At 52.5% G+C, this 101,363-nt stretch overlaps 1 protein-coding gene across 1 annotated transcript; it reads right to left on the bottom strand.

Annotated features, from left to right (window-relative positions):
• Nucleotides 1-21,501: 21,501 nt before the first annotated feature.
• On the bottom strand, nt 21,502-74,044 carry LOC141156485 (uncharacterized). Its single transcript, XM_073642682.1, has 4 exons — nt 73,109-74,044; nt 52,575-52,647; nt 50,331-50,620; nt 21,502-21,971 (listed from the first exon to the last, which is right to left on the bottom strand). The coding sequence occupies exons 1-4, from the start codon at nt 74,027-74,029 to the stop codon at nt 21,912-21,914; spliced, it is 1,344 nt and encodes a 447-aa protein (XP_073498783.1). The 5' UTR covers nt 74,030-74,044; the 3' UTR covers nt 21,502-21,911.
• Nucleotides 74,045-101,363: the final 27,319 nt, after the last annotated feature.

The raw sequence follows: 101,363 nt of genomic DNA, 5'->3' as shown, positions 1-101,363 counted from the left end.
GGAGGGAAAGCAGAGACCAGACGTCCAGTAATTCATACACAACGCACCGCCATCATCACACCGGAGGGAGAGCAGAGACTGGACGTCCAGTAATCCATACACAACGCACCGCAATCATCACACCAGAGAGCAGAGATGGAACGTCCAGTAATCCATACACAACGCACCGCCATCATCACACCGGAGAGCAGACACCGGACGTCCAATAATCCATACACAACGCACCGCCATCATCACACCGGAGAGCAGACACCGGACGTCCAGTAATCAATACACAATGCACCGCCATCATCACACTGGAATGAGAGCAGAGACCGGACGTCGAGTAATCCATACACAAAGCACCGCCATCATCACACCGGAGTGAGAGCAGAGACCGGACGTCCAGTAATTCATACACAACGCACCGCCATCATCACACCGGAGAGCAGAGACCGGACGTCCAGTAATCCATACACAACGCACCGCCATCATCACACCGGAGAGTAGAGACCGGACGTCCAGTAAATCCATACACAACGCACCGCCATCATCACACCGGAATGAGAGCAGAGACCGGACGTCCAGTAATTCATACACAACGCACCGCCATCATCACACCGGAGAGCAGAGACCGGACGTCCAGTAATCCATACACAACGCACCGCCATCATCACACCGGAGAGCAGAGACCGGATGTCCAGTAAATCCATACACAACGCACCGCCATCATCACACCGGAATGAGAGCAGAGACCGGACGTCCAGTAATTCATACACAACGCACCGCCATCATCACACCGGAGAGCAGAGACCGGACGTCCAGTAATCCATACACAACGCACCGCCATCATCACACCGGAGAGCAGAGACCGGACGTCCAGTAATCCATACACAACGCACCGCCATCACCACACCGGAGAGCAGAGACCGGACGTCCAGTAATCCATACACAACGCACCGTCATCATCACACCGGAGAGCAGAGACCGGACGTCCAGTAATCCATACACAAAGCACCGCCATCATCACACCGGAGAGTAGAGACCGGACGTCCAGTAATCCATACACAACGCACCGCCATCATCACACCGGAGAGCAGAGACCGGACGTCCAGTAATCCATACACAACGCACCGCCATCATCACACCGGAGACGAGACCGGACGTTCAGTAAATCCATACACAACGCACCGCCATCATCACACCGGAGAGCAGAGACCGGACGTCCAGTAATTCATACACAACACACCGCCATCATCACACCAGAGGGAGAGCAGAGACCGGACGTCCAGTAATTCATACACAACGAACCGCCGCCATCATCACACCGGAGAGCAGAGACAGGACGTCCAGTAATCCATACACAACGCACCGACATCATCACACCGGAGATCAGAGACCGGACGTCCAGTAATCCATACACAACGCACCGCCATAATCACATCGGAGTGAGAGCAGAGACCGGACGTCCAGTAATCCATACACAACGCACCGCCATCATCACACCGGAGACCAGAGACCGGACGTCCAGTAATCCATACACAACGCACCGCCATCATCACACCGGAGACCAGAGACCGGACGTCCAGTAATCCATACACAACGCACCGCTATCATCACTCCGGAGTGAGAGCAGAGACCGGACGTCCAGTAATCCATACACAACGCACCGCCATCATCACACCGGAGTGAGAGCAGAGACCGGAAGTCCAGTAATCCATACACAACACACCGCCATCATCACACAGGAGGGAGAGCAGAGACCGGACGTCCAGTAATCCATACACAACGCACCGCCATCATCACACCGGAAAGCAGAGACCGGACGTCCAGTAACCCATACACAACGCACCGCCATCATCACACCGGAGAGGAGAGACCGGACGTCCAGTAATCCATACACAAAGCACCGCCATCATCACACCGGAGAGCAGAGACCGGAAGTCCAGTAATCCATACACAACGCACCGCCATCATCACACTGGAGAGCAGAGACCGGACGTCCAGTTATCCATACACAAAGCACCTCCACCATCACACCGGAGAGCAGAGACCGGACGTCCAGTAATCCATACACAACACACCGCCATCATCACACCAGAGAGCAGAGACCGGAAGTCCAGTAATCCATACACAACGCACCGCCATCATCACACCGGAGTGAGAGCAGAGACCGGACGTCCAGTAATCCATACACAACGCACCGCCATTATCACACCGGAGTGAGAGCAGAGACCGGACGTCCAGTAATCCATACACAACGCACCGTCATCATCACACCGGAAAGCAGAGACCGGACGTCCAGTAATCCATACACAACGCGCCGCCATCATCACACCGGAGGGAGAGCAGAGACGGACGTCCAGTAATCCATACACAACGCACCGCCATCATCACACCGGAGAGCAGAGACCGGACGTCCAGTAATCCATACACAACGCACCGCCATCATCACACCGGAAAGCAGAGACCGGACGTCCAGTAATCCATACACAACGCACCGCCATCATCACACCGGAGAGTAGAGACCGGACGTCCAGTAATCCATACACAAAGCACCACCATCATCACACCGGAGAGCAGAGACCGGAAGTCCAGTTATCCATACACAACGCACCGCCATCATCACACCGGAGACCAGAGACCGGACGTCCAGTAAATCCATACACAACGCACCATCATCACACCGGAGAGCAGAGACCGGACGTCCAGTAATTCATACACAACACACCGCCATCATCACACCAGAGTGAGAACAGAGACCGGACGTCCAGTAATCCATACACAACGCACCGCCATCATCACACCGGAGGGAGAGCAGAGACCGGACGTCCAGTAATTCATACACAACGAACCGCCGCCATCATCACACCGGAGAGCAGAGCCAGGACGTCCAGTAATCCATACACAACGCACCGCCATCATCACACCGGAGAACAGAGACCGGACGTCCAGTAATTCACACACAACGCACCGCCATCATCACACCAGAGAGCAGAGACCGGACGTCCAGTAATCCATACACAACGCACCGACATAATCACCCCGGAGTGAGACCAGAGACCGGACGTCCAGTAATTCATACACAACACACCGCCATCATCACACCAGAGAGCAGAGACCGGATGTCCAGTAATCCATACACCACGTACCGCCATCATCACAGTGGAGGGAGAGCAGAGACCGGACGTCCAGTAATCCATACACAACGCACCGACATCATCACACCGGAGATCAGAGACCGGACGTCCAGTAATCCATACACAACGCACCGCCATAATCACATCGGAGTGAGAGCAGAGACCGGACGTCCAGTAATCCATACACAACGCACCGCCATCATCACACCGGAGACCAGAGACCGGACGTCCAGTAATCCATACACAACGCACCGCCATCATCACACCGGAGACCAGAGACCGGACGTCCAGTAATCCATACACAACGCACCGCTATCATCACTCCGGAGTGAGAGCAGAGACCGGACGTCCAGTAATCCATACACAACGCACCGCCATCATCACACCGGAGTGAGAGCAGAGACCGGAAGTCCAGTAATCCATACACAACACACCGCCATCATCACACAGGAGGGAGAGCAGAGACCGGACGTCCAGTAATCCATACACAACGCACCGCCATCATCACACCGGAAAGCAGAGACCGGACGTCCAGTAATCCATACACAACGCACCGCCATCATCACACCGGAGAGGAGAGACCGGACGTCCAGTAATCCATACACAAAGCACCGCCATCATCACACCGGAGAGCAGAGACCGGAAGTCCAGTAATCCATACACAACGCACCGCCATCATCACACTGGAGAGCAGAGACCGGACGTCCAGTTATCCATACACAACGCACCGCCATCATCACACCGGAGTGAGAGCAGAGACCGGACGTCCAGTAATCCATACACAACGCACCGCCATTATCACACCGGAGTGAGAGCAGAGACCGGACGTCCAGTAATCCATACACAACGCACCGCCATCATCACACTGGAGAGCAGAGACCGGACGTCCAGTTATCCATACACAAAGCACCGCCACCATCACACCGGAGAGCAGAGACCGGACGTCCAGTAATCCATACACAACACACCGCCATCATCACACCAGAGAGCAGAGACCGGAAGTCCAGTAATCCATACACAACGCACCGCCATCATCACACCGGAGTGAGAGCAGAGACCGGACGTCCAGTAATCCATACACAACGCACCGCCATTATCACACCGGAGTGAGAGCAGAGACCGGACGTCCAGTAATCCATACACAACGCACCGTCATCATCACACCGGAAAGCAGAGACCGGACGTCCAGTAATCCATACACAACGCGCCGCCATCATCACACTGGAGGGAGAGCAGAGACGGACGTCCAGTAATCCATACACAACGCACCGCCATCATCACACCGGAGAGCAGAGACCGGACGTCCAGTAATCCATACACAACGCACCGCCATCATCACACCGGAAAGCAGAGACCGGACGTCCAGTAATCCATACACAACGCACCGCCATCATCACACCGGAGAGGAGAGACCGGACGTCCAGTAATCCATACACAAAGCACCACCATCATCACACCGGAGAGCAGAGACCGGAAGTCCAGTTATCCATACACAACGCACCGCCATCATCACACCGGAGAGCAGAGACCGGACGTCCAGTAATCCATACACAACGCACCGCCATCATCACACCAGAGAGCAGAGACCGGACGTCCAGTAATCCATACACAAGGCACCGACATCAACACAGCGGAGGGAGAGGAGAGAATGGACATCCAGTAATCCTTACACAACGCACCGCCATCATCACAGCGGAGGGAGAGGAGAGAAAAGACATCCAGTAATCCATACACAACGCACCGCCATCATCACAGCGGAGGGAGAGGAGAGAACGGACATCCAGTAATCCATACACAACACACCGCCATCATCACACTGGAGTGAGAGCAGAGACCGGACGTCCAGTAATCCATACACAACACACCGCCATCATCACACAGGAGGGAGAGCAGAGACCGGACGTCCAGTAATCCATACACAACGCACCGCCATCATCACACCGGAAAGCAGAGACCGGACGTCCAGTAATCCATACACAATGCACCGCCATCATCACACCGGAGAGGAGAGACCGGACGTCCAGTAATCCATACACAAAGCACCGCCATCATCACACCGGAGAGCAGAGACCGGACGTCCAGTAATCCATACACAACGCACCGCCATCATCACACCGGAGAGCAGAGACCGGACGTCCAGTTATCCATACACAAAGCACCGCCATCATCACACCGGAGAGCAGAGACCGGATGTCCAGTAATCCATACACAACGCACCGCCATCATCACACCGGAGATCAGAGACCGGACGTCCAGTAATCCATACACAACGCACCGCCATCATCACACCAGAGAGCAGAGACCGGAAGTCCAGTAATCCATACACAACGCACCGCTATCATCACACCAGAGAGCAGAGACCGGACGTCCAGCAATCCATACACAACGCACCGCCATCATCACACCAGAGAGCAGAGACCGGACGTCCAGCAATCCATACACAACGCACCGCCATCACCACACCGGAGTGAGAGCAGAGACCGGACGTCCAGTAATCCATACACAACGCACCGCCATCACCACACCGGAGTGAGAGCAGAGACCGGACGTCCAGTAATCCATACACAACGCACCGCCATCATCACACCAGAGAGCAGAGACCGGAAGTCCAGTTATCCATACACAACGCACCGCCATCATCACACCGGAGAGCAGAGACCGGACGTCCAGTAATCCATACACAACGCACCGCCATCATCACACCAGAGAGCAGAGACCGGACGTCCAGTAATCCATACACAAGGCACCGACATCAACACAGCGGAGGGAGAGGAGAGAATGGACATCCAGTAATCCTTACACAACGCACCGCCATCATCACAGCGGAGGGAGAGGAGAGAAAAGACATCCAGTAATCCATACACAACGCACCGCCATCATCACAGCGGAGGGAGAGGAGAGAACGGACATCCAGTAATCCATACACAACACACCGCCATCATCACACTGGAGTGAGAGCAGAGACCGGACGTCCAGTAATCCATACACAACACACCGCCATCATCACACAGGAGGGAGAGCAGAGACCGGACGTCCAGTAATCCATACACAACGCACCGCCATCATCACACCGGAAAGCAGAGACCGGACGTCCAGTAATCCATACACAATGCACCGCCATCATCACACCGGAGAGGAGAGACCGGACGTCCAGTAATCCATACACAAAGCACCGCCATCATCACACCGGAGAGCAGAGACCGGACGTCCAGTAATCCATACACAACGCACCGCCATCATCACACCGGAGAGCAGAGACCGGACGTCCAGTTATCCATACACAAAGCACCGCCATCATCACACCGGAGAGCAGAGACCGGACGTCCAGTAATCCATACACAACGCACCGCCATCATCACACCGGAGATCAGAGACCGGACGTCCAGTAATCCATACACAACGCACCGCCATCATCACACCAGAGAGCAGAGACCGGAAGTCCAGTAATCCATACACAACGCACCGCTATCATCACACCAGAGAGCAGAGACCGGACGTCCAGCAATCCATACACAACGCACCGCCATCATCACACCAGAGAGCAGAGACCGGACGTCCAGCAATCCATACACAACGCACCGCCATCACCACACCGGAGTGAGAGCAGAGACCGGACGTCCAGTAATCCATACACAACGCACCGCCATCACCACACCGGAGTGAGAGCAGAGACCGGACGTCCAGTAATCCATACACAACGCACCGCCATCATCACACCAGAGAGCAGAGACCGGAAGTCCAGTAATCCATACACAACGCACTGCCATCATCACACCGGAGAGCAGAGACCGGACGTCCAGTAATCCATACACAACGCACCGCCATCATCGCACCGGAGAGCAGAGACCGGACGTCCAGTAATCCATACACAATGCACCGCCATCACCACACCGGAGTGAGAGCAGAGACCGGACGTCCAGTAATCCATACACAACGCACCGCCATCACCACACCGGAGTGAGAGCAGAGACCGGACGTCCAGTATTCCATACACAACGCACCGCCATCATCACACCGAAGAGCAGAGACCGGATGTCCAGTTATCCATACACAATGCACCGCCATCATCACACCGGAGGGAGAGCAGAGACCGGACGTCCAGTTATCCATACACAAAGCACAGCCATCATCACACCGGAGGGAGAGCAGAGACGGACGTCCAGTAATCCATACACAACGCACCGCCATCATCACACCGGAGAGCAGACACCGGATGTCCAGTAATCCATACACAACGCACCGCCATCATCACACCGGAGAGCAGAGACCGAACGTCCAGTAATCCATACACAACGAACCGCTATCATCACACAGGAGAGCAGAGACCGGACGTCCAGTAATCCATACACAACGCACCGCCATCATCACACCAGATAGCAGAGATCGGACGTCCAGTAATCCATACACAACGCACCGCCATCATCACACTGGAGAGCAGAGACCGGACGTCCAGTAATCCATACACAACGCACCGCCATCATCACACCGGAGAGTAGAGACCGGACGTCCAGTAATCCATACACAACGCCCCGCAATCATCACACCAGAGTGAGAGCAGAGACCAGACGTCCAGTAATCCATACACAACACACCGCCATCATCACACCGGAGAGCAGAGACCGGACGTCCAAATATCCATACACAACACACCGCCCTCATCACACCGGAGAGCAGAGACCGGACGTCCACTAATCCATACACAACGCACCGCCATCATCACACCGGAGAGGAGACACCGGACGTCCAGTAATCCAAACACAAAGCACCGCCATCATCACACCGGAGAGCAGAGACCGGAAGTCCAGTAATCCATACACAACGCACCGCCATCATCACACCGGACAGCAGAGACCGGACGTCCAGTTATCCATACACAACGCACCGCCATCATCACACCGGAGAGCAGAGACCGGACGTCCAGTAATCCATACAGAACGCACCGCCATCATCACACCGGAGAGCAGAGACCGGACGTCCAGTAATCCATGCACCGCCATCATCACACCGGAGAGCAGAGACCGGACGTCCAGTAATCCATACACAACACACCGCCATCATCACACCAGAGAGCAGAGATCGGAAGTCCAGTAATCCATACACAACGCACCGCCATCATCACACCAGAGAGCAGAGACCGGAAGTCCAGTTATCCATACACAACGCACCGCCATCATCACACCGGAGAGCAGAGACCGGACGTCCAGTAATCCATACACAACGCACCGCCATCATCACACCAGAGAGCAGAGACCGGACGTCCAGTAATCCATACACAAGGCACCGACATCAACACAGCGGAGGGAGAGGAGAGAATGGACATCCAGTAATCCTTACACAACGCACCGCCATCATCACAGCGGAGGGAGAGGAGAGAAAAGACATCCAGTAATCCATACACAACGCACCGCCATCATCACAGCGGAGGGAGAGGAGAGAACGGACATCCAGTAATCCATACACAACACACCGCCATCATCACACTGGAGTGAGAGCAGAGACCGGACGTCCAGTAATCCATACACAACACACCGCCATCATCACACAGGAGGGAGAGCAGAGACCGGACGTCCAGTAATCCATACACAACGCACCGCCATCATCACACCGGAAAGCAGAGACCGGACGTCCAGTAATCCATACACAATGCACCGCCATCATCACACCGGAGAGGAGAGACCGGACGTCCAGTAATCCATACACAAAGCACCGCCATCATCACACCGGAGAGCAGAGACCGGACGTCCAGTAATCCATACACAACGCACCGCCATCATCACACCGGAGAGCAGAGACCGGACGTCCAGTTATCCATACACAAAGCACCGCCATCATCACACCGGAGAGCAGAGACCGGACGTCCAGTAATCCATACACAACGCACCGCCATCATCACACCGGAGATCAGAGACCGGACGTCCAGTAATCCATACACAACGCACCGCCATCATCACACCAGAGAGCAGAGACCGGAAGTCCAGTAATCCATACACAACGCACCGCTATCATCACACCAGAGAGCAGAGACCGGACGTCCAGCAATCCATACACAACGCACCGCCATCATCACACCAGAGAGCAGAGACCGGACGTCCAGCAATCCATACACAACGCACCGCCATCACCACACCGGAGTGAGAGCAGAGACCGGACGTCCAGTAATCCATACACAACGCACCGCCATCACCACACCGGAGTGAGAGCAGAGACCGGACGTCCAGTAATCCATACACAACGCACCGCCATCATCACACCAGAGAGCAGAGACCGGAAGTCCAGTAATCCATACACAACGCACTGCCATCATCACACCGGAGAGCAGAGACCGGACGTCCAGTAATCCATACACAACGCACCGCCATCATCGCACCGGAGAGCAGAGACCGGACGTCCAGTAATCCATACACAATGCACCGCCATCACCACACCGGAGTGAGAGCAGAGACCGGACGTCCAGTAATCCATACACAACGCACCGCCATCACCACACCGGAGTGAGAGCAGAGACCGGACGTCCAGTATTCCATACACAACGCACCGCCATCATCACACCGAAGAGCAGAGACCGGATGTCCAGTTATCCATACACAATGCACCGCCATCATCACACCGGAGGGAGAGCAGAGACCGGACGTCCAGTTATCCATACACAAAGCACAGCCATCATCACACCGGAGGGAGAGCAGAGACGGACGTCCAGTAATCCATACACAACGCACCGCCATCATCACACCGGAGAGCAGACACCGGATGTCCAGTAATCCATACACAACGCACCGCCATCATCACACCGGAGAGCAGAGACCGAACGTCCAGTAATCCATACACAACGAACCGCTATCATCACACAGGAGAGCAGAGACCGGACGTCCAGTAATCCATACACAACGCACCGCCATCATCACACCAGATAGCAGAGATCGGACGTCCAGTAATCCATACACAACGCACCGCCATCATCACACTGGAGAGCAGAGACCGGACGTCCAGTAATCCATACACAACGCACCGCCATCATCACACCGGAGAGTAGAGACCGGACGTCCAGTAATCCATACACAACGCCCCGCAATCATCACACCAGAGTGAGAGCAGAGACCAGACGTCCAGTAATCCATACACAACACACCGCCATCATCACACCGGAGAGCAGAGACCGGACGTCCAAATATCCATACACAACACACCGCCCTCATCACACCGGAGAGCAGAGACCGGACGTCCACTAATCCATACACAACGCACCGCCATCATCACACCGGAGAGGAGACACCGGACGTCCAGTAATCCAAACACAAAGCACCGCCATCATCACACCGGAGAGCAGAGACCGGAAGTCCAGTAATCCATACACAACGCACCGCCATCATCACACCGGACAGCAGAGACCGGACGTCCAGTTATCCATACACAACGCACCGCCATCATCACACCGGAGAGCAGAGACCGGACGTCCAGTAATCCATACAGAACGCACCGCCATCATCACACCGGAGAGCAGAGACCGGACGTCCAGTAATCCATGCACCGCCATCATCACACCGGAGAGCAGAGACCGGACGTCCAGTAATCCATACACAACACACCGCCATCATCACACCAGAGAGCAGAGATCGGAAGTCCAGTAATCCATACACAACGCACCGCCATCATCACACCAGAGAGCAGAGACCGGACGTCCAGTAATCCATACACAACGCACCGCCATCATCACACCGGAGAGTAGAGACCGGACGTCCAGTAATCCATACACAACGCACCGCCATCACCACACCAGAGTGAGAGCAGAGACCGGACATCCAGTAATCCATACACAATGCACCGTCATCACAGCGGAGTGAGAACAGAGACCGGACGTCCAGTAATCCATACACAACGCACCGCCATCATCACACCGGAGTGAGAGCAGAGACCGGACGTCCAGTAATCCATACACAATGCACCGCCATCATCACACCAGAGACCGGACGTCCAGTTATCCATACACAACACACCGCCATCATCACACCGGAGGGAGAGCAGAGACCGGAAGTCCAGTAATCCATACACAACACACCGCCATCATCACACCGGAGTGAGAGCAGAGACCGGACGTCCAGAAATCCATACACAACGCCCCGCCATCATCACACATCTCCACATCCACCATCTATAAACTCCACGTCAGGTTTGTATTGCTCAGTACTCCATTATCGAGTCATTGCATAACTCCTATACACTACTCACAAAAAGTTCAGGATATTTGGCTTTCAGTTGAAAATTTATGGAAAACTTAAAAAGTTTCGGCTCCAGTGATATTTTATCGTGACCGTCGGGCATGAAGTAGAAGCAGCGATGGTCATTTTCTTATCTCAAACAATGTTTTGAAACAAAAGCAAACACTAGTGGTGGGTATATGTACACCCCCCAATAAATGTCACTGCCTCAACTTGTCCTGTGGCCTTGAGCATCAATTACAGCTCACAACGACGTCTCCTGCTGGTCACAAGTGGAGCTATTGTCGCCGGGGCACAGCGTCCCATTCTTCTTGTGCCGAGGCGCGGCGCCACATGGTGTCCCGCTCTTCTTGAAGGGTGGCCCTCAGATCACTGAGGTTCTGGGGTACAGAGTTAAGATCCTCTACACGGCCACTCAGCTGATCCTATAGGTTTTTTATGGGATTCAGGTCTGGCGAAAGTGCAGATCGCTTCATCTGAGGTTGCCGTCTCCAGGAGCCATTCCCTAATGATGGGACGTTGATGAGCTGGAACATTGCCGTCCATGAAGATGAGATCAGGCCAATGTTGTTCGTGCAACGGCACAATGACTGGATCAATGCTGTTATTCTAGTAGAAGGGGCTTGTCACCAAGTGTAGGGCCGTTCTGTATTGACTAGACACAGCTGCCCACAGTGTAAACCCACCACCTAAGGCTCGTCTGACGACAACAGTGGCTGATGTTTAGAGCTCTCCTTGACGTCTCCAGCATCGTTGGCGGCCATCATTTCTGCTCAGCGTGAATAGACTCATCAATGAGCAACACTGAGGCCACTGGTCCCTCGTCCAGCGTAGATGACGCCTGTGCCTGGTGGTGTGGTTGAGTACCTTGCAGGTAGTCTAGCATGCAGACCACTCTTATGTAAAGAGTTTTGAATCGTCTGACGTGACACTTGGTGCCTCTCGCCTCCCTTACACGTGCCTGGAGTTGTGTGGCATTCATCATCCGAAGAGCATTGTTCATATCGCCGCGTTCATCAGTGTGGGATATGGCAGAGGACGTCCACTTCTCTGCCTTTCTGTGACTTTTCCAGTGTCTATATCTCTGCTGCACCCTGATGATCACTCTCGGACTCTCTAAGCTCAGTGGCAATTGCGCGGTACTGATTATTTTGGGTATCGTTTTGGTCTCATGACGTCACAATGGAAACCGCACGATATGGACGACTGTTTAATACCAATTCTAATTGACCCCCGAAATGTATTGGCCGATTTATGTATCAATAGGGTTAACCTATTGTGGATTGTCATTAAGCGGCCAATATACATATAGAACAGTCCCAGCAAATAAGATGGTGCAAAATTACAGAGTGTCACCCATCCGCTGACTCGCCGGGATTAGAGCAGCTGCAACTCCGGGGCTTCCAGGTCCAACTACCCCCACCAGCTTTTAGGTAATAACAAGCTTAGGAAGCTGACTGTACAGTGCTGTGCAAATTAATTGGGACAAAGCATTTTTTAAGTCAAATCGGAAGTTGGTTACCAGTCAGTGATTCAAACCAGTTTTAACTTTTTTGAACAGGTGTGAGTGTACAACCGTGAGTAACAAAATGTGGTTTGACTGGTTTTAGTCAGAAAATAACAGCTAGCTGCCCCCTCAGCTTCAGTTGAGAGCTTGTTTCTGTGAGGAGTGGTTTAGTGTACTTTTTCTCCATGCCACAATTCCAAGTGTGTGAAGAAATCCCTGGAAGAAAATAAAGTAAAAGTGCTGGACTGGCATTGTGAAGAGACGTCTTGGCAAAATGGACTGTACAACCAAAGAACACATGATAAACAGCGCCATACAAGTGTGGTTCCATGATGAAGAATTTATGCAAAAACTTGGTAGAATCAATGCCAAAACGCATTGAAAATCTCATATCTGCTAAAGGAGGACATATTTCTTACTAAAATTAGTATGTACCAGTGCATTATAACATTTTATTATTAAATATTCAAAAATATGTTTTTTTTGGCTTTGTCCCAATTAATTTGCACAGCACTGTATATTGAGGTATGTGACCAGGTGACCAAAGTGTCCCAACCTGGCTTCTCCAAACTTCCCCATGGGACCAGGCGACCGTATGGTCCCTACCTGGCTTCTTTGAACGTATCCTTGGGGCCAGGTAACCGAAGGGTCATAATCCTGGCTTCCCCAAACATCTCCATGGGGCTAGGTGACCGGATGGTCCCAACCTGGCATTTTGAACGTATCCTTGGGGGTTAGGTGACTGGAAGGTTACAATTCTAGCTTCCCCAAACATACCCATGGGTTCAGTGATATTCAATGGAACAGATTTGTGTTCTTCCTGATGGGGCCATGGTCCCCTAAGCGGACATCCTGTAGAGTTAAATTTGTGTCCCTCTTGATGGAGCCATGTGTCCTGGTTGCTGTTCTGAAGAGTCTCTCTTGGCTGTGATTTTCTAAAAGATCCTTTCAGAAGCATAGAGGTCCTTTTTATATCCACATCTGATTCATATCATCATCCACATGTCAGGGTGGAGGTGGTAGGGGCTCATTTCTCATTGTTTGAGTATTTAATTAATTTGCATAGCTTGTCCGCCACTGCTCTGTAGGTCAAGAACTTCTACAATGGTAATCAACATAATAGCAAACATAATTTTTCAATGACCCTGCGTCCAGATCTTGCAAAGTTAGCAGACAATAAGTTGCAGTAAATATCAACTCAAGTGTCAACATCCAGGCTTATACAAACAATAGTCTGTGTTTCTTGACCAACCAAAGAAAAGTACATAAATTCAAAAGTCAACATAAAGATAATAGCGTATGTCTCTTGGTCTACTGAATTTACGTATGGATAATTAAGATTGTCACATTAAGTTCACCTGAAAAGGTTAGAACGCCTTGTAGGATCAACCGGAAACTTCACCCAAAAGCCAAATACTCACCTCCAGAGCTGCACTAAGGAGTCTGCTGTTTTCTGTTACCACAGCTGCAGTGCATTGTGGGAGCCTATCAGATTGGTGTCAGCTGGGTACTCTGCAGAGGATGTATGGACACAAGAGGCCTCTGCGTACAGTGTCTGATGCAGCAGCTACAACTTTACCCATCGAAACATGAAGAAACAGCGTCCATCATCTGCTGACCGGGAAGGGGACAACCACAAAATAAAAGGCTCCACATTTCATAATGTGAACATTGTCCAGGCTTCATCCAACATATTGCACACAGTTCTAGGGAAACTACAACTCCCAGCATTTCCTGACAATTGCTAGTTATTTTGGTTCACTCACCTCCTGCATCATCACAGATATTACACGTCCTCTGCCCTGGAGAGAGGAGCGCGGAGCAGACTGATACCGACACAGGTAACTCCACCTGCAGGTCACATGACATAGATGATGGGAGGTAAAAAGCAACGACCCTCCTATACTGCTCACTGCTGATCTCTGGTGATGGATAGGCGGCATTCTCAGTGATGTCACCGCTGATCTCTGGTGATGGATAGGCGGCATTCTCTGGTGATGTCACCGCTGATCTCTAGTGATGGATAGGCGGCATTCTCAGTGATGTCACCACTGATCTCTAGTGAAGGATAGGCGGCATTCTCAGTGATGTCACCGCTGATCTCTGGTGGATAGGCGGCATTCTCAGTGATGTCACCGCTGATCTCTAGTGATGGATAGGCGGCATTCTCAGTGATGTCACCGCTGATCTCTGGTGATGGATAGGAGGCATTCTCAGTGATGTCACCTCTGATCTCTGGTGATGGATAGGTGGCATTCTCAGTGATGTCACTGCTGATCTCTAGTGATGGATAGGAGGCATTCTCAGTGATGTCACCGCTGATCTCTGGTGATGGATAGGCGGCATTCTCAGTGATGTCACCGCTGATCTCTGGTGATGGATAGGCGGCATTCTCAGTGATGTCACCGCTGATCTCTAGTGATGGATAGGCGGCATTCTCAGTGATGTCACCGCTGATCTCTGGTGATGGATAGGAGGCATTCTCAGTGATGTCACCTCTGATCTCTGGTGATGGATAGGTGGCATTCTCAGTGATGTCACTGCTGATCTCTAGTGATGGATAGGAGGCATTCTCAGTGATGTCACCGCTGATCTCTGGTGATGGATAGGCGGCATTCTCAGTGATGTCACCTCTGATCTCTAGTGATGGATAGGAGGCATTCTCAGTGATGTCACCGCTGATCTCTGGTGATGGATAGACGGCATTCTCAGTGATGTCACCTCTGATCTCTAGTGATGGATAGGCGGCATTCTCAGTGATGTCACCGCTGATCTCTGGTGATGGATAGGCGGCATTCTCAGTGATGTCACCGCTGATCTCTAGTGATGGATAGGCGGCATTCTCAGTGATGTCACCGCTGATCTCTGGTGATGGATAGGAGGCATTCTCAGTGATGTCACCGCTGATCTCTGGTGATGGATAGGCGGCATTCTCAGTGATGTCACCGCTGATCTCTGGTGATGGATAGGCGGCATTCTCAGTGATGTCACCGCTGATCTCTAGTGATGGATAGGCGGCATTCTCAGTGATGTCACCACTGATCTCTAGTGAAGGATAGGCGGCATTCTCAGTGATGTCACCGCTGATCTCTGGTGGATAGGCGGCATTCTCAGTGATGTCACCGCTGATCTCTGGTGATGGATAGGCGGCATTCTCAGTGATGTCACCACTGATCTCTAGTGAAGGATAGGCGGCATTCTCAGTGATGTCACCGCTGATCTCTGGTGGATAGGCGGCATTCTCAGTGATGTCACCGCTGATCTCTGGGGATGGATAGGCGGCATTCTCAGTGATGTCACCTCTGATCTCTAGTGAAGGATAGGCGGCATTCTCAGTGATGTCACCGCTGATCTCTGGTGGATAGGCGGCATTCTCAGTGATGTCACCGCTGATCTCTGGTGATGGATAGGTGGCATTCTCAGTGATGTCACCGCTGATCTCTGGTGATGGATAGGTGGCATTCTCAGTGATGTCACCGCTGATCTCTAGTGATGGATAGGCGGCATTCTCAGTGATGTCACCGCTGATCTCTGGTGATGGATAGGCGGCATTCTCAGTGATGTCACCGCTGATCTCTAGTGATGGATAGGAGGCATTCTCAGTGATGTCACCGCTGATCTCTGGGGATGGATAGGCGGCATTCTCAGTGATGTCACCTCTGATCTCTAGTGATGGATAGGCGGCATTCTCAGTGATGTCACCGCTGATCTCTGGTGATGGATAGGCGGCATTCTCAGTGATGTCACCGCTGATCTCTGGTGATGGATAGGCGGCATTCTCAGTGATGTCACCGCTGATCTCTGGTGATGGATAGGAGGCATTCTCAGTGATGTCACCGCTGATCTCTGGTGATGGATAGGAGGCATTCTCAGTGATGTCACCGCTGATCTCTGGTGATGGATAGGTGGCATTCTCAGTGATGTCACCGCTGATCTCTGGTGGATAGGCGGCATTCTCAGTGATGTCACCGCTGATCTCTGGTGGATAGGCGGCATTCTCAGTGATGTCACCGCTGATCTCTGGGGATGGATAGGCGGCATTCTCAGTGATGTCACCTCTGATCTCTAGTGAAGGATAGGCGGCATTCTCAGTGATGTCACCACTGATCTCTGGTGGATAGGCGGCATTCTCAGTGATGTCACCGCTGATCTCTAGTGAAGGATAGGCGGCATTCTCAGTGATGTCACCGCTGATCTCTGGTGGATAGGCGGCATTCTCAGTGATGTCACCGCTGATCTCTGGTGGATAGGCGGCATTCTCAGTGATGTCACCGCTGATCTCTGGGGATGGATAGGCGGCATTCTCAGTGATGTCACCTCTGATCTCTAGTGAAGGATAGGCGGCATTCTCAGTGATGTCACCGCTGATCTCTGGTGGATAGGCGGCATTCTCAGTGATGTCACCGCTGATCTCTGGTGATGGATAGGTGGCATTCTCAGTGATGTCACCGCTGATCTCTGGTGATGGATAGGTGGCATTCTCAGTGATGTCACCGCTGATCTCTAGTGATGGATAGGCGGCATTCTCAGTGATGTCACCGCTGATCTCTGGTGATGGATAGGTGGCATTCTCAGTGATGTCACCGCTGATCTCTAGTGATGGATAGGAGGCATTTTCAGTGATGTCACCGCTGATCTCTGGGGATGGATAGGCGGCATTCTCAGTGATGTCACCTCTGATCTCTAGTGATGGATAGGCGGCATTCTCAGTGATGTCAGCGCTGATCTCTGGTGATGGATAGGCGGCATTCTCAGTGATGTCACCGCTGATCTCTAGTGATGGATAGGCGGCATTCTCAGTGATGTCACCTCTGATCTCTAGTGATGGATAGGCGGCATTCTCAGTGATGTCACCTCTGATCTCTAGTGATGGATAGGCGGCATTCTCAGTGATGTCACCGCTGATCTCTGGTGATGGATAGGCGGCATTCTCAGTGATGTCACCGCTGATCTCTAGTGATGGATAGGCGGCATTCTCAGTGATGTCACCTCTGATCTCTAGTGATGGATAGGCGGCATTCTCAGTGATGTCACCTCTGATCTCTAGTGATGGATAGGCGGCATTCTCAGTGATGTCACCTCTGATCTCTGGTGATGGATAGGCGGCATTCTCAGTGATGTCACCGCTGATCTCTGGTGATGGATAGGCGGCATTCTCAGTGATGTCACCGCTGATCTCTAGTGATGGATAGGCGGCATTCTCAGTGATGTCACCGCTGATCTCTAGTGATGGATAGGCGGCATTCTCAGTGATGTCACCTCTGATCTCTAGTGATGGATAGGCGGCATTCTCAGTGATGTCACCTCTGATCTCTAGTGATGGATAGGCGGCATTCTCAGTGATGTCACCGCTGATCTCTAGTGATGGATAGGCGGCATTCTCAGTGATGTCACCGCTGATCTCTAGTGATGGATAGGCGGCATTCTCAGTGATGTCACCACTGATCTCTAGTGATGGATAGGCGGCATTCTCAGTGATGTCACCGCTGATCTCTAGTGATGGATAGGCGGCATTCTCAGTGATGTCACCGCTGATCTCTAGTGATGGATAGGCGGCATTCTCAGTGATGTCACCGCTGATCTCTAGTGATGGATAGGCGGCATTCTCAGTGATGTCACCGCTGATCTCTGGTGATGGATAGGAGGCATTCTCAGTGATGTCACCGCTGATCTCTGGTGATGGATAGACGGCATTCTCAGTGATGTCACCACTGATCTCTGGTGATGGATAGGAGGCATTCTCAGTGATGTCACCGCTGATCTCTGGTGATGGATAGACGGCATTCTCAGTGATGTCACCGCTGATCTCTGGTGATGGATAGGCGGCATTCTCAGTGATGTCACCGCTGATCTCTAGTGATGGATAGGAGGCATTCTCAGTGATGTCACCTCTGATCTCTAGTGATGGATAGGCGGCATTCTCAGTGATGTCACCGCTTATCTCTAGTGATAGGCGGCATTCTCAGTGATGTCACCCCTGATCTCTAGTGATAGGCGGCATTCTCAGTGATGTCACCGCTGATCTCTGGTGATGGATAGGAGGCATTCTCAGTGATGTCACCGCTGATCTCTGGTGATGGATAGGAGGCATTCTCAGTGATGTCACCGCTGATCTCTGGTGATGGATAGGCGGCATTCTCAGTGATGTCATCGCTGATCTCTAGTGATGGATAGGCGGCATTCTCAGTGATGTCACCGCTGATCTCTAGTGATGGATAGGCGGCATTCTCAGTGATGTCACCGCTGATCTCTAGTGATGGATAGGCGGCATTCTCAGTGATGTCACCGCTGATCTCTAGTGATAGGCGGCATTCTCAGTGATGTCTCCTCTGATCTCTAGTGATAGGCGGCATTCTCAGTGATGTCACCGCTGATCTCTGGTGATGGATAGGCGGCATTCTCAGTGATGTCACCGCTGATCTCTAGTGATGGATAGGCGGCATTCTCAGTGATGTCACCGCTGATCTCTAGTGATGGATAGGCGGCATTCTCAGTGATGTCACCTCTGATCTCTAGTGATGGATAGGAGGCATTCTCAGTGATGTCACCGCTGATCTCTAGTGATGGATAGGAGGCATTCTCAGTGATGTCACCGCTGATCTCTGGTGATGGATAGGCGGCATTCTCAGTGATGTCACCGCTGATCTCTGGTGATGGATAGGCGGCATTCTCAGTGATGTCACCGCTGATCTCTAGTGATGGATAGACGGCATTCTCAGTGATGTCACCGCTGATCTCTGGTGATGGATAGGCGGCATTCTCAGTGATGTCACCGCTGATCTCTGGTGATGGATAGGCGGCATTCTCAGTGATGTCACCACTGATCTCTGGTGATGGATAGGCGGCATTCTCTGGTGATGTCACCGCTGATCTCTAGTGATGGATAGGCGGCATTCTCAGTGATGTCACTGCTGATCTCTGGTGATGGATAGGAGGCATTCTCAGTGATGTCACTGCTGATCTCTGGTGATGGATAGGAGGCATTCTCAGTGATGTCACCTCTGATCTCTGGTGATGGATAGGCGGCATTCTCAGTGATGTCACCACTGATCTCTGGTGATGGATAGGCGGCATTCTCTGGTGATGTCACCGCTGATCTCTAGTGATGGATAGGCGGCATTCTCAGTGATGTCACTGCTGATCTCTGGTGATGGATAGGAGGCATTCTCAGTGATGTCACTGCTGATCTCTGGTGATGGATAGGAGGCATTCTCAGTGATGTCACCTCTGATCTCTGGTGATGGATAGGCGGCATTCTCAGTGATGTCACCGCTGATCTCTAGTGATGGATAGGCGGCATTCTCAGTGATGTCACCGCTGATCTCTAGTGATGGATAGGCGGCATTCTCAGTGATGTCACCGCTGATCTCTAGTGATGGATAGGCGGCATTCTCAGTGATGTCACCGCTGATCTCTGGTGATGGATAGGTGGCATTCTCAGTGATGTCACCGCTGATCTCTAGTGATGGATAGGCGGCATTCTCAGTGATGTCACCGCTGATCTCTGGTGATGGATAGGCGGCATTCTCAGTGATGTCACCGCTGATCTCTGGTGATGGATAGGCGGCATTCTCAGTGATGTCACCGCTGATCTCTAGTGATGGATAGGCGGCATTCTCAGTGATGTCACCGCTGATCTCTAGTGATGGATAGGCGGCATTCTCAGTGATGTCACCGCTGATCTCTAGTGATGGATAGGCGGCATTCTCAGTGATGTCACCGCTGATCTCTGGTGATGGATAGGCGGCATTCTCAGTGATGTCACCGCTGATCTCTAGTGATAGGCGGCATTCTCAGTGATGTCACCGCTGATCTCTGGTGATGGATAGGAGGCATTCTCAGTGATGTCACCTCTGATCTCTAGTGATAGGCGGCATTCTCAGTGATGTCACCGCTGATCTCTAGTGATGGATAGGAGGCATTCTCAGTGATGTCACCGCTGATCTCTGGTGATGGATAGGCAGCATTCTCAGTGATGTCACCGCTGATCTCTAGTGATGGATAGGCGGCATTCTCAGTGATGTCACCGCTGATCTCTGGTGATGGATAGGCAGCATTCTCAGTGATGTCACCGCTGATCTCTAGTGATGGATAGGCGGCATTCTCAGTGATGTCACCGCTGATCTGTAGTGATGGATAGGCGGCATTCTCAGTGATGTCACCGCTGATCTCTGGTGATGGATAGGCGGCATTCTCAGTGATGTCACCACTGATCTCTGGTGATGGATAGGCGGCATTCTCAGTGATGTCACCGCTGATCTCTGGTGATGGATAGGCGGCATTCTCAGTGATGTCACCGCTGATCTGTAGTGATGGATAGGAGGCATTCTCAGTGATGTCACCGCTGATCTCTGGTGATGGATAGGCGGCATTCTCTGGTGATGTCACCGCTGATCTCTGGTGATGGATAGGCGGCATTCTCTGGTGATGTCACCTCTGATCTCTGGTGATGGATAGGTGGCATTCTCAGTGATGTCACCTCTGATCTCTAGTGATAGGCGGCATTCTCAGTGATGTCACCGCTGATCTCTGGTGATGGATAGGCGGCATTCTCTGGTGATAGGATAATTACTGTAGTGGCTGAGTCTCTCTATTTCGAGGCGGGGGAGGAGGAGGTTATCATCATTTAGAATAAGAGACCTTGGACACATTTCGCAGTAAATATTTTTGGACAAAGAGGGTGTCAATTCTTTTAAATTTTATTCATCTCCCATGATGCATCAGTCCAACTGCCATTTTGCATTTTCATTTCTGGATGGATGGCCTTCTCATAAACCACGTGAACCTGCCAACCGTCCGCTGTGGGGGAGGGGAAATGATAAGTGGGCAGAGGGTGAGAAGTGTTCCCTGCTGGAGATGGTAAACACCGAGTACAGGGGGTGCAGGGGGTGCAGACTTCCCCCAGTTCCGTCCCATGCAGAGTAGTCGCTGCGCCGGTTCCGTCTCATTATCTAATCGCAAATATAAATATTTACATGAACTAAAATCACTGAACGCAAAATGTCATCATCTCCCGGGGGCCGCCGACGCTGGAGCCGACCCAAACTCTCACTAGTCCCTGTGCCAAGACCCTCAAGGCTTCTTCATCTTCTTCACGGACGAGGAACTCGAGGCCGATTCTCTCCTCTTCCGCTGAGAACACAAAGGAGAAAAATAGAAGAAAACTCATCAGAAAGTACGAACCCAACGTCCTCCGCACCGGACACCCGGGGAAGACCCCACTCCCTGATTACACAGAAATCACAGGGTTAAAAACATCCTGGAGAAAAATCATCCTCCCTAATCACAGAGTCCAGGAACCTACAGATCTGCTCATCCTGAACCACCTGCTGCATGAACAGAATGTGAGAACAGCAGTGAAGACCGAAGCAAAGAAGTGACGGAGTCACCTCCCCCAGTAATGGCTGATAACAGGGAGTAATAGACTGTAGTCTCCTGTCCTACAGTCTCCTCCCCCAGTAATGGCTGATAACAGGGAGTAATAGACTGTAGTCTCCTGTCCTACAGTCTCCTCCCCCAGTAATGGCTGATAACAGGGAGTAATAGATTGTAGTCTCCTGTCCTACAGTCTCCTCCCCCAGTAATGGCTGATAACAGGGAGTAATAGATTGTAGTCTCCTGTCCTACAGTCTCCTCCCCCAGTAATGGCTGATAACAGGGAGTAATAGATTGCAGTCTCCTGTCCTACAGTCACCTCCCCCAGTAATGGCTGATAACAGGGAGTAATAGACTGTAGTCTCCTGTCCTACAGTCACCTCCCCCAGTAATGGCTGATAACAGGGAGTAATAGATTGTAGTCTCCTGTCCTACAGTCACCTCCCCCAGTAATGGCTGATAACAGGGAGTAATAGATTGTAGTCTCCTGTCCTACAGTCGCCTCCCCCAGTAATGGCTGATAACAGGGAGTAATAGACTGTAGTCTCCTGTCCTACAGTCGCCTCCCCCGACCTTGACGTGGTTGATAACAGCAGACAATTGCTCTCGATTCTCTCTATAATATAACTTCCTAGATTCCATTACGGGCGTAGCCACATGATCTCCCGTCCCCCGCAGCTCATCAGCTGATTATCAGAGCGGAGGCGCAGGTAGAGGCACCGTCCAGAGAGGAGGAGGAGGGGCCGCAGGTAGAGGCACCGTCCAGAGAGGAGGAGGAGGGGCCGCAGGTAGAGGCACCGTCCAGAGAGGAGGAGGAGGGGCCGCAGGTAGAGGCACCGTCCAGAGAGGAGGAGGAGGGGCCGCAGGTAGAGGCACCGTCCAGAGAGGAGGAGGAGGGGCCGCAGGTAGAGGAGGAGGGGCCGCAGGTAGAGGCACCGTCCAGAGAGGAGGAGGAGGCGCAGGTACAGGCACCGTCCAGAGAGGAGGAGGAGGGGCCGCAGGTAGAGGCACCGTCCAGAGAGGAGGAGGAGGCGCAGGTAGAGGCACCGTCCAGAGAGGAGGAGGGGCCGCAGGTAGAGGCACCGTCCAGAGAGGAGGAGGAGGGGCCGCAGGTAGAGGCACCGTCCAGAGAGGAGGAGGAGGGGCCGCAGGTAGAGGCACCGTCCAGAGAGGAGGAGGAGGGGCCGCAGGTAGAGGCACCGTCCAGAGAGGAGGAGGAGGCGCAGGTACAGGCACCGTCCAGAGAGGAGGAGGAGGGGCCGCAGGTAGAGGCACCGTCCAGAGAGGAGGAGGAGGCGCAGGTAGAGGCACCGTCCAGAGAGGAGGAGGGGCCGCAGGTAGAGGCACCGTCCAGAGAGGAGGAGGAGGGGCCGCAGGTAGAGGCACCGTCCAGAGAGGAGGAGGAGGGGCCGCAGGTAGAGGCACCGTCCAGAGAGGAGGAGGAGGGGCCGCAGGTAGAGGCACCGTCCAGAGAGGAGGAGGAGGCGCAGGTAGAGGCACCGTCCAGAAAGGAGGAGGAGGGGCCGCAGGTAGAGGCACCGTCCAGAGAGGAAGAGGAGGGGCCGCAGGTAGAGGAGGAGGGGCCGCAGGTAGAGGCACCGTCCAGAGAGGAGGAGGAGGCGCAGGTAGAGGCACCGTCCAGAGAGGAGGAGGAGGGGCCGCAGGTAGAGGCACAGTCCAGAGAGGAGGAGGAGGCGCAGGTAGAGGCACCGTCCAGAGAGGAGGAGGAGGGGCCGCAGGTAGAGGCACAGTCCAGAGAGGAGGAGGAGGCGCAGGTAGAGGCACCGTCCAGAGAGGAGGAGGAGGGGCCCCAGGTAGAGGCACCGTCCAGAGAGGAGGAGGAGGGGCCGCAGGTAGAGGCACCGTCCAGAGAGGAGGAGGAGGCGCAGGTAGAGGCACCGTCCAGAGAGGAGGAGGAGGCGCAGGTAGAGGCACCGTCCAGAGAGGAGGAGGAGGGGCCGCAGGTAGAGGCACCGTCCAGAGAGGAGGAGGAGGGGCCGCAGGTAGAGGCACCGTCCAGAGAGGAGGAGGAGGGGCCGCAGGTAGAGGCACAGTCCAGAGAGGAGGAGGAGGGGCCGCAGGTAGAGGCACAGTCCAGAGAGGAGGAGGAGGGGCCGCAGGTAGAGGCACCGTCCAGAGAGGAGGAGGAGGGGCCGCAGGTAGAGGCACCGTCCAGAGAGGAGGAGGAGGGGCCGCAGGTAGAGGCACAGTCCAGAGAGGAGGAGGAGGGGCCGCAGGTAGAGGCACCGTCCAGAGAGGAGGAGGAGGGGCCGCAGGTAGAGGCACAGTCCAGAGAGGAGGAGGAGGGGCCGCAGGTAGAGGCACAGTCCAGAGAGGAGGAGGAGGGGCCGCAGGTAGAGGCACCGTCCAGAGAGGAGGAGGAGGGGCCGCAGGTAGAGGCACCGTCCAGAGAGGAGGAGGAGGGGCAGGTAGAGGCACCGTCCAGAGAGGAGGAGGAGGGGCCGCAGGTAGAGGCACAGTCCAGAGAGGAGGAGGAGGCGCAGGTAGAGGCACCGTCCAGAGAGGAGGAGGAGGGGCCCCAGGTAGAGGCACCGTCCAGAGAGGAGGAGGAGGGGCCGCAGGTAGAGGCACCGTCCAGAGAGGAGGAGGAGGCGCAGGTAGAGGCACCGTCCAGAGAGGAGGAGGAGGCGCAGGTAGAGGCACCGTCCAGAGAGGAGGAGGAGGGGCCGCAGGTAGAGGCACCGTCCAGAGAGGAGGAGGAGGGGCCGCAGGTAGAGGCACCGTCCAGAGAGGAGGAGGAGGGGCCGCAGGTAGAGGCACAGTCCAGAGAGGAGGAGGAGGGGCCGCAGGTAGAGGCACAGTCCAGAGAGGAGGAGGAGGGGCCGCAGGTAGAGGCACCGTCCAGAGAGGAGGAGGAGGGGCCGCAGGTAGAGGCACCGTCCAGAGAGGAGGAGGAGGGGCCGCAGGTAGAGGCACAGTCCAGAGAGGAGGAGGAGGCGCAGGTAGAGGCACCGTCCAGAGAGGAGGAGGAGGGGCCGCAGGTAGAGGCACAGTCCAGAGAGGAGGAGGAGGCGCAGGTAGAGGCACCGTCCAGAGAGGAGGAGGAGGGGCCGCAGGTAGAGGCACCGTCCAGAGAGGAGGAGGAGGCGCAGGTAGAGGCACCGTCCAGAGAGGAGGAGGAGGGGCCGCAGGTAGAGGCACCGTCCAGAGAGGAGGAGGAGGGGCCGCAGGTAGAGGCACCGTCCAGAGAGGAGGAGGAGGGGCCGCAGGTAGAGGCACCGTCCAGAGAGGAGGAGGAGGGGCCGCAGGTAGAGGCACCGTCCAGAGAGGAGGAGGAGGGGCCGCAGGTAGAGGCACCGTCCAGAGAGGAGGAGGAGGGGCCGCAGGTAGAGGCACCGTCCAGAGAGGAGGAGGAGGCGCAGGTAGAGGCACCGTCCAGAGAGGAGGAGGAGGCGAAGGTAGAGGCACCGTCCAGAGAGGAGGAGGAGGCGCAGGTAGAGGCACGGTCCAGAGAGGAGGAGGAGGCGCAGGTAGAAGCACCGTCCAGAGAGGAGGAGGAGGGGCCGCAGGTAGAGGCACCGTCCAGAGAGGAGGAGGAGGGGCCGCAGGTAGAGGCACCGTCCAGAGAGGAGGAGGAGGGGCCGCAGGTAGAGGCACCGTCCAGAGATGAGGAGGAGGGGCCGCAGGTAGAGGCACCGTCCAGAGAGGAGGAGGAGGGGCAGCAGGTAGAGGAGGAGGAGGGGCAGCAGGTAGAGGAGGAGGAGGGGCAGCAGGTAGAGGCACCGTCCAGAGAGGAGGAGGAGGGGCCGCAGGTAGAGGCACCGTCCAGAGAGGAGGAGGAGGGGCCGCAGGTAGAGGCACCGTCCAGAGAGGAGGAGGAGGGGCCGCAGGTAGAGGCACCATCCAGAGAGGAGGAGGAGGGGCCGCAGGTAGAGGCACCGTCCAGAGAGGAGGAGGAGGGGCCGCAGGTAGAGGCACCGTCCAGAGAGGAGGAGGAGGGGCCGCAGGTAGAGGCACCGTCCAGAGAGGAGGAGGAGGGGCAGCAGGTAGAGGAGGAGGAGGGGCAGCAGGTAGAGGAGGAGGAGGGGCAGCAGGTAGAGGCACCGTCCAGAGAGGAGGAGGAGGGGCCGCAGGTAGAGGCACCGTCCAGAGAGGAGGAGGAGGGGCCGCAGGTAGAGGCACCGTCCAGAGAGGAGGAGGAGGGGCCGCAGGTAGAGGCACCGTCCAGAGAGGAGGAGGAGGGGCCGCAGGTAGAGGCACCGTCCAGAGAGGAGGAGGAGGGGCCGCAGGTAGAGGCACCGTCCAGAGAGGAGGAGGAGGGGCCGCAGGTAGAGGCACCGTCCAGAGAGGAGGAGGGGCAGCAGGTAGAGGAGGAGGAGGGGCAGCAGGTAGAGGCACCGTCCAGAGAGGAGGAGGAGGGGCAGCAGGTAGAGAAACCGTCCAGAGAGGAGGAGGAGGGGCCGCAGGTAGAGGCACCGTCCAGAGAGGAGGAGGAGGGGCCGCAGGTAGAGGCACCGTCCAGAGAGGAGGAGGAGGAGGCGCCGCAGGTAGAGGCACCGTCCAGAGAGGAGGAGGAGGAGGCGCCGCAGGTAGAGGCACCGTCCAGAGAGGAGGAGGAGGAGGCGCCGCAGGTAGAGGCACCGTCCAGAGAAGAGGAGGAGGAGGCGCCGCAGGTAGAGGCACCGTCCAGAGAAGAGGAGGAGGAGGAGGCGCCGCAGGTAGAGGCACCGTCCAGAGAGGAGGAGGAGGCGCCGCAGGTAGAGGCACCGTCCAGAGAGGAGGAGGAGGGGCCGCAGGTAGAGGCACCGTCCAGAGAGGAGGAGGAGGGGCCGCAGGTAGAGGCACCGTCCAGAGAGGAGGAGGAGGGGCCGCAGGTAGAGGCAACGTCCAGAGAGGAGGAGGAGGAGGAGCCGCAGGTAGAGGCACCGTCCAGAGAGGAGGAGGAGGGGCCGCAGGTAGAGGCACCGTCCAGAGAGGAGGAGGAGGGGCCGCAGGTAGAGGCACCGTCCAGAGAGGAGGAGGAGGAGCCGCAGGTAGAGGCAACGTCCAGAGAGGAGGAGGAGGGGCCGCAGGTAGAGGCAAAGTCCAGAGAGGAGGAGGAGGGGCCGCAGGTAGAGGCACCGTCCAGAGAGGAGGAGGAGGAGGGGCCGCAGGTAGAGGCACCGTCCAGAGAGGAGGAGGCGCCGCAGGTAGAGGCACCGTCCAGAGAGGAGGAGGAGGAGCCGCAGGTAGAGGCACCGTCCAGAGAGGAGGAGGAGGAGGCGCAGGTAGAAGCACCGTCCAGAGAGGAGGAGGAGGAGGCGCAGGTAGAGGCACCGTCCAGAGAGGAGGAGGAGGGGCCGCAGGTAGAGGCACCGTCCAGAGAGGAGGAGGAGGCGCAGGTAGAGGCGTGTCGTTTACAGACGAGGGGGCACATACAGGGGATGGCCCAGGGGTGTCTGCCTCATACTTTTGCCTGTGATTTGCCCCAACATTCTGTGAGTAATACTTACTGGACAATTCCGGCGGCATTGTTCGGCGCAGGGATGAGAGGAGGACTATTAGGTTGTGACGGGCGAGGGTCTCCCCTCTTTCTAGTCACACCTTTTACCTCCGTCTGGAACAGAAGACGATTGATCTTAACAATGAAACTTCAGCTCAGAAAACACGGAGCCGGTGGGAGAGCGGCACAGAAAGCTGAAAAGTCTTCTAATTCCAACTCACAGCCGCAGACTTCACAGAGCGGGGGTCTTCTGCTTTTGCCCATTAGTGGGCCGACTTCTGAGAGTGGGAACAAAGGCCTGTGGTGTGAGGCATTCTGGGACAGACGACTCATTAGGGACCGATAACTGGAGAGAGTTTATCAAATCAAACACCGTTCTAATCTGGAGTAACCGGACCAAGTGCAGCACGGAAGTAAACTCAGCGCAGGAGACCCTCGGCCTCCCCAGAGGGGGCTCAGAAAACCCATCAGGGACAGGGAATGTCTTACCTCATTCAATTCGAGCAATGAATCATGGGAAGGAAACCCGGGCTCAAGCCCAAAGGCAAATCTCATCCGTACAAAAGTAGCAAAACGAAAAGCTAACGCAACAGTGAGGTGGGGTGCGATCACATCCCGGCGTCTATACAAAAACGATGGGAAGAAGCCCAACTCTATCCAACAATGCAAAAGATTCCTCTGTCCCCCTCGCGTCCGCCCCGCCAGGCCCCTATCGTCCTCCTTCTCCTCCCCCCGCCAGGCTCCTCGCGTCCTCCTCCCCCCGCCAGGCTCCTCGCGTCCTCCTCCTCCCCCCGCCAGGCCCCTATCGTCCTCCTCCTCCCCCCGCCAGGCTCCTCGCATCCTCCTCCTCCCCCCGCCAGGCTCCTCGCGTCCTCCTCCTCCCCCCGCCAGGCCCCTCGCGTCCTCCTCCTCCCCCCGCCAGGCCCCTCGCATCCTCCTCCTCCCGCCAGGCCCTTCTATCTCACAACGCAGACCCATCTGGCAGAGGCTTATGTACCATGGGAGTACATTGTGGTCTTTAGTGGGGGTCTTTCAAGCTGACATCACGCATTATCTGGTGTAGACAGCCCCCTGTGTATAGGGCAGGGGACGAGGTTTCTGGATGCACTATGGGTGTAGGTGCTGCTTATTTATGGTCCAATGACGCCACCTATGGGTCAGAGAATTTGAAGACATGTCTGATAACAAAATGGACCTGGCTTTAGAAGTATTTTCCTGATTATGAGCGCCCCATGATTAGACCATTGCTGGGCACAGAGAGGGGCCGGCCGGAGAAACCGTCACCCGCAAACACGAGGCCACTGTGAGCAGAGGGGAGACATCCCGGCCCCATTCTCCCTAAGGACTCTTCCAAGGTGGTGTACGATGGGCGCAGTGTGAATGCGTCTGACCTTTAGTCTTGGAATACTCTAATTGTGTCGTCTTTAATCAACCAGTAAATGTCAGTGGCCATGTAACACGTCCCCCCACGTAATGAATGCACCGTGCGGTAAATTGACTCGAATACAATCCCCCGATATGTCAGTGACCAGGTCACATTAACCCTGAAAGCACTGCAACTATGAGTGATATGCAGTAACAGTGCCACCGCCAACAAGAGACTCCATACAGGTAACCCCCCTCACCTGTATGATCTAATAGTTACCGTACATGTACATCCCCCCCGGCGGCCTCCGCTATGGATTTACAGTATCTTCTCGATGTATAAACTAGTTCCAGGGAGTCAGTCGGGGGGAGCGAGGGTCCTGTTAGCCCTCTGCACTGCTCCCGAGGTGGGAGATAAGCGAATACCCTATACCCACCACTCCTGAGGGCGGAGACACCCTACACAGGAGAGCTGGGGGGGGGGGGGAGGAGAGTGGGGGGGGGGGGGGGAGAGGAGGCGAGCGGAGGTGGGGGGGAGAGGAGGCGAGCGGAGGTGGGGGAAAGAGGAGGCGAGCGGGGGGGGGGGGGGAAGAAGAGGCGAGCGGAGCTGGGGGAAAGAGGAGGCGAGCGGGGGGGGAAGAAGAGGCGAGCGGAGGTGGGGGAAAGAGGAGGCGAGCGGAGGTGGGGGAAAGAGGAGGAGAGCGGGGGGGGGGGAAGAAGAGGCGAGCGGAGGTGGGGGAAAGAGGAGGCGAGCGGGGGGGGGAAGAAGAGGCAGGCGGGGGGGGAAGAAGAGGCGAGCGGGGGGGGAGAGGAGGCGAGGCGGGGGGAAGAGGAGGTGAGCGGGGGGGAAGAGGAGGTGAGCGGGGGGAAGAGGAGGTGAGCGGGGGGAAGAGGAGGCGAGCGGGGGGGAAGAGGAGGCGAGCGGGGGGGAAAGAGGAGGCGAGCGGGGGGAAAGAGGCGGCGAGCGGGGGGAAAGAGGCGGCGAGCGGGGGGGAAAGAGGAGGCGAGCGGGGGGGGAAAGAGGAGGCGAGCGGGGGGAAAGAGGAGGCGAGCGGGGGGGAAAGAGGAGGCGAGCGGGGGGGAAAGAGGAGGCGAGCGGGGGGGAAAGAGGAGGCGAGCGGGGGGGAAAGAGGAGGCGAGCGGGGGGGAAAGAGGAGGCGAGCGGGGGGGGGGAAGAGGAGGCGAGCGGGGGAGGAGGAGAGCGGGGGGGGAAAGAGGAGGAGGAGAGCGGGGGGGGAAAGAGGAGGGAGAGCGGGGGGGGAAAGAGGAGGAGGAGAGCGGGGGGGGAAGAGGAGGAGGAGAGCGGGGGGGAAAGAGGAGGAGGAGAGCGGGGGGGAAAGAGGAGGAGGAGAGCGGGGGGGGAAAGAGGAGGAGGAGAGCGGGGGGAAAGAGGAGGAGGAGAGCGGGGGGGAAAGAGGAGGAGGAGAGCGGGGGGAAAGAGGAGGAGGAGAGCGGGGGGGAAGAGGAGGAGGAGAGCGGGGGGGAAAGAGGAGGAGGAGAGCGGGGGGGAGAGCGGGGGGGAGAGCGGGGGAGAGCGGGGGGGAAAGAGGAGGAGGAGAGCGGGGGGGGAAAGGAGGAGGAGAGCGGGGGGGAGAGGAGGAGGAGAGCGGGGGGGAGAGGAGGAGGAGAGCGGGGGGAAGAGGAGGAGGAGAGCGGGGGGAAAGAGGAGGAGGAGAGCGGGGGGGAAGAGGAGGAGGAGAGCGGGGGGAAGAGGAGGAGAGCGGGGGGGAAGAGGAGGAGAGCGGGGGGGAAGAGGAGGAGAGCGGGGGGAAGAGGAGGAGAGCGGGGGGAGAAGAGGAGGAGAGCGGGGGGGAGAGGAGGAGAGCGGGGGGGGAAGGAGGAGAGGAGAGCGGGGGGGGAAGAGGAGGAGAGCGGGGGGGAAGAGGAGGAGAGCGGGGGGAAGAGGAGGAGGAGAGAGGGGGGAAAGAGGAGGAGGAGAGCGGGGGAAAGAGGAGGAGGAGAGCGGGGGGAAAGAGGAGGAGGAGAGCGGGGGGAAAGAGGAGGAGGAGAGCGGGGGGAAAGAGGAGGAGGAGAGCGGGGGGAAAGAGGAGGAGGAGAGCGGGGGGAAAGAGGAGGAGGAGAGCGGGGGAAAGAGGAGGAGGAGAGCGGGGGAAAGAGGAGGAGGAGAGCGGGGGGAAAGAGGAGGAGGAGAGCGGGGGGAAAGAGGAGGAGGAGAGCGGGGGGAAAGAGGAGGAGGAGAGCGGGGGGAAAGAGGAGGAGGAGAGCGGGGGGAAAGAGGAGGAGGAGAGCGGGGGGAAAGAGGAGGAGGAGAGCGGGGGAAAGAGGAGGAGGAGAGCGGGGGAAAGAGGAGGAGGAGAGCGGGGGAAAGAGGGAGGAGGAGAGCGGGGGGGAAAGAGGAGGAGGAGCGGGGGGAAAGAGGAGGAGGAGAGCGGGGGGAAAGGAGGGGAGAGCGGGGGGGAAGAGGAGGAGGAGAGCGGGGGGAAGAGGAGGAGGAGAGCGGGGGGGGAAGAGGAGGAGGAGAGGGGGGGAGAGGGGGGGGAAGAGGAGGAGGAGAGCGGGGGGGAAGAGGAGGAGGAGAGCGGGGGGAAGAGGAGGAGAGAGCGGGGGGAAAGAGGAGGAGGAGAGCAGGGGAAAGGGAGGAGGAGAGCGGGGGGAAAGAGGAGGAGGAGAGCGGGGGGAAAGAGGAGGAGGAGAGCGGGGGAAAGAGGAGGAGGAGAGCGGGGGGAAAGAGGAGGAGGAGAGCGGGGGGAAAGAGGAGGAGGAGAGCGGGGGGAAAGAGGAGGAGGAGAGCGGGGGGGAAAGAGGAGGAGGAGAGCGGGGGGAAAGAGGAGGAGGAGAGCGGGGGGAAAGAGGAGGAGGAGAGCGGGGGAAAGAGGAGGAGGAGAGCGGGGGAAAGAGGAGGAGGAGAGCGGGGGGAAAGAGGAGGAGGAGAGCGGGGGGAAAGAGGAGGAGGAGAGCGGGGGAAAGAGGAGGAGGAGAGCGGGGGGAAAGAGGAGGAGGAGAGCGGGGGGAAAGAGGAGGAGGAGAGCGGGGGGAAAGAGGAGGAGGAGAGCGTGGGGGAAAGAGGAGGAGGAGAGCGGGGGGAAAGAGGAGGAGGAGAGCGGGGGGAAAGAGGAGGAGGAGAGCGGGGGAAAGAGGAGGAGGAGAGCGGGGGGAAGAGGAGGAGGAGAGCGGGGGGAAAGAGGAGGAGGAGAGCGGGGGGAAAGAGGAGGAGGAGAGCGGGGGGAAAGAGGAGGAGGAGAGCGGGGGGAAAGAGGAGGAGGAGAGCGGGGGGAAAGAGGAGGAGGAGAGCGGGGGGAAAGAGGAGGAGGAGAGCGGGGGGAAAGAGGAGGAGGAGAGCGGGGGGAAAGAGGAGGAGGAGAGCGGGGGGAAAGAGGAGGAGGAGAGCGGGGGGAAAGAGGAGGAGGAGAGCGGGGGGAAAGAGGAGGAGGAGAGCGGGGGGAAAGAGGAGGAGGAGAGCGGGGGGAAAGAGGAGGAGGAGAGCGGGGGGAAAGAGGAGGAGGAGAGCGGGGGGAAAGAGGAGGAGGAGAGCGGGGGGAAAGAGGAGGAGGAGAGCGGGGGGAAAGAGGAGGAGGAGAGCGGGGGGAAAGAGGAGGAGGAGAGCGGGGGGAAAGAGGAGGAGGAGAGCGGGGGGAAAGAGGAGGAGGAGAGCGGGGGGAAAGAGGAGGAGGAGAGCGGGGGGAAAGAGGAGGAGGAGAGCGGGGGGAAAGAGGAGGAGGAGAGCGGGGGGAAAGAGGAGGAGGAGAGCGGGGGGAAAGAGGAGGAGGAGAGCGGGGGGAAAGAGGAGGAGGAGAGCGGGGGGAAAGAGGAGGAGGAGAGCGGGGGGAAAGAGGAGGAGGAGAGCGGGGGGAAAGAGGAGGAGGAGAGCGGGGGGAAAGAGGAGGAGGAGAGCGGGGGGAAAGAGGAGGAGGAGAGCGGGGGGAAAGAGGAGGAGGAGAGCGGGGGGAAAGAGGAGGAGGAGAGCGGGGGGAAAGAGGAGGAGGAGAGCGGGGGGAAAGAGGAGGAGGAGAGCGGGGGGAAAGAGGAGGAGGAGAGCGGGGGGAAAGAGGAGGAGGAGAGCGGGGGGAAAGAGGAGGAGGAGAGCGGGGGGAAAGAGGAGGAGGAGAGCGGGGGGAAAGAGGAGGAGGAGAGCGGGGGGAAAGAGGAGGAGGAGAGCGGGGGGAAGAGGAGGAGGAGAGCGGGGGGAAAGAGGAGGAGAGCGGGGGGAAAGAGGAGGAGAGCGGGGAGAAGAGCGGGTGGAAAGAGAAGGAGCGCGGAGAAGAGCGGGGGAAGAGGGGAAGAGAGAAGGTGCACGGAGAAGAGCGGGGGAAAAGAGAAGGAGCGGGGAGAAGAGCGGGGGGAAAGAGAAGGAGCGCAGAGAAGAGCGGGGGGAAAGAGAAGGAGCGCAGAGAAGAGCGGGGGGAAAGAGAAGGAGCGCAGAGAAGAGCGGGGGGAAAGAGAAGGAGCGCAGAGAAGAGCGGGGGGGAAGAGAAGGAGCGCAGAGAAGAGCGGGGGGAAAGGGGAGGAGCCCGAGGAGGAGCCCAGGGAGGAGAGGGGCAGGAGCCCGAGGAGGAGAGGGGGAGGAAGAGGGGGAGGAAGAGGGGGAGGAAGAGGGGGAGGAAGAGGGGGAGGAAGAGGGGGAGGAAGAGGAGGAGCGGGGGAGGAAAAGAGGAGGAGACCCAAGAGAAACAGGAGGTGAAGGAGGAGGAGCCCCAAGAGGAGCACAGAGAAGAGGAGGGGTTAAAGAGGAGGAGCGCGGAGAAGAGCGGGGGACAGAGAAGGAGCGCGGAGAAGAGCGGGAGACAGAGAAGGAGCGCGGAGAAGAGCGGGGGACAGAGGACCCTATGTACAAGACTATAACTACTATAATACTGCTCCTATGTATAAGAATATAACTACTATAATACTGCTCCTATTAACAAGAATATAACTACTGTAATACTGCTCCTATATACAAGAATATAACTACTATAATACTGCTCCTATGTACAAGAATATATCTACTATAATACTGTCCCCTATATAAAAGAATATTACTGATATAATACTGCCACCTATGTACAAGAATATAACTACTATAATACTGCCCCCTATGTACAAGAATATAACTACTATAATACTGCTCCTATGTACAAGAATATAACTACTATAATACTGCTCCTATGTACAAGAATATAACTACTATAATACTGCTCCTATGTACAAGAATATAACTACTATAATACTGCTCCCTATAAACAAGAATATAATTACTATAATAATGCTCCCTATAAACAAGAATATAACTACTATAATACTGCTCCTATGTACAAGAATATAACTACTATAATACTGCCCCCTATGTACAAGAATATAATTACTATAATACTGCCCCTATGTACAAGAATATGACTACTATAATACTACTCCCTATAAACAAGAATATAACTACTATAATACTGCCCCCTATAAACAAGAATATAACTACTATAATACTGCCCCCTATGTACAAGAATATAACTACTATAATACTGCCCCTATGTACAAGAATATAACTACTATAATACTGCCCCCTATGTACAAGAATATAACTACTATAATACTGCTCCCCATGTACAAGAATATAACTACTATAATACTGCTCCCTATGTACAAGAATATAACTACTATAATACTGCCCCCTATGTACAAGAATATAACTACTATAATACTGCTCCTATGTACAAGAATATAACTACTATAATACTGCACCTATGTACAAGAATATAACTACTATAATACTGCTCTGTATGTACAAGAATATAACTACTATAATACTGCTCTGTATGTACAAGAATATAATTACTATAATACTGCTCCCTATAAACAAGAATATAACTACTATAATACTGCTCCTATAAACAAGAATATAACTACTATAATACTGCTCCTATGTATAAGAATATAACTACTATAATACTGCCCCTATTTACAAGAATATAACTACTATAATACTGCCCCTATGTACAAGAATATAACTACTATAATACTGCTCCCTATGTACAAGAAAATAACTACTATAATACTGCCCCCTATGTACAAGAATATAACTACTATAATACTGCTCCTATGTACAAGAATATAACTACTATAATACTGCTCCTATGTACAAGAATATAACTACTATAATACTGCTCCTATGTACAAGAATATAACTACTATAATACTGCTCCTATGTACAAGAATATAACTAATATAATACTGCCCCCTATGTACAAGAATATAACTACTGTAATACTGCTCCTATATACAAGAATATAACTACTATAATACTGCTCCTATATACAAGAATATAACTACTATAATACTGCTCCTATGTACAAGAATATAACTACTATAATACTGCCCCCTATGTACAAGAATATAACTACTATAATACTGCCCCCTATGTACAAGAATATAACTACTATAATACTGCCCCCCTATGTACAAGACTATAACTACTATAATACTGCCCACTATGTACAAGAATATAACTACTATAATACTGCTCCTATGTACAAGAATATAACTACTATAATACTGCCCCCCTATGTACAAGACTATAACTACTATAATACTGCCCACTATGTACAAGAATATAACTACTATAATACTGCTCCTATGTACAAGAATATAACTACTATAATACTGGTCGTATACACAAGAATATAACTACTATAATACTGCTCCCTATGTACAAGAATATAACTACTATAATACTGCTCCTATGTACAAGAATATAACTACTATAATACTGCCCCCTATGTATAAGAATATAACTACTATAATACTGCTCCTATGTATAAGAATATAACTACTATAATACTGCCCCTATGTACAAGAATATAACTACTATAATACTGCTCAATATGTACAAGAATACAACTATTATAATACTGCCCCTTATGTACAAGAATATAACTACTATAATACTGCTCCTATGTACAAGAATATAACTACTATAATACTGCTCCTATGTACAAGAATATAACTACTATAATACTGCTCCTATGTACAAGAATATAACTACTATAATACTGCCCCTATGTACAAGAATATAACTACTATAATACTGCTCCTATGTACAAGAATATAACTACTATAATACTGTCCATATGTACAGGAATATAACTACTATAATACTGCCCCCCTATGTACAAGACTATAACTACTATAATACTGCTCCTATGTATAAGAATATAACTACTATAATATGGCCCTATGTACAAGAATATAACTACTATAATACTGCTCCCTATGTACAAGAATACAACTATTATAATACTGCCCCTATGTACAAGAATAGAACTACTATAATACTGGTCATATACACAAGAATATAACTACTATAATACTGCTCCCTATGTACAAGAATATAACTACTATAATACTGCTCCTATGTATAAGAATATAACTACTATAATACTGCCCCTATGTACAAGAATATAACTACTATAATACTGCCCCTATGTACAAGAATATAACTACTATAATACTGCTCCTATGTACAAGAATATAACTACTATAATACTGTCCATATGTACAGGAATATAACTACTATAATACTTCTCCTATGCACAAGAATATAACTAATATAATACTGCCCCCTTATGTACAAGACTATAACTACTATAATACTGCTCCTATGTATAAGAATATAACTACTATAATACTGCCCCTATGTACAAGAATATAACTACTATAATACTGCTCCTATGTACAAGAATATAACTACTATAATACTGTCCATATGTACAGGAATATAACTACTATAATACTGCTCCTATGTACAAGAATATAACTACTATAATACTGCCCCCCTATGTACAAGACTATAACTACTATAATACTGCTCCTATGTATAAGAATATAACTACTATAATACTGCACCTATGTACAAGAATATAACTACTATAATACTGCCCCCTATGTACAAGAATATAACTACTATAATACTGCTCCTATATACAAGAATTTAACTACTATAATACTGCTACTATGTACAAGAATATAACTACTATAATACTGCTCCTATGTATAAGAATATAACTACTATAATACTGCCCCCTATGTACAAGAATATAACTACTATAATACTGCTCCTATATACAAGAATTTAACTACTATAATACTGCTACTATGTACAAGAATATAACTACTATAATACTGCTCCTATGTACAAGAATATAACTACTATAATACTGCACCTATGTACAAGAATATAACTACTATAATACTGCCCACTATGTACAAGAATATAACTACTATAATACTGCCCCCTATGTACAAGAATATAACTACTATAATACTGCTCCTATATACAAGAATTTAACTACTATAATACTGCTACTATGTACAAGAATATAACTACTATAATACTGCTCCTATGTATAAGAATATAACTACTATAATACTGCCCACTATGTACAAGAATATAACTACTATAATACTGCCCCCTATGTACAAGAATATAACTACTATAATACTGCTCCTATGTACAAGAATTTAACTACTATAATACTGCTACTATGTACAAGAATATAACTACTATAATACTGCTCCTATGTATAAGAATATATCTACTATAATACTGCCCCCTATGTACAAGAATATAACTACTATAATACTGCTCCTATGTACAAGAATATAACTACTATAATACTGCCCCCCTATGTACAAGACTATAACTACTATAATACTGCTCCTATGTACAAGAATATAACTACTATAATACTGCTCTGTATGTACAAGAATATAACTACTATAGTACTGCTCCTATGTACAAGAATATAACTACTATAATACTGCTCCTATGTACAAGAATATAACTACTATAATACTGCTCCTATGTACAAGAATATAACTACTATAATACTGCTCCTATGTACAAGAATATAACTACTATAATACTGCTCGTATGTACAAGAATATAACTACTATAATACTGCTCCTATGTACAAGAATATAACTACTATAATACTGCTCCTATGTACAAGAATATAACTACTATAATACTGCCCCTATGTACAAGAATATAACTGCTATAATACTGCCCCCTATGTACAAGAATATAACTACTATAACACTGCTCCTATGTACAAGAATATAACTACTATAATACTGCCCCTATGTGCAAGAATATAACTGCTATAATACTGCTCCTATGTACAAGAATATAACTACTATAATACTGCTCCTATGTACAAGAATATAACTGCTATAATACTGCTCCTATGTACAAGAATATAACTACTATAATACTGCTCCTATGTACAAGAATATAACTACTATAATACTGCTCCCTATGTATACGAATATAACTACTATAATACTGCCCCTATGTACAAGAATATAACTACTATAATACTGCTCCCTATGTACAAGAATATAACTACTATAATACTGCTCCTATGTACAAGAATATAACTACTATAATACTGCTCCTATGTACAAGAATATAACTACTATAATACTGCCCCTATGTACAAGAATATAACTACTATAATACTGCTCCTATGTACAAGAATATAACTACTATAATACTGTCCATATGTACAGGAATATAACTACTATAATACTGCTCCTATGTACAAGAATATAACTACTATAATACTGCCCCCCTATGTACAAGACTATAACTACTATAATACTGCTCCTATGTATAAGAATATAACTACTATAATACTGCCCCTATGTACAAGAATATAACTACTATAATACTGCCCACTATGTACAAGAATATAACTACTATAAAACTGCCCCTATGTACAAGAATATAACTGCTATAATACTGCCCCCTATGTACAAGAATATAACTACTATAATACTGCTCCCCTATGTACAAGAATATAACTACTATAATACTGCCCCTATGTACAAGAATATAACTATAATAATACTGCTCCTATGTACAAGAATATAACTACTATAATACTGCTCCTATGTACAAGAATATAACTACTATAATACTGCTCCTATGTACAAGAATATAACTACTATAATACTGCTCCTATGTACAAGAATATAACTACTATAATACTGCTCCTATGTACAAAAATATAACTACTATGATACTGCCCCTATGTACAAGAATATAACTACTATAATACTGCTCCCTATGTACAAGAATATAACTACTATAACACTGCTCCTATGTACAAGAATATAACTACTATAATACTGCTCCTATGTACAAGAAAATAACTACTATAATACTGCTCCTATGTACAAGAATATAACTACTATAATACTGCCCCTATGTACAAGAATATAACTGCTATAATACTGCCCCCTATGTACAAGAATATAACTACTATAATACTGCTCCCTATGTACAAGAATATAACTACTATAATACTGCTCCTATGTACAAGAATATAACTACTATAATACTGCCCCCTATGTACAAGAATATAACTACTATAATACTGCTCCTATGTACAAGAATATAACTACTATAATACTGCTCCTATGTACAAGAATATAACTACTATAATACTGCTCCTATGTACAAGAATATAACTACTATAATACTGCTCCCTATATACAAAAATATAACTACTATAATACTGCTCCTATGTACAAGAATATAACTACTATAATACTGCTCCCTATATACAAGAATATAACTACTATAATACTGCTCCCTATGTACAAGAATATAACTACTATAATACTGCCCCCTATATACAAGAATATAACTACTATAATACTGCTCCTATGTACAAGAATATAACTACTATAATACTGCCTCTATGTACAAGAATATAACTACTATAATACTGCCCCCTATATACAAGAATATAACTACTATAATACTGCTCCTATGTACAAGAATATAACTACTATAATACTGCTCCTATGTACAAGAATATAACTACTATAATACTGCTCCTATGTACAAGAATATAACTACTATAATACTGCTCCTATGTACAAGAATATAACTACTATAATACTGCTCCTATGTACAAGAATATAACTACTATAATACTGCCCCTATGTACAAGAATATAACTGCTATAATACTGCCCCCTATGTACAAGAATATAACTACTATAACACTGCTCCTATGTACAAGAATATAACTACTATAATACTGCCCCTATGTGCAAGAATATAACTGCTATAATACTGCTCCTATGTACAAGAATATAACTACTATAATACTGCTCCTATGTACAAGAATATAACTGCTATAATACTGCTCCTATGTACAAGAATATAACTACTATAATACTGCTCCTATGTACAAGAATATAACTACTATAATACTGTCCATATGTACAGGAATATAACTACTATAATACTGCTCCTATGTACAAGAATATAACTACTATAATACTGCTCCCTATGTATAAGAATATAACTACTATAATACTGCCCCTATGTACAAGAATATAACTACTATAATACTGCTCCCTATGTACAAGAATATAACTACTATAATACTGCTCCTATGTACAAGAATATAACTACTATAATACTGCTCCTATGTACAAGAATATAACTACTATAATACTGCCCCTATGTACAAGAATATAACTACTATAATACTGCTCCTATGTACAAGAATATAACTACTATAATACTGTCCATATGTACAGGAATATAACTACTATAATACTGCTCCTATGTACAAGAATATAACTACTATAATACTGCCCCCCTATGTACAAGACTATAACTACTATAATACTGCTCCTATGTATAAGAATATAACTACTATAATACTGCCCCTATGTACAAGAATATAACTACTATAATACTGCCCACTATGTACAAGAATATAACTACTATAAAACTGCCCCTATGTACAAGAATATAACTGCTATAATACTGCCCCCTATGTACAAGAATATTACTATAATACTGCTCCCCTATGTACAAGAATATAACTACTATAATACTGCCCCTATGTACAAGAATATAACTATAATAATACTGCTCCTATGTACAAGAATATAACTACTATAATACTGCTCCTATGTACAAGAATATAACTACTATAATACTGCTCCTATGTACAAGAATATAACTACTATAATACTGCTCCTATGTACAAGAATATAACTACTATAATACTGCTCCTATGTACAAAAATATAACTACTATGATACTGCCCCTATGTACAAGAATATAACTACTATAATACTGCTCCCTATGTACAAGAATATAACTACTATAACACTGCTCCTATGTACAAGAATATAACTACTATAATACTGCTCCTATGTACAAGAAAATAACTACTATAATACTGCTCCTATGTACAAGAATATAACTACTATAATACTGCCCCTATGTACAAGAATATAACTGCTATAATACTGCCCCCTATGTACAAGAATATAACTACTATAATACTGCTCCCTATGTACAAGAATATAACTACTATAATACTGCTCCTATGTACAAGAATATAACTACTATAATACTGCCCCCTATGTACAAGAATATAACTACTATAATACTGCTCCTATGTACAAGAATATAACTACTATAATACTGCTCCTATGTACAAGAATATAACTACTATAATACTGCTCCTATGTACAAGAATATAACTACTATAATACTGCTCCCTATATACAAAAATATAACTACTATAATACTGCTCCTATGTACAAGAATATAACTACTATAATACTGCTCCCTATATACAAGAATATAACTACTATAATACTGCTCCCTATGTACAAGAATATAACTACTATAATACTGCCCCCTATATACAAGAATATAACTACTATAATACTGCTCCTATGTACAAGAATATAACTACTATAATACTGCCTCTATGTACAAGAATATAACTACTATAATACTGCCCCCTATATACAAGAATATAACTACTATAATACTGCTCCTATGTACAAGAATATAACTACTATAATACTGCTCCTATGTACAAGAATATAACTACTATAATACTGCTCCTATGTACAAGAATATAACTACTATAATACTGCTCCCTATATACAAGAATATAACTACTATAATACTGCTCCTATGTACAAGAATATAACTACTATAATACTGCTCCTATGTACAAGAATATAACTACTATAATACTGCTCCCTATATACAAGAATATAACTACTATAATACTGCTCCTATGTACAAGAATATAACTGCTATAATACTGTTCCTATGTACAAGAATATAACTACTATAATACTGCTCCTATGTACAAGAATATAACTACTATAATACTGCCTCTATGTACAAGAATATAACTACTATAATACTGCCTCTATGTACAAGAATATAACTGCTATAATACTGCTCCTATGTACAAGAATATAACTACTATAATACTGCTCCTATGTACAAGAATATAACTGCTATAATACTGCTCCTATGTACAAGAATATAACTACTATAATACTGTCCTTATGTACAGGAATATAACTACTATAATACTGCTCCTATGTACAGGAATATAACTACTATAATACTGCTCCTATGTACAAGAATATAACTACTATAATACTGCTCCCTATGTACAAGAATATAACTACTATAATACTGCCCCCTATGTACAAGAATATAACTACTATAATACTGCTCCTATGTACAAGAATATAACTACTATAATACTGCTCCCTATGTACAAGAATATAAAAACTATAATACTGCCCCCTATGTACAAGAATATAAAAACTATAATACTGCCCCTATGTACAAGAATATAACTACTATAATACTGCACCTATGTACAAGAATATAACTACTATAATACTGCTCTGTATGTACAAGAATATAACTACTATAATACTGCTCTGTATGTACAAGAATATAACTACTATAATACTGTCCCTATGTACAAGAATATAACTACTATAATACTGCCACCTATGTACAAGAATATAACTACTATAATACTGCCCCCTATGTACAAGAATATAACTACTATAATACTGCTCCTATGTACAAGAATATAACTACTATAATACTGCTCCTATGTACAAGAATATAACTACTATAATACTGCTCCCTATGTACAAGAATATAACAACTATAATACTGCCCCCTATGTACAAGAATATAAAAACTATAATACTGCCCCTATGTACAAGAATATAACTACTATAATACTGCACCTATGTACAAGAATATAACTACTATAATACTGCTCTGTATGTACAAGAATATAACTACTATAATACTGCTCTGTATGTACAAGAATATAACTACTATAATACTGCTCCTATGTACAAGAATATAACTACTATAATACTGTCCCTATGTACAAGAATATAACTACTATAATACTGCCCCCTATGTACAAGAATATAACTACTATAATACTGCCCCCTATGTACAAGAATATAACTACTATAATACTGCCCCTATGTATAAGAATATAACTACTATTATACTGCCCCTATGTACAAGAATATAACTACTATAATACTGCTCCTATGTACAAGAATATAACTACTATAATACTGCTCCTATGTACAAGAATATAACTACTATAATACTGCTCCTATGTACAAGAATATAACTACTATAATACTGCCCCTATGTACAAGAATATAACTACTATAAAACTGCACCTATGTACAAGAATATAACTACTATAATACTGCCCCTATGTACAAGAATATAACTACTATAATACTGCTCCTATGTGCAAGAATATAACTACTATAATACTGCCCCTATGTATAAGAATATAACTACTATAAAACTGCTCCTATGTACAAGAATATAACTACTATTATACTGCCCCTATGTACAAGAATATAACTACTATAATACTGCTCCTATGTACAAGAATATAACTACTATAATACTGCTCCTATGTACAAGAATATAACTACTATAATACTGCTCCTATGTACAAGAATATAACTACTATAATACTGCCCCTATGTATAAGAATATAACTACTATAAAACTGCACCTATGTACAAGAATATAACTACTATAATACTGCCCCTATGTACAAGAATATAACTACTATAATACTGCTCCTATGTACAAGAATATAACTACTATAATACTGCCCCTATGTATAAGAATATAACTACTATAAAACTGCTCCTATGTACAAGAATATAACTACTATTATACTGCCCCTATGTACAAGAATATAACTACTATAATACTGCTCCTATGTACAAGAATATAACTACTATAATACTGCTCCTATGTACAAGAATATAACTACTATAATACTGCTCCTATGTACAAGAATATAACTACTATAATACTGCCCCTATGTATAAGAATATAACTACTATAAAACTGCACCTATGTACAAGAATATAACTACTATAATACTGCCCCTATGTACAAGAATATAACTACTATAATACTGCTCTGTATGTACAAGAATATAACTACTATAATACTGCTCCTATGTACAAGAATATAACTACTATAATACTGCTCCTATGTACAAGAATATAACTACTATAATACTGCCCCTATGTATAAGAATATAACTACTATAATACTGCTCCTATGTACAAGAATATAACTACTATAATACTGCTCCTATGTACAAGAGTATAACTACTATAATACTGCTCCCTATATACAAGAATATAACTACTATAATACTGCTCCCTATATACAAGAATATAACTACTATAATACTGCTCCCTATGTACAAGAATATAACTACTATAATACTGCTCCTATGTACAAGAATATAACTACTATAATACTGCTCCTATGTACAAGAATATAACTACTATAATACTGCTCCTATGTACAAGAATATAACTACTATAATACTGCTCCTATGTACAAGAATATAACTACTATAATACTGCTCCCTATATACAAGAATATAACTACTATAATACTGCTCCCTATGTACAAGAATATAACTACTATAATACTGTTCCTATGTACAAGAATATAACTGCTATAATACTGTTCCTATGTACAAGAATATAACTACTATAATACTGCCCCTATGTACAAGAATATAACTACTATAATACTGCCTCTATGTACAAGAATATAACTACTATAATACTGCCTCTATGTACAAGAATATAACTACTATAATACTGCTCCTATGTACAAGAATATGACTACTATAATACTGCTCCTATGTACAAGAATATAACTACTATAATACTGCCCCCTATGTACAAGAATATAACTACTATAATACTGCTCCTATGTACAAGAATATAACTGCTATAATACTGCTCCTATGTACAAGAATATAACTGCTATAATACTGCTCCTATGTACAAGAATATAACTACTATAATACTGCCCCCTATGTACAAGAATATAACTACTATAATACTGCTCCTATGTACAAGAATATAACTGCTATAATACTGCTCCTATGTACAAGAATATAACTACTATAATACTGCTCCTATACACAAGAATATAACTACTATAATACTGCCCCTATGTACAAGAATATAACTACTATAATACTGCTCCCTATGTACAAGAATATAACTACTATAATACTGCTCCTATGTACAAGAATATAACTACTATAATACTGCTCCCTATGTACAAGAATATAACTACTATAATACTGCCTCCTATGTACAAGAATATAACTACTATAATACTGCCCCCTATGTACAAGAATATAACTACTATAATACTGCTCCCTATGTACAAGAATATAACTACTATAATACTGCCTCCTATGTACAAGAATATAACTACTATAATACTGCCCCCTATGTACAAGAATATAACTACTATAATACTGCCCCCTATGTACAAGAATATAACTACTATAATACTGCTCCTATGTACAAGAATATAACTACTATAATACTGCTCCTATGTACAAGAATATAACTGCTATAATACTGCTCCTATGTACAAGAATATAACTACTATAATACTGTCCTTATGTACAGGAATATAACTACTATAATACTGCTCCTATGTACAGGAATATAACTACTATAATACTGCTCCTATGTACAAGAATATAACTACTATAATACTGCTCCCTATGTACAAGAATATAACTACTATAATACTGCCCCCTATGTACAAGAATATAACTACTATAATACTGCTCCTATGTACAAGAATATAACTACTATAATACTGCTCCCTATGTACAAGAATATAAAAACTATAATACTGCCCCCTATGTACAAGAATATAAAAACTATAATACTGCCCCTATGTACAAGAATATAACTACTATAATACTGCACCTATGTACAAGAATATAACTACTATAATACTGCTCTGTATGTACAAGAATATAACTACTATAATACTGCTCTGTATGTACAAGAATATAACTACTATAATACTGCTCCTATGTACAAGAATATAACTACTATAATACTGTCCCTATGTACAAGAATATAACTACTATAATACTGCCCCCTATGTACAAGAATATAACTACTATAATACTGCCCCCTATGTACAAGAATATAACTACTATAATACTGCCCCTATGTATAAGAATATAACTACTATTATACTGCCCCTATGTACAAGAATATAACTACTATAATACTGCTCCTATGTACAAGAATATAACTACTATAATACTGCTCCTATGTACAAGAATATAACTACTATAATACTGCTCCTATGTACAAGAATATAACTACTATAATACTGCTCCCTATGTACAAGAATATAAAAACTATAATACTGCCCCCTATGTACAAGAATATAAAAACTATAATACTGCCCCTATGTACAAGAATATAACTACTATAATACTGCACCTATGTACAAGAATATAACTACTATAATACTGCTCTGTATGTACAAGAATATAACTACTATAATACTGCTCTGTATGTACAAGAATATAACTACTATAATACTGCTCCTATGTACAAGAATATAACTACTATAATACTGTCCCTATGTACAAGAATATAACTACTATAATACTGCCCCCTATGTACAAGAATATAACTACTATAATACTGCCCCCTATGTACAAGAATATAACTACTATAATACTGCCCCTATGTATAAGAATATAACTACTATTATACTGCCCCTATGTACAAGAATATAACTACTATAATACTGCTCCTATGTACAAGAATATAACTACTATAATACTGCTCCTATGTACAAGAATATAACTACTATAATACTGCTCCTATGTACAAGAATATAACTACTATAATACTGCCCCTATGTACAAGAATATAACTACTATAAAACTGCACCTATGTACAAGAATATAACTACTATAATACTGCCCCTATGTACAAGAATATAACTACTATAATACTGCTCCTATGTGCAAGAATATAACTACTATAATACTGCCCCTATGTATAAGAATATAACTACTATAAAACTGCTCCTATGTACAAGAATATAACTACTATTATACTGCCCCTATGTACAAGAATATAACTACTATAATACTGCTCCTATGTACAAGAATATAACTACTATAATACTGCTCCTATGTACAAGAATATAACTACTATAATACTGCTCCTATGTACAAGAATATAACTACTATAATACTGCCCCTATGTATAAGAATATAACTACTATAAAACTGCACCTATGTACAAGAATATAACTACTATAATACTGCCCCTATGTACAAGAATATAACTACTATAATACTGCTCCTATGTACAAGAATATAACTACTATAATACTGCCCCTATGTATAAGAATATAACTACTATAAAACTGCTCCTATGTACAAGAATATAACTACTATTATACTGCCCCTATGTACAAGAATATAACTACTATAATACTGCTCCTATGTACAAGAATATAACTACTATAATACTGCTCCTATGTACAAGAATATAACTACTATAATACTGCTCCTATGTACAAGAATATAACTACTATAATACTGCCCCTATGTATAAGAATATAACTACTATAAAACTGCACCTATGTACAAGAATATAACTACTATAATACTGCTCCTATGTACAAGAATATAACTACTATAATACTACCCCTATGTACAAGAATATAACTACTATAATACTGCTCCTATGTACCAGAATATAACTACCATAATACTGCTCCTATGTACAAGAATATAACTACTATAATACTGCCCCCTATGTACAAGAATATAACTACTATAATACTGCCCCCTATGTACAAGAATATAACTACTATAATACTGCTCCTATGTACAAGAATATAACTACTATAATACTGGTCCTATGTACAAGAATATAACTACTATAATACTGCTCCTATGTACAAGAATATAACTGCTATAATACTGCTCCTATGTACAAGAATATAACTGCTATAATACTGCTCCTATGTACAAGAATATAACTACTATAATACTGCTCCTATGTACAAGAATATAACTACTATAATACTGTCCCTATGTGCAAGAATATAACTACTATAATACTGCTCCTATGTACAAGAATATAACTACTATAATACTGCTCCTATGTACAAGAATATAACTACTATAATACTGCTCCTATGTACAAGAATATAACTGCTATAATACTGCTCCTATGTACAAGAATATAACTACTATAATACTGCTCCTATACACAAGAATATAACTACTATAATACTGCCCCTATGTACAAGAATATAACTACTATAATACTGCTCCCTATGTACAAGAATATAACTACTATAATACTGCTCCTATGTACAAGAATATAACTACTATAATACTGCTCCCTATGTACAAGAATATAACTACTATAATACTGCCTCCTATGTACAAGAATATAACTACTATAATACTGCCCCCTATGTACAAGAATATAACTACTATAATACTGCTCCCTATGTACAAGAATATAACTACTATAATACTGCCTCCTATGTACAAGAATATAACTACTATAATACTGCCCCCTATGTACAAGAATATAACTACTATAATACTGCCCCCTATGTACAAGAATATAACTACTATAATACTGCCCCCTATGTACAAGAATATAACTACTATAATACTGCTCCTATGTACAAGAATATAACTGCTATAATACTGCTCCTATGTACAAGAATATAACTACTATAATACTGCTTCTATGTACAAGAATATAACTACTATAATACTACCCCTATGTACAAGAATATAACTACTATAATACTGCTCCTATGTACCAGAATATAACTACCATAATACTGCTCCTATGTACAAGAATATAACTACTATAATACTGCCCCCTATGTACAAGAATATAACTACTATAATACTGCTCCTATGTACAAGAATATAACTACTATAATACTGCTCCTATGTACAAGAATATAACTACTATAATACTGGTCCTATGTACAAGAATATAACTACTATAATACTGCTCCTATGTACAAGAATATAACTACTATAATACTGCTCCTATGTACAAGAATATAACTACTATAATACTGCTCCTATGTACAAGAATATAACTACTATAATACTGCTCCTATGTACCAGAATATAACTACCATAATACTGCTCCCTATGTACCAGAATATAACTACTATAATACTGCTCCCTATGTACAAGAATATAACTACTATAATACTGGTCCTATGTACAAGAATATAACTACTATAATACTGCTCCTATGTACAAGAATATAACTACTATAATACTGGTCCTATGTACAAGAATATAACTACTATAATACTGCTCCTATGTACAAGAATATAACTACTATAATACTGCTCCTATGTACAAGAATATAACTACTATAATACTGCTCCCTATGTACAAGAATATAACTACTATAATACTGCTCCCTATGTACAAGAATATAACTACTATATACTGCCCCCTATGTACAAGAATATAACTACTATAATACTGCTCTTATGTACAGGAATATAACTACTATAATACTGCTCCTATGTACAAGAATATAACTACTATAATACTGCTCCTATGTACCAGAATATAACTACTATAATACTGCTCCCTATGTACAAGAATATAACTACTATAATACTGCTCCCTATGTACAAGAATATAACTACTATATACTGCCCCCTATGTACAAGAATATACCTACTATAATACTGCTCCTATGTACAATATAACTACTTTTAGGGGCAGTGCTGTTTTTTTATATATTTTACAGTCATGGTCGGTCGCCCTTTTTTGCCACAACAGCATTTTCCTGTTGGGGACTATGGATTTTTGCGTTGATTATTGGTGAGTAATTTGAGAATAATTAGGGAATTAGTAATTTGGGAATGAGCAGATGATTCTGAGCAGCTTTGGGAATTCTCCGTCCTCCTTGATGCAGAGATCAGCGGCTGTTATTTTCGGGTGTATTGCGGTTGTCGCCTCCATCGTGCGTTCAGTGTAACAGAATATTGCCCAGTTGTTCCCTATCCCGTGCCCCGGGGGGTTCAGGCTGCCGCGCTCCACCCTATGGACCTCTCCCACCAGGGTAGGGTACACTCACCGAGTTGGGCGTCAGCGGAGCCCCCACCACATCTATGATGGCGTCCTTCACCTCCAGTTTGATCTCCTCGGTGCTGACAGGTGTCGGGCCGTCCCCGCTGGCGCTGTCTGATGGCGCAGCAGTGGCGGTGGCGTTTCCAGTTTTAGACAAAGCCTCGAAGCGATGGCGAAGCATCTGCAGCTCGTACTCGCAGTTGGAGAAGGCTTGTTTGAGCTCGTAGAGCAGGACCAGGTCGCTGCGCAGCTCGTTAAACATCTGCACTATGTCCTCCGTTGGCATCGGGTTCAGGTCTGCGGAGAATCATTATAGCTTATTATTGCTTATTGCTATAGCGCCATTTATTCCCTGGCGCTTTACATGTGAAAGGGGGTATACGTAGCACAAACAATTACAATAAGCTTGTACAAAAACGCAACGGCTCAAGAATCAGGAGAAGCCCGTCACATGGAACCATGGATGCTTGTTACATCCATCTCAGGGGGTCCTCCCTGGCGTGGAGATGGGACCGGACACAAGCATCTCTTTCTCTCGCTCCTGACGCCATATTTAACATTTTTTGCATCCCCGACCCAATCACTGCTATTATAGAAGATGTGTCAGCAGGACGAGGTCCCACTCAGCTCCTCGCCCCACGGCTGTTCTGGGGAATTGGGGTCTCCGACTACTGCTGCACAACTCAGAGGACAAACGCATCGCTGCCGGACGGAGACAGCCCCCGCCGGACGGAGACAGCCCCCGCCGGACGGAGACAGCCCCCGCCGGACGGAGACAGCCCCCGCCGGACGGAGACAGCCCCCGCCAGACGGAGACAGCCCCCGCCAGACGGAGACAGCCCCCGCCAGACGGAGACAGCCCCCGCCAGACGGAGACAGCCCCCGCCAGACGGAGACAGCCCACGCCAGACGGAGACAGCCCACGCCAGACGGAGACAGCCCACGCCAGACGGAGACAGCCCACGCCAGACGGAGACAGCCCACGCCAGACGGAGACAGCCCACGCCAGACGGAGACAGCCCACGCCAGACGGAGACAGCCCACGCCAGACGGAGACAGCCCACGCCAGACGGAGACAGCCCACGCCAGACGGAGACAGCCCACGCCAGACGGAGACAGCCCACGCCAGACGGAGACAGCCCACGCCAGACGGAGACAGCCCACGCCAGACGGAGACAGCCCACGCCAGACGGAGACAGCCCACGCCAGACGGAGACAGCCCACGCCAGACGGAGACAGCCCACGCCAGACGGAGACAGCCCACGCCGGACGGAGACAGCCCACGCCGGACGGAGACAGCCCACGCCGGACGGAGACAGCCCACGCCGGACGGAGACAGCCCACGCCGGACGGAGACAGCCCACGCCGGACGGAGACAGCCCACGCCGGACGGAGACAGCCCACGCCGGACGGAGACAGCCCACGCCGGACGGAGACAGCCCACGCCAGGTTTGTGACCAGAGCCCCGTGCTGCCTGGTCCCGCTCACACGGCTGCAGACGGGAAATATCAGCAGGAAGCGCTCTGCAGCCCAGGACTCCGCACTGCACTGATACACAGTAACGCGCCTGCATGTGAAAGCAGGACCAGGGGCGGGCACGCTCTGCTCTCCTGGATTCTTCCTGATAAATTTGCAGAGTTAACAATAAAGTGACAACTGGGTGTGACCATTCATCATGTGTCCGGCAGCCTGAGCGGTCAGCACTAACTGTGCAGCAGGTACGCTCCTCTACCAGTATACACCCAGCTGTCACTGTATTCTTACATTTCCAGGAGGAATAGCAGAGGAACGCCATAACTTCCAGTTCTGAGAGACGGTGCTCCAGAATGGTAGCGGATGGTAGCTCTGCCCGGAAGGCTGACTGCACCTCTCCTCCGTTCACTATGGGCTATGGGTGGTATTGAAGGACAGAGAGGACTGAAGCTTTATGTCCGGCTCCATCATTGTAGATCCTGACAGACCCCCGTCCTCACGTCGGCCTGCACCCATGAGCACCTGGATGATCCCCTCTCCCGGCGCGCTATACCGCCGTATTGTCCTATTTTCCTCTCTGACGCTGCACTTTATAATAGCAGAAGAGAAAGGAAACGCGTGCGGCTCCAGATCAGACGGGATTGTGCAGCAAACTCTCTGTATTAGTGGATAATAACACACTCAGTCCATCGGGACTACAAAAGAGCGGTGGGCCGCTTCTCTCCGCACCCCTCCTCCCTCCACTTCTGCGCCCGGCTTTTTTTTTTTCTAAACTCACCTACTCCGAGTTCCGACAGCATCTGATCCAGAGCTTTAATCTTCTTCTGTCCAACTGAGCTGGGGAGTTTCATCTGCAAACACAAAGGTAGACAGCGAGCCACACAGCTCTGGTTAGGCCTCACTCGCAGATTCCTAGTTCAAAAGGCAGACGGATCTCTTTTTATAGAGCGGAGAAAAGCGAGACGAATGAAAGGAAGAAAGGTAGAAAGGAAATCTACAGAGAGGGGGAACAGGGAGAAGGGAGCATCGCTGGGGGGACCCTGCTCTGACACGTACGGGGGGGGGGAAGGGTGGGCGCGTGCCTCATTGTGCAGCCGCTGCCGCCGCCGGCCGACCAGCAATCCCATTTTGCAATTGTCTGCGGCAAACCAAACGCTAACAAAGAGGAGCGGGGGATAAAGTTCACCTCTCCGGTTTCACAAAACTACTTCCTGCAGTGGAATGAAGATGAAAGGCGCCACTCGCAGGATGTCTCATGTACAATGGCCGCCTTTGATGCCGCGTTCCCATTTAGCGGAGTTTTCTTCCAATCCTTCTAGGGCAGGATGCTCTTTCTCTGGCGGACCGCCGGCGCCCCCTGAGCAGTGGGGATTCATTTAGCAGGTGATATAACAAAGAGGCGAGAAGTTAGACTCGACACAGAAGTGCGGCCGAAAGCCCACAAAAGACAGGAGCAAGGAGTAAGCCGGCAGAGCAGAAAGCAGCGGGGGCCGGAGGCGCGAAACGCGCCAACACGAATTACCAGTACTCATTAAAAATGAGAAGTAAAAATAGGATCACTTAACAGGCACTAGTTACCTATTGAATTACCGGCAGAAGATCACAGCCCGCGCCGCAGCCCAAACCTCCGCAGCATCACAAGGCCACGGAGACGGAGCGCCGGCACCTATTCACCGCCACTGGCTGCCACTTTGATTCTTACAAAGCTCGGTGGACGAGCGCCGTGTGAATAATTAGACAAGGAGTAAACGGCCACGGAGCGGCCGGACGATACTGCGCTGTTTAAATGCTCTGCAGCTCAGTGTCAGCGCGGTGTATGGCGGGTAATCAGCGCAGGCAGAACCTCGTTACCTGCAATTGTACAAGACTGGAGCAACTCATCGCCATCAAAGAGGATCGTCACCGTCCTGCGGCCTCAGAGGAAAACACAAATCATCTGCCGCTGCACTGAGTACGGGGGAAAAGCATGAAGAGCATCTCCCTAGTGTGTGCAGCACTGATCCCGACTGACGGAGCTGGCACTGCCAGCGCAGGATCGTGGGGGCACGGCGCACAGCCCATTACTGGAGGAGGAAGGGCAATGTGGGGGTGCAGCTCGGACCACCGGGGATCAGATACTGACGGATATTATTAATCCCATGGATGATCGGAGGGGGCCCTCTCACCTTTGCCAGGACACGACACCGCGGTCCGCTCCGCCGCGGCCGATAGTGCAGCAGATACTCGCCTCTGTACTCAGCTCTGCTTACGGTCAATGACTGGAATCATCACATATAACATCTGCAAAGATCGACACGGCCGAAGATACAAGTGCAGGAAACCCTGCAGAGCCCCAGCTGAGAGCTCTGCCCTGCACGGACACACTGCAACAACCCATCAGCTGTGAGGAACATCAGCGCTATGTAGATTACAAAAAATAGTTACTGACAGCGAGCAGAGATCTGAGTGATGAGAAAACAGATTCATTAGAGACCTCCAGGACTTTTCAATGAAGTGGTTTCACATATTAGACCGCCCACCTGGGGACCCGGGAACCGCCCACCCTCACCTGGGCACCGCCCACCCCTAACTGGGCACCCCAGCACCACCCACCCCTAACTGGGCACCCCGGCACTGCCCACCTGAGGACCCTGGAACCGCCCACCTGGGCACCATCCACCTGGGCACCCTGGCACTGCCCATCCTGGGCACCACCCACCCCTAGCTGGGCACCCCCCCTAACTGGGCACCCCAGCACCGCCCACCTGAGGACCCCGGAACCGCCCACCTGGGCACCCTGGCACTGCCCATCCTGGGCACCGCCCACACCTAACTCGGCACCGCCCACCTGAGGATCCCAGAACCGCCCACCTGGGCACCATCCACCTGGGCACCCTGGCACCGCCCATCCTGGGCACCGCCCACCCCTAACTCGGCACCCCGACACCGCCCACCTGAGGACCCCAGAACCGCCCACCTGGGCACCATCCACCCTGGCACCGCCCATCCTGGGCACCACCCACCCCTAGCTGGGCACCCCGGCACCACCCACCTGGGCACCCAGGCACCACCCATCCTGGGCACCGCCCACCCCTAACTGGGCACCCCGGCACCGCCCACCTGAGGACCCCGGAACCGCCCATCCTGGGCAAAGCCCACCCCTAACTCGGCACCGCCCACCTGGGCACCCTGACACCGCCCATCCTGGGCGCACACAACACTTTGCGCGTCTCTTTCCTCCGCCCTCTCAATATAATCAATTAATCTTCGCACTAATCTCTGCGCGGCGGTGGCGGCGGCGCTCTCTTCCGCGTGGAGAGACTTCATTGGCTCCGGGAGCAGAGTATATTTTAATTTGCCGTCATTAAGAGACTGCTGTGATGGATGCGGCGGCGGCGGCGGCCGTCAGACCAGTATCTGTAGAAGGTAGAGGCCGCGGCGATTCATCTAGAAGAGTGATGGGGCTGATCGCTCTCCATGCAGAATGTATTAGCAGTAAATGAGCAGTCTATTACTCAGCCAGCGCCCCCATCTGTAGGTAAGCTCCGCTGCCCACCGGGAGCCGGTGTCACACAGGGTGACCGCACCGCCAGCCACCAGCTCATTAACCCCGGAGGAACCGGGCCGCCAGATCATTAACCCCAGAGCAACTGGTCCACCAGCGCCAACTCATTAACCCCTCGAGAAACCGGGCCGTCAGCGCCAAATCATTAACCCCCAAGAAACCGGGCCGCCAGCATCAAATCATTAACCCCCGATAAACCGTCCACCAGCGCCAAACCAGGACATCAACGCCAACTCATTAACCCCAGATACCCAACCAGAGGGTGCACTGACTATTCTGCTGGTGCTGATAATACAGAGCATTGACTAAATCTTCATACCCCGGGAACTTTCTTCACATTTTTCGCATTATAGCTACAAACTTAAATGTATTTTATTGGGATTTTCTGTGATACAAACACAAAGTAACGAGTATTAGTGACGTGTAAAAAAAAAAAAAAAAAATGATACAGGATTTACTAAAAATATAAATCTGAAAATTGTGACATTGTGCATTAGTACTCAGCCCCCTGTAGTCTGATGTCCCTAAATAACATCCCGAGTGACCGATCCCCCCAGAAGGCCGTACAACGCGGTCGAGGTTCGAAAACTGGGGAGGAGAGCCGTGGCCAGAGCGAGCATCGGGAGCCTCGTCAGTCATATAGCCATCTGTATGGAAGAGCAGCAAGAAGAAAGACATTTCTGAAAGCCATAACAACTCCTGATTCCAGTTTGCAAAAAGCCATGTAGAGGACACAGCGAGCCTGTGGAGGAAGGGGCTCTGGTCAGATGAGACCAAAGGAAAAATATCTGGGCTAAACGCAAAATGCTACGTGTTGTAGAAAACTAACACTGCACATCATCCTGAAAACACCATCCCTACTGTCACACATGGTGGTGGCAGCATCCTGCTGTGGGGAGGCTTTTCTTCAGCAGGGGCAGGGAAGCTAGTCAGGAATTACAGGGAAATGCAGGAGGAAAACTTGTTAGATGCTGCAGGAGACTTGAAGGGGGCGTAGGTTCACCTTCCAGCAGGACAACGACCCTCAACATCCTGCAGAGCCACAATGGAGGGTTTAGATCAGAGCATATTCCTGTGCATCTGTGACAAGACGTGAAAATCACTGATCACAGACGTCTCCTTCTAATCACTGAGCGAGAGCGAGAGTGCAAAGCTGGAGAGACAGACCCCAAGGGACTGCAGCAAGAGGTGGAGACACAGACCCCCAAAAGACTGCAGCGAAAGGTGGTCCTGACAGTATAAAGTACTGACTTAGGGGGCTGAAGACAAATGCACCTCATAATTGTCAGATTTATATTTATAAAATAATTAGAAAACCAATTAGAAAGTCACGAATACTTGTTACCAACACAAAGTATCACAGAAAATCCCAATAAAATACATTTAAGTTTGTGGATGTAACAAAGAAATGTGGAAAAGTTGATGGGGTGTGAAGACTTTTTCAAGACACCGTATATCACAATACTGATCCTGAGTTACATCCTTTATTATACTCCAGAGCTGCACTCACTATTCTGCTGGTGCAGTCACTGTGTACATACATTACATTACTGATCCTGAGTTACATCCTGCATTATACTCCAGAGCTGCACTCACTATTCTGCTGGTGCAGTCACTGTGTACATACATTACATTACTGATCCTGAGTTACATCCTGTATTATACTCCAGAGCTGCACTCACTATTCTGCTGGTACAGTCACTGTGTACATACATTACATTACTGATCCTGAGTTACATCCTGTATTATACTCCAGAGCTGCACTCACTATTCTGCTGGTGCAGTCACTGTGTACATACATTACATTACTGATCCTGAGTTACATCCTGTATTATACTCCAGAGCTGCGCTCACTATTCTGCTGGTGCAGTCACTGTGTACATACATTACATTACTGATCCTGAGTTACATCCTGTATTATACTCCAGAGCTGCACTCACTATTCTGCTGGTGCAGTCACTGTGTACATACATTACATTACTGATCCTGAGTTACATCCTGTATTATACTCCAGAGCTGCACTCACTATTCTGCTGGTACAGTCACTGTGTACATACATTACATTACTGATCCTGAGTTACATCCTGTATTATACTCCAGAGCTGCACTCACTATTCTGCTGGTGTAGTCACTGTGTACATAGTTACATAGTTAGTAAAGCCGAATAAAGACTTGCGTCCATCAAGTTCGACCTGTTAGTTCTGTAATTGCTAAAGTTGATCCAGAGGAGGCAAAAACCCCAAATGATTTGGCCAATCTTCACCTGAGGAAAAATTCCCTCCCGACTCTGAAACCAGCAGTCAGAATAAATCCCTGTATCAACCTACTATTTTATTTTATTTTTAAGTATATGCAGAAATCTGCCTGGTATCTAGAAATGCATCCAGTCCCTGCTTGAACTGGTTTAGTGAATCCGACATTACCGTCTCCTCACTCAGTGAATTCCATATTCTCACTGCTCTTACTGTAAAGAACCCCTTCCTATGCTGGTGCTGAAACCTTTTCTCTTCCAGTCTTAGTGAATGCCCTCTTGTTACCGTAATATCCCTCCTTTTGAACAAATCCCGGGCAAGGTCTCTATACTGTCCCCTAACATATTTGTACACATTTATTATGTCCCCCCTCAACCTTCTCTTTTCCAGGCTGAATAGTCCTAGTTTTGCCAACCTCTCTGGGTATTGCAGTCCCTCCATTCCCTTTATTAATTTTGTTGCCCTCCTTTGTACCTTTTCAAGCTCGTTTATATCCTTTCTATATATTGGGGCCCATAACTGAGCACAGTATTCCAAGTGTGGTCTGACCAGTGCTTTGTACAGTGGAAGAACAATGTTCTCCTCCTTTGCAGCTATACCTCTTCTGATACATCCCATTACCCTGTTTGCCCTTACAGCAGCCGCCTGACTTTGGGCACTCCAATTTAGTTTGCTATCAATCAAGATGCCCAAGTCCTTCTCCATCTCTGAATTCCCCAATGATTTCCCATTCAGTGAGTACTGGTGACTTCCATTTTTCCTTCCCATATGTATGACCTTACATTTCTCCTTGTTAAACCTCATTTGCCATTTAATGCTCCACCTACCCAGCTTATCCAAATCCCTCTGTAGGTCTGCACTGTCCTCTTTTGTATTAATTGTTTTACATAACTTTGTGTCATCTGCAAATATTGATATTTTACTATTTATCCCGTTGACTATGTCGTTAATAAAGATATTAAATAACATTGGGCCTAGTACAGACCCCTGTGGTACCCCACTAGTGACGCTTACCCAATCTGAGTATATTCCATTTATAACCACCCTCTGCCTTCTATCCTTTAGCCAGTTAGCTACCCACTTGCAGACATTTTCCCCCAGCCCCATCATTCTCATTTTGTATACCAACCTATTATGTGGCACGCTATCGAACGCTTTTGAGAAGTCGAGATACACGACATCCACTGGTTCCCCCTGATCTACTCGAGAGCTCACCTCCTCGTAGAAGTCAATCAGGTTTGTTTGGCAGGAGCGATTCCTCATGAATCCATGTTGGTTCGGGGTTAATAGATTATTAGCATCAAGATGCTCCGTAATTGCCTCATTAATAAAGCCTTCAAAAATTTTGCCCACAACGGACGTCAGACTCACCGGCCGATAGTTTCCGGCGTCACTTTTCGCTCCCTTTTTGAATATTGGTGTAACATACCTGGCGGCGTCCTTGCATGGTGGTCCATCTCCCACTGTGCAAGAGAGCGCACTTGATCTCCTGTCCAGAGTGTCTCTCTGGCTTCCCTCCATGCTGTCTGTTTGTGTCTGTTTCTGCTGCTTAAGGGCGGCGCCCGATCACTTCCTGCTTTTTGTACCTGCTGTGGGTCACGCCCCTTGTGCGTCCTCAGCCTATTGCTGTCTGACACTTGGTATATAGCTCAGCAGCTCCCTTCTATCCCTGCCTGAGCATAGTGTTTTACTTCAGTGTGTGCTTGCACTCTGAAGGTGCCAGGTCCCGTCTTTGTTTCCTTGTCTGCCTTTCCTGTAGGCTGTATTTCCAGGCCTGTCTGAACTTAGTCCTGTATGTCTCCTGCTTTGCGGTATTAGTTCCCGTGTCTGAACTAAGTCCTGTATGTCTCCTGCTTTTCTGTATTAGTTCCCGTGTCTGAACTGAGTCCTGTATGTCTCCTGCTTTGCGGTATTAGTTCCCGTGTCTGAACTGAGTCCTGTATGTCTCCTGCTTTGCGGTATTAGTTCCCGTGTCTGAACTGAGTCCTTTCTGTGTATCTTGTCTGTCCTGTCTGAACACGCTCCTAGCCTGTTCCCCCCGCCTTCTAGGGGCCGATTACCTAGACCCGCTCCTGTCTCTTGTCAGTCCTGTCTGAACACGCTCCTAGCCTGTTTCTCCTGCCTTCTAGGGGCCGATTACCTAGACCCGTTCCTGTATCTCGTCTGACCTGTCTGAACTCGCTCCTAGCCTGTTCCTCTCGCCTTCTAGTGGCCGTTTTCCTAGACCCGCTCCTGTATCTTGTCTGTCCTGTCTGAACACGCTCCTTGCCTGTTCGTCCCGCCTCTCTGGGGGCAGTATTCCCAGACCCGCTCCTGTATCCCGCTGCAGTGTCGGTCTCCTCCGTACACTCAGTTCCAGTCTGAACTCTCTCCTATCCTTTACCTGTTTTTCCTCTATGTCCGTTCCCTTCCTTTTTCTGCAGAGTCTGAACTCGTACCTAACTCCTGCCTGTTGTCTCTGTACTCCCGTTTGTGAGTTTGTGGTCCACTCGCTACTTCACTGCAAGTACTCTGTGGGTGTCTGGCTCTGTCTTTCCCTTCCTGTCTGTTCCGTGTGAACAGAGTCCTGTCCTGCCCTGCTTCTGCCCGCTGCTCCGGCAGTCCTGTCCTGCCCTGCTTCTGCCCGCTGCTCCGGCAGTCCTGTCCTGCCCTGCTTCTGCCCGCTGCTCCGGCAGTCCTGTCCTGCCCTGCTTCTGCCCGCTGCTCCGGCAGTCCTGTCCTGCCCTGCTTCTGCCCGCTGCTCCGGCAGTCCTGTCCTGCCCTGCTTCTGCCCGCTGCTCCGGCAGTCCTGTCCTGACCTGCTTCTGCCCGCTGCTCCGGCAGTCCTGTCCTGCCCTGCCTGTACCCTTCTGCCTGTATTGTTCCTGAGTCCTGGTGTGTACTGGGTCCTATCCCGCCTGTGTTCCTACCTGCTAGTGCCTCCCTGTCTGCACTCTTGCTGTGCTTGCCTATACCCCCCTGCCTGCTTACCCGCCTGCCTGCATACCAGTCGTGCCTGCCTATACCCACCAGTCAGTGTGCCAGCCTACCAGTCTGTTCCTGTATTCCCCTGTGTGGGTCAACAGCCGTGTCCGGGGTCTGTCCTGGAGTAGCACCTGGTCCCTCTGCTCGGTTCCTCCTTGGTGCACTGGCGTCGTATGCCGTCGTGCGACCCTGGTCGGATCGGGTGAATACCTAGTTACGCCCCTCCAGGCATTCACTCTCCGGCACGGTCCAGTGGAATCACTACCAATCACACGCACACGCCGCTTAGCCCGGGCGTGTGCATAACAGCATGCTCAGGCCATGGTTCCCGTTGAGCCCCACGGCCTTCGCCCTCTGAGAAGTTTTCCAGCGAATATATGCATTAAAATAAATAAATAAAATTTTTTTTCCCTTAGCTGAGTTCCAGGCGAATTACGCACCGTCCAGATGGATCTATCAGTTCTCGTTCCTGCGGATCCGCCACGTTACTATGGGGATCCAAGACAGTGTCGTGCATTTGTGGAGCAATGCATGCTACACTTTAAGGCCTACCCTCTTTATTTTCCTTCCGATTGGGCTAAAGTGGCCTTTATGATGTCTTACCTGGCGGGTGATGCCTTGGAATGGATCAACCCCCTATATGAAACACAGGATCCGATCCTCCGGGACCTAATGGCCTTCCTGGTGGCCTTTCTAATGGTCTTCGATGATCCTAACCCGGAGGCTCCTGCTGAAGCTTCACTTCCCAATATCCCGGAGCAGCCCCAATGGGTAATGTGTGTGGGTAGCGCAATAGTCCTCCAGCCCAATGAGACTACTGCCCACCCAGAATCCTCTCAGGGTGACTACGCTTTCCGGAATACTTCTCTCAACCTCAAGAGGCAGTCCAGACGTGCTAGACTTAGAGGCAAGCCGTCACGCCAGGGCCTGTCCTCCCTGAGACCTCCTGACCCCAACCTTGAAGTCCCTACTGAAGCTTCATCTCCCTGTATCCCGGAGAAACCCCAATGGGTAGTGTGCGTGGGTAGTGCACCAGTTCTCCTGCCCGAAGAGACTTCTGCCCATCCAGACTCCACACAGGAGAACTTCCTGCACCCGGCATCAGATGCTTCTCTCTCTTTAACCGGTGTGCATGTCCAAGGATGCTCCAAAGCTGTGGTTACCTCTGAGTCTGTGCACCTCTACTACCTGGCGGAGGATCCCCTGTTGCCTCCTGAATCCTCCGGGATACCACTCGATGACAAATGGAGAGAGACTTCTCTACACCCGGTACTCAATACTTTGTCCGCTTCGTCCTGTGAGCCTGACAATGGGTACCCCAAAGTGGTAGTTACCCCCGAGTCTCTACACCCCTCCGACCAGGCGGAGGATCTCCAGTTGTCTCCTGAACCCTTCGGGGTGCTACCTGGTAGCGGAAGGACAGAGACTCTCCTATACTCTGTACCTGATACCTCGCTCGCTTCGTCCAGTGAGTCCAACCTAGTGTACTCCGAAGCAGAGGTTACTCCCGAGTCTCTACACCCCTCCGACCAGGCGGAGGACCTCCAGTTGTGTTCAGAACCCTTTGGGGTGCCACCTGGTGGTGAAAGGACAGAGACTCTCCTATACTCTGTACCTGATACCTCGCTCGCTTCGTCCAGTGAGTCCAACCTAGTGTACTCCGAAGCAGAGGTTACTCCCGAGTCTCTACACCCCTCCGACCAGGCGGAGGACCTCCAGTTGTGTTCAGAACCCTTCGGGGTGCCACCTGGTGGTGAATGGACAGAGACTTTCCTATACTCGGTACCCGATACCTCGCCTGCTTCCTCCAGTGAGTCCGATCTAGTGTACTCTGAAGCAGTTGTTTTCTCTGAGCCTCTGCACTCTTCTGACCCGGCGGAGGACCTCCAGTTGTTTCCTGAATCCTCCGGGGTACCACCAGATAACAAAGAGACAGTGACTTTTCCTCATTATGTACCTGATAACCCGTCTATTTTTTCCTGTGAGCTTGACAAGATGTACCTCGAAGCAGAGATTACCCTCAAGTCTCTGTCCCCCTCCAACCCAGTGAACGACTGGTCCTCGAATTCCCTGCGGAAGATTCTGGCAGGCCTGAAGAAGAGGGGGCGTAAGGGGGGAGGTACTGTAACATACCTGGCGGCGTCCTTGCATGGTGGTCCATCTCCCACTGTGCAAGAGAGCGCACTTGATCTCCTGTCCAGAATGTCTCTCTGGCTTCCCTCCATGCTGTCTGTTTGTGTCTGTCTCTGCTGCTTAAGGGCGGCGCCCGATCACTTCCTGCTTTTTGTACCTGCTGTGGGTCACGCCCCTTGTGCGTCCTCAGCCTATTGCTGTCTGACACTTGGTATATAGCTCAGCAGCTCCCTTCTATCCCTGCCTGAGCATAAGTGTTTTCCTTCAGTGTGTGCTTGCACTCTGAAGGTGCCAGGTCCCGTCTTTGTTTCCTTGTCTGCCTTTCCTGTAGGCTGTATTTCCAGGCCTGTCTGAACTTAGTCCTGTATGTCTCCTGCTTTGCGGTATTAGTTCCCGTGTCTGAACTAAGTCCTGTATGTCTCCTGCTTTTCTGTATTAGTTCCCGTGTCTGAACTGAGTCCTGTATGTCTCCTGCTTTGCGGTATTAGTTCCCGTGTCTGAACTGAGTCCTGTATGTCTCCTGCTTTGCGGTATTAGTTCCCGTGTCTGAACTGAGTCCTTTCTGTGTATCTTGTCTGTCCTGTCTGAACACGCTCCTAGCCTGTTCCCCCCGCCTTCTAGGGGCCGATTACCTAGACCCGCTCCTGTCTCTTGTCAGTCCTGTCTGAACACGCTCCTAGCCTGTTCCCCCGCCTTCTAGGGGCCGATTACCTAGACCCGCTCCTGTCTCTTGTCAGTCCTGTCTGAACACGCTCCTAGCCTGTTTCTCCTGCCTTCTAGGGGCCGATTACCTAGACCCGTTCCTGTATCTCGTCTGACCTGTCTGAACTCGCTCCTAGCCTGTTCCTCTCGCCTTCGAGTGGCCGTTTTCCTAGACCCGCTCCTGTATCTTGTCTGTCCTGTCTGAACACGCTCCTTGCCTGTTCGTCCCGCCTCTCTGGGGGCAGTATTCCCAGACCCGCTCCTGTATCCCGCTGCAGTGTCTGTCTCCTCCGTACACTCAGTTCCAGTCTGAACTCTCTCCTATCCTTTACCTGTTTTTCCTCTATGTCCGTTCCCTTCCTTTTTCTGCAGAGTCTGAACTCGTACCTAACTCCTGCCTGTTGTCTCTGTACTCCCGTTTGTGAGTTTGTGGTCCACTCGCTACTTCACTGCAAGTACTCTGTGGGTGTCTGGCTCTGTCTTTCCCTTCCTGTCTGTTCCGTGTGAACAGAGTCCTGTCCTGCCCTGCTTCTGCCCGCTGCTCCGGCAGTCCTGTCCTGCCCTGCTTCTGCCCGCTGCTCCGGCAGTCCTGTCCTGCCCTGCTTCTGCCCGCTGCTCCGGCAGTCCTGTCCTGCCCTGCTTCTGCCCGCTGCTCCGGCAGTCCTGTCCTGCCCTGCTTCTGCCCGCTGCTCCGGCAGTCCTGTCCTGCCCTGCTTCTGCCCGCTGCTCCGGCAGTCCTGTCCTGACCTGCTTCTGCCCGCTGCTCCGGCAGTCCTGTCCTGCCCTGCCTGTACCCTTCTGCCTGTATTGTTCCTGAGTCCCGGTGTGTACTGGGTCCTATCCCGCCTGTGTTCCTACCTGCTAGTGCCTCCCTGTCTGCACTCTTGCTGTGCTTGCCTATACCCCCCTGCCTGCTTACCCGCCTGCCTGCATACCAGTCGTGCCTGCCTATACCCACCAGTCAGTGTGCCAGCCTACCAGTCTGTTCCTGTATTCCCCTGTGTGGGTCAACAGCCGTGTCCGGGGTCTGTCCTGGAGTAGCACCTGGTCCCTCTGCTCGGTTCCTCCTTGGTGCACTGGCGTCGTATGCCGTCGTGCGACCCTGGTCGGATCGGGTGAATACCTAGTTACGCCCCTCCAGGCATTCACTCTCCGGCACGGTCCAGTGGAATCACTACCAATCACACGCACACGCCGCTTAGCCCGGGCGTGTGCATAACAATTGGCACTACATTCGCCTGTCGCCAATCAAGTGGTACAGACCCAGTCTCAACAGAGTCCTTAAATATAAGATATAACGGTCTGTCTATCACATGACTTAGTTCCCTTAGTACCCGTGGGTGTATGCCATCAGGTCCTGGTGATTATTTTAATGTTACTGAGGCGTTTCTGTACCCCAGCTTGGGTTAGATTTGTCATACTTAGTGGAGGATTAAGCTTGTCCCTTCTCATTTCTCCTGTTAGTTCTTTTTCCTTTGTGAAAGTTGACGAAAAAAATTTATTTAATAGATTAGCTTTATCCTCATCTTTCTCTATGATTTTGCCTTCATCACTTTTTATCGGTCCAATATTATTCGATTTAATCCTTTTACTATTTATATACGTAAAGAACAGTTTGGGATTGGATCTACTTTCCCTAGCAATACGTCTCTCTGTTTCCTCCTTTGCTATTTTTATTTGTTTTTTGCAGGTTCTCGTTTTTTCCTTGTAACACATTAGTGCCTCCTTACTGTTTTCCTGTTTTAATCTCTTGAATGCCTCTTTTTTGCTATTTAACGCCCCTTTTACGTTCTTGTTCAACCATATTGGTTTCCTCTTGTTTCTGGCCCTTTTATTCCCATACGGTATATACCTCTCGCACTGAGTATTCAGAATTCTTTTGAAGGTTTCCCATTTACTATTCGTATTTCCTTGATTAAGAACTTTGTCCCAGTCTATAAGTTGAAGGTTTTCTTTCAGCTGATCAAACTTCGCCCTCCTAAAGTTTAATGTTTTAGTTGTTCCCTTATTGATAACCCTACTGAAGGGCATTTTGAAATTGATAATATTATGATCGCTATTACCTAGGTGCCCCCCTATCTGTACCTCAGTTATTCTATCAGGCCTATTACATTATACATACATTACATTACTGATCCCGAGTTACCTCCTGTATTATACTCCAGAGCTGCACTCACTATTCTGCTGGTGCAGTCACTGTGTACATACATTACTGATCCTGAGTTACATCCTGCATTATACACCAGAGCTGCACTCACTATTCTGCTGGTGCAGTCACTGTGTACATACATTACTGATCCTGAGTTACATCCTGTATTATACACCAGAGCTGCACTCACTATTCTGCTGGTGCAGTCACTGTGTACACGCATTACATTACTGATCCTGAGTTACATCCTGTATTATACTCCAGAGCTGCACTCACTATTCTGCTGGTGTAGTCACTGTGTACATACATTACATTACTGATCCTGAGTTACATCCTGTATTATACTCCAGAGCTGCACTCACTATTCTGCTGGTGTAGTCACTGTGTACATACATTACATTACTGATCCTGAGTTACATCCTGTATTATACTCCAGAGCTGCACTCACTATTCTGCTGGTGCAGTCACTGTGTACATATATTACTGATCCTGAGTTACATCCTGTATTATACTCCAGAGCTGCACTCACTATTCTGCTGGTGCAGTCACTGTGTACATACATTACATTACTGATCCTGAGTCACATCCTGTATTATACTCCAGAGCTGCACTCACTATTCTGCTGGTGCAGTCACTGTGTACATACATTACATTACTGATCCTGAGTTACATCCTGTATTATACTCCAGAGCTGCACTCACTATTCTGCTGGTGCAGTCACTGTGTACATACATTACATTACGGATCCTGAGTTACATCCTGTATTATACCCCAGAGCTGCACTCACTATTCTGCTGGTGCAGTCACTGTGTACATACATTACATTACTGATCCTGAGTTACATCCTGTATTATACTCCAGAGCTGCACTCACTATTCTGCTGGTGCAGTCACTGTGTACATACATACATTACTGATCCTGAGTTACCTCCTGTATTATACTCCAGAGCTGCACTCACTATTCTGCTGGTGCAGTCACAGTGTACATACATTACATTACTGATCCTGAGTTACCTCCTGTATTATACTCCAGAGCTGCACTCACTATTCTGCTGGTGCAGTCACTGTGTACATACATTACTGATCCTGAGTTACCTCCTGTATTATACTCCAGAGCTGCACTCACTATTCTGCTGGTCCAGCCGCTCTCTCTCTCCTCACACACATATTATACATATATACACAATAATAACTATCTACACCATGACATCTGGTCCGGTCACCAAACAAATAATAACAATATAATAAACAATAACCAACAAATTATACACAAACTAATATATACATTATTATTTTATTTTAGTTTTTTTTAAATAAATGCTAACTATACAAATATATACAAGACAAAACAAAACCCCCCACACTGGAGCCCACCCGTCCCTCCCCGGCACTGACCTGAGAGCTGGTCCTGCGTCTCATGCCTCAGTCCAACGTCCATAGGCCAGATCAGGCAGTGCCAGTTATTCACCCAAATAACCAGTGTCCCACAAGATGAACCCACCTCCCCCCTTTTCCCTCCACCCAACCTAACACCTCCACCCAAACCCATATATACAATATATACAGAAACAAACAATACAATAACCACAACTGACAAAGCCCAAGTTCAGCGCCTGCAGCCCTACATCACTGTCTACTGATCAATAAAACAAAAATCTATGGTGTCAGCAGCAGCCCACCACCAGGAGAGGAGACCACCAGACTAGGGCACACTAAAAGAAAAGCCCCTCCAGAGGAGAGCGGCCCTCCGTGTACCCAGTCTCTCATACTCCAGAGAACGCACCTTCACCAGGTCACAGAGTATGGTCCTAAACACATCGTCCACTGGGAGGATTTTCCGCTGCGTCGATACTAAGCACCGTGCGTTCCACGTGTGATACCTAACCACTGCGCTAACTAGAAATAAGGTGCAGCGGTCCCGACCACCCAGGTCCCCGAATGCTCCATAGGCCCATTCCGCATAAGAGAGACCGGCCAGCCGGGGCCAGCCAATGGAGGCGCCCACCCTGTTGTACACCTCTGTGTTAAAGGGACAACGAAGCAGGAAGTGGTCCATGCTTTCAAGCATGGTACCACAATGCTCCCGAGGACAGTTCCTGTCCTCAGAGCTCCTACACTTCAGATTGTCCCTCACACACAGTTTCCCATGGAAGCAACGCCAAGCCAAGTCCCAAACCTTCGAGGGGATCCTGATAGAATTCAAAAGATGCAGACCCACCCCAAGATCCCGACTTGGGCAATCCCTGAGCGCCAGAGGCCTCTGAAAATGGGTCAACAGAACCCTTTTGTCAAGGAGCTTCCTTGGCAGAGTCCTGACCTCCCACATTCCCAGACCCCACCGGCGAATTACCTTCAGAACCACGGTAGCGTAAGCCGGGAGATGTCCATGCGGTGTGCGGAGATCCTTCACTTGCCCTAATGTCTCCCATTCCTGGAAGAAAGGCTGAAACCATCACTTACAGGAGAATACCCACGGAGGAGCCCTCTCTTTCCAGAGGTTTGCAATATTGATCTTAATGAAGGTATTCACAAGGAATACCACAGGGTTGACCATACCCAACCCTCCTAGTCTCCTCGTACGGTAAGTAACCTCCCTCTTGACCAGGTTCAGTCTATTCCCCCATAACAGTTGGAAGAACAAACTGTAGACCCGAGTCCAGAGAGGCTCTGGCAAGATGCACACACTGCCCAGATAGATCAGCAAAGGGAGCAGGTAAGTTTTGATCAGGTTTACCCTTTCCCTTAGGGTCAAAGACCAACCCTTCCATTGGTTCACCTTCTGAGTGGCGATCTCTAGCCTGCTGTCCCAATTTTGTTTGGGGTAATCCCCCTGGCCAAATTCAATGCCAAGAACTTTTGCAGAGACTTTGGGTTCTGGAAAGGTGTCCAGGAGATCAAAACCAGGATCTCCTGCTCCCAGCCAGAGACTCTCACACTTATCCCGGTTGATCTTAGACCTGGATGCCTCCGAGTAGCGATTTACCTCTGACATCAGCCATTCTGCCTCCCCATCAGAGGAAACAAAAACGGTGACGTCATCGGCATACGCCACCACTCTCAGAGTGGCTTCCGGTGCTGCCCGGTCCATCCCGATCCCAGCCAACGGTCCACGCTCCACCCTCCTAAGAAGTGGGTCAATCGCAAACACGTACAGTAGCGGGCTCAAGGGACAACCCTGGCGAACACCACACCCAACCTCAAAAGAGCTGCCAATCCAACCGTTCACAAGTGGGAAACACTCTGCCCCAGCGTACAAGGTCTTAAGCCAATCAACAAAGCCCCCCGGCAGGCCATACCTCAGAAGGACAGACCAGAGGTACTCATGATTAACCAGATCAAACGCTTTTGCCTGGTCCAATGACAGCATGTACCCCTTCCAGTGACCAGCCCTACCCTGCTCCACCGCCTCTCGGACACAGAGTACAGCACTAATTGTACTGCGGCCCGGAACAGAGCAATGCTGGGCCCCCGAAAGGAGCTGGGGTGCAAATTTCACCAGCCGATTAAACAGCACCTTTGCCAAAACCTTCCTGTCTGCATTGAGAAGCGCTATGGGACGCCAATTCTCAATGCAAGATGGGTCCTTACCCTTTGACAAGATGATCAGGGCAGACCTCCTCATTGACTTTGGCAGAGTGCCCGAGGAAAGACACTCATTGAATACCTCAGAAAAGAGGGGAACCAAGGCGTCCTTAAAGGTCTTATAGAATTCAGATGTTAAGCCATCTGGACCGGGAGATTTCTTTAGGGCAAGCCCTTCAATCACCAACTTAACTTCCTCTTCCCTGATTATCTCTGTCAAAACGCCAAGAGAGGGGTCTACCCCTGGTTCGGGGACGGCTTCAGCCAGAAAAGCCGACATCTCATCCCAATCCAGATCCCTCTTCCCCAAGAGGTGCGAGTAGAAGGATCTGACGACCTCCAGGATCCCTGATCTGGATCTTTTCAGGGACCCAGCAGTGTCAACCAGTCCTGTAACAACTTTACTATTCACTGACATCTTGCAGTTTGTGTAAGGGTCGGGCGAGCGGTACTTCCCGTAATCCCTCTCAAAAACCAAAGATGCGTGTCTATCATACTGACACCTCATTAGCAAAGATTTCACTCTGGAGATCTCCTCGCGGCTACCTCCAGTTGAGACAAGATGCTCGAGTTTCCTCCTCAGGCCCTGATACAGGCGGTACCTGTCCAGGCTCCTGAGGCTCGAGAGCTGGCGGAAGAATCTCGCCACCCTTTTCTTAAACATCTCCCACCACTCTGACTTACTACTACAAAGATCCAGTAAGGGTACCTGGCTCTGAAGAAAATCCTCAAAGGACTGTCTTATCTCCGCTTCTTCCAAGAGAGACGAATTGAGCCTCCAAAAGCCTCTTCCCATCCGGGGGGTCTCTGTAACATTCAGGGAAAACAAAATCAAACAGTGATCGGAGAACTCCACCTCAACAACAGATACTGCTGAAGAGACGGCTTCCTCCTTTAAATAAAACCTGTCTATCCTGGACCTACAGTTACCTCTATGATAGGTGAACCCCTCGTGGCCTGCGGTGTGCCGGATGTGGACATCCACCAGGCGAGCCTCACTAGCTATTCTATTAAGGGCGACGCTATCATAAGTCAGCTTGTCTCTGGAACCTCCTCTATCCCGGGGCCTCGTGACAGTGTTGAAGTCCCCTCCAAAGACGACCTGCCGACTCATAAAAAGGTAGGGCTTGATCCTCATAAAGAGACACTTCCGGTCCCATTTAGATTGGGGACCATAGATGTTAATGAGCCGGAGCTCTTGTCCCTTCATGAGGACATCTAATATCAGGCACCTCCCCATTTCTAACTCAATAACCCGTCGGCATTCTACCGGTGCGGTAAAAAGGACCGCCACTCCGCTATACGGCTCGGCCGCAAGAGACCAATAGGAGGGCCCGAGTCTCCACTCCCTCTTAGCTATAAACACCTCTGCCATATTTGGCAGCCTGGTCTGTTGAAAAAAGAAAATGTCAGCTTCAACCCGGCTGAGAAAATCAAAGGCCGCAAATCTAGCCATATTTGACTTAATGCTGGCGACATTAATGGACGCCAGCGTCAACGGAGTGGGTACCGCCATCATTGGTGATTGAGTTAGATGGCTTTCTTCTTCCCACTCCCCTTATCCTCTGCCTCAGAGGAGGAATCCTTCCCCCTCTTTAATGACACAGAGGTGTCCATTCCCACATTTTTCCTTCTTTTCTCGTCCTCGTCTCCGGACTCTGGGCCAGTCCCTCCCCCCAAGGACCCTGCATCCCCAGGAGAAGGAGACTCGGCGCCCCCTGTAAGCTCCGCTGAAGCCGGAACCTCACCCTCAGCCTCCTCCTCAGAGGAAGAGATGTTATCAAGGGCTTGGAACCGGTTAGAAAGACCAACCAGAGGGGAGTCAGTTTTACCTTCCTTAGGTACCTTGGTCAGAGCGGGAGAAGATGTTTTATCTCCCTTCTTTTTCTTCTTTTTGGTGCCGAGCTAACGCTTGTTCTCTAGCCACCGCTTATTATCCTCATCCATACTTTCATAATGGGAGGATTCTGAGGCAGAGGCGGTTCCCTCCCTGTGGATCCTCCTGACCTCCTCATCCAACTCATCATCCCTCGGGGCCTCAGCAGCAACACTGGCATCCAGGACAGGGGCTGCCCCGGTAGTCTGGGGCTCGCCCCGCTCCCTCTCCTGTCTGCGCTTGTCTAGACGCCTCAGCTGGGCAGGCGTCTTTTTATTGCTTTTCTTCCCTGGCCCCTCAGCTCCCCCACCCCTGCTAGTCCCCTCCCCAGCAGAATCGGCCTCACGGCTTACTCCCACCGGGGTCTCGACTGCATTAGCAAAGGAGCGAGGACAACGGCTGAATGGGTGACCTAACTCACCACACAGGTGGCACTTAATCTCCACACAAGAGGCGGCAAGATGGCCGACACCCCCACACAACGCGCATTTCTGCACGGTGCAGTTTGCACTGAAGTGTGTGGGGTCGCCGCACCTGTGACAGAGCTTCGGTTGCCCCTGGTAGAAGACCAGGATACGATCCCTACCCAGGAAGGCAGACGATGGAATGTGGGCAACCGTACCACCTGAACGCTTAAGTTTTACCATAAACGTCCAGGCCCCTGACCAGATACCAAACTCGTCGCGGTTTTTCTTTGGCATCTCCACCACCTCTCCATACCGACCAAGCCACGTCATGATGTCATAGCAAGAAAGCGACTCGTTACGAGTCATCACGGTCACTTTCTTGATCTGGTTTTGGCGAGACACTGCCTGAACAGCAAAGTCTCGCCAGCCGGGCTCATTTTTTGCCAACTCATAATTCGCCCAGAAGAGCTCAAGCCCCTCCGGCCGAACAAAGCTGACATCAAACTCAGGCGTGGAATAGGGATGTATCAAGGAGTAGATGTCAATCGCCTTGAAGCCCATCCTCAGCAGGAGCTCCACAACTTTAGACCTTGGCGGACATGCATCACTGCCCCTCCACCGAAGACGGACCACATTCCTACGCACACTGCCTGGCCCGGCTGTTGGGAGGGACCACACTGTATCTCCCCCTTTTTGCTCTCGGAAGGCCCCGAGGCCATGCCTCTCTATCCAGAAGGATAGATCAACCTCTCGACCCTCTACCATTAGTGATCTCTCCCCCTTCTTTAGAGCCTCCAGAAGGCGCCGTTGCAACATGCCGTCCCCAAAGCCCGGAGACGAGGAGGATGCCCTATTTGCCCCGGAGGTGACACTGGCATAACTCTGGACAGGTGTTGCCACCCCCGGGGGGGCAACCGGACCAGTGACACATCAGCCCGAACAGTATCACCATTACCCACCTCCATCTCACCCTCCACCAAACCAGCAACCACACCACTAGACAATGAATTATCCTCATTCACCTCCACCACCACATTCATTCCTGCTGGACCAGTAACAATGGTGGATGACCTTTTGACCTCCGCATCAGGCACAAGGGGCTCAGTCACCTCCATAGAACTGGAGGCGACCTCACCCCCGGTCTTATGTGTGCCCTCCACATCATCGGTCGGTAATTTCCGCTGTTTGGCATTTGGTATAATGTGCCGCTGATCTTTAGCTGCTGTTAGGCGCCGCTGATCTTTAGCATCAGGATCTTCCGGACCAGCGACGCCAACACAAAATAGCACTTTCGTGGGAGGACCGGAACGCTCAGCCCCAACTGCCCCCTCACACTGCCGCCGCTACTCAACTAAGTGATCAGCGACAACAACATTCAGAGGCGCCGAGGCTACCGGAGCTGCCCCCGACACCGGGCCGCTCCCCCCTCCCACTGAGGAGCGCACCACAGCATCGTGGCCTGATGGAACGCCCGCCGCCGGGCCGCCCTCACTGTCCAGCCTCTCGGCTGATGCACCTCCTGCTGCGTCCCCGCTACTACAAGCAGAGACGGAGCTCTGCGCCTCACTACAGCGCTCTGTAATCTCCCCGCGCCTTTGCAACGGATCCACAGCAGAACCCGGGCTGGACAACGGGGCTTATACAGCGAGCTGAGCCTGCCGCCGACTCAGGGGGTACAGGGAGGGGGGCATAGACATAGCTTACCGCCTCCTGCAGCTTTGGCTTGGTCTTCTTTGCCTTTTTGTGGCCCCCAGGTGCCTCTTCTGGTAGATCGTCACCAAGATGGAAGTTTTGGAGGCACACTGGGGACTCCAGGAGCTTAATCTCCGCCATTAGCGCCCCTCCCTGGCCGCTGCTGTCACTGTCCTCCCCAGAGCCGGCAGAACTGCGACCGGATGTCACTGTCGCCTGTCCTGCAGGGAGCTCGCTGCACGTGGCCTGCGGGTGACTTTGCAGGCTGCCAGGTGGGGCTTGCTGCTGGTCATCATCACTCTCATCATCCACCTGGCTCTCAGGCTTCAGCCCCATCTGCCTTTGCTCTCTGGTATCAGCCATTTCTCTAAAGCGGTCTTCATTTATAAGTTTTTCTTTGAAAGGACCACTCTGCTCCCTGATGTCAGCTTTCCTAAGTTCCAGGAGTTGAATTTCACTGCTCAGTCTTTTTACCTCGGCTTGGAGCTTGGCCTTCCTTGGTTTGGAGGTCCCTGCAGCTTTGGCGCTTGTGCAGCGCAGTTCCTCCCGGAGCCTCCTGATGAGCTTACTGGCATCTTCATACTCACGGAGGCGGATCATGACCCGGGAGGCATAGGTGGACACAGACTCCCGGGGTCCCTGCAGCGCCCACCCCCCCTCAGGGAGGTCGGCCTCACCTCCATGAGCACTCAGCTTTCCTCCGGAAGGAGCACCATCTTGCACGCCGCTGTCAGGCTTTTCTTCCATGCTGGAAGCCTTGCGGCTTCTGGGGGTCTCCACAATCCCGGGGGGAGTAGGAGCCACATTGCTGCGACTCCTGGTGCAGCGTCTCACCCCCGAGTCCTCTGATGTGCAGGCCGGTTGCTGGTTTCTTCTGCCCCCCGCCGGCCTGGTTCGGGAAGCAGAAGCCTGGGACTTGGCTCCATCACTCATCCCAGAAACCCGCTCCCTCCCTGGGAAAGAGAGAGAGCAGGTCCCCAGGTGGAGAGGTGTTGGTTTCTCAGAGATCAGGAGCTCACAGCAGGATCTGCAGCCACCACACCCGCAATCACCACACTGACTAGCAGCTGATCAGAGCTGCACCCAGTATGCTGCTGGTGCAGTCACTGTGTACATACATTACAATACTGATCCTGAGTTACATCCTGTATTATATTCAAGAGCTGCACTCACTATTCTGCTGGTGCAGTCACTGTGTACATACATTACATTACTGATCCTGAGTTACATCCTGTATTATACCCCAGAGCTGCACTCACTATTCTGCTGGTGCAGTCACTGTGTACATACATTACATTACTGATCCTGAGTTACATCCTGTATTATACCCCAGAGCTGCACTCACTATTCTGCTGGTGCAGTCACTGTGTACATACATTACATTACTGATCCTGAGTTACCTCCTGTATTATACTCCAGAGCTGCACTCACTATTCTGCTGGTACAGTCACTGTGTACATACATACATTACTGATACTGAGTTACCTCCTGTATTATACTCCAGAGCTGCACTCATTATTCTGCTGGTGCAGTCACTGTGTACATACATTACTGATCCTGAGTTACATCCTGTATTATCCTCCAGAGCTGCACTCACTATTCTGCTGGTGGATCCTCTCCTGCAGATCAGTCCGTGGTCGTGTCGGGGCTCCGCGCTCGCTCAGATAATTACGTACACGTTTCCTTTGCTTTGGGGGATTACAGCTCCCATCGCCGTGTAATACACAAGTGCTTGGATTATACGGGAGAGACATAAATCCGTGGGATGAAACCTCGCTAACAAGGTGCAGAATCCCTGGGGTCACGACGGCTGCACACGTGTATTAGGTGGAGCGTCCAGGAGGGGGCGGCGAATACTCACAACTCTCCGGCGGTATCGATCTCGTGGCGCTGCACTCATAAGACTGATCGATTCACATCTACATGAGGGACAGCTCCAAATCACAGTTAAATTATCATTATTCTCTCAGTATGTGGTAACCACTAGGGGGCGCCACCTGTATACTGCAATGTACAGTCTGTACTCAAACCAATATTCAAAAAACACACGTTTCCTATTGGCTGGAGATATTGCACTGATTGAGCCCCCCATGAATAGTATCCCAAGGTACGGTACAGTGGATTATACAGATTATAAAACTATATACAAAAAGGCTATCCCAGCAGCCTAACCATACAATCAGAGCCACACACAAACTATAGAAATGAACTTACCCATGTCTCAGCATGAAGTGCTGCGGGAAGCCACCAATCACCCCGACGCGCGTTTCGCACGCATACAGCTTTTTCAAGGGGAGTGTGTTGGTAGGCTGCCCCCATACAGCTAATAAGCTCCCTATGGTCACCTGCGGTCTAATAATGATTGTGCATATCTGGGCCGCCCCCGGTCTCCAGCTGCACATAACTCCGGCACGTGTCAGGGGAAATCACCTGTGGACGTCATCGACACGTAGCGGAAGTGATAGAGGCCCTCATACAGAACCATACTTCTACAGAGAAATGAAGGTATGTATTGAACGGAGCCCGCAATCCACGGCAATATATAAGGGTCCATAGATTCTATATAGAATATTTCTCGGTATGGTTCTGAACGATTGAATATGCATTTATTATAAGAGGAGGATATGTAATCTGTATTCCCGGGATCATGGAGGAACGGTTACCTCTATATGATTCATGTTGGCGATCCTTGCGCGGGCCCCTGATCCCTGTGTGAAAGTACGCAGCTCCTCCGTGCGACTGGATTATGTACGGGTGGATGGGCGGGACACAGTTTCCATAAGGCAAAATGGCGTCGCCCACCGGACTTCACCTAGATGGTGCCGACCTGTGCCGGACCCAGGATTCCTGCAATGATGAGGGCCTCTATCACTTCCGCTACGTGTCGATGACGTCCACAGAGGATTTCCCCTGACACGTGCCGGAAATGAGCGCCGGAGTTATGTGCAGCTGGAGACCGGGGGCGGCCCAGATATGCACGATCATTATTGGACCGCAGGTGACCATAGGGAGCTTATTAGCTGTATGGGGGCAGTCTACCAACACACTCCCCTTGAAAAAGCTGTATGCGTGCGAAACGCGCGTCGGGGTGATTAGTGGCTTCCCGCAGCACTTCATGCTGACATGGGTAAGTTCATTTCTATAGTTTGTGCGTGGCTCTGATTGTATGGTTTGGCTGCTGGAATAGCCTTAAGACATATATGATCCCCCGATGACCTGATCTATATACCAATGCACGGCTGCACCTTTTTCTCGACTCTCGTATATTGCAGGGACTAGAGGACACACTAATGTCTCTAATTAGGCCATACAGAGATTAGGATACCGTCCCCAGCACTGGGGTGCCATCACTTTTTGCTTGTAAACCCCCCTTTGTTCTCTGTACAGTCTTGTTACATTATTGAATTTTTATGTTCTTTGTCTGCATTATAATTGTTCAATAAAGATAACCAGTTTTTTAATTGAATTATCAGTGGTATTTTTGGATGCTTTGGCACCCAAATATAGTTTTATAATGTACAGACTGTATGCAGAGAGCTCCCTCTAGTGATGACTGCAGGCAGTGTACAGACTGTATGCAGAGAGCTCCCTCTAGTGATGACTGCAGGCAGTGTACAGACTGTATGCACAGAGCTCCCTCTAGTGATGACTGCAGGCAGTGTACAGACTGTATGCAGAGAGCTCCCTCTAGTGATGACTGCAGGCAGTGTACAGACTGTATGCAGAGAGCTCCCTCTAGTGATGACTGCACGCAGTGTACAGACTGTATGCAGAGAGCTCCCTCTAGTGATGACTGCAGGCAGTGTACAGACTGTATGCAGAGGGCTCCCTCTAGCGATGACTGCAGGCAGTGTACAGACTGTATGCAGAGAGCACCCTCTAGTGATGACTGCAGGCAGTGTACAGACTGTATGCAGAGAGCACCCTCTAGTGATGACTGCAGGCAGAGTACAGACTGTATGCAGAGAGCTCCCTCTAGTGATGACTGCAGGCAGTGTACAGACTGTATGCAGAGAGCTCCCTCTAGTGATGACTGCAGGCAGTGTACACACTGTATGCAGACAGCTCCCTATAGTGATGACTGCAGGCAGTGTACAGACTGTATGCAGAGAGCTCCCTCTAGTGATGACTGCAGGCAGTGTACAGACTGTATGCACAGAGCTCCCTCTAGTGATGACTGCAGGCAGTGTACAGACTGTATGCAGAGAGCTCCCTCTAGTGATGACTGCACGCAGTGTACAGACTGTATGCAGAGAGCTCCCTCTAGTGATGACTGCAGGCAGTGTACACACTGTATGCAGACAGCTCCCTATAGTGATGACTGCAGGCAGTGTACAGACTGTATGCAGAGAGCTCCCTCTAGTGATGACTGCAGGCAGTGTACAGACTGTATGCACAGAGCTCCCTCTAGTGATGACTGCAGGCAGTGTACAGACTGTATGCAGAGGGCTCCCTCTAGCGATGACTGCACGCAGTGTACAGACTCTATGCAGAGAGCTCCCTCTAGTGATGACTGCAGGCAGTGAACAGACTGTATGCAGAGAGCTCCCTCTAGTGATGACTGCAGGCAGTGTACAGACTGTATGCAGAGAGCTCCCTATAGTGATGACTGCAGGCAGTGTACAGACTGTATGCAGAGAGCTCCCTCTAGCGATGACTGCACGCAGTGTACAGACTGTATGCAGAGAGCTCCCTCTATTGATGACTGCAGGCAGTGTACAGACTGTATGCAGAGAGCTCCCTCTAGTGATGACTGCAGGCAGTGTACAGACTGTATGCAGAGAGCTCCCTCTAGTGATGACTGCAGGCAGTGTACAGACTGTATGCAGAGAGCTCCCTCTAGTGATGACTGCAGGCAGTGTACAGACTGTATGCAGAGAGCTCCCTCTAGTGATGACTGCAGGCAATGTACAGACTGTATGCAGAGAGCTCCCTCTAGTGATGACTGCAGGCAATGTACAGACTGTATGCAGAGAGCTCCCTCTAGCGATGACTGCAGGCAGTGTACAGACTGTATGCAGAGAGCTCCCTCTATTGATGACTGCAGGCAGTGTACAGACTGTATGCAGAGAGCTCCCTCTAGTGATGACTGCAGGCAGTGTACAGACTGTATGCACAGAGCTCCCTCTAGTGATGACTGCAGGCAGTGTACAGACTGTATGCAGAGAGCTCCCTCTAGTGCTCTAGTGATGACTGCAGGCAGTGTACAGACTGTATGCAGAGAGCTCCCTCTAGTGAGGACTGCAGGCAGTGTACAGACTGTATGCAGAGAGCTCCCTCTAGCGATGACTGCAGGCAGTGTACAGACTGTATGCAGAGAGCTCCCTCTAGTGAGGACTGCAGGCAGTGTACAGACTGTATGCAGAGAGCTCCCTCTAGTGATGACTGCAGGCAGTGTACAGACTGTATGCAGAGAGCTCCCTCTAGTGATGACTGCAGGCAGTGTACAGACTGTATGCAGAGAGCTCCCTCTAGTGATGACTGCAGGCAGTGTACAGACTGTACGCAGAGAGCTCCCTCTAGTGATGACTGCAGGCAGTGTACAGACTGTATGCAGAGAGCTCCCTCTAGTGATGACTGCAGGCAGTGTACAGACTGTATGCACAGAGCTCCCTCTAGTGAGGACTGCAGGGAGTGTACAGACTGTATGCACAGAGCTCCCTCTAGTGATGACTGCAGGCAGTGTACAGACTGTATGCAGAGAGCTCCCTCTAGTGATGACTGCAGGCAATGTACAGACTGTATGCAGAGAGCTGCCTCTAGTGATGACTGCAGGCAGTGTACAGACTGTATGCAGAGAGCTCCCTCTAGTGATGACTGCAGGCAGAGTACAGACTGTATGCACAGAGCTCCCTCTAGTGAGGACTGCAGGCAGTGTACAGACTGTATGCACAGAGCTCCCTCTAGTGATGACTGCAGGCAGTGTACAGACTGTATGCAGAGAGCTCCCTCCAGTGGTGACTGCAGGCAGTGTACAGACTGTATGCAGAGAGCTCCCTCTAGTGAGGACTGCAGGCAGTGTACAGACTGTATGCACAGAGCTCCCTCTAGCGATGACTGCAGGCAGTGTACAGACTGTATGCACAGAGCTCCCTCTAGCGATGACTGCAGGCAGAGTACAGACTGTATGCACAGAGCTCCCTCTAGTGATGACTGCAGGCAGTGTACAGACTGTATGCACAGAGCTCCCTCTAGTGATGACTGCAGGCAGTGTACAGACTGTATGCAGAGAGCTCCCTCCAGTGGTGACTGCAGGCAGTGTACAGACTGTATGCAGAGAGCTCCCTCTAGTGAGGACTGCAGGCAGTGTACAGACTGTATGCACAGAGCTCCCTCTAGTGATGACTGCAGGCAGTGTACAGACTGTATGCACAGAGCTCCCTCTAGCGATGACTGCAGGCAGTGTACAGACTGTATGCACAGAGCTCCCTCTAGTGAGGACTGCAGGCAGTGTACAGACTGTATGCACAGAGCTCCCTCTAGTGAGGACTGCAGGCAGTGTACAGACTGTATGCACAGAGCTCCCTCTAGCGATGACTGCAGGCAGTGTACAGACTGTATGCAGAGAGCTCCCTCTAGCGATGACTGCAGGCAGTGTACAGACTGTATGCAGAGAGCTCCCTCTAGTGATGACTGCAGGCAGTGTACAGACTGTATGCAGAGAGCTCCCTCCAGTGGTGACTGCAGGCAGTGTACAGACTGTATGCAGAGAGCTCCCTCTAGTGAGGACTGCAGGCAGTGTACAGACTGTATGCAGAGAGCTCCCTCTAGTGAGGACTGCAGGCAGTGTACAGACTGTATGCAGAGAGCTCCCTCTAGTGAGGACTGCAGGCAGTGTACAGACTGTATGCAGAGAGCTCCCTCCAGTGGTGACTGCAGGCAGTGTACAGACTGTATGCAGAGAGCTCCCTCTAGTGAGGACTGCAGGCAGTGTACAGACTGTATGCAGAGAGCTCCCTCCAGTGGTGACTGCAGGCAGTGTACAGACTGTATGCAGAGAGCTCCCTCTAGTGAGGACTGCAGGCAGTGTACAGACTGTATGCAGAGAGCTCCCTCTAGTGATGACTGCAGGCAGTGTACAGACTGTATGCAGAGAGCTCCCTCTAGCGATGACTGCAGGCAGTGTACAGACTGTATGCACAGAGCTCCCTCTAGTGATGACTGCAGGCAGTGTACAGACTGTATGCACAGAGCTCCCTCTAGTGATGACTGCAGGCAGTGTACAGACTGTCTGCAGAGAGCTCCCTCTAGTGATGACTGCAGGCAGTGTACAGACTGTATGCACAGAGCTCCCTCTAGTGATGACTGCAGGCAGTGTACAGACTGTATGCACAGAGCTCCCTCTAGTGATGACTGCAGGCAGTGTACAGACTGTATGCAGAGAGCTCCCTCTAGTGCTCTAGTGATGACTGCAGGCAGTGTACAGACTGTATGCAGAGAGCTCCCTCTAGTGATGACTGCAGGCAGTGTACAGACTGTATGCAGAGAGCTCCCTCTAGTGATGACTGCAGGCAGTGTACAGACTGTATGCACAGAGCTCCCTCTAGTGAGGACTGCAGGCAGTGTACAGACTGTATGCACAGAGCTCCCTCTAGCGATGACTGCAGGCAGTGTACAAACTGTATGCACAGAGCTCCCTCTAGTGATGACTGCAGGCAGTGTACAGACTGTATGCAGAGAGCTCCCTCTAGTGATGACTGCAGGCAGTGTACAGACTGTATGCAGAGAGCTCCCTCTAGCGATGACTGCAGGCAGTGTACAGACTGTATGCAGAGAGCTCCCTCTAGTGATGACTGCAGGCAGTGTACAGACTGTATGCACAGAGCTCCCTCTAGTGAGGACTGCAGGCAGTGTACAGACTGTATGCACAGAGCTCCCTCTAGTGATGACTGCAGGCAGTGTACAGACTGTATGCACAGAGCTCCCTCTAGTGATGACTGCAGGCAGTGTACAGACTGTATGCAGAGAGCTCCCTCTAGTGCTCTAGTGATGACTGCAGGCAGTGTACAGACTGTATGCAGAGAGCTCCCTCTAGTGATGACTGCAGGCAGTGTACAGACTGTATGCAGAGAGCTCCCTCTAGTGATGACTGCAGGCAGTGTACAGACTGTATGCAGAGAGCTCCCTCTAGTGATGACTGCAGGCAATGTACAGACTGTATGCAGAGAGCTCCCTCTAGTGATGACTGCAGGCAGTGTACAGACTGTATGCAGAGAGCTCCCTCTAGTGATGACTGCAGGCAGTGTACAGACTGTATGCAGAGAGCTCCCTCTAGTGATGACTGCAGGCAGTGTACAGACTGTACGCAGAGAGCTCCCTCTAGTGATGACTGCAGGAAGTGTACAGACTGTATGCAGAGAGCTCCCTCTAGTGATGACTGCAGGCAGTGTACAGACTGTATGCACAGAGCTCCCTCTAGTGAGGACTGCAGGCAGTGTACAGACTGTACGCAGAGAGCTCCCTCTAGTGATGACTGCAGGGAGTGTACAGACTGTATGCACAGAGCTCCCTCTAGTGATGACTGCAGGCAGTGTACAGACTGTATGCAGAGAGCTCCCTCTAGTGATGACTGCAGGCAATGTACAGACTGTATGCAGAGAGCTGCCTCTAGTGATGACTGCAGGCAGTGTACAGACTGTATGCAGAGAGCTCCCTCTAGTGATGACTGCAGGCAGAGTACAGACTGTATGCACAGAGCTCCCTCTAGTGATGACTGCAGGCAGTGTACAGACTGTATGCAGAGAGCTCCCTCTAGTGATGACTGCAGGCAGTGTACAGACTGTATGCACAGAGCTCCCTCTAGTGATGACTGCAGGCAGTGTACAGACTGTATGCACAGAGCTCCCTCTAGTGATGACTGCAGGCAGTGTACAGACTGTATGCACAGAGCTCCCTCTAGTGATGACTGCAGGCAGTGTACAGACTGTATGCAGAGAGCTCCCTCCAGTGGTGACTGCAGGCAGTGTACAGACTGTATGCAGAGAGCTCCCTCTAGTGAGGACTGCAGGCAGTGTACAGACTGTATGCACAGAGCTCCCTCTAGTGATGACTGCAGGCAGTGTACAGACTGTATGCAGAGAGCTGCCTCTAGTGATGACTGCAGGCAGTGTACAGACTGTATGCACAGAGCTCCCTCTAGCGATGACTGCAGGCAGTGTACAGACTGTATGCACAGAGCTCCCTCTAGCGATGACTGCAGGCAGAGTACAGACTGTATGCACAGAGCTCCCTCTAGTGATGACTGCAGGCAGTGTACAGACTGTATGCACAGAGCTCCCTCTAGTGATGACTGCAGGCAGTGTACAGACTGTATGCACAGAGCTCCCTCTAGTGATGACTGCAGGCAGTGTACAGACTGTATGCACAGAGCTCCCTCTAGTGATGACTGCAGGCAGTGTACAGACTGTATGCAGAGAGCTCCCTCCAGTGGTGACTGCAGGCAGTGTACAGACTGTATGCAGAGAGCTCCCTCTAGTGAGGACTGCAGGCAGTGTACAGACTGTATGCACAGAGCTCCCTCTAGTGATGACTGCAGGCAGTGTACAGACTGTATGCACAGAGCTCCCTCTAGTGATGACTGCAGGCAGTGTACAGACTGTATGCACAGAGCTCCCTCTAGTGATGACTGCAGGCAGTGTACAGACTGTATGCAGAGAGCTCCCTCCAGTGGTGACTGCAGGCAGTGTACAGACTGTATGCAGAGAGCTCCCTCTAGTGAGGACTGCAGGCAGTGTACAGACTGTATGCACAGAGCTCCCTCTAGTGATGACTGCAGGCAGTGTACAGACTGTATGCACAGAGCTCCCTCTAGCGATGACTGCAGGCAGTGTACAGACTGTATGCACAGAGCTCCCTCTAGTGAGGACTGCAGGCAGTGTACAGACTGTATGCACAGAGCTCCCTCTAGTGAGGACTGCAGGCAGTGTACAGACTGTATGCACAGAGCTCCCTCTAGCGATGACTGCAGGCAGTGTACAGACTGTATGCAGAGAGCTCCCTCTAGCGATGACTGCAGGCAGTGTACAGACTGTATGCAGAGAGCTCCCTCTAGTGATGACTGCAGGCAGTGTACAGACTGTATGCAGAGAGCTCCCTCCAGTGGTGACTGCAGGCAGTGTACAGACTGTATGCAGAGAGCTCCCTCTAGTGAGGACTGCAGGCAGTGTACAGACTGTATGCAGAGAGCTCCCTCTAGTGAGGACTGCAGGCAGTGTACAGACTGTATGCAGAGAGCTCCCTCTAGTGAGGACTGCAGGCAGTGTACAGACTGTATGCAGAGAGCTCCCTCCAGTGGTGACTGCAGGCAGTGTACAGACTGTATGCAGAGAGCTCCCTCTAGTGAGGACTGCAGGCAGTGTACAGACTGTATGCAGAGAGCTCCCTCCAGTGGTGACTGCAGGCAGTGTACAGACTGTATGCAGAGAGCTCCCTCTAGTGAGGACTGCAGGCAGTGTACAGACTGTATGCAGAGAGCTCCCTCTAGTGATGACTGCAGGCAGTGTACAGACTGTATGCAGAGAGCTCCCTCTAGCGATGACTGCAGGCAGTGTACAGACTGTATGCACAGAGCTCCCTCTAGTGATGACTGCAGGCAGTGTACAGACTGTATGCACAGAGCTCCCTCTAGTGATGACTGCAGGCAGTGTACAGACTGTATGCACAGAGCTCCCTCTAGCGATGACTGCAGGCAGTGTACAGACTGTATGCACAGAGCTCCCTCTAGTGATGACTGCAGGCAGTGTACAGACTGTATGCACAGAGCTCCCTCTAGTGATGACTGCAGGCAGTGTACAGACTGTATGCACAGAGCTCCCTCTAGTGATGACTGCAGGCAGTGTACAGACTGTATGCAGAGAGCTCCCTCTAGTGATGACTGCAGGCAGTGTACAGACTGTATGCACAGAGCTCCCTCTAGTGAGGACTGCAGGCAGTGTACAGACTGTATGCAGAGAGCTCCCTCTAGTGATGACTGCAGGCAGTGTACAGACTGTATGCAGAGAGCTCCCTCTAGCGATGACTGCAGGCAGTGTACAGACTGTATGCACAGAGCTCCCTCTAGTGATGACTGCAGGCAGTGTACAGACTGTATGCACAGAGCTCCCTCTAGTGATGACTGCAGGCAGTGTACAGACTGTATGCACAGAGCTCCCTCTAGCGATGACTGCAGGCAGTGTACAGACTGTATGCACAGAGCTCCCTCTAGTGATGACTGCAGGCAGTGTACAGACTGTATGCACAGAGCTCCCTCTAGTGATGACTGCAGGCAGTGTACAGACTGTATGCACAGAGCTCCCTCTAGTGATGACTGCAGGCAGTGTACAGACTGTATGCAGAGAGCTCCCTCTAGTGATGACTGCAGGCAGTGTACAGACTGTATGCAGAGAGCTCCCTCTAGTGATGACTGCAGGCAGTGTACAGACTGTATGCACAGAGCTCCCTCTAGCGATGACTGCAGGCAGTGTACAGACTGTATGCACAGAGCTCCCTCTAGTGATGACTGCAGACAGTGTACAGACTGTATGCAGAGAGCTCCCTCTAGTGATGACTGCAGGCAGTGTACAGACTGTATGCAGAGAGCTCCCTCTAGCGATGACTGCAGGCAGTGTACAGACTGTATGCACAGAGCTCCCTCTAGTGATGACTGCAGGCAGTGTACAGACTGTATGCACAGAGCTCCCTCTAGTGATGACTGCAGGCAGTGTACAGACTGTATGCACAGAGCTCCCTCTAGTGATGACTGCAGGCAGTGTACAGACTGTATGCACAGAGCTCCCTCTAGTGATGACTGCAGGCAGTGTACAGACTGTATGCACAGAGCTCCCTCTAGTGATGACTGCAGGCAGTGTACAGACTGTATGCAGAGAGCTCCCTCTAGTGCTCTAGTGATGACTGCAGGCAGTGTACAGACTGTATGCACAGAGCTCCCTCTAGTGATGACTGCAGGCAGTGTACAGACTGTATGCAGAGAGCTCCCTCTAGTGCTCTAGTGATGACTGCAGGCAGTGTACAGACTGTATGCACAGAGCTCCCTCTAGTGATGACTGCAGGCAGTGTACAGACTGTATGCACAGAGCTCCCTCTAGTGATGACTGCAGGCAGTGTACAGACTGTATGCACAGAGCTCCCTCTAGTGATGACTGCAGGCAGTGTACAGACTGTATGCAGAGAGCTCCCTCTAGTGATGACTGCAGGCAGTGTACAGACTGTATGCAGAGAGCTCCCTCTAGTGATGACTGCAGGCAGTGTACAGACTGTATGCACAGAGCTCCCTCTAGCGATGACTGCAGGCAGTGTACAGACTGTATGCACAGAGCTCCCTCTAGTGATGACTGCAGACAGTGTACAGACTGTATGCAGAGAGCTCCCTCTAGTGATGACTGCAGGCAGTGTACAGACTGTATGCAGAGAGCTCCCTCTAGCGATGACTGCAGGCAGTGTACAGACTGTATGCAGAGAGCTCCCTCTAGTGATGACTGCAGGCAGTGTACAGACTGTATGCACAGAGCTCCCTCTAGTGATGACTGCAGGCAGTGTACAGACTGTATGCACAGAGCTCCCTCTAGTGATGACTGCAGGCAGTGTACAGACTGTATGCACAGAGCTCCCTCTAGTGATGACTGCAGGCAGTGTACAGACTGTATGCACAGAGCTCCCTCTAGTGACGACTGCAGGCAGTGTACAGACTGTATGCAGAGAGCTCCCTCTAGTGCTCTAGTGATGACTGCAGGCAGTGTACAGACTGTATGCAGAGAGCTCCCTCTAGTGATGACTGCAGGCAGTGTACAGACTGTATGCAGAGAGCTCCCTCTAGCGATGACTGCAGGCAGTGTACAGACTGTATGCAGAGAGCTCCCTCTAGCGATGACTGCAGGCAGTGTACAGACTGTATGCACAGAGCTCCCTCCAGTGGTGACTGCAGGCAGTGTACAGACTGTATGCAGAGAACTCCCTCCAGTGGTGACTGCAGGCAGTGTACAGACTGTATGCAGAGAGCTCCCTCTAGCGATGACTGCAGGCAGTGTACAGACTGTATGCACAGAGCTCCCTCCAGTGGTGACTGCAGGCAGTGTACAGACTGTATGCAGAGAACTCCCTCCAGTGGTGACTGCAGGCAGTGTACAGACTGTATGCACAGAGCTCCCTCTAGCGATGACTGCAGGCAGTGTACAGACTGTCTGCAGAGAGCTTCCTCTAGTGATGACTGCAGGCAGTGTACAGTGTACAGACTGTATGCAGAGAGCTCCCTCTAGTGATGACTGCAGGCAGTGTACAGACTGTATGCAGAGAGCTCCCTCTAGTGAGGACTGCAGGCAGTGTACAGACTGTATGCAGAGAGCTCCCTCTAGTGATGACTGCAGGCAGTGTACAGACTGTATGCAGAGAGCTCCCTCTAGTGATGACTGCAGGCAGGGTACAGACTGTATGCAGAGAGCTCCCTCTAGTGATGACTGCAGGCAGGGTACAGACTGTATGCAGAGAGCTCCCTCTAGTGATGACTGCAGGCAGTGTACAGACTGTATGCAGAGAGCTCCCTCTAGCGATGACTGCAGGCAGGGTACAGACTGTATGCAGAGAGCTCCCTCTAGTGAGGACTGCAGGCAGTGTACAGACTGTATGCAGAGAGCTCCCTCTAGTGATGACTGCAGGCAGTGTACAGACTGTATGCACAGAGCTCCCTCTAGTGATGACTGCAGGCAGTGTACAGACTGTATGCAGAGAGCTCCCTCTAGTGATGACTGCAGACAGTGTACAGACTGTATGCAGAGAGCTCCCTCTAGTGATGACTGCAGGCAGTGTACAGACTGTATGCAGAGAGCTCCCTCTAGCGATGACTGCAGGCAGTGTACAGACTGTATGCAGAGAGCTCCCTCTAGTGATGACTGCAGGCAGTGTACAGACTGTATGCAGAGAGCTCCCTCTAGTGATGACTGCAGGCAGTGTACAGACTGTATGCAGAGAGCTCCCTCTAGTGATGACTGCAGGCAGTGTACAGACTGTATGCAGAGAGCTCCCTCTAGTGATGACTGCAGGCAGTGTACAGACTGTATGCAGAGAGCTCCCTCTAGTGATGACTGCAGGCAGTGTACAGACTGTATGCACAGAGCTCCCTCTAGTGATGACTGCAGGCAGTGTACAGACTGTATGCAGAGAGCTCCCTCTAGTGATGACTGCAGGCAGTGTACAGACTGTATGCAGAGAGCTCCCTCTAGTGCTCTAGTGATGACTGCAGGCAGTGTACAGACTGTATGCACAGAGCTCCCTCTAGTGCTCTAGTGATGACTGCAGGCAATGTACAAACTGTATGCAGAGAGCTCCCTCTAGTGATGACTGCAGGCAGTGTACAGACTGTATGCACAGAGCTCCCTCTAGTGATGACTGCAGGCAGTGTACAGACTGTATGCAGAGAGCTCCCTCTAGTGATGACTGCAGGCAGTGTACAGACTGTATGCAGAGAGCTCCCTCTAGTGATGACTGCAGGCAGTGTACAGACTGTATGCAGAGAGCTCCCTCTAGTGATGACTGCAGGCAGTGTACAGACTGTATGCAGAGAGCTCCCTCTAGTGCTCTAGTGATGACTGCAGGCAGTGTACAGACTGTATGCAGAGAGCTCCCTCTAGCGATGACTGCAGGCAGTGTACAGACTGTATGCAGAGAGCTCCCTCTAGTGATGACTGCAGGCAATGTACAGACTGTATGCACAGAGCTCCCTCTAGTGATGACTGCAGGCAGTGTACAGACTGTATGCAGAGAGCTCCCTCTAGCGATGACTGCAGGCAGTGTACAGACTGTATGCAGAGAGCTCCCTCTAGTGATGACTGCAGGCAATGTACAGACTGTATGCAGAGAGCTCCCTCTAGCGATGACTGCAGGCAGTGTACAGACTGTATGCAGAGAGCTCCCTCTAGCGATGACTGCAGGCAGTGTACAGACTGTATGCAGAGAGCTCCCTCTAGTGATGACTGCAGGCAGTGTACAGACTGTATGCAGAGAGCTCCCTCTAGTGCTCTAGTGATGACTGCAGGCAGTGTACAGACTGTATGCACAGAGCTCCCTCTAGTGCTCTAGTGATGACTGCAGGCAGTGTACAGGCTGTATGCACAGAGCTCCCTCTAGTGCTCTAGTGATGACTGCAGGCAATGTACAGACTGTATGCAGAGAGCTCCCTCTAGTGATGACTGCAGGCAGTGTACAGACTGTATGCAGAGAGCTCCCTCTAGTGATGACTGCAGGCAGTGTACAGACTGTATGCAGAGAGCTCCCTCTAGTGATGACTGCAGGCAGTGTACAGACTGTATGCAGAGAGCTCCCTCTAGTGATGACTGCAGGCAGTGTACAGACTGTATGCAGAGAGCTCCCTCTAGAAATGACTGCAGGCAGTGTACAGACTGTATGCAGAGAGCTCCCTCTAGTGATGACTGCAGGCAGTGTACAGACTGTATGCAGAGAGCTCCCTCTAGTGCTCTAGTGATGACTGCAGGCAGTGTACAGACTGTATGCAGAGAGCTCCCTCTAGAAATGACTGCAGGCAGTGTACAGACTGTATGCAGAGAGCTCCCTCTAGTGATGACTGCAGGCAGTGTACAGACTGTATGCAGAGAGCTCCCTCTAGTGCTCTAGTGATGACTGCAGGCAGTGTACAGACTGTATGCAGAGAGCTCCCTCTAGTGATGACTGCTGGCAGTGTACAGACTGTATGCAGAGAGCACCCTCTAGTGATGACTGCAGGCAGTGTACAGACTGTATGCAGAGAGCACCCTCTAGTGCTCTAGTGATGACTGCAGGCAGTGTACAGACTGTATGCAGAGAGCTCCCTCTAGAAATGACTGCAGGCAGTGTACAGACTGTATGCAGAGAGCACCCTCTAGTGATGACTGCAGGCAGTGTACAGACTGTATGCAGAGAGCTCCCTCTAGTGCTCTAGTGATGACTGCAGGCAGTGTACAGACTGTATGCAGAGAGCTCCCTCTAGAAATGACTGCAGGCAGTGTACAGACTGTATGCAGAGAGCACCCTCTAGTGATGACTGCAGGCAGTGTACAGACTGTATGCAGAGAGCTCCCTCTAGTGATGACTGCAGGCAGTGTACAGACTGTATGCAGAGAGCTCCCTCTAGTGCTCTAGTGATGACTGCAGGCAGTGTACAGACTGTATGCAGAGAGCTCCCTCTAGAAATGACTGCAGGCAGTGTACAGACTGTATGCAGAGAGCACCCTCTAGTGATGACTGCAGGCAGTGTACAGACTGTATGCAGAGAGCTCCCTCTAGTGATGACTGCAGGCAGTGTACAGACTGTATGCAGAGAGCTCCCTCTAGTGCTCTAGTGATGACTGCAGGCAGTGTACAGACTGTATGCAGAGAGCTCCCTCTAGCGATGACTGCAGGCAGTGTACAGACTGTATGCAGAGAGCTCCCTCTAGCGATGACTGCAGGCAGTGTACAGACTGTATGCAGAGAGCTCCCTCTAGTGATGACTGCAGGCAGTGTACAGACTGTATGCACAGAGCTCCCTCTAGCGATGACTGCAGGCAGTGTACAGACTGTATGCACAGAGCTCCCTCTAGCGATGACTGCAGGCAGTGTACAGACTGTATGCACAGAGCTCCCTCTAGTGATGACTGCAAGCAGTGTACAGACTGTATGCACAGAGCTCCCTCTAGTGTTGACTGCAGGCAGTGTACAGACTGTATGCAGAGAACTCCCTCCAGTGGTGACTGCAGGCAGTGTACAGACTGTATGCACAGAGCTCCCTCTAGTGATGACTGCAGGCAGTGTACAGACTGTATGCACAGAGCTCCCTCTAGTGATGACTGCAGGCAGTGTACAGACTGTATGCACAGAGCTCCCTCTAGTGATGACTGCAGGCAGTGTACAGACTGTATGCAGAGAGCTCCCTCTAGCGATGACTGCAGGCAGTGTACAGACTGTATGCACAGAGCTCCCTCTAGTGTTGACTGCAGGCAGTGTACAGACTGTATGCAGAGAACTCCCTCCAGTGGTGACTGCAGGCAGTGTACAGACTGTATGCAGAGAACTCCCTCCAGTGAGGACTGCAGGCAGTGTACAGACTGTATGCACAGAGCTCCCTCTAGTGAGGACTGCAGGCAGTGTACAGACTGTATGCACAGAGCTCCCTCTAGTGATGACTGCAAGCAGTGTACAGACTGTATGCAGAGAGCTCCCTCTAGTGATGACTGCAGGCAGTGTACAGACTGTATGCAGAGAGCTCCCTCTAGTGATGACTGCAGGCAGTGTACAAACTGTATGCAGAGAGCTCCCTCTAGCGATGACTGCAGGCAATGTACAGACTGTATGCAGAGAGCTCCCTCTAGCGATGACTGCAGGCAGTGTACAGACTGTATGCAGAGAGCTCCCTCTAGCGATGACTGCAGGCAATGTACAGACTGTATGCAGAGAGCTCCCTCTAGTGATGACTGCAGGCAGTGTACAGACTGTATGCAGAGAGCTCCCTCTAGTGATGATTGCAGGCAGTGTACAGACTGTATGCAGAGAGCTCCCTCTAGCGATGACTGCAGGCAATGTACAGACTGTATGCAGAGAGCTCCCTCTAGCGATGACTGCAGGCAGTGTACAGACTGTATGCAGAGAGCTCCCTCTAGTGCTCTAGTGATGACTGCAGGCAGTGTACAGACTGTATGCAGAGAGCTCCCTCTAGCGATGACTGCAGGCAGTGTACAGACTGTATGCAGAGAGCTCCCTCTAGCGATGACTGCAGGCAGTGTACAGACTGTATGCAGAGAGCTCCCTCTAGCGATGACTGCAGGCAGTGTACAGACTGTATGCAGAGAGCTCCCTCTAGCGATGACTGCAGGCAGTGTACAGACTGTATGCAGAGAGCTCCCTCTAGTGATGACTGCAGGCAGTGTACAGACTGTATGCAGAGAGCTCCCTCTAGCGATGACTGCAGGCAGTGTACAGACTGTATGCACAGAGCTCCCTCTAGCGATGACTGCAGGCAGTGTACAGACTGTATGCAGAGAGCTCCCTCTAGCGATGACTGCAGGCAGTGTACAGACTGTATGCACAGAGCTCCCTCTAGTGACGACTGCAGGCAGTGTACACACTGTATGCAGAGAGCTCCCTCCAGTGGTGACTGATGCAGTGGGATTACACATCCACGTAGGATATTTGGACCTTTGTATCGGTAGTAATCCTTTGTCACCATATGTGAGCACTCCACATCCGCTTGTCCGGTGACGGCCCTATATAATATACATATAATGGACAGGCAGATTTATACCTGCTGCAGACAGTATATGTACATTACAATGATGGGAGTGATGAGGCGGGCCGGGGAAGCGGGGTGGGGTGGATGAGGCGGGCCGGGGAAGCGGGGTGGGGTGGATGAGGCGGGCCGGGGAAGCGGGGTGGGGTGGATGAGGCGGGCCGGGGAAGCGGGGTGGGGTGGATGAGGCGGGCCGGGGAAGCGGGGTGGGGTGGATGAGGCGGGCCGGGGAAGCGGGGTGGGGTGGATGAGGCGGGCCGGGGAAGCGGGGTGGGGTGGATGAGGCGGGCCGGGGAAGCGGGGTGGGGTGGATGAGGCGGGCCGGGGAAGCGGGGTGGGGTGGATGAGGCGGGCCGGGGAAGCGGGGTGGGGTGGATGAGGCGGGCCGGGGAAGCGGGGTGGGGTGGATGAGGCGGGCCGGGGAAGCGGGGTGGGGTGGATGAGGCGGGCCGGGGAAGCGGGGTGGGGTGGATGAGGCGGGCCGGGGAAGCGGGGTGGGGTGGATGAGGCGGGCCGGGGAAGCGGGGTGGGGTGGATGAGGCGGGCCGGGGAAGCGGGGTGGGGTGGATGAGGCGGGCCGGGGAAGCGGGGTGGGGTGGATGAGGCGGGCCGGGGAAGCGGGGTGGGGTGGATGAGGCGGGCCGGGGAAGCGGGGTGGGGTGGATGAGGCGGGCCGGGGAAGCGGGGTGGGGTGGATGAGGCGGGCCGGGGAAGCGGGGTGGGGTGGATGAGGCGGGCCGGGGAAGCGGGGTGGGGTGGATGAGGCGGGCCGGGGAAGCGGGGTGGGGTGGATGAGGCGGGCCGGGGAAGCGGGGTGGGGTGGATGAGGCGGGCCGGGGAAGCGGGGTGGGGTGGATGAGGCGGGCCGGGGAAGCGGGGTGGGGTGGATGAGGCGGGCCGGGGAAGCGGGGTGGGGTGGATGAGGCGGGCCGGGGAAGCGGGGTGGGGTGGATGAGGCGGGCCGGGGAAGCGGGGTGGGGTGGATGAGGCGGGCCGGGGAAGCGGGGTGGGGTGGATGAGGCGGGCCGGGGAAGCGGGGTGGGGTGGATGAGGCGGGCCGGGGAAGCGGGGTGGGGTGGATGAGGCGGGCCGGGGAAGCGGGGTGGGGTGGATGAGGCGGGCCGGGGAAGCGGGGTGGGGTGGATGAGGCGGGCCGGGGAAGCGGGGTGGGGTGGATGAGGCGGGCCGGGGAAGCGGGGTGGGGTGGATGAGGCGGGCCGGGGAAGCGGGGTGGGGTGGATGAGGCGGGCCGGGGAAGCGGGGTGGGGTGGATGAGGCGGGCCGGGGAAGCGGGGTGGGGTGGATGAGGCGGGCCGGGGAAGCGGGGTGGGGTGGATGAGGCGGGCCGGGGAAGCGGGGTGGGGTGGATGAGGCGGGCCGGGGAAGCGGGGTGGGGTGGATGAGGCGGGCCGGGGAAGCGGGGTGGGGTGGATGAGGCGGGCCGGGGAAGCGGGGTGGGGTGGATGAGGCGGGCCGGGGAAGCGGGGTGGGGTGGATGAGGCGGGCCGGGGAAGCGGGGTGGGGTGGATGAGGCGGGCCGGGGAAGCGGGGTGGGGTGGATGAGGCGGGCCGGGGAAGCGGGGTGGGGTGGATGAGGCGGGCCGGGGAAGCGGGGTGGGGTGGATGAGGCGGGCCGGGGAAGCGGGGTGGGGTGGATGAGGCGGGCCGGGGAAGCGGGGTGGGGTGGATGAGGCGGGCCGGGGAAGCGGGGTGGGGTGGATGAGGCGGGCCGGGGAAGCGGGGTGGGGTGGATGAGGCGGGCCGGGGAAGCGGGGTGGGGTGGATGAGGCGGGCCGGGGAAGCGGGGTGGGGTGGATGAGGCGGGCCGGGGAAGCGGGGTGGGGTGGATGAGGCGGGCCGGGGAAGCGGGGTGGGGTGGATGAGGCGGGCCGGGGAAGCGGGGTGGGGTGGATGAGGCGGGCCGGGGAAGCGGGGTGGGGTGGATGAGGCGGGCCGGGGAAGCGGGGTGGGGTGGATGAGGCGGGCCGGGGAAGCGGGGTGGGGTGGATGAGGCGGGCCGGGGAAGCGGGGTGGGGTGGATGAGGCGGGCCGGGGAAGCGGGGTGGGGTGGATGAGGCGGGCCGGGGAAGCGGGGTGGGGTGGATGAGGCGGGCCGGGGAAGCGGGGTGGGGTGGATGAGGCGGGCCGGGGAAGCGGGGTGGGGTGGATGAGGCGGGCCGGGGAAGCGGGGTGGGGTGGATGAGGCGGGCCGGGGAAGCGGGGTGGGGTGGATGAGGCGGGCCGGGGAAGCGGGGTGGGGTGGATGAGGCGGGCCGGGGAAGCGGGGTGGGGTGGATGAGGCGGGCCGGGGAAGCGGGGTGGGGTGGATGAGGCGGGCCGGGGAAGCGGGGTGGGGTGGATGAGGCGGGCCGGGGAAGCGGGGTGGGGTGGATGAGGCGGGCCGGGGAAGCGGGGTGGGGTGGATGAGGCGGGCCGGGGAAGCGGGGTGGGGTGGATGAGGCGGGCCGGGGAAGCGGGGTGGGGTGGATGAGGCGGGCCGGGGAAGCGGGGTGGGGTGGATGAGGCGGGCCGGGGAAGCGGGGTGGGGTGGATGAGGCGGGCCGGGGAAGCGGGGTGGGGTGGATGAGGCGGGCCGGGGAAGCGGGGTGGGGTGGATGAGGCGGGCCGGGGAAGCGGGGTGGGGTGGATGAGGCGGGCCGGGGAAGCGGGGTGGGGTGGATGAGGCGGGCCGGGGAAGCGGGGTGGGGTGGATGAGGCGGGCCGGGGAAGCGGGGTGGGGTGGATGAGGCGGGCCGGGGAAGCGGGGTGGGGTGGATGAGGCGGGCCGGGGAAGCGGGGTGGGGTGGATGAGGCGGGCCGGGGAAGCGGGGTGGGGTGGATGAGGCGGGCCGGGGAAGCGGGGTGGGGTGGATGAGGCGGGCCGGGGAAGCGGGGTGGGGTGGATGAGGCGGGCCGGGGAAGCGGGGTGGGGTGGATGAGGCGGGCCGGGGAAGCGGGGTGGGGTGGATGAGGCGGGCCGGGGAAGCGGGGTGGGGTGGATGAGGCGGGCCGGGGAAGCGGGGTGGGGTGGATGAGGCGGGCCGGGGAAGCGGGGTGGGGTGGATGAGGCGGGCCGGGGAAGCGGGGTGGGGTGGATGAGGCGGGCCGGGGAAGCGGGGTGGGGTGGATGAGGCGGGCCGGGGAAGCGGGGTGGGGTGGATGAGGCGGGCCGGGGAAGCGGGGTGGGGTGGATGAGGCGGGCCGGGGAAGCGGGGTGGGGTGGATGAGGCGGGCCGGGGAAGCGGGGTGGGGTGGATGAGGCGGGCCGGGGAAGCGGGGTGGGGTGGATGAGGCGGGCCGGGGAAGCGGGGTGGGGTGGATGAGGCGGGCCGGGGAAGCGGGGTGGGGTGGATGAGGCGGGCCGGGGAAGCGGGGTGGGGTGGATGAGGCGGGCCGGGGAAGCGGGGTGGGGTGGATGAGGCGGGCCGGGGAAGCGGGGTGGGGTGGATGAGGCGGGCCGGGGAAGCGGGGTGGGGTGGATGAGGCGGGCCGGGGAAGCGGGGTGGGGTGGATGAGGCGGGCCGGGGAAGCGGGGTGGGGTGGATGAGGCGGGCCGGGGAAGCGGGGTGGGGTGGATGAGGCGGGCCGGGGAAGCGGGGTGGGGTGGATGAGGCGGGCCGGGGAAGCGGGGTGGGGTGGATGAGGCGGGCCGGGGAAGCGGGGTGGGGTGGATGAGGCGGGCCGGGGAAGCGGGGTGGGGTGGATGAGGCGGGCCGGGGAAGCGGGGTGGGGTGGATGAGGCGGGCCGGGGAAGCGGGGTGGGGTGGATGAGGCGGGCCGGGGAAGCGGGGTGGGGTGGATGAGGCGGGCCGGGGAAGCGGGGTGGGGTGGATGAGGCGGGCCGGGGAAGCGGGGTGGGGTGGATGAGGCGGGCCGGGGAAGCGGGGTGGGGTGGATGAGGCGGGCCGGGGAAGCGGGGTGGGGTGGATGAGGCGGGCCGGGGAAGCGGGGTGGGGTGGATGAGGCGGGCCGGGGAAGCGGGGTGGGGTGGATGAGGCGGGCCGGGGAAGCGGGGTGGGGTGGATGAGGCGGGCCGGGGAAGCGGGGTGGGGTGGATGAGGCGGGCCGGGGAAGCGGGGTGGGGTGGATGAGGCGGGCCGGGGAAGCGGGGTGGGGTGGATGAGGCGGGCCGGGGAAGCGGGGTGGGGTGGATGAGGCGGGCCGGGGAAGCGGGGTGGGGTGGATGAGGCGGGCCGGGGAAGCGGGGTGGGGTGGATGAGGCGGGCCGGGGAAGCGGGGTGGGGTGGATGAGGCGGGCCGGGGAAGCGGGGTGGGGTGGATGAGGCGGGCCGGGGAAGCGGGGTGGGGTGGATGAGGCGGGCCGGGGAAGCGGGGTGGGGTGGATGAGGCGGGCCGGGGAAGCGGGGTGGGGTGGATGAGGCGGGCCGGGGAAGCGGGGTGGGGTGGATGAGGCGGGCCGGGGAAGCGGGGTGGGGTGGATGAGGCGGGCCGGGGAAGCGGGGTGGGGTGGATGAGGCGGGCCGGGGAAGCGGGGTGGGGTGGATGAGGCGGGCCGGGGAAGCGGGGTGGGGTGGATGAGGCGGGCCGGGGAAGCGGGGTGGGGTGGATGAGGCGGGCCGGGGAAGCGGGGTGGGGTGGATGAGGCGGGCCGGGGAAGCGGGGTGGGGTGGATGAGGCGGGCCGGGGAAGCGGGGTGGGGTGGATGAGGCGGGCCGGGGAAGCGGGGTGGGGTGGATGAGGCGGGCCGGGGAAGCGGGGTGGGGTGGATGAGGCGGGCCGGGGAAGCGGGGTGGGGTGGATGAGGCGGGCCGGGGAAGCGGGGTGGGGTGGATGAGGCGGGCCGGGGAAGCGGGGTGGGGTGGATGAGGCGGGCCGGGGAAGCGGGGTGGGGTGGATGAGGCGGGCCGGGGAAGCGGGGTGGGGTGGATGAGGCGGGCCGGGGAAGCGGGGTGGGGTGGATGAGGCGGGCCGGGGAAGCGGGGTGGGGTGGATGAGGCGGGCCGGGGAAGCGGGGTGGGGTGGATGAGGCGGGCCGGGGAAGCGGGGTGGGGTGGATGAGGCGGGCCGGGGAAGCGGGGTGGGGTGGATGAGGCGGGCCGGGGAAGCGGGGTGGGGTGGATGAGGCGGGCCGGGGAAGCGGGGTGGGGTGGATGAGGCGGGCCGGGGAAGCGGGGTGGGGTGGATGAGGCGGGCCGGGGAAGCGGGGTGGGGTGGATGAGGCGGGCCGGGGAAGCGGGGTGGGGTGGATGAGGCGGGCCGGGGAAGCGGGGTGGGGTGGATGAGGCGGGCCGGGGAAGCGGGGTGGGGTGGATGAGGCGGGCCGGGGAAGCGGGGTGGGGTGGATGAGGCGGGCCGGGGAAGCGGGGTGGGGTGGATGAGGCGGGCCGGGGAAGCGGGGTGGGGTGGATGAGGCGGGCCGGGGAAGCGGGGTGGGGTGGATGAGGCGGGCCGGGGAAGCGGGGTGGGGTGGATGAGGCGGGCCGGGGAAGCGGGGTGGGGTGGATGAGGCGGGCCGGGGAAGCGGGGTGGGGTGGATGAGGCGGGCCGGGGAAGCGGGGTGGGGTGGATGAGGCGGGCCGGGGAAGCGGGGTGGGGTGGATGAGGCGGGCCGGGGAAGCGGGGTGGGGTGGATGAGGCGGGCCGGGGAAGCGGGGTGGGGTGGATGAGGCGGGCCGGGGAAGCGGGGTGGGGTGGATGAGGCGGGCCGGGGAAGCGGGGTGGGGTGGATGAGGCGGGCCGGGGAAGCGGGGTGGGGTGGATGAGGCGGGCCGGGGAAGCGGGGTGGGGTGGATGAGGCGGGCCGGGGAAGCGGGGTGGGGTGGATGAGGCGGGCCGGGGAAGCGGGGTGGGGTGGATGAGGCGGGCCGGGGAAGCGGGGTGGGGTGGATGAGGCGGGCCGGGGAAGCGGGGTGGGGTGGATGAGGCGGGCCGGGGAAGCGGGGTGGGGTGGATGAGGCGGGCCGGGGAAGCGGGGTGGGGTGGATGAGGCGGGCCGGGGAAGCGGGGTGGGGTGGATGAGGCGGGCCGGGGAAGCGGGGTGGGGTGGATGAGGCGGGCCGGGGAAGCGGGGTGGGGTGGATGAGGCGGGCCGGGGAAGCGGGGTGGGGTGGATGAGGCGGGCCGGGGAAGCGGGGTGGGGTGGATGAGGCGGGCCGGGGAAGCGGGGTGGGGTGGATGAGGCGGGCCGGGGAAGCGGGGTGGGGTGGATGAGGCGGGCCGGGGAAGCGGGGTGGGGTGGATGAGGCGGGCCGGGGAAGCGGGGTGGGGTGGATGAGGCGGGCCGGGGAAGCGGGGTGGGGTGGATGAGGCGGGCCGGGGAAGCGGGGTGGGGTGGATGAGGCGGGCCGGGGAAGCGGGGTGGGGTGGATGAGGCGGGCCGGGGAAGCGGGGTGGGGTGGATGAGGCGGGCCGGGGAAGCGGGGTGGGGTGGATGAGGCGGGCCGGGGAAGCGGGGTGGGGTGGATGAGGCGGGCCGGGGAAGCGGGGTGGGGTGGATGAGGCGGGCCGGGGAAGCGGGGTGGGGTGGATGAGGCGGGCCGGGGAAGCGGGGTGGGGTGGATGAGGCGGGCCGGGGAAGCGGGGTGGGGTGGATGAGGCGGGCCGGGGAAGCGGGGTGGGGTGGATGAGGCGGGCCGGGGAAGCGGGGTGGGGTGGATGAGGCGGGCCGGGGAAGCGGGGTGGGGTGGATGAGGCGGGCCGGGGAAGCGGGGTGGGGTGGATGAGGCGGGCCGGGGAAGCGGGGTGGGGTGGATGAGGCGGGCCGGGGAAGCGGGGTGGGGTGGATGAGGCGGGCCGGGGAAGCGGGGTGGGGTGGATGAGGCGGGCCGGGGAAGCGGGGTGGGGTGGATGAGGCGGGCCGGGGAAGCGGGGTGGGGTGGATGAGGCGGGCCGGGGAAGCGGGGTGGGGTGGATGAGGCGGGCCGGGGAAGCGGGGTGGGGTGGATGAGGCGGGCCGGGGAAGCGGGGTGGGGTGGATGAGGCGGGCCGGGGAAGCGGGGTGGGGTGGATGAGGCGGGCCGGGGAAGCGGGGTGGGGTGGATGAGGCGGGCCGGGGAAGCGGGGTGGGGTGGATGAGGCGGGCCGGGGAAGCGGGGTGGGGTGGATGAGGCGGGCCGGGGAAGCGGGGTGGGGTGGATGAGGCGGGCCGGGGAAGCGGGGTGGGGTGGATGAGGCGGGCCGGGGAAGCGGGGTGGGGTGGATGAGGCGGGCCGGGGAAGCGGGGTGGGGTGGATGAGGCGGGCCGGGGAAGCGGGGTGGGGTGGATGAGGCGGGCCGGGGAAGCGGGGTGGGGTGGATGAGGCGGGCCGGGGAAGCGGGGTGGGGTGGATGAGGCGGGCCGGGGAAGCGGGGTGGGGTGGATGAGGCGGGCCGGGGAAGCGGGGTGGGGTGGATGAGGCGGGCCGGGGAAGCGGGGTGGGGTGGATGAGGCGGGCCGGGGAAGCGGGGTGGAGGGGTATGAGGCGGGCCGGGGAAGGGGGGTGGGGGGGTATGAGGCGGGCCGGGGAAGGGGGGTGGGGGGGTATGAGGCGGGCCGGGGAAGGGGGGTGGGGGGGTATGAGGCGGGCCGGGGAAGGGGGGTGGGGGCGGCGGATGAGGTGGCTGCGCTCAGCACGGACTCATCATGGTGCGGAGATTTCTCCACCGCTGCTAATTAATCAAGTGCCACCTTTCAGCAGTGGAATATTAGTAAGTGCTGACACCGCACCCGCTGCCTTCACCGCACCCGCACCGGCCACCATGTCCGTCCCCGCACCCGCTGCCTTCACCGCACCCGCACCGGCCACCATGTCCGTCCCCACACCCGCTGCCTTCACCGTCCCCGCATCGGCCACCATGTCCGTCCCCGCACCAGCTGCCTTCACGGTCCCCGCACCGGCCACCATGTCCGTCCCCGCACCGGCCACCATGTCCGTCCCCGCACCCGCTGCCTTCACCATCCCCGCACCGGCCACCATGTCCGTCCCCGCACCTGCTGCCTTCACCATCCCCGCACCGGCCACCATGTCCGCCCCCGCACCGGCCACCATGTCCGTCCCCGCACCCACTGCCTTCACCGTCCCAGCACCGGCCACCATGTCCATCCCCACACCCGCTGCCTTCACCGTCCCCGCACTGGCCACCATGTCCATCCCCACACCCGCTGCCTTCACCGTCCCCGCACCGGCCACCATGTCCGTCCCCGCACCAGCTGCCTTCACGGTCCCCGCACCGGCCACCATGTCCGTCCCCGCACCCACTGCCTTCACCATCCCCGCACCAGCCACCATGTCCGTCCCCGCACCAGCCACCATGTCCGTCCCCGCACCAGCCACCATGTCCGTCCCCGCACCAGCCACCATGTCCGTCCCCGCACCAGCCACCATGTCCGTCCCCGCACCAGCCACCATGTCCGTCCCCGCACCAGCCACCATGTCCGTCCCCGCACCAGCCACCATGTCCGTCCCCGCACCAGCCACCATGTCCGTCTCCGCACCAGCCACCATGTCCGTCCCCGCACCAGCCACCATGTCCGTCCCCGCACCAGCCACCATGTCCGTCCCCGCACCAGCCACCATGTCCGTCCCCGCACCAGCCACCATGTCCGTCCCCGCACCAGCCACCATGTCCGTCCCCGCACCAGCCACCATGTCCGTCCCCGCACCAGCCACCATGTCCGTCCCCGCACCAGCCACCATGTCCGTCCCCGCACCCGCTGCCTTCACCATCCCCGCACCGGCCATCATGTCCGCCCCCACACCTGCTGCCTTCACCGTCCCCGCACCGGCCACCATGTCCGTCCCCGCACCCGCTGCCTTCACCACACCCGCCGCCATGTCCGTCCCCGCACCCGCTGCCTTCACCGCACCCGCCGCCATGTCCATCCCCGCACCCGCTGCCTTCACCGTCCCCGCACCGGCCACCATGTCCGTCCCCACACCCGCTGCCTTCACCGCCCCCATGTCCGTCCCCGCACCCGCTGCCTTCACCGCACCCGCCGCCATGTCCATCCCCACACCCGCTGCCTTCACCGTCCCCGCACCGGCCACCATATCCGTCCCCGCACCCGCTGCCTTCACCGTCCCCGAACCGGCCAACATGTCCGCCCCCACACCCGCTGCCTTCACCGTCCCGGCACCGGCCACCATGTCCGTCCCCGCACCCGCTGCCTTCACCGTCCCGGCACCGGCCACCATGTCCGTCCCCGCACCCGCTGCCTTCACCGTCCCGGCACCGGCCACCATGTCCGTCCCCGCACCCGCTGCCTTCACCGTCCCGGCACCGGCCACCATGTCCGTCCCCGCACCCGCTGCCTTCACCGTCCCGGCACCGGCCACCATGTCCGTCCCCGCACCCGCTGCCTTCACCGCCCCCATGTCTGTCCCCGCACCCGCCGCCATGTCCATCCCCACACCCGCTGCCTTCACCGTCCCCGCACCGGCCACCATATCCGTCCCCGCACCCGCTGCCTTCACCGTCCCCGAACCGGCCAACATGTCCGCCCCCACACCCGCTGCCTTCACCGTCCCGGCACCGGCCACCATGTCCGTCCCCGCACCCGCTGCCTTCACCGTCCCGGCACCGGCCACCATGTCCGTCCCCGCACCCGCTGCCTTCACCGTCCCGGCACCGGCCACCATGTCCGTCCCCGCACCCGCTGCCTTCACCGTCCCGGCACCGGCCACCATGTCCGTCCCCGCACCCGCTGCCTTCACCGTCCCGGCACCGGCCACCATGTCCGTCCCCGCACCCGCTGCCTTCACCGTCCCGGCACCGGCCACCATGTCCGTCCCCGCACCCGCTGCCTTCACCGCCCCCATGTCCGTCCCCGCACCCGCTGCCTTCACCGCACCCGCCGCCATGTCCATCCCCACACCCGCTGCCTTCACCGTCCCCGCACCGGCCACCATATCCGTCCCCGCACCCGCTGCCTTCACCGTCCCCGCACCGGCCGCCATGTCCGCCCCCGTCAGCCTAGCACTATCACACTTTGCATTTCAGCACAGAAGTCATTTTAAGCTGCTGAACTGGATGTGACGCGGCTCGTGTCGTCTCTACACCATTAGGCCGAGTGGCGGCCGAGGT

This window comes from Phyllobates terribilis, unplaced genomic scaffold (assembly GCF_046119375.1).
Source record: "Phyllobates terribilis strain yellow unplaced genomic scaffold, ASM4611937v1 Scaffold_8__6_contigs__length_399053987, whole genome shotgun sequence".
NCBI lineage: Eukaryota > Metazoa > Chordata > Amphibia > Anura > Dendrobatidae > Phyllobates > Phyllobates terribilis.
This window is presented reverse-complemented; position numbering and strand designations above follow the sequence as displayed.

Bases quoted from the DNA above. Each gene is read 5' to 3' on its own strand.
- LOC141156485 (XM_073642682.1), bottom strand. From the start codon at position 74,029: ATGAGTGATGGAGCCAAGTCCCAGGCTTCTGCTTCCCGAACCAGGCCG. The intron at 50,621-52,574 runs GTGAGTTTAGAA...GATTCTCCGCAG, and splicing joins GCTGTCGGAACTCGGAGTAG to ACCTGAACCCGATGCCAACG. The intron at 21,972-50,330 runs GTGAGTGTACCC...TTGTGTTCTCAG, and splicing joins CTCCGCTGACGCCCAACTCG to CGGAAGAGGAGAGAATCGGC.